At 31.9% G+C, this 123258-nt stretch overlaps 15 protein-coding genes across 43 annotated transcripts; 10 read left to right on the top strand and 5 right to left on the bottom strand.

The window, feature by feature from the left end:
- The first annotated feature begins 2041 nt into the window (after positions 1-2041).
- On the top strand, positions 2042-7224 carry LOC114169272. Of its 2 annotated transcripts, none has more exons than XM_028054343.1 (5): positions 2042-2254; positions 2968-4135; positions 4340-4639; positions 5071-5162; positions 6098-7224. In XM_028054343.1, the coding sequence occupies exons 2-5, from the start codon at positions 3158-3160 to the stop codon at positions 6966-6968; spliced, it is 2241 nt and encodes a 746-aa protein (XP_027910144.1). In that variant the 5' UTR covers positions 2042-2254; positions 2968-3157; the 3' UTR covers positions 6969-7224. The 2 variants fall into 2 exon arrangements, with proteins under 2 accessions (XP_027910144.1, XP_027910143.1); XM_028054342.1 differs by having other exon boundaries at positions 2042-2462.
- A 1396-nt stretch (positions 7225-8620) lies between these two features.
- On the top strand, positions 8621-13845 carry LOC114168201 (calreticulin-3). The gene is made up of 14 exons (XM_028052938.1): positions 8621-8880; positions 8966-9073; positions 9312-9504; positions 10161-10419; positions 10668-10724; positions 11370-11417; positions 11527-11613; positions 11691-11748; positions 12116-12183; positions 12476-12571; positions 12666-12722; positions 12832-12915; positions 13327-13356; positions 13537-13845. Exons 1-14 carry the CDS (start codon positions 8781-8783, stop codon positions 13546-13548), a joined length of 1257 nt encoding a protein of 418 aa, XP_027908739.1. The 5' UTR covers positions 8621-8780; the 3' UTR covers positions 13549-13845.
- A 3777-nt stretch (positions 13846-17622) lies between these two features.
- On the top strand, positions 17623-20925 carry LOC114168166 (probable hydroxyacylglutathione hydrolase 2, chloroplastic). 2 transcript variants are annotated; one of them, XM_028052904.1, is made up of 9 exons: positions 17623-18046; positions 18280-18391; positions 18633-18815; positions 18949-19152; positions 19261-19384; positions 19867-19967; positions 20190-20264; positions 20353-20451; positions 20651-20925. In XM_028052904.1, exons 3-9 carry the CDS (start codon positions 18705-18707, stop codon positions 20795-20797), a joined length of 861 nt encoding a protein of 286 aa, XP_027908705.1. In that variant the 5' UTR covers positions 17623-18046; positions 18280-18391; positions 18633-18704; the 3' UTR covers positions 20798-20925. The 2 variants fall into 2 exon arrangements, with proteins under 2 accessions (XP_027908705.1, XP_027908704.1); XM_028052903.1 differs by lacking the exon at positions 18280-18391 and having other exon boundaries at positions 17624-18046.
- A 1089-nt stretch (positions 20926-22014) lies between these two features.
- LOC114170010 (3beta-hydroxysteroid-dehydrogenase/decarboxylase) lies at positions 22015-27809 on the top strand. Of its 3 annotated transcripts, none has more exons than XM_028055474.1 (13): positions 22018-22174; positions 22368-22559; positions 22679-22768; positions 22845-22978; positions 23099-23269; positions 24020-24136; positions 24219-24298; positions 24667-24862; positions 25195-25312; positions 26127-26301; positions 26682-26838; positions 27162-27228; positions 27309-27809. In XM_028055474.1, exons 3-13 carry the CDS (start codon positions 22708-22710, stop codon positions 27494-27496), a joined length of 1464 nt encoding a protein of 487 aa, XP_027911275.1. In that variant the 5' UTR covers positions 22018-22174; positions 22368-22559; positions 22679-22707; the 3' UTR covers positions 27497-27809. The 3 variants fall into 3 exon arrangements, with proteins under 3 accessions (XP_027911274.1, XP_027911275.1, XP_027911273.1); XM_028055472.1 differs by having other exon boundaries at positions 22311-22559; XM_028055473.1 differs by lacking the exons at positions 27162-27228; positions 27309-27809 and adding an exon at positions 27060-27155 and having other exon boundaries at positions 22015-22174; positions 22311-22559.
- Positions 27810-31712: 3903 nt separating this feature from the next.
- On the top strand, positions 31713-43862 carry LOC114168501 (flowering time control protein FPA-like). The gene is made up of 6 exons (XM_028053342.1): positions 31713-32097; positions 34543-34788; positions 35159-35239; positions 35459-36474; positions 36947-38340; positions 43649-43862. The coding sequence occupies exons 1-5, from the start codon at positions 31825-31827 to the stop codon at positions 38328-38330; spliced, it is 3000 nt and encodes a 999-aa protein (XP_027909143.1). The 5' UTR covers positions 31713-31824; the 3' UTR covers positions 38331-38340; positions 43649-43862.
- A 1428-nt stretch (positions 43863-45290) lies between these two features.
- On the top strand, positions 45291-49612 carry LOC114169787 (F-box protein SKIP16). Its single transcript, XM_028055091.1, has 5 exons — positions 45291-45591; positions 46355-47077; positions 47479-47697; positions 48408-48514; positions 49199-49612. Exons 1-5 carry the CDS (start codon positions 45388-45390, stop codon positions 49275-49277), a joined length of 1332 nt encoding a protein of 443 aa, XP_027910892.1. The 5' UTR covers positions 45291-45387; the 3' UTR covers positions 49278-49612.
- Positions 49613-51030: 1418 nt separating this feature from the next.
- Positions 51031-56026, top strand: LOC114169967 (probable transcription factor PosF21). 6 transcript variants are annotated; one of them, XR_003601030.1, is made up of 6 exons: positions 51031-51310; positions 51471-51967; positions 54249-54381; positions 54555-54639; positions 54773-54867; positions 55071-55138. XR_003601030.1 is itself a non-coding variant. In XM_028055389.1 (6 exons), the coding sequence occupies exons 2-5, from the start codon at positions 51495-51497 to the stop codon at positions 55103-55105; spliced, it is 726 nt and encodes a 241-aa protein (XP_027911190.1). In that variant the 5' UTR covers positions 51031-51310; positions 51471-51494; the 3' UTR covers positions 55106-55138; positions 55331-55448. The 6 variants fall into 6 exon arrangements, 5 of the variants coding, with proteins under 5 accessions (XP_027911190.1, XP_027911186.1, XP_027911189.1 ...); XM_028055389.1 differs by lacking the exon at positions 54773-54867 and adding an exon at positions 55331-55448; XM_028055385.1 differs by lacking the exons at positions 54773-54867; positions 55071-55138 and adding an exon at positions 55331-56026.
- A 1597-nt stretch (positions 56027-57623) lies between these two features.
- LOC114170469 (protein ENHANCED DISEASE RESISTANCE 2-like) lies at positions 57624-61018 on the top strand. 2 transcript variants are annotated; one of them, XM_028055957.1, is made up of 3 exons: positions 57624-57741; positions 58613-59547; positions 60301-61018. In XM_028055957.1, exon 2 carries the CDS (start codon positions 58621-58623, stop codon positions 59533-59535), a length of 915 nt encoding a protein of 304 aa, XP_027911758.1. In that variant the 5' UTR covers positions 57624-57741; positions 58613-58620; the 3' UTR covers positions 59536-59547; positions 60301-61018. The 2 variants fall into 2 exon arrangements, with proteins under 2 accessions (XP_027911758.1, XP_027911757.1); XM_028055956.1 differs by having other exon boundaries at positions 58578-59547.
- Positions 61019-61510: 492 nt separating this feature from the next.
- LOC114168214 (RHOMBOID-like protein 13) lies at positions 61511-63142 on the bottom strand. Its single transcript, XM_028052956.1, has one exon. The coding sequence runs from the start codon at positions 62705-62707 to the stop codon at positions 61892-61894; it is 816 nt and encodes a 271-aa protein (XP_027908757.1). The 5' UTR covers positions 62708-63142; the 3' UTR covers positions 61511-61891.
- A 4970-nt stretch (positions 63143-68112) lies between these two features.
- On the top strand, positions 68113-71033 carry LOC114169780 (B-box zinc finger protein 24). The gene is made up of 3 exons (XM_028055084.1): positions 68113-68602; positions 69241-69540; positions 70420-71033. Exons 1-3 carry the CDS (start codon positions 68420-68422, stop codon positions 70660-70662), a joined length of 726 nt encoding a protein of 241 aa, XP_027910885.1. The 5' UTR covers positions 68113-68419; the 3' UTR covers positions 70663-71033.
- A 3017-nt stretch (positions 71034-74050) lies between these two features.
- On the bottom strand, positions 74051-77870 carry LOC114170440 (fructokinase-2-like). 2 transcript variants are annotated; one of them, XM_028055914.1, is made up of 5 exons: positions 77388-77870; positions 75291-75623; positions 75074-75190; positions 74841-74963; positions 74051-74283 (listed from the first exon to the last, which is right to left on the bottom strand). In XM_028055914.1, exons 1-5 carry the CDS (start codon positions 77799-77801, stop codon positions 74227-74229), a joined length of 1044 nt encoding a protein of 347 aa, XP_027911715.1. In that variant the 5' UTR covers positions 77802-77870; the 3' UTR covers positions 74051-74226. The 2 variants fall into 2 exon arrangements, with proteins under 2 accessions (XP_027911715.1, XP_027911716.1); XM_028055915.1 differs by lacking the exon at positions 77388-77870 and adding an exon at positions 75729-76016.
- A 2959-nt stretch (positions 77871-80829) lies between these two features.
- LOC114168415 (uncharacterized CRM domain-containing protein At3g25440, chloroplastic) lies at positions 80830-84303 on the bottom strand. The gene is made up of 5 exons (XM_028053211.1): positions 84141-84303; positions 83585-83921; positions 82687-83088; positions 81473-81847; positions 80830-81193 (listed from the first exon to the last, which is right to left on the bottom strand). Exons 1-5 carry the CDS (start codon positions 84224-84226, stop codon positions 81014-81016), a joined length of 1380 nt encoding a protein of 459 aa, XP_027909012.1. The 5' UTR covers positions 84227-84303; the 3' UTR covers positions 80830-81013.
- Positions 84304-84467: 164 nt separating this feature from the next.
- LOC114168416 (protein FAR1-RELATED SEQUENCE 1-like) lies at positions 84468-87068 on the top strand. Of its 2 annotated transcripts, none has more exons than XM_028053212.1 (3): positions 84468-84584; positions 86053-86582; positions 86687-87068. In XM_028053212.1, coding segments are annotated over exons 1-3 (729 nt in total). In that variant the 5' UTR covers positions 84468-84583; the 3' UTR covers positions 86885-87068. The 2 variants fall into 2 exon arrangements, with proteins under 2 accessions (XP_027909013.1, XP_027909014.1); XM_028053213.1 differs by having other exon boundaries at positions 84479-84584; positions 85985-86582.
- A 447-nt stretch (positions 87069-87515) lies between these two features.
- On the bottom strand, positions 87516-88566 carry LOC114168426 (calmodulin-like protein 3). The gene has a single exon (XM_028053225.1). The coding sequence runs from the start codon at positions 88227-88229 to the stop codon at positions 87774-87776; it is 456 nt and encodes a 151-aa protein (XP_027909026.1). The 5' UTR covers positions 88230-88566; the 3' UTR covers positions 87516-87773.
- A 16837-nt stretch (positions 88567-105403) lies between these two features.
- Positions 105404-122776, bottom strand: LOC114169854. Of its 17 annotated transcripts, none has more exons than XM_028055192.1 (11): positions 122667-122776; positions 122095-122218; positions 120039-120150; positions 119826-119940; positions 116293-116441; positions 115536-115636; positions 114705-114737; positions 114504-114585; positions 113781-113825; positions 111219-111281; positions 105404-107972 (listed from the first exon to the last, which is right to left on the bottom strand). In XM_028055192.1, the coding sequence occupies exons 2-7, from the start codon at positions 122202-122204 to the stop codon at positions 114719-114721; spliced, it is 606 nt and encodes a 201-aa protein (XP_027910993.1). In that variant the 5' UTR covers positions 122205-122218; positions 122667-122776; the 3' UTR covers positions 105404-107972; positions 111219-111281; positions 113781-113825; positions 114504-114585; positions 114705-114718. The 17 variants fall into 17 exon arrangements, with proteins under 17 accessions (XP_027910993.1, XP_027910982.1, XP_027910981.1 ...); XM_028055181.1 differs by having other exon boundaries at positions 114487-114585; positions 116346-116441; XM_028055180.1 differs by having other exon boundaries at positions 114491-114585; positions 116346-116441.
- Between the last annotated feature and the right edge of the window lie 482 nt (positions 122777-123258).

The raw sequence follows: 123258 nt of genomic DNA, 5'->3' as shown, positions 1-123258 counted from the left end.
TTAATCACTATATAGTGATCAATTTAACAACTAAAATAGTTCCAAAAAGTTGTAATTGGTCTCTAAATTGATAATTAAAATAGTTTCAATTATGAATTGGTTTTTAAATTTGTCACTAACATTAGCTATTAGGTTTTGTCTATCATAATAATTGGTCTCTAATTAGAAAATTTGGATTCACACATTAACAATCATATATTTATTATGTTTGTAAAAATTATTGTAAAACTTTTAATATTCGGATATCACGTAACGTATCCTATTATTTTTTGAAAATAAACATATCGATATCAGATACGTGTTGTATCTGATACACGCATCGTATCGTAGGTAGTAATAGATAGACCACATTATGAAAAAAAAAATTAAGAAAACCGGATTATTGTTTAATAATTTTTTTTTTGTATTTTCCCATTTTTAAACTTCACTTCAAAATTAATACAAAGTAAACTAGTTTATATCATCTCCTTTTTTAGTGTTTTTTTTTCCTGTCAAGATTTTTGCTAGATTTATTATACTACTCGCAAAATACAATTGATGAAACAAGTTTTATATAGTTTCAAAATCAAATAAAAAATTTGTATATAAATTGTTTTCGCAATATATTTACTTAAGTGTGTAACAATTAGGTTAACCATGACATGAGATACACTTGCTAGTGTTTGCAATAAAAGTAATATTTTTAAACTGTATTATTAGAAATTGGCTTCTCTCTATTAATTATTTTTATATACTTTTATATTCTATTTATGTAGATATTGATTAGGTTGTTGGGTCGACTCATAATGTTATCACATGTTTTGTTTCATAGTTTTTTTTTGAATAAATAAATACCCCTATTAAAAAATATTATGCTTTTGTTTTAATGTATTACCAGAAAAAATATATTTCTATTAAATAATACACAATATATATGTTTTTTCTCTTCGTTAATACAAGACACGTGTGACTTAAAGGTGTAAAACAAAATGAATTCAATTATTTTTTTCTAAATTTCTAAAATAACATTACTGATATACTAAATTTACTTTTGAAGGCGTGAACGTATACCATATTGATACTCTTATTCTAAAATAGTTAAACTCATATTAAAAGGACGTTATTCAAAATTGAATATTATTTAAAAAGAAACACAAATTAGTATCAATATCAACTAATATTAATGATTATAAAAAGGTGGAAAGCTACATTTTGATAACAATTATGTGATTATAATAAGAGTTTGTGAAGTTAAATTTTGTTCGATCTTATGTTGTTTAGTTTTTTAAAATATTCCTTTATATTTTAACTTTTCTAAATAACCTACACTTTCATACTTTTATTCTTTTTCTGTCTGTCTCTGTTTATCTCTGACAAAAAGATAAAAGTATTTAGAAATTGTCACATTATTTATTTACTATAATACAAACTTATACCACTCTGAACAAAAAGTGTTTGGGAAAATTAATCACTCCTTAGCATTGTTTAAAATGATTTACCTTTGGAAAATATTTTGCTTATAAGAAAGTGTTGGATTGAAGATTGTTATTTCTGAATTTAAGTGTGTGTTTGATTTTCAGTTTTGTAAATTTAAATTTAAATTTATTTTACATTAAAAGTTATAGATACTCTTTAATAAATTTTTTCTATTTAATTAAATTTTAAAATCCATTCTTTCGAAGGCAAAACATAAAACTGTTTTATTAAATAAGATTTTCAATTTTATTTAACTAAATATAATTTTTCTGACTAGAATCAAAACACATTCCAAATAACTAAAAATAGTAACAATTACATTAGGATTGTATTGAAAAAGTGTTAGTAACATTTTAAACATTTTTCATTTGCAATTATTTGACCAATGCTTTAAAACACTCACAAAAATTTCTCAAAACAGGTTTTTGATGATGTTTTTCTTACAAAATTAGTTTTATGATGCGATGGGAAAAAAATAATGAAGAACGTGAGTCTTGTTTGTTTTTTTAGGTAGCCGACACCATTACCTTGTTCTTAACACCCGCGTTACCCCGCACATGCACCTTCGTGCATTCACCCATTATAAAATTCGAATCTTTCTTTGAAAAGTTCTCACCTTGCTCATAATTCAAGAGAAAAAACAACACCAACACATAAAAAAAGTAGAGTAATTGTAGCTCTGCAGAGATTCTCCCTTTGCCCCTCTCAGAATTTGTTAATGCCCTTTTCGATTCATTTAGCAAAGTACCCTTCTTTCTTCTTCTTCTCTGTGTGAATCAGTAACTCCGCAAAAACTAAAGTGGGTCAAGTTCAGGTTTCTTATTCTTGTATGAATTGATGTGCATGTGTGTTTAGATGTATTTGTCAGACACTGACAGCTCTTTTCATATCAATCATGCAATAAACATGGTGCCAATTATACCCCCCTTACCTATTTTCCTTAAAACCTTTTGAGGCTTTTATCTAAATCTCATCTCATTCTCCAACATGACACAGTGCCAATAAAGGTAGCTTCCACAAAAGAATTGAGTTTTTATGGCTTCTAAATTTTACTTCTTGGTGTAGTGTGTGGTGTGGACAACCAAAACTGTTATTATTATTGTGAAATGTACAAGCCACTAATTCCAAACCATTTTCCAAAGGGGAAATAATTCTCCCATTTCTGAACTTCACATAATTGTCAGTGCCTCTATGATTGTCACAGTCTAGCTTGTGTTTCTAGGAAGGTGGGTGGGTTCTCCTTCTCATGTCCAAGCTGTACCACCCAATGAACTAACCACAATATAAAATCTCTTCATCCTCTGGTTGGGGAATTCTTTTTGATAGCTTATTGGTGTCTTATTTGTTGTTTAGTGTTCTTTTCCAGCATTAAAAATTGCTGCCAAAGCCTATGGTTTTTTCTCTCTTCCCTCTTCAAAATCTGAAATATTTCTCAATGCATTCAATTCTCTCTTTACTTGGATAGTCTATGATTGCGACTTTATTGCAAGATTTCCCTCTCTGCAATTGTAGAATCCCCGGAAGGCATCGCAGCATTTATTGTTTCAGTTCAGATTTGGCATTCCATCAGTTGCAAGTTTGCTCAGAAAACGTCTACAATTCTACATTTACATTGCAAAACGCTTCCTTGTTTTTCTCCCCTGTGTTTAAAGGGTATTAAGAGTGTGAGTGATGCATATTGAAGCTGCCATAACAACAAAAGATGGCAAGTCTTGTTCCTGGGGTGCTTCTCAAACTTATGCAGCACATGAACACAGATGTGAAAGTTGCCGGTGAGCACAGGTCCTCTCTGTTGCAAGTTGTGAGCATTGTTCCAGCTCTTGCCGGGGGTGAGTTGTTCCCAAATCAAGGCTTTTATCTCAAGGTTTCCGATTCCTTGCATGCCACCTATGTCTCTCTCCCTGATGAACATGATGATCTCATCCTCAGTGACAAGATTCAACTGGGGCAGTTTGTTTTTGTGGATCGTTTGGAGGCTGCTTCACCGGTGCCTATTCTTCACGGGGTTAGGCCTATTCCTGGGAGGCACGCCTGTGTTGGAACCCCTGAAGACATTGTTGCAACAACTCACTCTCTTGGGTTCCTTGGTAAAGCTAAGGCTAACAAAAACAGTGCTTGTTCTGGCCCCTTGGACTTAGAGAGATCCAAGTCTCCTAGGAAAGTGTTGGGGAATCACCATGTTGGGGAGAAGGAGAAGAAGGAGAAAGTAAGATTGCACAATGAAGAGCAGTTAGACAAAAAACCAGCTCTTTTGGCTAAGAGTAAATCTCAGACAACAAAAGCAGTGACAGCCAATACTGTTGATGTGAAGAAGGAACCATTGGCAAGATTGAAGTCATTTAATTCAAGGGCCATTCCTTCTTCTCCCACTAGTTGTTATTCTTTGCCTACTTCCTTTGAGAAATTTGCCAACGGGGTGAAGCATCAGGCAAACATCAAGGGAGTGGACAAGCTAACTGCGAAGGTGGGAGTGTTGGAAATAGGAAAGGGTGTCCGTGGAGCTAGTCCAACCGGGAAGAGAATTTCCATGGGAAACCCGATCAGAAATTTGGTTCAGGGAATTGAGCTTGGAGCTAAGGTGCTGCGTAAGAGCTGGGAAGGGAACATGGAAGTCAAGAATAAAGAGACATCAAAATCAAGGGGTGCCAAGTCTGATCCTAAGCCCGAGGTTCGTGGCTCGGTAAGTGATTCGTAATTTCTCTTCTAGAACAGCTCCTAACTTCAAAGTTCAAACCACAAGTGTTGTTTATATCTAATTTCCTTAAAAAAATGTTTCATAGGAGTGGTGTTGTTTTGTTGTAAGATATCTGCATTCAGTTTCAATTTCCTTTCTTTTGAGGCAATCGAACAGTTATGTTATTACTGTCACTTTGTGGTGTTCCAGACTCCTAGGAGAAGTACTTCAAGTGAAAAGTTTTCCTCTAAAGAAGAGAGCAAGCTGACAAAGTCCTCCAAGGAAGAGCACAGGACTCAAGCAACTATAAAGAAAGTTGTTGCCAATGGAACTACGGAAGAACAAGAAAAGAATGGCAAACAAAGAGTATCTGTTGGAAAGAAATCGTCAGAATTTTCAAACACTGGATTCCCTGGAAACTTGGTGAAAGTTTCTCCAAGTAGTAGAAAAGTGACAGATGCAAGTGTTCAATGGGCTTCACTGCCATCATCTATTGCAAAGCTTGGCAAGGTATATCCTCTTAAAAGACAATTTTTTTCACCAGTTGTAGCTTTTTACTCTTTGCTGCCAAGGTTTGCATATGCAATCTTCACCAGTGACTTTCACTGACATTTTTTAAAATTTAGCCTCAGTACGGCTATTAGGTTTACTCCTAGTGACCTGAAGTAATTGGTTTTATAAAGCTATTGTTATGGCATCATAAATGCGTATATAATAAGTATGCAAAATGTATTATGTCAACTGTCAGATCATACTATTAGTTTATTCTTTTGTTTGAGTCTTCCATAGCAAAATGTTTTCTGCCCATGCTCTCATACCATGTCCTTTCCCACTGGATGCATTATTTGTTAGATTATTTTTCTTCTTGGTCCTTCTGTTTGGACAAGAAGTTTTGTGACTGTATGGTTTCATAGTCATTTCATATTGTCATGTCTGCACAGGAAGTGATGAAGCACAGAGATGCAGCACAGATGGCAGCAACTGAGGCTATTCAAGAGGCTGCTGCTGCTGAGAGTTTGCTGCAATGTCTAAGGTATGAATATATTCACATATCAATTCTTCCGAACTTTAGTGATTCTCAATACAGTTGAGATTTTGGGCTTTCATGTATGGAAATTGAAATTTAGACTTCAAACCAAGATATACTATTACTGGTATATGGTTTATGTTTGTTTTGATAAAATTACTGCTCATTAAATCATAGCAATACGCAAAAAGCTAAGTGATTTATACTGATATACCCATGAACTCATGTTGATACTTTCTGACCACAACTATGTGCATTGTCGAATGCCTATACAGAAATGTCATTTATCAAAATGACTATGGAATCTGAAGAATTTGGGATGGCAAATTGAATCCTAAACATTAGTAATAGCGAGGCTACAAATGGATTTGCTTTGTATTTTGTTATATGGAGTTACATTATATTGAGTCATATAAATAAGTACTTGTCTTTTTATGCTAATTATTTCTTGTGGGCTTCTTGATACAGATTTAAATGTTTATTTCTAAATCCGTACAATAGACTAATAATCTAACTATGGGCTGGGCTAGGGTTAATGTTGAGTCATGTGAGGCCAATTGTGTGTTCTGATACTTATGACGCTTGGCATTTGCAATCATGGTGTGTAGTTTTTCTATATTTGAATGAAAGCGAAGAACAATGCGTATAAATGCATTGAATGTTCAACTGTAAATTAAAGCTGATCTATATTTTGTCAACTTAAAGGATGACTTCAATTTTCTTTGATGTTCATTTGATGTAAACATTTCACATGCCTGCTATAATTGTTGTAATATAATCCTTTCAGGTAAAATCTAGTTAATGAGTTTTACACTCAAAGTGGGGTTTAATTTAACCATAGATGTTTACCATCCATCTTCAAACACAGCCATTCTTCTATCTCACCCTTCTGCAATGCAGCATACCAGATTTTTCTGACATTAATGCTATGTTTCTGGCAGTGTATATGCAGAGCTAAGTAATTCTGCAAAGGAACAAAACCAGCAGCGTACAATAGAGCAGTTCTTAACTCTTCACGCTAGCCTAAATAGTGCAAGAATGATTGCTAACTCTCTATCCAAATCCACCCCAGATGATTCTTCTGCAGAAAATGAAAGAATCATATCAGAAGAAGAACAAAAACTCAAATCAGACAGACAAAAGCTTGCGAATTATTGGGTCCAGGCTGCTTTATCCACCAATCTATCACCATTTTCTGTTTACAACCGAGAACCTCTATCATCCAGGCTTCAAGCTTCAACCAATTCTCAAAACCAAAAGAATATCATGGGAAGCAAACCAATGCTGATCATAGAAACTTCAAGTGAAGATGCTTCATCAAAATCTCATGGAAAAAACCGCGCGCCTAGTTCCAAACACGCCCTGCAAGGAACTCCTCGCAAAGCAGGTGATGCATTGTCAAATGGACAGAAACAACTAGTCCAATCACCACGGGATTGGGTTAAAGGAGATGGCTTTGATGAAGTGGTTGATTTAATTGACATGCTGCAAGTGAAGTCAAGAGATTGGTTTCTGGTGTTCGTTGAGAGATTCTTGGACTCTGATGGAGACACTGCTAGCTTGTCAAATAATGGCCAAATAGCAGGAATGCTCACTCAGCTAAAGAGTGTGAATGATTGGCTTGATGAGATAGGATCAAGCAAGAACGAAGGAGAATCATGGCAGATACCAGCAGAGACAATTGACAGGTTGAGGAAGAAGATATATGAATATCTTCTTACACATGTTGAATCTGCAGCAGCTGCACTCACTGGTGGATCACAATCATCATCCCCTGGAATCCAAACATCAGAGATCAAAGCCAAAAAGTGATGAATAGGTACATAGCTTAGCTTAAGGATGCATTGTTTATGATATTTAGTCACCAGAACTTATTCAACAAAATTTCTCTCCTTTCACTCATTTTTTTGTACATAGATCCTGCATGTGATCTGGGATGTAATTGTTTATGTGGGGAAGTAGCCATTGTGTTTTGTGAGGATTTTCTTTTTCTTTTACTAAGTTAATGCTCATATGAAAGTACAGAAATTGAAACAGTGGATAAGCAGAAATTATCTTTGCATGGTTATGATGATTCCCTTCAAATAACTGCTATGTACCAAAATGAAAAGTAGAAGAAGAAAACATATAACTCCAATATTCTAAATTTAACTAAAGTATAATATCATTTGAGGATCACAATGGACGTTGTTTCTATATCAAACTCATCTGGATTTATAAAAAAAAAAATCTTCGTTGACTATATGAAAAATATGTATGAATATGAGTACTATTCAATTTTTTAAATTGAAAATGAAAAATTGAAAAATTTATGCTAACTTTTCTTTTTTTCTAAGACACGTATTTAATATTAATTTTCCTCTTTTATATAATTATTTAATATTTATTCAATGATTATTTTATATTTATATAATGATAGTTTCTTTCTATTTTGCTATTTAATATAAATAAATTTGTAAACTTTAAATTAAATTAAATACTTAATAATATCATATTTTATTGTTACGATTTTTTTATAACAAGTTATTTAATTAATATTTAAAATAATAAATAGAAAAAAGTTATAATGTTTGCATGGTATGCCTATTATCCAATTATCCAATGAAGATGGATAGTTTATTTATTTACCGTATTGCCAAATAAGATTGATCCAGTCAGAATTATTGTTTTCTTTAAGTAAAAAAGTATTAATTTATAAATGAATTACAAGAAATTAAGTTCTACAATAAAATAATACTTTTTTTTTACCTAAATAGGAAAATTTGTCAAAACTTTATTAACATATCATAGCTCAAGTAATCATCATTATAACTCGTTTCATCATTGAAGTAACATAATTAATTATAGAGATACCTCTGAATTAGTAAAAGCAACGTAACTGATCTTCATTTAACCAATATTTTTCTGCAGCCCTCTTTCCACTGAACCAAACTGAGTAGTAACTGTGGTTGCAACTTTTCTTTTCTCAAAGAAAAGCAATGTCTTTGTAGAACTTAATGTGAGAGATTCCTCAAGAAAAGTAAAATTTCTTTGTTAGTCAAGTTTAAGAATTCAACTCTATTCGAAAGTTTTCTATTTTTTAACCAATAACATTTTCAACTGTATCTCAAAATATTTGAACAAAAAAGATAATTAAAAAATATATATTTAAACAACTATCGCAGGTAGAGAGATGTTCTAGCAGACATTAACAGCAATACAAAAGATAACTGTCACAACCAATTAATTAACACAAGTTGTTTTAGTTCAATAAATAATCTTAATTATAAGTAATATATTAAAGTCAAATAAAAGTACTTCTGACGCCTAAATTATAATTTAAGCATTACTATTTTTTAGCTTTTCAAAATCTTATTATAATTTGTTTTTGTTTGATTCTCATAAACTTTAGAGAAAATGACATGTAGACAATACTTTGTGTGAAAATGATTAATATTCGGACTAAGAAGATATAGATAAATAGTTTGGTGTTGCAATAAATAACTTTGAAGGAAAGTGTTCTAGAAAGTACCATTCCTGCACCGTAGTAGTTTTAAATTCGTTTGTGGCAACTCATTCAACTCAAGAACACACTCTGAGCTGAAATCTGAAGCAACTTTTGTTGCCATTGCAGTGAGGAATGAGATGGCCAATGGCAACACTACCCAGTTCTTCAAGCTCTTCCTTTTCCTTCTGATTCTTCACTCTGCGCTCGCTGAGATCTTCTTCGAAGAGAGATTCGAAGGTAATCATAATAATCTTCATCTTCCACTTCACCACAGATTCCACTGTTTTCGGAGATTATTGATTTTGTTGATTGATTGCTTCAGATGGATGGAAGAGCCGTTGGGTTTTATCGGACTGGAAAAGGAGTGAGGGAAAAGCAGGTACCTTCAAGCACACAGCAGGGAAATGGTCTGGAGATCCTGATGACAAAGGTATTCAATCTTCAATTCATTAATCTTACATGTCCCACATTGGTTAGAATAATAAACTATTTTGCATACTACTCACCTATCAGGACGATCTTGACTTCTGATATGAAGAAAAAAATTGAAATTTATTTATCCATAATTAATTGTGTTGTTGATCACAATTATTATTATGATGGTGATGATGATGATGGAGGTGGTGGTGGTGGTGGTGGTGATGGTGAAACTTTTTTCTTTTTTGCAGGTCTTCAGACACATAACGATGCCAAGCATTTTGCCATATCTGCAAAGATACCCGAGTTTAGCAACAAGGACAGAACCCTTGTAGTGCAGTATTCAATTAGGTTTGAGCAGGACATTGAATGCGGTGGCGGTTACATCAAACTTCACTCTGGTTATGTCAATCAGAAGAAGTTTGGTGGTGATACCCCTTACAGGTCCGTCTGTCAACTTCTCATGTTATGTTTTAAAGTATGTGTGTGCTTGCTAACTTGGTTACGAATGGAAGATGAACTTCTATATACATGGAGTATACTGTATCAAGAAATGTTAACATCGCGCTTTCAATGTTTGGCTAATATCTATATTTAGACACGTGAAATTATGGTTGAGACTTCATTTGTTAGATAGAGGGTGGGACCCATATTGTTTTGTGAATTTTAATAAAATTTAAGAAAATGTGCTAGAAAGAGTATACGTGAATGTATTTTTTAAGTTTACTTATATAGATTAGGTTTTGAATAAAATTTTGGTAGAAGAAAAATAATAAGAAAAAATTTGACATAATTTTCTGTTATAAAGCTAAAAATAACTTGTCGAATAACTAAATGAGACAACTTCTAGAAATTATCAAGTGTGTAAGTTAATTTTAACTTTCCAGAGAAACTTATTTCATTTTACTTTCTTAGTTTCTTCTCTAGTAAGAGCTTGTTGAGGAATTTATCCAAACAGCTTACTCCCGAATTTGTTTGCTATTTCTTTTATACATTTAAAATTTGTTGTTTGATGTTGTAGAAACATACGCTTCAGTGTTCTAATTAGTCTGTCTCTTTGCTGATGAGTAGAGTGAACTGATTGGTCTTGCTTGATGCAGTTTGATGTTTGGACCCGATATATGTGGTACACAGACTAAGAAGCTCCATCTTATACTATCATACCAGGGGCAGAATTACCCTATTAGAAAGGAACTGCAATGTGAAACGGATAAATTGACTCATTTTTATACATTTATTCTAAGGCCTGATGCCTCTTATAGTATCCTTGTTGATAACCGGGAAAGAGATTCAGGAAGCATGTACGCAGATTGGGACATCCTTCCTCCGAGGAAAATCAAGGATGTCAAAGCAAAAAAGGTACAACTATGAGACTTTAATTTTTTGAATTAAGAATATTTGTAATTACCTATCTAAGTATATGAGCTGCATTGTTATTATTAATGCTTTCTGGGGGTTTCAATGGTCATCCATCAAAAAACCACTTAAACAATTATTCTATGGGGTTCTTTAATTGAGAGAGGACATATTTTGGTTCTTTTGGTATATTTTACATCTTTATATATCAATTTGCTTTCATCTGAAACTTTTTATTTTCACTATTGCAGCCAGCAGACTGGGATGATAGAGAGTACATTGAGGATCCTAATGATGTCAAACCAGAGGTACTATTTGCCCCCCTCTTCACCATAATCCTCTTCTGGTAACTTGAAATTCTTCATCAAGTTTGCCAAACACCTTCCCCTTTGCATGTATGTAGCATTTGCATTTACATGAAAAACCTTCACAATCACCTTTCGGAATTTCTCTAGTGCTAGGAATTTTCCATTTCACTCAGTTTAATGTCCACATGAACAATAGATAGTATCTGCTATCATTTTTTTGGGTTGCGCTTGGTCAATTACTTTGCAACCAGCTTTCATGGTCTGTGCGGTACCACTGTGCAGTTTAGAACACTGTCTACTACAACTGGTTGGGCTATTAGCAAAATTCTGTTTATTTTGAATTGAAGAGGCTTCCATTGTCGACAACAAAAAAAAAACAATTGCTTTATTTATTAATTACTCTTTTAAGTCTCATCAAGCATCATAAACGGTATCATACTTTTGCTGATACAAGTATTTGATTATTTATTTGAAGTGGTAGATTATAATAATGATGAAACATAAGCTTGATAATTATTTTCCAATGAAAATTTTATAGCCAACCTCTGCTAAAAGTTTTCGGCATTGCATACTGTCGGATGGATTTTTAGTTACATTTTCATGTGCTTCATTCCTTTTTTATATATATATATATATATATTGCAGGGATATGATTCAATTCCAGCTGAAATTCCTGATCCAAAAGCCAAGAAGGTTGATTTGTTTACTTCATATTTTTTAATTATTGACAGAAGACTTAATTTAGCATGGAGTTATGAATGTTCTTTTCCTTCTTCTCTTTTGTTATTCTTTGTTTGAGTAGCCTGCTGACTGGGATGATGATGATGATGGACTATGGAAGCCCAAAAAGATTCCTAATCCAGCATACAAAGGACCATGGAAACGCAAGGTTTTTAATGCCACACATTTAAAGTTGAAGTCATTGCTCTTTTAGGTTTTCTAATTATTGAAAATTTTGAACTGCAGAAAATCAAGAATCCCAACTACAAAGGAAAGTGGAAGATTCCATGGATTGATAACCCAGGTAGATTTATTTATATTCTGGTGATTTCTGTTTTTAGAATCAAGAAGGAAGAGTCAATGCATTAATTTGCTGGTAAAGACAAACAAAATAACTAGCTTATACTTTTTGCTCATTTCTTGTTGACTAAGGAAAAATTTGATTAGACAAGAAAATTTTGAAATGGTATTCTGATAGTTTCACTAGGTAGCAACTGACATATCAACGATTGTAGTAATATCTTCAGCCTTGCATTCATTTAAGCTTATAAGCCTCTGCATGAATGTTTAGCAAATTTGTTGTGAAATCTTCTATATAAACTTATGTGTGCCAATTGGTGTAGTTACTTGATCTTACTTCTGATTTTGCTTTACCTTATTGTTTCCTACAGAATTTGAGGATGATCCTGATCTTTATGTTCTCAAGCCAATTAAGTATGTGGGCATTGAAGTGTGGCAGGTGTGTGTGTATACCTTTTGTTCTTTCTCTATTGATTGAAGGAGCATTTAGAAATGCTTATTTTAATTTATGAAAGTGGCTCATGCCCTTTATTTAGATCTTTTAAGCTTATTACAGTAAGCTTCATAAACTTTTGAATAAGCTCCCATTCAATAAGAAATTATTGGACAAGTGCTTGGTTAAATTGTTTACCCAAACAACCTGAGTTGTAATTTCCAGAAGTTTACCAATACTTGAAATTATCTGTTATTGAATATTTGAAGTGTGGCAATATTAAGTTTTGAAATTTCAGGTGAAGGCAGGTTCAGTTTACGACAACATCTTAATTTGTGATGATCCGCAGTATGCAAAGCAGGTTGTGGATGAATTTATGGCTAACAATAGAGAGGTGAGCTTTTACTTCTAGACTTCGTATCTGTTATTTAGTTTGTAGCAGATAGAAAACTTAATATCTGCATTCTCATTCTTGTGTGAAATCTCAGGCTGAAAAAGAAGCTTTTGAAGAAGCAGAAAAAGAAAGAAGGGCTCGGGAAGAAGAGGTGACCATTCAAAACCTAAATGCTTGAGCAGTAATTTTAATGTGTGATTATCGTATTTGTCATGTTGCTTTGTACAGTATCAATACCATTTGATGTTATGATTGTGTAGGAGGCACAGAGAGCACGAGAAGAGGGTGAAAGAAGGAGGAAGGAGAGGGATCATAAATATGGAAACAAGAGGCGGCGTCGAAGGGTAATGTTTTTGTTCTCCTTTATGAGAATACTTATTTAATTTTCTTTTTCTCTTGTGGAAATGTCTATGGAATAAATTTAACCAAACATGCCTGTAGAGAGCTTCTTGTTGTCCTTCTTTCCTTATCTGTGTTGAAGAGGGAAAATTCAACATTATGCTTTGGAAACCCTTTCATTCAAAACATGTACACTTAGGCCGGTTGGGAAAAAGAGAATGGTGAATAAATAGTTAGAAGACATTTAAGAAAGAGGATCTATGAAAGCTTCATGCTTGAAAATAGAATGGAAAACATTGGAACAAGAGTTTTCTTGCTTTCTTCTCTTTAATTTCCTGGCCAATACATGTAACATTGTTTGGTCTCTAATTCAAATGGATTTCTACAAAGTCTGATGTGAAAACTTTGTTTTGCAGCCGGATCCCCACGATATGTATGATTACCATGTAAGCCTAAAATTCTCTGTTATTTAATGCTAATGTGTTGTGTGAACTTTGGCTCCTGAGATTGTAAGATGTTTCCATTGTGTCAAATTTGGTTTTCTTTCAATATTTTGTGGAAAGGGTGAGTTTTCATTTTCAGTAGCCTTAGTAAATAAGCATTTCCTTGAACTTTGACTGTTTCAGGATGAACTTTGAAAAGTGTAGTGTGGGTAGGTGGGAGGTGTGTGATTGCAGCAATAAAATGGAAGTTTGAAGTTTTTAGAGAGTGCTGTGAATTGTAGGACCAAAGCTGCAACTGCACCGACCATACCGAGCTGTACTGAACTGTAACATCTGAAAAAATGGGTGGCAGTCATTATGTTAACCTCATTTCTTTTGTATTATTATTAGGAAACAGCTGGTCAGCTGCTACTGTTCTGAACCATGGAATTTGAACTTTTTCTATCTGTAACCCAAAAGGAAAAAAAAAAAATTGATATTGTTTTTGATCTATTCTTGCACTCTTTATATCATATATTAGGCAGAAAGTTATTGGTTGTTTAGTGGTAAAGTGGAAATAAACCTGGGAGGACTGTGGGTTTAATTTCTTTCATTAATTATTTGAGTTATAAGAATTTTTTTTGTGTGGATTTAGAATGGAAATTCTGTGTTCAACTATTTTTTTAATAAAATATTAATAATTAACACTTGTGTAGGAAGTATATTATTTTAAGGATGTGGGAGGTTTGGGAATTTATTTTAAAATTCAAGACTTGGAAAATAATTTTTCTTATTATTATCGGTATAAATTTAATAGTTTTACATTGTTTAAAAAAAATTGAGATTTAAGATAGTTTAAATTTTCTTTTTCTTTCATTCAATTAGATGTCTTTTAAAAAGATGTTCTATACTTCAAAATGGACTTGTAAAGAGCAAGTCGATTTTCTTTTACTCGTGATCCTTTTGAGATTTAGATATATTAATTAATTTGATTTTTTTATAAATTTTTATTTATGTAATTTTATGCTGAGAAATTATTTTAAATTTAAAAGTGATTTTACGAAAACAACTCTATATCTTTTTCATGAATAAAAAATTTTCACAACAAATTTTATTACTAATATGCTTTTAAATTTAATCATTAAGATAACTAAATTAATTTTGATTCAAAAATAATCTTACAAACACCGGTAAGCATTTTTTTTTTCTATTTATTTGCCGATTTTATTGAAGAAAGGTTATATTAAAAAAATAGAATAATAGGAATGCTCTACTACTTTGTTTAGTGGAAATGGTTCTAGTGAAATATTTTGTGGGAAATTTTAAATAGGCCTTTTTTTTAGAACAAGATAAGTATATATACTAAAAATGAGTTTATTTGATTCTTTTATTTTAACATGTTTTTTTATTGATCTTTAATTACATTTTTTATAAACCTTCTTAGGATGGAATTCAAAGAGGAAAAGAAAAAAACAAAGGAAATATGAATTGTTTATTCCCATTTGATGAGACTTTTATTCAATCTCTGAAATTATGATTGTTGGTTGTTTTAATGCAAAATTATGATATCACTCACTTCTCTATTTCAAAACATTTACTATTTAAGCGTTATATATGCAAATTAATAAATATTTAAGATATAGAAAATTAAAGTAAATGATACTTAATTATTAATTTACAAATTTCAGTACTCTTTTCAATTTGTTGATTTATACATTTACAATTTCTTTTATATATTTCTATCTCGTATACTTAACCGGGGAACTGAAAATTTTACACAGAATGTATATTGAAATTCTAAAATCATAAAAGATTAAAAGAAACATTCAAAATTCTTGAATGATAGAAATAGACTTGAAATTTAGTAACTATCAACAATTTCAACCTTTAATGTTATGACCAATGAATTTGATTTTTTATTTCGATGGCTAACATTGTTTATATTCATAATTTGAATGTGATTTAGTCAATGAAGTCTTTAATACTACTAGGATTAATTGATAGTAAATATCTACTTTTTTGGGTTTTTAAATGTGGAATTTAGAAAGATTTTCTATTTTTATTTAACTGTTGTTTTAAAATTTCAAGAAAATATTAATTAATTTTTTGTTACTCATATTTTTACCATTCTCTTAATCTTTAATCCATTCGCATATCTTTAGAAAATTTAGTTTTTGGTTGGAAGTTTATTTAATAACATTTGTACAGATAAATAAATGCTTTAATTGAACTGAAAAATTTCACAACTGAAAATTAAACTTTAAATATGTCATCATATCGTGTTTTGACAGAATTAAATTAAATTATTAACAATTAGTTTGAAATACTTTTAAATGATTCCAATATGCGATTTAAATTATTTGATTTGGTTTCTTTTGCTAAATTTCAATTAGCAAGTCCATTAACACTCTAAACCACTCATATATTCCTCATTCAATACTACTAAGTTATTTATTATCCCACTAAAAATGTCAAACATGACGTGAAATGGTATAAAAAAATTTAACTACACATTTTAGATTTGTGATGTAATTAAAGTTTGAAGTAAACTTATGAAATTATTGTCTACAATATAAATAAGTTGTAGTAAATATAAGTTAGATATTCATAAAGACACCTCAACACTAAAGCACTAAAGTCTTCAAGGACTTTAATAAAATAATGACATGTAACAGACGAATACTTAATAGGGTTGATAGTTATTTGTTTTCATAAAGGAGTTAGTATGAACTAATACCATAAATGTTGATGAAATAAATACACAAAGTGAAAAGAAGGAAGAACAAAATTAAAATTCTCCATTTCTTAATTTTATGAGAGAAGAAGAGGATTTTTATAAATAATTGAACATTGTGGAGGAAGGTTAAGACAATGACACTTTAATTCATTTTTTTATCTATTTTTAATTTACTATTTTAATCACTATTAAATCATTAATAATAATTAAAATAGATGATTTAGTGGTAATTGAAGTAGTAAATTAAAAAAAATAAGTTAAAATATCATTATCCGGAAGGTTATCGTTTTAAAGAATTCAAAACAAGAATGGTGGTATAGTTTTTTGGTCCCAATAGTAACAATTACCTTGATTGTGTTTGGAAAGTTTTAGAGATGATAATAGTGTTGATTGGTGAAAAGAGTTATTATTATGATGGTTAATCCAATGTTTTGGGGTTTCACATGATATACCATTTTCGAAAACTTTGAATCTTTAACTTGTCCGTTGGAAATTAAACAACCATCAAGTCTGGGAAAAGGGAAAATGGGTCCCTTTGATCCAAAAGACGAGTGAAAAAGAAGGTGAGATGCTGTTTGTTTCAATTTAAATTAATTCATTTTGTGAATACACTCAAATTCTTATTTTCCGTTAAAACATCGGAAAGAAAATTACTTGTATTAATTCAATTTATATTTAAAATAGTTAAATATATTTTTAGTCTGTAAATTTTAAGATTGTTAAAAGGTGGACTTTAATCTTAATTTAACTTTACAAAATCGAATTATAAAATAAGATTTTTATCTCACCTTTCACTTATGTATTATGAGATTGTTTTATATTTAGAGTGTGTTTGGTTTGGTGTAAATCAATTCTCTAACGCAGAAGCAAGAATTAGTTGTTTCTTATTCAACGTAAATTTTGTACTCTTTAATTGATTGTGGAAACCAAACATGTACCGATTTCACGCGAGAAAATCAATTATAATCCTATATCACTTCAACTAAAACTAAACACGCACTTAATCGACGTGGGACTTTCAACAAAGATAAAATCAAAATTCGTCATTATTTTAAATTTTAATCCTCAAACTTTAAAATTGATAAATATAATCATTTTCATTAAATTTTGTGTTACATAATATTGTAAAATATCATTTAAATTATTTATCCTATTTAATATTTTTCGACTCAAATATTAAAGAGAGTAATGTTTCAAAACTGAAACAACAAAAAATTTTAATTTCGCATCTAAATAAGACTAATATATTTAATTTAACTCTTTGAAAAATCCCATGATAACCTTCTAGAATCCTTCATTAGCGTTTTTTATTTTATTTTTCTAAATTAAAAATAATTAAACTCATTAAAACCTGACAGTGTTTATTCTAAAGAGAAAACGCGTTACAAAACATATTTAAAATTTTATGATTTTTGAGGTCTAGAATTTAACCATATGCTATATTATTATATTATTGAAATTTACTAATTGGAGAACTTTATGGAGAACATAAATTAATAATTAAAGGTTGAAAAAAATAGTAGGAAGGTTGGTAGGAGATGGAGGTAGAGAAAGGAGTAAAAGGTGGTGGTAGGAGGGGGAAAAGGCAAAATCGTTTTCAAGAAAACAGTAGCGAAAGAAGAGTGTTTGTGTCAACGTAAAATAAATGCAACTGCCTTCTCTTTTCATTCCTTTCTTTCTCTTTTCATTCCATTCCGTTTCATTCATTCAGATACATTTCACCTCTTCTTCATCGATCAGATCAATGCTCTATCATCGATTCCCTTTTCTCACTCTCTTCCGTTTCTTCTAGGGTTTCTCTCTCTCTCTCACACACACACATAAACAATACAATTATTCAATCACAGATTCTTCTTCGTTCACAGTAATGGATTCCTGATGCAAACTCTTTCTTTCTATCTTTTCTAACAATTCACTTTCTTCTCTCTCCTCGTTTAACTCCACTTTTCCGCATCACATTCGATGAGTGAAACTAAGGTATTTATTATTATTATTATTATTATTATTATTATTATTATTATTATTATTTATGATTATTATTGTTTTAACTGATCTTTCTCTTCCTTGCAATTTTGTGTTATTTTCTCTTTTTCAATCCGAGATCTTACTGCCAGACATCGAATACGCGTTTCTCTTATTGTTTTTTGTTTGACTGTTTGTGCGAGTCTCCGTCTTCGTTATTTGATTTCATGAATTTTCTTGTATGCCAGATGTTTTGAGTGTAGATCTCTCACAAGGATTTCTGTATTGGTTGGAAGCAATTGATTGCAACTGATTTTGCTTTCTGATTTCGAAAATGTTTGACAGTAGTTTTATTTCGAGGTAATTCCTGTTTTCTGTTTGTGGTTGGGAGTTTTCTGGGGGAAATTCTTATAATCTAGTCTGGCACTAGTGTTGCTCGCACTGGCATTGTGAGTTTTTGTATACGTGTTTCGGTGGTGGTTTTATTTTTGCATTTGTGTGTAGCTTTATGTGTGTTGATGTGCTCGTGTTATTATTATTATTATTATGATGATGATGATCATTATTTGGTAATATGTGTTGATTTATCTCTGTCTTATAGGAAAGAAGTGGGTTTTGCGTGTGGCCGGATGCGAGACAACTTTGCTTGAGGAAAGGTCTTTTATATGGATTTATGCGATTGTTTTCTATACCATTAAAAACTTTGCGTGGAGCTAGTCGGTCGTTGAGAGTGGATCAATTTTGCAGTGTAGTGAATCTATCTTCCTCACTGCAGATTGAATTGGTGAGTAAATCTCTCCCTCCTTTTTAATGATGCGATCAGATTAATATTCAGTCACTCATGCTGAAAAGTTCTAGTGCGATGTGCTGAAATCTTAGTATGTTGTGCTAATCGTCTCATTTTTCAATAATTTTAGGTTCCATGCCTTAGGGACAGTTATGCATATCTTTTACATGATGTGGATACGGGGACAGTTGGTGTTGTTGATCCTTCTGAAGCTGCGCCTATTATAGATGCTTTGAGTAAGAAAAATCTAAATTTGACTTACATACTGAACACCCACCACCATCACGATATCACTAGTGGAAATACAGAGTTGAAAGAAAGATACGGGGCAAAGGTACGTCTTTTATCTTGAGTAAAAGTTTATTATACTTCTAATTAGTATTATAAATGTGTTATCAGCAAATGTGAGGAGATTTATTTCTAAAAATTCCTCATCTTACAGGTAATTGGCTCAGAAATAGACAAGGAAAGAATTCCTGGTATTGATATTTATTTGAGTGATGGAGATAACTGGATGTTTGCAGCTCATGAGGTGCATATATTAGCTACACCTGGTCACACTGAAGGTCATATTCATGGTCTATTTGCAGAATAAATCGTCTTAGTTTGTCTTCTACTAGATATGTTTTAAGTTGATTTTTGAAAAAAATGGCTTAGATCTACTTGTTACTCTTTTATTCTTCTCAACAATTCTCAATTACTTGGGAATCTAAACTCTATTAGATTCTTTGTTGTTATATTGATTAAACTCATGTTTTTTACTTGAAGGCATGCATGTTCTTCTTGGTTTAGCATGATATTATCTGGCCCTCACAGAATTCTAGTCTTTGACTTCCTTTCCCATAGCTAGACTTCAGGATTTATTTTGTTTATAGTGTAGGGCTTTTCTGTAAACCTTTTCATGGGTTATTGCTTTGGGTAGTACTCTAGTGTTTGGCTATGCAATTAATATGCTCCAGGTGCTGCTAATTTCTTTTATATGATTTTCTTTACTTCAACCTGCTAACCCTCACCTTTTCAATCTGTTATCTGTTTGTGCTGTAAGCAGGTCATGTAAGCTTCTACTTTCCAGGATCGGCAGCAATTTTTACTGGAGACACCTTGTTCAGCTTATCATGTGGAGAGATCTCTGAAGGAACCCCTGAACAGGTTGATTTGAGTTGCATCTGTATAGTGTCAGTTACCTGAGGATAAATCTTTTATTTCATCCTTCTTATGCTTATATTGAGTCATGATATTTTTGTGTAAGTTGAATGTTGGATTTTGATTTCTAGATGTTATTACAGATGTATAATTTGTATAAGTCCGATGCTTTGTTAGCTTGTAATGTTTTTTTATCTTTAATTATTAAATTTTTTTTCAATGTCACAGATGTTATCTTCTCTTAAAAGAATAATGTCGTTGCCGGATGAAACAAGTATTTACTGCGGTCATGAATATACATTGGTTAGTTGTTTCTACTTTCGTTATGTTCCCTGCTTCATTTCCAAGTCTAATTGCTGTGACCTTGACTTTGGCTTCCCAAATTTGACAGAGTAATTCAAAGTTTGCCCTGTCCATAGAACCAGAAAACAAGGAACTTCAATCCTATGCTGCCCATGTAGCTCACATTAGAAATAAGGGCTTGCCCACGGTAATTTCCATAACTGAGCTTCTAAGATGGATGGTTTCAACTTTGAAGTGCCCTCTCTGCGGTGGATCTTCCTTACTAACATGTCATAACTTTGATTGCCGTTGTTAGTTGTTAAAAGCTAACATACCCTTGTTAGTTCTTGGTCTATTTGATTTGAATCTTAAGTTTTTCTTTTACCTAATTATTACTTTTTTCTTAGATTCCAACTACGCTTAAGATGGAAAAGGCTTGCAATCCATTCCTTCGCACATGGAGCACGGAAATCCGGCAAAAACTAAATATTGCAGCCACGGCAGATGATGCAGAAGCCCTGGGTGTTATTCGGCAAGCAAAGGATAAATTTTAGATTTTCTTAATTAAAATTTAAAATTCTAAAGATACTTATTCTGTATAGATTAGGTTCATGAATCCATCAATGGAATAATATTTACTTGGTATATCGTAATATAATTTTTAAAATTTTCTTCGGCTTCATTTGAAATGTAAATTACATTTCAGTTTTGTTGGCATGATGGGAGTCAAAATCATGATGATGCATGAAAGAAGCTCATCACTAAGACACGCCCTTGTGTCAGCATGTGCATATGTTGAGAATGTTTGAGAAAGTGGTATTTCACCATTCTGAGCCATTCATTTCATGGTGACAAGACGATTTTCAATATTTCAAAGTCTAGTTTGTACGAATAAGAGCAGGTTTTAGCAGTAATTAGGCAGACGACAAATGGCATTGATTTGTATTTCTCTTACAGCAAAGGCACGAAATGCTAGCGTAAGCGGTTAATTTCTCTACTATGATAATTTATATTATAAACAGACTTCTCGGCTATTAATGCGTAATATTTGCAATTGATATCGTTTGACTTCAAACCGAAGGACAGAGGATGCACGCATCACAAACACAATAATGTTTTCAAGCATGGGTTTGATTTCAAGTATTCTGTTTATACGCGTGACCTGTTGTTGAAGATTGTATATCGGTCTTGTAGTGGTCATCGGCAGTAGTAGTCACTTTAGAAAGTCGTGCGTAACATTTTGACTGAGACCTGTGGAGTATGGTGGGTTGTTACTCTCACACTTATAAGTTGATGGATGGATTCACCCAAAACCCGAATCTGCAATCGCTTGTGCATTAATCGCCACTCTTCAAAGAAACAGACAACAACATCATCATCCTTCTCGAATATGACAGAATTACTTTATGCGCTATTCCTCTGTGCCCAGAAAAACAATACACCTACTCATACCAACAGAGGATCATTATTTGGTTAACCACTTCCAATTTGATACAGTTGGATGGGTGTCGTAACATTTACGTCTTTTGTTTCAGGACTCAGAAAAGTACATAAATTATGCAAGCACTAGCCCCCGCATGCTAACACTGACTGACGTTATGTAATGTGGTATGATAATTTTAGCAGCAACAATATAATAATAATAACAATAATAATAATAATAATAATAATAATATATAATAATAATAATAATAATAATAATAATAATAATAATAATAATAGAAACAAATGTAATGGTGGTTAGTAGGGTTGTTGTGTGGCATTAGCATCACATCAGAGTTAATAAGCGTCATGATCAGATTATTACCCCTCGCCCTTCCCTTGTCGAAAAGATTCTAAGAGGGTCCCCACCCACTCTCAGTGCGATTTGCTTTGCAATACACAGAAACAGTTTCCGCGCCAAAGGAAACGCAGAACAAGACTCACAACAGGTTAATTTAGCAACTAACTCTCTCTCTCTCTCCTTCTGCACTCACATCACATTAACAACCTTGCACATGAATAATTCAATTCAATTCCATACATACGTATAATACAACATTAGCGTTCATCGGTTCGCTGTGGCAGCAATGACGGTGGACGATCGGTTCGCACATTTGAACCCTAAGAAGTGCGTGGTTGTAGGTGGCAGAGGATTCCTCGGAAGATCATTGGTTCTCAGATTGTTGAAACTCGGTAACTGGATCGTCCGAATCGCCGATTCCGCTCAGTCTCTCCAGCTCCTTAACTCCGAGTCCGTCCTCGCGCAAGCTCTCTCTTCCGCACGCGCTTCTTACTTCCACATCGACCTTGCCGATAAATGCAACGTTGTCAAAGGTCCTCAATCCTTTCTGTTACGTCACGTGCTTGTGCATCACACTTGAATCCACCTCGTTTTCTTTCAATTCCTTTCAATTGAGGAAACTGATACCAGCCTTGAAATGCGCTTTCTGCAGTTCTAGAAGGTTCTTCTGTTGTGTTTTTTATGGATGTTGCTGGAGTTGATGTTAATGACTTCTATACTTGTTACAGGCTAATAGTTCAAGGTACTCCTCCATTTGCTTTCTTAATTGCAGAAGATTAGATGTTTTTTCTTATGCGATTTGATGTTCGATTATTCAGGAGCAAAGAATGTAATTAGTGCTTGTCGAGAATGTAGAGTGAAACGCCTAATATATAACAGTTCCGCGGATGTAGTATTTGATGGTTTGCATGATATTCGTAATGGAGATGAGTCGTTGGCCTATCCGTGGAAAGTATGGTTCTACTTTTGTCAAGTTTGGAAGAGCTTTTTTGTTTTTCCCCTTTAATAGCTGGATTACATGTTTTTCATTTGCGAATGATTAAGCATTTTAATGGGAGGGTGTGAATTGCAGACTGACGATATGTTGAGTGACCTTAAGGCTCAAGCGGAATCTTTGATCCTGAGTGTCAATGACATTGATGGCCTATTGACGTGCTCTCTTCGCCCTAGTAATGTTTTTGGACCTGGTGACACAGAATTTGTACCATATTTTCTCAAGTCAGCAAGATATGGTTTTACAAAGGTAGCTTTCTTTTTACCTTTTTTTTTTTTTTTACTTCGTAGTGTTCTTTTTTGTCAAAAAACGGGGGGCTGGGTTGTTTTCTAAATGCTAATGCAAGCTTTACAAAAAGTAAACGTTTACCATTCTCATAATCTGGTTGTAATTAATTTAGAGTTGTGTTATTTGTACAGTAATCAATACAACAATACTTTTTTTCTCTCTCTATCTCTCTCTATCATATGGATATGATGATGATGACGAAGCTAATTTCATACTGACTATCATACTTGATACAGTCACTTAAATCCACAATTTTGGGTCCTTTATGAGTTTTGATTGTTGGATATGCTATAAATTCTTTCGTGCTCCATGTGAAGCTAAGTTCAAAATTTCCTATTCGTAGAATTTGAACTTATGGTCAAAGTCAATTCTACAAAAAACACTTGTAAGATGATGACTGCCCAAACTTCAAAGCTTGTTTAAGTTATATCTCTAATTGGTGTGAGACTAAAATAACACCCTTGAGATTGCAATTAACGAAGCCCCCCAAAGAGGATGCTAATGTGACGGGCTAGGGGTAACCGCACATAAGGAAAATTTCCAACTCCTAATAGTTTGATCTTTAACCTTGTTGAATTGTGATTTATGTAGCTGATCTCACCTTGTGGGATAAAACTTTTGTTGACAGTTTCATATATCATGTGATTTATGTATTTTGATCTCATCTAGTGGGGTAAAGTCTTATTTTAGAGTAACAATTTCTCATTTCAGTTTATTATAGGGACTGGTGATAATCTTTCAGATTTCACCTTTTCTGAAAATGTTACCCATGCCCACATCTGTGCTGAAGAAGCCCTAAATTTCCAAACAGTTTCTGTGGCAGGAAAGGTTTGTATATATGGAAAATTAACTCACTAGTTGTGCTGTTTTTGATATTCATGCATACCAAAGTATATTTCTTTTCATGCAGGCCTTTTTCATCACGAATGATGAGCCAATACAATTCTGGGAATTTCTTTCGCTTTTGTTAGAAGGTCTTGGATATCAAAGGTAAAAATGTGCAGCCTGTTTTGATATATGAATGGCATACATAGTATTGTCTCTGATGTCACTGGTGTTTAGTTGTGTATGTTAGACTTGATGGTATGATATAGTATCCGGGAGTTTTAGAAGAGGAAAAAAGCTTATAATATTATTTTCTCTGCTAATATCTTCTACCACGAGCTATATTAAAATAACCTTTTCCTGCCAATTTAGGAGATATCATAACAAATTAGCTCCGTCTTTGATATTTTCTCTTTGGTTTGCTATTTCATTTATTGCTGGAGGCAACTAAAAAGGCTATTTGTGTTTTTTCTTTGTTGCTGATTTATGACCTCTTATGGACCAAGTCAGAAAAATCCTTGATTGAATTGCAGGCCATATGTCAAACTTCCGGCTAAGTTGGCTCAATATATTCTATCAGTTTTGAAGTGGTCACATGAAAAGTTGGGATCCAGATACTTCAGCTATCCGTTATTAGTTCACTTTTTTCAGATAGCTTCATACACCCGAACTTTCAACTGCACAGAGGCTCACAAACATCTTGGATACTCACCAATAGTCTCCCTCGAGGTTTAACTGTTCTTGTTTCTTTTAAATTTTTACTTGTGAAATCTCATGTATTCTTGTTACTTAGTGATAACTGAATTATATGAGGTGTAACTTTTCAACAACCTCCAAAAAGGAAAACTTAAGATTCTGAAATAAACAAGGCTGTTCCCTTTTCAATAATGTTCAGACCTCCAATCCCTCACACATACAGATATACAAGTTAGACTCTTACTGATATTCCTTTCTATGTTACCTTATGTTCTAAGCTGAGTGAAATATTCTACTTGGCAATGTTCTTGAAATTTCTTACTATTGAGATTTGCATTTATATTTATTGATATTGGACAATACAGGAAGGAGTCACATTAACAATAGAATCATTCTCTTATTTATCCAAAGACTCATGTTTATCAAGAAGCTTCAGTTCCACTGAACAGTCAAAAGCGGATAAATTGCTGGGTGGAGGAAAAGGTTAAAACTTAATATTTTATCTTGCATTACTGTTTTACATGCATCAAATCAATGAAGGTTTGTTATCTTTAGTTATTGTCAAAGCAACTTTTCGTGGAAATGAATGACTTGGAGCATATTTATAGGTATACCTTATTGCATGCACATACGAGGCTCTTCTTGTTAGAATAGTTAACTTTTAACCTGCAAATTATCTGATCAAGTTTATCCTGACATAAGTTTAAGGGCAACACCACCAACCATAAATACATTGCTCATAGGCTTGCCCAGATGTTTTCATATTTTGTTTACTTTAGGGTGTGCTTGGCTCCAATGAAATTTTCTTTGCACTTGTATGGTACAAGTTAAATATGGCAGTGTTCTCAGAGAAGCGCAGAAGTGGGTTGCACTCAGTACCAAATTTTAACCTCTCCCTATTGAACACAAAAGTTGGTTGAAGTTGATTTTTCGCCCATGTTTTTCTCTTGACTGTACGCTGAGGACAGGGGAAAAAATCTTTTCCATCCCTATCTATTTTTACTGCACTCCGTATTTTTGCCTTCCCTGCCAAGTGTATTTTTCTTATTTTAATATTCTATCCATACTAACCGGCACTGGGTTTGTAGAGTTTTTGGGTCAGAATCATGAACCCACTAAAATTGATGTGCATATGGATCTAAATTTAAATCATTTTAAATCAATTTGGTAGAAATTATAATACATTTGAGTGATACATCATTAAAGAAAATAGTTGGCAGTACATGTGTTAACTCTTGAATCATAGATATTTTGTGACATTGGCAAGCCAGATAATTTTTTTTCTTTAATTTTACAGTGGCTGACATTTTGTTGTGGAGAGACGAGAAGAAATCATTTACATATTTTGCTGTGCTGGTTTTGTTGTTTTACTGGTTTTTCCTTTCTGGAAGAACTTTTATATCATCTGCTGCAAAACTTTTGCTGCTTGCCACGTTGCTTTTTTACGGACATGGTTTTCTGCCATCAAAGTTGTAAGTCCATGATCATTAAAAAATTTACAAAGCTTTCTGCCATCAAATCATGTATAGCACAAATTGCTTTGTTGAAATGATGCTTCTACAGTTGGTCATCTCTCCTCCCCTCTGTTTTCATCCTTCTGATTTGGCATGCTAGATATGTTCTAGCCACAGCTTCTTTATTTAAATGAACTATTTTCAGAGTAATGTGGTGTATCGGCGTAAGAGCTACTCATCTCACCACAAGTCGATGCCAAATACAGGAATTACTTAGTGTACATTTAATGAATACTTAAAAGTTGTTTTGGGGATTTTTCCTCTTAACAACTTGTACCTTTATATCTCAGTGGAAAAATAAATCATTCTCTTAGTACGAACTGTGTGAACTTTAACAGGTTTGGTTTTAATATACAAAGGATACCCTTGTCTTATTTTGAGATCTCTGATGCGGTAGTGAAAGATTCAGTTATAACTACAGTATGTCTCTGGAATAAGGGTTTTCAAATAATAAGAAGATTGGCCCATGGGGAAGACTGGTCTGCATTCTTCAAGGTAAACAAAATTGAAAAGAAAACGGCGAAAATGCCTTTTTTCTTGTTCTAATTAAATTTATGCAGGTTTTTCCTTCAAACTTTTTTATCTAAGTATTATCTGTTTATTGAGGATGTGAGGGTCTGCTGTTTGGTTTTTGGAAAAATAGGTTCTAAGTTTCTATTACTAATTGGTCTCCAGGGTCACCCTTTTTACTTGTGCCTTACATACTTGTTTGCCAGGTTGGCTTCAAAGAAAGAATAGTTCACCCATGAATAAAGTTTTACTGTGTAGAGATTCTGGGCATCATTGTCTTCCATGTTTAATTTGTTTAACTGATGCAGATTGCAGTTTTTCTTTACCTTATGAAGATGTTCCTGTCAAAGTTGTTGACAATATTGATAGGCATAGGTATGGAATTGTTGATATGAGTTCTAAAACTTTGTTGGTTTGTGTACCTTCATTTTTACTCGATCTGCATTGTTGTGTAGGTTTGGTGTTCGCATTTATGGGATTTTTTGTGTACGAGCAATATGAATCAGAAATTGATGGAATGGTTGATGTTCTTTTCACCAGTTTGAAAGAGTTCATGATATATTTGATGAGTATTTCTCCTGTTTTTATATCGAGGCTTCTGCGTTATCATGACAACTTTCAGCAGTATGAAAAGAAAGGTTAAAAACATGAGATAGCCAAAAGAAGAAAGTTTCAGCTTTGTTATATGCTATTGAGCTCGATTACGCCATATATTTACATAGCTAACAATTGAAAAAGAGTCCTCTCCCTATGAAAAAGGATACGGAAAATATAATCACGTTTCGGAATACCCTCTCTTGCAGTATTCTGTAATCACAACCTAACTGTATTATGTTTAGATTAGCTTCAATTTGACCAAAATCAATTATAAACTCCATGTGGAAAGCAGAAACAAGCAAGAAATAGTTGTTTCTACATTTTCGTTCATTGCCACATAATGATTTTTGTAGGAAAAACTGATTCTCATTGTCACATAATGAATCAGGCTGAAGATTGCAATATGAAAGAAAAATGTAAATGCTGATATTCTTTGTAAGTGGTGAAATATTAAAAAACTTTTGGCACGGGTTGCAATGGTGCAGTGTACTACATTCTTCAAAAATAGTGCATTCTGTGCAGTTAATTTTGATTCAACAAAATGCATAAGTTGTGGATAGTCGAATGAAAAAATGTGTCATTAGAATTCAAAATGTGCTGGGAAGAAACAACGCTGCATGGATGTTGTACCCAAACAGTGAGATATACTGACATAGTTAGTAATTAATTACAGTGCACAGCTCATTGGTAACTGGTGAGCATTGGTGAGAACTGTTTATATTTTTAGGTTCTTTGCTCTCTGGCTTGGAGATTGATATAGTGATTCCAACAATCTTAAATTTAAGATTGTTAGAGTAAAAATATTATATATATTTTTTTATATAAAAACATTAGAGCAAATTTTTTTTACAAAAAAAAAAATATTAGAGCATACTCATAACTTTACAAAGTTCTTAAGTTAATAACGGCGGAGTCTTTGAATGACATCAAAAATAAAAACAAATTTTAATATCAATCCATTTTACACCGATATTAAATTAGTGTGTAAATATAATAGTTAAATTACTTTTTATGTTGTAGAAAATTTAAATGTAAATAACATTTTATAAAAAGTGGGTCTTTTTGAAGATTTTATAATTAGAACAAAATTTGTGAGAGTTGCTTTAAATTATATCGCATAATAAGATCTATATAAACTAAAATAAGATTTTTTATGAGAGTTTTTTTAACTATAAATACGCTAATAATTAGAAACGATTTCTTTGTGCATTCTCAATTGTGTTGTCTAATTGTAGTACTTTTTTCTTTAATTAAGATAAAAAAAGTAACACTTATTTTTTGTTTATCCATGTACGTGATTAATCAGTGTTTTAAACTAATTTGGTTTGATCGAAAAATAAATAAAAATTTACCGATAATTGTATATTATAAAGATTAAACTTAATACTGTGAGAACAATTGGATCGTAGGTTGAGCACATTACTCCCCTCTAATCCAATGCATTGATTACATAGATAGTAAAACATAAGTGACTTATTGTTTAGTTATATAATATCATATAATGTTACTATTAGTTAGCACAGATGTATTTTTATCTTTTTCAACTAGTAAGATGTATATAATATATTGTTATATGTACATATCAAGCTAGTTAAATAAAAACTAATTTAAAATGTTTCAACTATCTTTATTCATATATAAATCATTTTAATTATATTTGTTACTTTCAATTTTCTTTTCATATTATGTTGAATAATATCATAAAAACTTTTAGGTCGGTATAATGTTTTACAAAGTGTTTAGCATCATTTCAAAACTAACTTAACATTGATTGATGTAACATCCAATTTTATTAGTAAAAATATATTAAAATAAAATATTTCATAGTTAAAAATTCAAAACACATAATCTATACAGTTATCTAAAAGATAAAATGATAATAATATAACTTTATATATCTCAAAACACTATATCTTAGTTTTAAGATAAAATTTCTCACATGATCAGTTCTAATATATTTCTTAACTAGCTCATCATCTTTATACATGTACTATCATATGCTCATACTCAATAATTTGATCATTGCAAAAAAAAAAAATATAAACAACACATAACAACAAAACACACACAAGGGTAAGCTAAATTATAAGAGAAGGTCATATATCAGTTAAACTGATTATATCATAAAAAAATAACATATTTTAAACATTCATAAAAATACTAAACATACAATTGCAGACTCTATAATCTCAATTGTCTAAATCTAGACATTGATGTATGATTCTTAATGGTTTTTTTCCAATAATTCTATGTTCACGTGGTGTCGGACGGTGGTTTCTGCGTCTTTAAGCAAAATTGCTCTCTGACTTAGAAAACTAAGCACCCAACACTCATCGTACTATCACTCAAAGACGGCACTACGGTGATCAAACTCTACTTATGATCACAAAAAAATATGAAGTGAAAATGAGAAATCAAATGAAAATGATGAATGTGAACATAATATGTGTGAAACAAAATTATGTGTTTACACTTTGAGAAGTTGTTTTTGATATATATATATATATATATATATATATATATATATATATATATATATATATATATATATATATATATATATATATAAAATTAGGGTTAAATATGTTTTTAGTCCCTCAAGTTTTAGTGAAATTTGGAATTAGTCTCTCTTCAAAACTTTTGACCAATTTAGTCATTTATCTTTAGAAATGCATGAATTTAGTTCTTTTAACCAAATTTTGTTAAGTTTATCTGACGTTTCAAGCGCATTTCATGATAGTATTTGAATTATCTGTTTGACACATTTTCACTCAAATGTTAACTCAAATATTATCATAAAACGTGTTTGAAATGTCAAATAAATTTAACAAAATTGGGTTAGAAGGACTAAATCTACACATTTCTAAAAATGAAAGACTAAATTGGTCAAAATTTTTGAAGAGAAACTAATTTTAAATTTCACTAAAACTTGAGTGACCAAAAACATATTTAACCATTTTAAATTATTTTAATATTTTAAAGGACTTTACGATTACGTGTGTAATTAAAAAATAATGTGACATTCAAATTTTGATAATGTCCTTTAAAATAGAAAATCACATAATTATAGAATTAGTATCAAGAAAGGGGTCTTAATTTAAGACTCGCACAAAACATTTATTTCAATTTTGAAAATCATTTAAAATAAAAACAAAAAACAAAATTATGTCAACAATTTAGGATAACTTTAAAATAGAATTTCATACTATAGAAACTTGTCTTATCTTCGCAGAGTCATTGAACACTAAAGTAAGTTACAATATTCTTAGATATAATATGATAAATAAAGTAATTCAATCTTTAGAATTTTGTTATGAAACTTTCACATATCATATTAAATGAATTAAGATTTGAGTACAAAACAAATACACTTTCTTGAGGTTAATATATATATATATATATATATATATATATATATATATATATATATATATATATATATATATATATATATATATATATATATATATATTGTAATATATCAGCAAGTGCACCTCTCGATTTAAGTTCCATTATATTAAATATCCAATAAAATCATGAAATTTCGTTAGTATTTTCCAATACCTGTTAAAGGATTATTTTTATTCTTCTAAAATTGTGCATTGTTATTTGATGATTTAGTCAACTGATAATTGACATGGATATTTGACAGATTGTTTTTTAAATTGAATGCTAGACTTTATTTATATTGCTTTTAAATTAAAGTTGTTAATTTAAATTACATTTTGAAAAAGAACCAAGTTAAAAAAAATTAAATTAGTTTGAAAAAAAACCTTAACTATAATTATATATACTAACGAACATACTGACATTATTACTTTTTAACTTTTAAGAAATTTAAATTTAAATTAATAATAAATATATAATTAATTTTTAAAATAATATTTTAAGAATTTTTTTTTAAATAACGATTAAAAATAAATTATTTATAAAATAATTAATTTTTAAAATAATTAAAAATAAAATTAGTATTATAAAATGTAAATATAGAAAAAGAAATTATCTACTGTTATATTATTATATATAAATATAAAATATTTTAAAAGAAGGTGCAGAGATTATAATATATAGTGGAGAAATGGAAGGCGAATATTCTGGGTTTTCCTAGGCAACTAAAATATATATATATATATATATATATATATATATATATATATATATATAAAAATATATATATATATATATATATATATATATATAAAAATATATATATATATATATATATATATATAAATATATTTGAATGTTTGTAACCTTTATCTTTCCATAAGAGTGTTCGATTTCTCTTCTACTTATTTCTAGGGTTTCTCTCAAACACATTCTCATCTTTTTTCTCTAAGGTTTCTTGCATTTGAATTGAAGCTATTGGTTCCAATGCCACTTCCAGCGAAACCAATGAGGGACTCCGACGAGTTGGCGAGCCCTTCGAACAACCTGTGGGTGGGGAATCTGGCGCCGGACGTCACTGACGCCGATCTCATGGAACTTTTCGCCAAATACGGTGCGCTCGATAGCGTAACTACTTATTCCGCTCGCAGTTATGCCTTCATATACTTCAAGCGCGTCGAAGACGCCAAAGCCGCAAAAAACGCTCTCCAAGGAACCTCTCTCCGCGGCAGTTCCTTGAAGATTGAGTTTGCCAGACCGGTTTGTCTTCATCTTTTTGCTTTCATTTGCTCTCACAGTTCCTGTATTCGAATTATTGATTTTGTTTCAACTAATATATTCTTATTATTAGTATTTTTGTTATTTTTGCATTCTAGGTTTTTGTTATTTGTATTGTTCCCCCTCGTCGTTGCCATTTGTTTCACGGAATCGCTCGAAATGCATGAACAAAATCCAAATCCCTAATTCAATAATTTTCGTGTGTTTAGGTCACCTTACTCTGCAAAAGTGATTTTGGATAGGATTAATTTTGTGAAATTGTTTCTGAAGGCAAATTTGAATTAAAATTTAGTGTAATAACCATGTACGTTACGTAGAAATAGGTGAAACTGAACGTGATACTCGATATGAAAAATTATGAGATCAACAACGTAGAAATAGTATAAAATTGTGCAGTGCTTGGATTTTACATTGGACGAAATAAGTAGTCGTGGTGGTGATTAGTTTAAGACACAAATTTGTAATGTTTAACAGTAAAATAATTAAAGTTGTTTAAATTTAAGGGTTGAACATTTGATTCCGGAATCATGATCAGTGAAAATTTGGTTGGAGTCTGGTGACCTATAACTCTTGTTCTGTTGATTAATTCTTGACATAACAGAGGGGATCTGAAAGCTTGTTCTGTGTTTCGTTTGTCCTAGTCACTCAGATTTACATAATTCTTAAACCAAGATAAAAAATGTTATAATGTTATGTAAACATGACCCAATTTATACAACAAAGCATCACTCAAAGTGAAAGTGTTGTAGAATAGTGCTTTACATGAGCTGATATGTAACTAATTTTGTCATCTAATGAGATTAGTTTTGAACGTATATTATATTGACCTTTAGAAGTGTGCAGAAATTGATTTCAATGCGACTATATTTCTTTGTAAACAGCAACAATATAGTAAATGCACCCTCGCTAAAAGTCAGAATTGGCTACTGAGGTACATCTTGATAGTAAAACACAGCATAATGCGTATGAACTTTTTTTTTTTCTTGTCCTGAAACTCCTGAATCGCTTGAAAATTGAAGCTCCAAAGTAGCAGCGCGAATGGCTAAAACCAAGAGGTTGAGTTTAAATAAGTCTTTCAATCTACCAGTTAGGAAATACAATTTTTTTGATTAATAACCACTGTGTAGCCAACAGGATGGGGTGTTTCTTGAGTTCCCAAGAGATGTAACTAGATAAGTGGACTATTGGAAATAGTGCCTTTTGATGTATCTGAATTACAACATATCTGATGTTAGATTTAGAAAAAACTCAGTGGACGAAATAGAGGAATGATTTTATTTTTTTGAGGTATGTGAAAATGCGTTACTTTGATTTTCTCCAATTAATCACCCTGGTTTTAGTATTATTTTGGAGTACACTCGTGATCTCAGCGTTGAGGCATCACCTAGATATCCCGTACCAAGCATTATTCGAATAGAAACTTACGTAACTGCGAAATACAATCACTAAACAGGTTTATATTGTTCTGCCCTACTTCTAAAACAATGCTAGCCCTTCAAATAACGTAATTTACATAAAAAAGAAAGTAAGGCAAATAAAATCAAAGCAACACTGGTTCAATAGTAGTATGAACAGTAATTGTGTTTTAGTATTTGGTTCGTGTCTAGGGTGTTTGGTATATAATATACTAATAGATAGTCCAAACCGCAACCCGATATTTACTTGTGATGGACGCTCTCTGTAGTATTAAGACTTGTTTAAATAAGAATACAGTCCAGCGTTAAACTTCTAAACATGGCTTCCTGGAAGACATTTCTCTCTAGTTTAAAATTGGGCGAGGAGCCGATAACAAGATTTTTAAATTAATTTTTAAAACAAATCCAAGATAAGAACTCAGAATTCCACTACTCTATTTAAAGAGAGGGATTGATGAAATGAAACATACGATACAGACAAGGATGTCCAGTTCCTAAGTTTCTCCTATTTTAAGATTTTGAAAAATTAAAATCTGGAGAAGATCAGAATCATGTATGAAATAAAAAGTGCAAAAGGATAGGTGATGAGTGGATAAATATTCTGAATTGATAGTTTAATAGTCTTTTATCATGATTAGTTCAATTTATTTACCTATACATAAGATTCAACTAGCAATTTAGCAATATAATTAATGAAAGACAATTTTTTCATATAGATATACCCAAGTTGTGGTATCGCCTTACATGATAAAGAAAATAATGTAGTTGAGTTCACATTTTAATTCCTACCATTTCAAAGTGGCATAGACAAACATTATATTTTTATTTTTATTTTCTCGTCATTAGGAGCTTCTTCTTTGAATGTTTTGAAGCAAAAGGGCAGTATGCTTTCAATAATATCAATCAACTATTTAAATCTTAACATGCTTGTTTCTTTTGTTAATATCTGTATGTGGATGGTGTAATCTGTATTTTTATAGTGTTTGTTTAAATGGCCAAAAAATGTTCTCAGGCAAAGGCATGCAAACAGCTTTGGGTGGGTGGTATTAGCCCAGCTGTTACAAAGGAAGATTTGGAAGCTGAATTTCGTAAAATTGGTAAAATTGAGGATTTTAAATTCTACAGAGACCGAAATACGGCATGTGTTGAATTTTTCAATTTGGAAGATGCTTCTCAGGCCATGAAAATAATGAATGGGAAAAGAATAGGTGGGGAGCATATTCGTGTTGACTTCCTTCGATCCCAAACTATAAAAAGGGTAAGTGTATTTTTATATGTTGTTCTTCCTTTTCCTTTTATTATTCAATAACCTATTAGTACACTCTGATCCTGATGCCTCATGTTGGTACTTCTAGAGTAAATACAATTAAGTTAGTGGGGAGTGATTATTTTATTTGAAAATGACACTTCTTGGATTTTATTCTTGCATTGATAAATAATTCCTATGTACTAAACCTTTTGTAATGGTTTTTTCACTTGGAACTGTTATTTGTCTGATTGAGTCAAACGTTTGTGTATGAATGCTTTTATTCTAGAATTGGTGGATTGGGTTATTTCCATTTTGTGTAGCTTTTTCTGTTTACATGTTACTTTGATGTAGTTAATGTTTCCTTTGATGATTGCTGTAGGATCAGTTGCTTGATTATGGGCAGTTTCAAGGAAAAAGCTTGGGACCTAGTGATGCTTATTCTGGACAGAAAAGACCGCTGGTGAGGGTCCTTGCAATGTGAATCTAATTGCAAGTCTGTCATTTTTTTTGTATAGTTCTTGCTCATCTGTCTGTTATTGCTTTGTTGGATGTAACATTTTTGTTTTGGGAAGACTGGGCATTATTAACATAGGCAAGCTCAATGTTTTCTGCATACCTTCATACCTTGTGTCTTGAACTCAGTCAGTTCTTCTTATAAATACTTCTCTCCTGTCAACAGCATTCACAGGCTCCAATGGGGAGGAAAGGCGATGGTCAACCAAGTAATGTTTTATGGATTGGTTATCCTCCTGCTGTTCAGATTGATGAACAAATGCTCCACAATGCTATGATTTTATTTGGTGAAATTGAGAGAATCAAGAGTTTTCCCTTGAGGAATTATTCTACTGTAGAGTTTAGAAGTGTTGATGAAGCCCGACGTGCTAAAGAGGGCCTTCAAGGGCGCCTTTTTAATGATCCTCGAATAACAATTATGTATTCCAGCAATGACCTAGTACATGGCAGTGATTATCCTGGCTTTTTTGCTGGAAGTAATGGACCTAGGCCTGAGGTATTGCTGAATGAGAATCCATTCCGACAATTACAAATAGATGCTTTTGGCCATAATCGTCCAATGGTTCCAAATAATTTTACTGGTCAATTACCACCTACTGGTGTTATGGGTCCAAATGTACCATTGCGACCTTTTGGTCCCCACAGCGGTGTTGACTCTGTTATTTCTGGCCCTGAGTTTAATGAGATTAATGCCCTCCACAAATTTCAGGATGGTAGCTCCAAGAGTAACATGGCTCCAAACTGGAAAAGGCCATCTCCTCCTGCACCAGGTATGCTTTCTTCTCCTGCACCAGGTGCTAGGCATCCTACAAGGTCAACCACCGGTGCATGGGATGTACTTGACATAAACCATTTTCCTAGAGATTCTAAACGTTCAAGGATTGATGGACCCTTACCTGTTGACGAAGCCCCATTTCCATTGAGGAATATAGATGATCGTGGGTTAGCTCTGGAGCAATCTTATGGGACAGATCCATCAATTGATGGAGGTGGTTCTGGTCCATTTGCAAACATTCAAGGAAAAAATCACCTTGGTCCATTGAACTCAAGGATTATAACTGGAGTACATGGTATGGTCCAACCTGATAATGATCATATTTGGCGTGGAATCATTGCAAAAGGTGGAACTCCTGTTTGTCGGGCTAGATGTGTACCAATTGGGAAAGGGGTTGGGACTGAGCTGTGAGTATAGTCTTATCCGTCTCTAATCTTAATTAAAAGTTTGCATATTTGGAATAGTTCTTGAAATCTGTTCTTTTCTGTTGACTTATCTTGCATTTACGTTCTTCTCATAGCTAGCAAAGTCCACATATAAGAGATTCTCTTCCCTATGTGTGTTGTTTCTTTTCTGCAGGCAATGTAGGTTTTATGAATTTTACTGGTTTGTCATCAGGACAAATGGTGTGCTTATTTGTTTTATGGTTTTTTATGGAAAAAAATCTTAAACTTAATGTTTTTTAGTATATTGGAGGTAAAAGATGCTAACTGGCTTGGTCATTTTATTTTCTTAACACAAACCAGTGGGACTTAGTTTTTGGATGTATTTTTCTTGAAAATTCCAAATTTGTCTTAATGGTAGAAATGTATTGTATATATTCTTTTAAGGTTACTGTTTTAATGTTGTAATTCAAGTTTGCTTTTTCTTTTGTTGCAGTCCTGATGTTATTGATTGCTCAGCTAGGACGGGATTGGATATACTCACTAAACATTATGCTGATGCAATTGGTTTTGATATTGTTTTCTTTCTGCCTGATAGTGAAGATGATTTTGCATCATATACTGAATTCCTTCGCTATCTCAGTGCAAAAAATCGTGCTGGTGTTGCCAAATTTGTTGATAACACCACATTGTTCTTGGTGCCTCCTTCTGATTTTCTCACTAGAGTTTTGAAAGTCAGTGGACCTGAGCGACTCTATGGTGTAGTTCTGAAGTTTCCTCAAGTGGCAAGTAGTGCACCTATGCAACAAGCATCGAACTTGCCTGTACCGACAAGTCAGTTTATGCAGCAAATTCCTCCTTCACATACTGAATATGGTTTGATTCCTATCAAAGAGGAACAGGTTGCGTCAATGGATTATAACAGACAATTGCGTGAGGATTCTAAGCTTCCTAGTAAACCAGCCTACCCGCCTACAGGAGGGCCTCCTTCAGTTCATTCTGTGCCTCCAGATTATGCTCCTAATAATGCTATTGCTGGGTCCCAAGCAGGAGTTGCATTAACTCCTGAGCTGATTGCAACTTTAGCATCTTTTCTCCCTTCGACTACACCATCATCTGCAACTGATGGTGCCAAGCCTGGAGTAGGTTCCTCGACCATGAAGCCTCCTTTTCCTCCTGTGGCACCAAATGATGGAAATCAATCCTATATATGGAAACAGGACAGTCAAAGTGCTGATCAAACCACTCATCCTCCTCAACAGTTGAGAAGTATGTATAGCGTTCACAATGCTCACTACCAGCCATATCCACCAGCATCTGCTCCAGCTGGCAATCCTGCTCAAGTGGTCTCTAGCAGTTCTCACATCCAAGACACTGCAGCCAGCATGCATCAGCAAGGTGCCGTTTCATCCAGACACATGCCTAATTTCATGATGCCCACTCAAAGCGGACAAGTAGCTGCATCTCCTCATGGCAGTCAGCATTATCAAGTTGAAGTCTCCCCAAGTAATCAGAAAGGCTTTGGAATTGTGCAGGGAACAGATGCCTCTGTCTTATACAATTCTCAGGCATTCCAGCAACCTAATAACAATCCACCGTCTTTCCAGCAACCTAATAATTCTATTGCCTTAACTAATCAAGTTAGTGGTGCTAATTCTTCACAGCAGCAGACTGCCAAGCCATATACAGTAGACCAAGTAAACTCAGACACCCCAAATCAGCAACTTTCTGTTTTTGGAGTCGGTCAAGGCACCCCAGAGGAGGCTGATAAGAACCAGAGATACCAGTCAACATTACAGTTTGCTGCCAATCTTCTTCTCCAAATACAACAAAAGCAACAACAAGCCCCAGGAGGTCATGGACCAGGAATTCAACAATGAGATGCTTCCTGTAAGTAATTTCTTTCTTAATATATGATCTAGGTTGAGTGTTTTAATTCACCCATTCAGTTTCTGTCCATATATATGGTTTTTTATTTCCAAGTACTTTTATGTCATTGATGTGATGGTATATTCTACGTGACACTCTGGTTGCATACCTTGGTTGCCATTGCAAATGAGCTGTAGGTGGTACACCTGAAATCCTTGAAATCATCGAAGAGTAAATATGGAAGTCATGAGCGTATTAATTTACAAGGATATAATAAGCCCTTGGAACCAATTATATGTGGTTGAAATTATGTCCAAACTTTTATGGGGAGTATCCTGGAACTGGTTAGGTTTTCTGTTTTAGGCATTAGAAGAGCAAGTGCAATTGTGCAAGGCTGTAAGTCGTTTTTCTTAGATAATTTGGGATTTGAGGTAGGTGATCTTAATGATGTCATTTCCAAATAGGTCAAACTAATTTGCTTGTGTAAAAAATCCTTTGTATTTGTTTGGTCCTGTTTAGTCCTATTGTAAATTGAGATTTGGATTATTCATTCATTATCCCTTAAGCCTTTTCTTTGTTCTGAACTTTTTTACAAATTGTCATACTGTCAGAGTTCCATGATTTTTCTTGAAAAGTATTACAACATTCTAAAAAATCTATGTATTCTTTACTGTGTGCTTGAGTAAACACTCCATTACCTTATTTTTAGATTCTTTGGTTTCCACGCCATCTGCCTGTTTCACCATTTCTCTCCCTATTCTTCTCCTGGCTGTACTACCTGATTTGGCATTTACCTTCTGTATCTCTAGCTTTAAGTGTCCGCATGTTTTCACCTTATCTTATTGTGATATTAGTAATCTCCTGTACATTGCACAGCCATGGGCTGGCTTACCTCAATTCCTTTTCACTTGTCGCTCTGTTTTAGCCCTTTCTAGTTATTGTTTTATATGTGCCTCAACCATTCCTGCCAAATCGTGGTACAACATCTTGTAAATTCAGTAGTATCATATCTTTGGTGGTGACCATAATGGGATTACGATTTTATTGAGCTGCTAGTTTTTGTCATTAAACTACTTCAAGCTCTGTTGATTTCTCTTGTTTTCTGCTGCATGCCGGGATATTACAAGGTAAACTGTCAATGTTGCTTACTAAGTTCTTGTTCCTTTCCCTCATCGCAATGTTGCTTCCTAAGTTCTTGTTCCTTTCCCTCATCGACTAAGATATTTCCTTTGATTGCTTCATAGTCATCAGACTAACTGCTGGAAAGTTTTCTTCTAGGTATGTTAGGAAGACTCGTGATTTGAATTTTGGGCTGAATATAGGATTGATATTTTATCTGTAAAGTATAAGGCAGTAAACAGAATTGACAGGTAATACCAAGTGATTCTCTATCTGATAAAACTTCAAAAAATAATCCTTGGCACATGCAAATGAAATATTAAATGGCTAGAGAGTCCTTGTGGAAATGAAGAATAAAATGATACTCTCCCTATTGAGAGTGCGTCCGGCTGATATGGGAATTACTCCTTAATGCAAAATCTACACAATTTCCAGTTCACACCCATGCTCAGTCATTTCGTCACTTCTTATATCTATACATACATATATTATATATATATATATATATATATATATATATATATATATATATTAAAATCATAAAACATTAAACATAAAAAAATTATAGGAAGTTATAAGTCAATGAATGTTACTACCAGGTGGGAATAATAAGATTTCTCTTTTATCATTTCCTTAAGGATTTCATAAAAAAAGAATCAAGACAGATTCATTTGTATACTTATACTCTTCTTTCTTTCTATTTGAAATAATCCCTTAAATGTCTCCCAAATCGTTCTCTAAAATAATTAAAAAAACTTTTTTTTACTTGATTTTAGAATCAAAATTTTATTAGAATATAGGATATGAAAATCTAAAGATTACTTTTTTTAACATTATGAAAGGAGAATTAGCTAAATTAAAGCTATTAAATATAATTTATCTAAATAATATTGATAAAATGTGAAAGCACTCATAAACTTTAAGTTAGTCTGTATATAAGTTTTTCTTCTGCCTTTTCTCTACCTAAAAATGGACTTTCTTATGCGACTTATTCTTAATCCAATTTAATATATATATATATATATATATATATATATATATATATATATATATATGTATATATATATGTATATATATATATACACACACACATCTAATGATTATGGGAAGTCCCTCAACTTCCCTTTGCCAGTTGTCATTTCTTCCTTGCCTGATAATCCTTCCTCCTGGTCATTGACGCCCATCTATTTTTTCCAAATATACCACTATCCTTGTTCCTCAGGCCCAACATTCACATGTCCTCCAACGTTTCCTTTTCCCCTCTCTTTAAATGTTCACAATTGGTCTATTATTAGGATTTTGAAGAATTCCCTGGTTGGTACAATAACTTTTCACTTTGTCTTCAGTGGTGGTTAAATGATATTTAGGGTACCCATAGCTGGTTTTCTATAGTAGTTTAGTCATCATTGATAACAGGGAGGATCATCTGTTATACTGGAGTTAATATTGTGGTTATTTGGTCATTGTGTATAAATAAGTTGTTTATTTCTCCCTTCAGTCTCAAATACAAGTAAAAAAACTTATTCGAACTAATTAGGAAAGTTAGTAACATTTAATTGCGCTAATTTTATTTCATTTAAAAAATAAATATTCTTCTTTGGTTACTTTTCATTGGAAATAGATATCAAGAATAATAGAGTCATTGGAAATTAGACCCTAACTAAATTTCAGTGATAATTTCATTAAATAGGGTCAACTTAGTTGAGATTTGTTTGTATTTGAAAGAACATCCAAGATTTTTATTTTGGGCTTATATTAGATTGGGGGGAGTATCATTTTAGTATAACTCTCCACATAGATTTTTCTTCATTACTTGGTATCACCGTGTCATCAACTGACCCATTTCAGATATCTGTAGATTAATTCTGTAGTGATACCTGTTGTATATTACTGTTTTTGTTTTCTGTCTAATACATGTCTTATTCTTCTGTTTTCGTTATCTCAGTAGTGGACTTGACAGTTTGGTTGACTATTATATACTAATAATATGACTTAAAAACTTAGTGATAATAGCTTATTTTCTTCTGAGTTTTGTATCCATTATTTTTAGCTGTAGGCTTTGATCTTTCTTCTCTTCTTTTTTCACCTTGAAAAAGGTAGTTTTTTTAGGGTTAGAAATTCAGTCACTTGAACTTATTTTATCGTGACTTGTGAGGTGTAATTTCCACTCTGTAAAGAATCTTGAATGTGCTTCTAAAGATAATGAGAAGATATTTTCTGATTACATTTGTAAATTTTGAGTTAACTTGTTTACCAGAATCAACAATTTTCGTACCACATGCCAATTGTGGTTTTCCATTTTTTTCCCCATGTTTCATTCAAAATTCAATCACCCTATAACTTAATGAGACTTCTGAGGTGTTAACTCCCACCGTGTAAGAATCTTGAAGGTGTTTCTGCACATGTGAAAATACTTCAAATTAAATGTGTACATTTAGAGTTAAATTTGTCTAATACTTTCCTAGCTAACCTTAAATAAGATTAGTATATCAAATCAACAAATTTGGTGCCACTGTCAATTGTGGTTTTGCACTAATTTTCCCTATTTCCTCCTGTCTATGGGATACAGAAATTACAAGTTCGGCTTAGGGACGAGAGATATAATAATGACCTCAAGAACTCGACACGGATTGAAATTTATAGGAACTTTGATTGTATCCTAATTGGTCACCAACTTGGTTATATGAAAATTTGGACCTAAAACTTCAAATCCTACCTGCACTATTTAAATTTAAGGGCAACTATTAATGTGGTCAGTCTCTTGCAATTAGCATACGTGGCAAGTGCTAAACTCAACCATTTACTTCCTAATATGAAGGTCAACTTCTCGAAGTAAGAGTAGCATCTATACTTAGGAAAAGGTGTAATGAATACCATGGTGAGGCGTCAGAACCTTTATTATCGTTAGAGGGTTAATAAACACTTAATTGTATGCATTCTTATGAATGTTCTATCAATCGTGGTGGTTTCATTTTAGTATACGTGGAAATAAAAGAACAAAGCCAGAGCACATGGACTTTCTGTTTGTTGGAAGTCCATTAAAAATATATGAAGGTGAAAACGCAACAAGATGGAACTAATGGTAAACTATCAACAACTACCTTGAAACAAATTTGAGTGATAAATACACATTTAGTTTATTAAAACTGCTTCATATACTGGGCATTGATTATGCATTTCTTGTGAAAACATCAGACCTTTTCTAATTTACTCTGGTTAAATCTGATAAATAAAGAGTTTGGCAATATAGATGATATATAAAATGACAATACCTCCTTACATTTCTTTATTCAGTTCCAATGGCTTCTTGCTGAGTATTAGCCAGCGTTGTGATAAGAAAATGTGTTATTTTGAATGTGTTTTTGAGGAAGGTACTTGCTAATAGAATACCAAGAACATTAGAATTATTTTTTAACACTGGAATATTCTCTCTGTTAAAAAGTTTTTTCTGTCTATAGTGCTGATTAATGATTGGTTTATTGCTCAAATGATGGTGATGCTAATAGTTAATAGCCGGCGAGTGTTGAGTGCTACATCTCAGGGTATTCACCCATTAATGCGTAAAATTATTTGAGGAGAATTCTGAATCCCAAGAATTCCTTGGTATATATCATATCCGTAGAGATTCTGCTTTTTTCTTATGCTATCGTATTGTTGGTATGTCATTAATAAATAGTTCGAAGCGATCCATTTAGGTACTGAAGAAGAGCATTCGATTCCTTTCGTGGTTTAGTCTTCAAATTTTGATATATACTTTCGTTTAGTTTTTCTCGTCATTTCGTACTCCGTAGCACTGCGATTTTCTCCTTGGTTAGGTTATCAGTTCACTAGGTTCTTCTCTGCAGTTGAATCAACTGCATGATTCGCATCCATTAAAATTAAATTTTACATATTACCTTATAAAGTTATAAAATGTAATGCAAGTTGGAAAATCTGAACCTTGATTTAAAATTGCACATAAGCTTGTAGTTCTTTTAAAACTGTAGGTGATCCTTAATAAAAAGGTTACATTCGATTAGCAATGATTTTTATCTTCTTTTCATCGTACTTGTATACCCCATATAAATAATTATGTAGCTTCTCTGTTGTAAAAAATGTTGACTCAATGTTTTTATGCGTAACGATGAGATTATTACCAATTGTTAATGGGCTTTGGCCAGTGAGTGTATCCTAATCGTATCGTTTTTTCCCTATCTTTATTGACGCGTAGGTAATGGTCCTGCTTGTGAAGGTGACCCAGACTTGACGATTGTTCAACAGCAATTTCTATTTAATCATTTATTGTTTAGCCAACTTACTCTTTCATTCTAACTTTTTTTACTCTACAAACTACCAAGGTGTAAGGTTGGTTTTTATTGATAATACTGTTCAATGTACATAACAATTTTCATCTCACATATCGTTCCAACTGTTCTTTAAGCTAACTTCTCCTCGTGTGAGATCATTTGCATTCCACTCTGCTCCTTTTACAACATTGTTTCGTTTTTTATCACACTTATATTGTGCGTATATTACATTGTTTCGTTTTTTATGACACCAATGCTATGTCTCAATTGATGCAATATTATTTAATTGACTAATGTAATAAAATAAAATTTTTATTCTTATCCTGTTGTTTTCTTCATCCATAACTTGGAGAGAAAGAATTGAAGATGAACAATGGAATACAAAAAAATAGGTTCCACCAGCACTACATCAGATTCTTCAATTTAGGTATTTAAGTTATGTATCGTACCCAACTTGATATAATTTGATAGTGATATTTGCCTCAGGAAATGTTTGTAGGCTCCTTGTTTTTTCTTGTTACGAAAAACAAAGAAAAGCAATTTATGTCGAATCTATTTTTCTCTATCCAAATTATCCCATAAAATCTCTGCAACGAATTTCTCTAAAAGGCGAATTTAACCCTGCACTTTTATCATTTCAAAGAGCTTTTATTCTTTAACACATAATTCTTTTAATTAAATTAGTTATTAATTAAAAATATTTTTAAAATATTTTTAAAATAAAAAATGTAATAAGAAAACATTGATAAAATTTAAAATTATTTTTAATAATTTAAATAAATCATTAAGTATGGTTAATATTGAGATTTTATTAAAAAATGTTAAGCTAATTGATAACAGAAATTAAGAACTTAAATTAACGACTTGGTTATATTTATAAGTAAATCTATTTATCAATTTAACTATATAAAATATAAAATAATATACACATATATATGAAATTATTTTTTTCAAATAATAAATAGGTATTTAACATAAAAATAAAAGATATTGTTAAATGAGAAATTAATAATTTAACAAAAATTATGAAAATTTTCCAAGCTTATTACATATACCAATGATTTTAATAAATTTATTTAGTTAATGATGTAATGTATAAATGATATAGTCACAAAAGAGACATGATATAATTTTTTATGTTTTAATAATCTCGTATTTGTTTAGAATGTGATTTTGTTTTTTGCAATTAAATCTTGTGATTTAAAATTAATAACAGTTTAAGTTATTTAACGATGAAAACATTATTTGGTGATAAAAATAAAAAAAATTAAATTAATATAGTAAATATGTATTTCTTTAAATGAATTGGTAAATATATTTCTGAATTGAAATAATTTATATTATTAAAAGATATATAAAAACTCACAAATTCAAATTAAAAAAAACGAGATAATAATGTTCGAAAGGTAATATACAAATTCATAAATTTATTAATAATAAAAATATGTCAATTATTTAATTATTGTTTAATCGTTTATGTAAAATTTATAAAAAATAATATAAATAAATAAATTTCTCACCATTCCAATACTTCGAAGATAATGAACTAAAATAAAGCTATAATGTGAATAGCATGCATCTGTGAAATAAATTTTTTTAAAATCTTCTAGTTTTGAACAAATTTATTCTGTTGTTGAGAGAGTAAGATCGACAAAGCAGAACCATGGGGTTGGAATCGGTCGGAGATTTAGCCATTAACGCACTACTAAGAAAGTTAGAAGCCGAAGACATTGCCAGAGTTGCCTGTGCCAGCAAAAGGTTTAGGTCTTTTGCATCCGATGACACTCTTTGGATCAATCTCTGCTTCAATGAACTCGCTTTGACCCAACCCATCGATCATCTTGGGAACCCTTTCCCTTCCTTCAAGGTCGCACCTTTTTCTAATTTTCTTTCATTTTTCATAAGCTTTATGTTTTTGAGGTGATAATTTTTATGTGGAAAAAAATGCATTGAAAACATCCCTTTGTTTGTCATTGGTTGGATTCTCTTTAGGGTCAACTGATGAAGTTGTCTCTTTGTCGAGTTTGTGTGTCTTTCAATTTCAGGCACACCATTGGGTGTTTCTTTTGATGTCTTTGTTGTTGTTCCTCCTTGTGTGTTGGAAAATGACTTTGTTGTGTTGACTTGGTCCAATTGCTAAAATGGGTGAACTGAACTTGCTTCCGAGGTTAAAAACATGTTTATCTTGTGGTGGTTTGGTTTATATCTAATGCCGTGTGGTGTGGAATTGACAAGGATGTGATGATGGGGTAGAATGATAGAGTCTTGTATTAGCTGTTCTTTTGGTGGAATAGACTGACTCATGCTCCATTCTGTGCTTTCCTCATTTTAAAGAATGAAAACAATGATAACCATATTTTTTAAACCAGTAAAATTGTGGATTTAGTGTACTTACTAGTTCCAAGCTTTGTGGACACTACTTATGAAACTAACTTCTGACTTTCCTGTTTGCCGGTTCTTGGATCTGCTAAATTTATGTTTGTAAAGTGGGCATCGTTCTCTTTTTTTCATGATGGGGATGATGGATGTTCTGTTGCTCAAGATTCTTGATGATATATGGCTTGTGTGTGGTAAAGTTCAAATAATCTTTTTGGTACATCTAGAAATCAGACTATCTATGTGTTACGCAGGAATGTTATCAAGCATGGAGAAAAGCTTTTGGAATGTATCCTTGGTTTCTTGTTAAGCGTGTCAAAAGGTGCTGGGATAGGATAAAAACCTGGTTGACCAATAATTTTCCTGAAGCTGAGGCCACGCTTTGTAAAGGGGCAACTGAAGCTGACATTCAGATGTTGGAGAATTTGTTAAAGGTGGAATTGCCACTTCCTACGAGGATCCTTTATCGCTTCAATAATGGGCAAGAAATCGTAAAAGCAAATCTAGAAGCTAGTACATTTGGAAGTTGTTTGGGTCTAATCGGGGGCTACTCCTTCTATAATCATTTGGTGAATGTTTACCTATTGCCTGTGCATCAGATAATCCGAGAAACTCAGCAAATTTGGCGTCACTTGAACTTTTTAAGGACATCCAAGTTTGTTCTTGTGGCTTCTTCGTCCACACTCCGTAGAAAATTGTTTTTCCTCAATTGTTCCAATGGCCAACTATATGTTGGAACCAATAAGCTTCGTTCTGAAAAAGACATAATCCCTTGTGTACCTCAAGATCTGATAAGTTTACATCAGGAATCAAATGGTGAAGAGCAACAAGATGCCATGCTACTGTGGTTAGAAGAACATGGTCGCCGTTTAGAACATGGCTTCATCAAACTTTGTGAAAATGAATATGGCCGAAGCATTAATCTTTTCCCAGAGGAACCCCCTTTTTGTTCAACGGCTGTTACTAATGGTGTGAAGGTAAAAGCCCGTATTATGCTTGCTCTATTAACATTGTATCTTATGCCATAGAAAACATTATTGCCACTGTATTCGTTGATGTATTTGGCAAAGTCATATTGTAGTTACAGGGAATAAATATCGTAACCAGATTGTCTTATGCCTTCCTGAGTTTTGGATATTTATAATTACAACATATATCAGGATAGATTTTCTTGGTTTGCATCTGGAGCTTCTTTTTTCTTTTTGTTGTCTTTATGCATCAAGTAAGAGAATGATTACATCTGCTCATTGATGTTGCATGGGATGGGATATTCCAGTTCACGTGCCATTTTCATCACTACTGAAATTTTTGCAAGTAGTTCTTAGTTCCAGCATATCATTTTCTCTTGGAGATTTACCAGTGTTGTTTTTTTCTTAAGGTTCGCTCGTCTGCATTGGTTATCCCTGAGTTTATTGATCCTCAAGATGACAGCGAAAAGTACTTATTTGCTTATTCAATCCGCTTGTCCCTTGAACCTCAAGGATGTTTGATTAATGGAATGTCCTTCGACTCTTGTCAACTCCATTGGAGGCGCTGGATCATCCGTGCTAATGATGATGTTGTATCGGATCTCAATGGAGAAGCTGTTATAGGACAGGTATAAGTTCCCAACATTTTCCCTCAATTTCCTTTTTTTCTGTGCAATTATTTTTATTCTATTGAAGTAATGATATTTAGTAAATATGCATTTTAAACTATTTCACGTCTTGGCTGCTGGAGAAATATCTTTTAAAATTGAATTCATATAGTTTTGAAATTCCGGATGAGATAGTAGGTGTGAGAGGTGAGTAGCTCTTCAGTGCTTAGGCCTTGGGTGCATTCACTTCATTTGGATTTACACATATCAGAGTCAAAATTTGGATTGAACAGCTGATCAATGTCTCACTCATCTAAATTAATTGATTCTCATCCAATTGTTCCACCTGTATTTTGGTTTGTTGAATTTTTACAACAAGAAAATTCAGTTCAGTTGTGGATCAATTATGGAATTTCCCAAAAACTGCATAATTGCACCACTGCCATTGCCTTTCTATGATTTAATATATGTGGCGGAAGTCTAGTTGTTTTTATTTTTGTTGCATATATTGATTGAGTGCATATAAGCAACGAGCCTGGCTGAGTTAAGCTTGTAATTTACTTTATAGTGGTTCCCATTTCCAAAAGTAACAAAGGTTTATAATTCATAGTCTTTAAACTATATTTTTCTTATAAAACAAAGACAATTGTCTTCATTTTCTCAAGTCCAAATAAATCTGGTAAATAATGTGGTCAAAGTGTCAAGTTACTGAGTTGTGAATCTCCCTGCAGTATCCACTTTTGCATCCTGGTGGACAAGAATTTGTTTATCAGAGTTGCACACCTCTACCAACGCCATCAGGTTCCATTGAAGGTTCTTTTACATTTATACCTGGCAGGTATGCATTTATGTTATTGTAATTACTGTTTGTGACAAGATATTTGATAATCCATGATTAGTTGGACAATTTAGGAATATCTGAATTGTTTGAGCAAATTTCAAGTAACAAGTTTAGTTGAAACTTTTTTTTTTCATGTATATGAAATACAAATGAACTTTATACTTATCTCTATGTATAAAGTCTAAGTGAGGTGGTTTAGGGAGTACAGAAAGTCTAAGTGAGTGTGAGGGAATGGATCTTCTGCAGTTATGTTTATCAGTATAATATATTTCTCTCTTAAAGTTGTGGTTTTAAAGAATAAAGGGTGAGATCATTACAATTATAAAACTTGAGAGAATATGTTCCAATTGATTGGTATGCTGTGCATGATGAGCGAGGTAGAGAACCATGAAATGCTCCACAAAACTGAGGTCTGTTATGTGTCTTCCTGTATAGAGACTGGTCAGTATTCAATGTTGTTTCAGCATCCACTATGACATCTACTTCTCTGCTTAGTACTATTTGCATACATTCATCTTTGCCAACTTCAACCACATTCATCATCCAAATGTTAAGTTTTCCATGTTATGCTTTGATTCACATCAAACAACAAAACCATGCATTTGAAATTGACACCAAAGGAATTAAATTCAATTGTTTTAGTCTGTGAGCTAGCCATTTTTGTTTTTATTCTGGTTTCAGCTTGGCATACCCAAAAGGAGACCCTTTTCTAGCTACAGTGGCACAATTCCCTCTCCAGCTGCCAGACTATATTTTCTGATTTTGATTCTGAATGGGAATGAAGCATCTCTGATGGCAAATGCAGCTCCTAAATACCATTTGAGCACAATATTTTACTTAGTGAGAGTAGCTTGGTTGTTGAGTTTTTATTCTTCTGAGTTGGACCTGCACAATTTCCCTATATATATAATCTTTCTGTATTTAAATGTTAGTGTAGTTATATTGGATTTCTTGCATTATTGACTTTATCTGTTAACTTTTTACCCTCCATTCACTGTGTATATGTAGGTATGCAATTCAATGATATACATATTTAGTAATGTAATTACAATCTATTGTGATGTGAATGAGTGTGAAATGTGGGGTGTTTTGAAATGTAATATTATTTACTGTTTGTTGTTAAAGTAAAGGAATGTCAGAGAATCAGATTCATCAATCTGCTTTTTGATTTCAAAAGTGAAAGTTTTATTATTCTAGTTCTACCAAAAAGAAAAACAAAACAAAGTGGATGTATAATGTATTATTATATTTATTCTCCATGAGTGCTTATCAAACCGTTGGTTTAAGATTCACTGGTTAAGCTGTTTGCTCAACGTGTAATATTAAAAACTAGAGGTTACATATTTTACAAGTTTTTAGCATCAAAGTTTAACAATGTACAATAATATTATTTGAAAATAGTAAATATATATATATATATTTTTAAATTACAGATACTTTACTTTTTTTTTATAAGAAAATACCTTTTTCAACGGTTGTGAATTCACAGGAATTTTTGACAGTAGGCCCATTTTATGATTTAAATAGATTGGACACAAGTTCGGTTTTTAATTGAACCAGGTTTTATTTTTTATAGTTATGTGTTATTTTATTATTATTGTTATTGAATTTGAAAATGTAATGTTGATGATATTCTTTACAATAATTCATTTTTCAATCGATGTTAAACTTATTGATAATATTGAAATATATAATGATACATATTTCAATTTTCTCTTTTCTATAATACTGTTATATCAATTATATTTAATAGGTAACTTATTTAATGGGTAAAGAAAGTAAACTATAACAATATTATCGTACACATTTAATAGGTAAAAGAAAAAGTAAACTATTACAATATTATCGTACACAATGGGTCTTCCTTGAATAATTTTTTCGGTCAATATTCAAACTATGATGGTAATTAAAATAAATGTTTAAAGTGCTTGTTTACTATAGAGTTAGATAAGAATTATGCCCTTAGCATGATGAAGTATTTAATAATTTATATTTAAAGATTAAAACTAGTCAGTGTATAAATATGCTAAAGTAACAGTATTTAATGTGTAGAATTTATTGTTATATTTGATATTTAATGTGTAGAATATTTGTTGTTGATATAATACTACTTCACATGAACTATTCCATCAAATTATTCCATCAGACACTTGTATGATTAGAAAGAAATTGTATGAATATAACTTTTGAAAAAGCACCAAGTATTTATTAATTTTTATTTCAAAACATGTAATGAATATTTAATTATTCCAACAAAAAAAGAAAACAGTAAATGCATTAGAAATTACACCTTATTTTAATTTAATTTAATCCCATTACTGTTATCTCAAGAAGCGAAATAAATAATACTAAAAAAATTCTCAGGTTTGACCACCCCACAGGAATTGAATTTTAGAGGACCAAATATCAATATTATATAATAGTTTATTAGTTTATTTTCAATGATGTAATTATTTAAAAAGTAATAATTTTATTGATATCTGAATAGACAATAACATTGAATAGAAAAATGGATATAAAAAGAGAAGGAGAGAAAGAAAGAGAAGAAGGTCTGGTGTGTAGTTTGTGCTAACCCAGAACCTGCAATCTCTGAATAGGATTTGGGTTGAGTTCTCTCACTCTTCTCGCTTTTTCTGTTATGCGCGTTGTGATGTGTGCGTGAATATGATCCAATTTGATTGAATAGTGTTATAGTTTTCGAATGTGTTGTGATGTGATGTGTGAAATGACAAAGGTGTTAGCAATTGTGGTTGCATCTCTGATCTAACGTAACATTCTCCATCAAATCCAAAGGTACTACCATACATACAATGCAATCATCATTTGCTTTCAATTTCATCTTCACCAATTTCACCAATGTTAATTATTTATGATTCAGCAATCGATTAATCCATGAATCAAATGTTCAATGTTTCTATTGTTGTTATTGAATTTGATTTTGTTGGAATTGTAGTGTAGTGTGGTGTAGTGTAGGGTAATGGAGAGAGACAAAGACAACAAATCCCCTCCTCTGCCACCTTCATCTTCCTCGTCCCAACCTTTCAGCCATGACATCGTCGGAATGCCCGATAATCCACCCAAAAACAGGGGCCATAGACGCGCCCATTCCGAGATTATCACCCTTCCCGATGACCTCACCTTCGACACTGATCTCCCCCTCGATGACGACTTCCTCGCCCTCGTAGATCATATCCATTCCCCTCCGTTGCCTGAAGATGACAACAAAATCATCGTCAACAACAACGATTACATCGGCAACAATAACGATAACAACGTTCGTAACGAAAGGCCGAGGGTTAGACACCAGCATAGCCATTCCATGGATTTGTCCATCCAGCCGGAGATGCTGGTCTCCGGTGCCGATGACGTGTCCGGCGTGGATACCAAAAGGGCTATGTCGGCTGACAAGCTTGCTGAGCTTGCCTTAATTGATCCCAAGCGGGCTAAAAGGTACTCCTTTACTCTTCTTCTCCTTTCTCTCTATCTATCTATCTTTATTTGATGTCAGTCAAATAGCAAAAAAAATTTAGGTGAATAGTTTACAATATACAACTTCTCTGAAATAGTTCTATCAGACTTTAACTGGTTTTTCTTCTGTTAGGGTACATTTGTAGTCTCATGCAAAAAAATAATTTTGAATGGACAGAAAAAGAAAAAACTGATTCTTAAAAGGGACTAGAACTAGGTGGCATTGTTTATATCTATGGAGCACGGATACATACATTCAATGGCGCGAATTTAAAAACTGTTTTTTCGGCTTCGACACGGTATTAATGAGAGTCTGTTTTTGACTTGTCGTCTTTAATGTTGTCTAATTGGTCTCATTGTCCATCTTTAATTCTTCAAGTTTTACATTTGTTACTTTTGACAAACTCTAACTCCCTTTTCTGAAATCTTCAACAAGTGTCCCTTCGGTATGGGTCCAGAAAAAGTTTCATGAAGTTTGCATTTAATTTCATATTTTCCACCGCAAGAACAACATCCACTTCTTATCTTTGTAAGATATTTCCGTAGAGGTTTAGTATCATCATCTTGTTCTTTGGCTTGACTAGAACTAGGATTTGGAATACTCATCTCTACCACAATGTCAAAAAAAAAAAACGAACACAATACATTAAATTAATGAAAAATAAAGAAAAGAGCGTAGCATGAACATTTAATCCACTCAAGCATAGCATAAAGAGTTATTACATTAGCTAGGGAGAGAAAATATAAATTTATACATAATATAAAAGTATTACATAACACCAAGAACATCAACAAAATGGAAAATGTGTTTCACTACAACAAAAGTAGAAAATTTTATATTATTTTTTGAGTGAAAATGATTAAGGAAGCATCAAAATTCACTGTATTCATAATAGTACTTCCTACACAAACTTTAGTGGTAGGTTTCATCGTGTTGTCAAGAATTGAGAAGCATGGAATGGTGGGGAAATGCAAAGGAGATTAACAAGGCATAGATGGCGGTGGTCGGAGATGCCGTCAGTTTGAGAGTGCCCAGAACGGTTATTTTTTCATTAAGAGTGGAGAAAACTAAAGAATTGCAGGAAAAGGAAAAATTAAGTGCAAAGTAAATAGTTTGTTTGTTGAAAGGTGAAATGGAGAAACTCTTGAAGTAAAAGAAACAGAGACATTGAGTTGAAACCATATGTTTTTGAGACAAAAAAAATGTATTTATATTGAGAAAAGGAAATTGATACCATAAATAGAAGAGATTTAATATCTATGATACAAAAATTAAATAAAAACATTCGTAATAATATATATTCTTGATTATATAATATCTACTCAGCTACTGAAAAAAATTACCTCTTCCCTCATTATCATGTGTCACAGCCATGTCCAACTAAAAGAAAAACAGTTTTGGAGTTGTACGTTGAAAGTTGAATCTGACACATAGGGACACACCATTGTCCGTGTTCCATAGGCTCATATTGGTCATGGACAAGACAATTTTCCTTGGTTTTTTCCATTAGCTTTAGTCCAAAACATGCCGTCTTCCATACGCTTGGTTGTTTCTGAATTGATTTTATGCAGAAATATAAATAGTAATCCTCTCTAGTGGTGACCTTTAGGTTTTCTGCATGATATTTGCCCCTCGTGATTGCTAGACTTGTTTATGTTACTTTGATTGATTACTTTAGAGTCTATAAAGCTATGGGCTGTTTGGCACTGCAGGTGTTATTACGAGGTTTGTCTGCAGGTTATTAGTTAAAATCAACTAATAGCCATGTTTTTTCTTCATGTTGCGCAGCAATTACTTTGTTCGATTGAAAATTGTGATTTAAATTGTTGAATTTAGTGGAATCTGCCACTGTGCTTAGGTTGCGAACTAATATTGGTTTTGGAAGTTCTGTTAGGGTTACGTTGTGAAAAAAAATTATGGGCATGGCTTTGTTATTTTTCATTGTCATTTCACTTTTCTTTCTACCTGCATGGAGTCGCTGATGTTATATTGTGGAATAAGTTGAGTACATTTTTGCTCTTCTGAGCAGGAACCATGTCCACCTTTTCTATTTTATTAAATCAGCATTCCAAATTGTTTATATGTGACACTTCTGCATTCCTTTCCCATTTGGCAAAATTGTCCCCCTTTGTTCTCAAAATTTCACTTACATTTTAAAATCGGAGGGAATACTGTCATCCTTTCTTTACTTAAAACACTTTCCATGAATCTTTTTATTAAAGATAAAAAATATGACTTATACTCTTTATATGAGTGTGATAGGATATGGGCAAACCGACAGTCTGCTGCAAGATCAAAAGAAAGGAAGATGCGTTACATTTCTGAGCTTGAAAGGAAAGTGCAGACATTGCAAACAGAAGCAACATCCTTGTCTGCACAATTAACTCTCTTGCAGGTATTACCTATTTCGTCTTCATCTTATGTTGTATACTTTTCTATTCCACTTATGCCAACGTCTGACAGCTGTTTAGAAATATTTCACCTTCTGACGGCTACCATGTCTCCTTTTTGATTGAAAAGAAATAGTAGGAATTATAATCAATGTATTTTTGCCTCTTATACGAGCAGAGAGATACAAACGGACTAAATGCTGAAAACGGTGAGTTGAAGTTGCGTTTGCAAACAATGGAGCAACAGGTTCACTTGCAAGATGGTAAGCCCGAAGTGTTATAAGCTTTTTAGATTATTGCTCTATCTTTTTCTTCTACTGTTTTTCTAATTTTAGATTAAAATATTGGCAAACATTGTAAGCTACTATACGACCTGTGACCTTTGTTTATATGTAGTAATTTTACCATGAGTTTTTATGCTGCGCCAAATGTTTGATCAACTTTCCTGTTTTTGGGTGGGGTTGCTCCGTAGCATGTGCAGAAGTTTGAAGGTAATCAACAGTGTGAAAACAGTGGTTAAATTAAATTGAACCTCTAATTTATTTCAAAACGATTAAAGGAAAATCTAAAACTGATTATGGTGTACGTTTGCATATTGCTACTAGCACTTTTGAATTTATTATTTAAGTTGATGAGGTATTTTGTTTTTTCACCCTAAATTTAAGGTTTGTGCTTTTTATTTTTGTGACATCAGTTAGACTGCCCGTGGAATTAGTGCATAAGTCTTAAGATAAAGCCACCTCCCTTGTGTAAAGCAGGCTGGTAAGATAAATTTTGTTGGTTTCTTGGGTGCATTTGAAACTTGCTCTTCTGGTTGGAAATGTGATTTCATAATTTCTGTTAATATCTATTTTAGGATTGAAGCAATAAAATTCAAATTTACTATCCATGTAGAGTTTAGCCTGATTTCCTCTGTTACAAGAATTAATTCCTGGCTTTTTCTACGCCCTACAGCATTAAATGATGCATTAAAAGAAGAAATTCAGCATTTGAAATTAATGACTGGACAAGCCATGCCAAATGGAGGACATACAAACTTTGCTTCATTTGGTGGTGGGCAACAATTCTATCCCAATAATCACGCCATGTACACTCTTTTGGCTGCACAAAAGTTTCAACAACTTCAAATTCAATCCCAGAAGCAGCAGCAGCATCAACTTCAGCAGCAACAACAACAGTTTCAGCAGCAACAACTTCAGCATCAACTGCAACAGCAACACCAACAACACCAACAACACCAACAACACCAACAACAACAGCAACAACAAACAACAGCAACAGGTACTGTAACATCAACAAATGGGGTTCTTGAATAGGGAGGGGACACAGATAACCCTTCATGAAGTGTCAAACCCTTCAGCAACAGAGGATTATACAGACTACAAAAGTTACCTTCTCTTCATCTCCTTTTCATTTAACATGTCTTGTGTTTTTAGAGTTTGTGTAGGTCACAGTCATATTATATTTCTTACTCCTGAGATGGTCCCAATTAGAGATTCAGAATTATGCACTGTAAAATTCTTTGGTACCCTTGGTTGGATCTGTGGGGCGGATTTATGTTTATTGAACCTTCTTTCTATTGCTTTAGTCTACGTATGCCTGCACAAGTGTCCTGTTTAGTGTTCAGATTAATAAATAGGGTAAATTTTATATACGGTTTAATAGTTACTTTTATGATATTTATCAAGATTGAAATTTTATTTTGATAATCTATACTCTATATAACATTTAATATATTAATTTTGTTGAATGTAAAAATCAACAATTGTTCCAATAGTCCATTCCTTTGATATTTCATTGTGTTTAGTGTATCATTTAACACCGTTATTGGTGACTAAAAAAACCATCATATTTATACTAGTGTTAAAAAAATGAAAAACAAATTTACATAATGATAAAATTTGTATACACATAGGAAAAATATAACAATTTAAATTTTACATAAAACAAAACAACAAATAATATGAGCATTATTTAGTTATTAACTACATTATTTAAATTGGATATGATATTCTCTTATATAATACGAAGATGCTAAAAACGAAGTTTTTTTGTTCATTTTTTTTTTCTATCTGTTTAATTTTGTGATTTTGCAGTAGACAATTTCCTATTCATCATTCTTGAACTTTTATATATATATATATATATATATATATATATATATATATATATATATATATATATATATATATATATATATATATATATATATATATATATGAAAATTATGGTGGAAAATTATTATTATTTTTCAAGACCAAATGAGAAAAAACAAATAATAAATAGTATTTATTCTTAAGTTATTAATAAACATACAAATACAAATGAACACCTTAAGAGATTTCTAATAGGTGAATGTAACATATATTTGCATCGTAATTATAAATACATAAGTTTTTAAAGAACAAATTAAATATTGAGTGGTAATTATCATAATTACTATAATTATTTAAATTTTTTAACTTTAAAATTCAAAATTGAACTTTTAAATTTTGAAATAATTGATTTATAAAATGATTTTATGATAGTTTATTATTATAATTATAATGTAGAATCCAAATAAACTTATTGACGGTCCGGATATCAAATGCGAAGCAAATCTTGGATAATAAAAATATTCTTCAAATTTAAAATATGTGGGGTGAAGTTTAAATTATTGTAAAATATTTTCATATTAAGATACTTTTGTAGTATATTTTTAACATAATTAATTGACGCATGTAAAATGTAAAGTTGTGAATTAAGACACAAAATCTAATAAAAGTAAAAATAAAAAATATAACATATAGAATTTTAATGTTTAACTTAATTTATTATTAGACAGACATTATTATAAATAAAAATAACAAAGCAAAAACATATTTAATACATAACTATAAAAGTTTAGTTTAAATATATATGTATTCTTTATCTCTTTTATTTAAAATTGGATAGTGAATAAGAATATTATTATTAGAAGAGTATTTTGAGAATGAGGAATCATAATAGTCTTGGAATTTATCTGATGCATGAGTCATATCAGTCTCCTATGAAACCTTCTATGGACCAGTGATCAATTTATGTAAATTACAGCTATTTCAAAATTACATTGCTCATTTCCTTAATAATAATAATAATAATTAAAGTTAACAACATAAATTTATTAAGAGATTTTCTTTAATTAATAGGATGAAAGAAAGCAAAAGAATATAAGTAACTTTGGCATTAGAAAACTTTTCTTTCTGAGGTATTCCTGATCCTGATACCTGAAGCAGATATATACTAAATTTGCATCACAAAACCCTAATTTCAGATCTCAATTGAGATGTAATTAGCTCTACAGAGGCTCCTCATTGTTCCCAAATCTTCTGCGTTTTAATGTACAGGTTTGCATTTCTAAATGTCCGAATTTGGAATATACGTACGTGTACATGATTCATAAACGTATTCATTCCTTACATGCTCGAAAAAGTCTCGGCATTGGTTTCACTTTCTTCATAAACCACCCAATTACTTTTTGGTGTGCATATGATACAGACTAATGTCATAATCTATAGCTGGATTGCCATATTTCGTTAAATAAATCATATCTATCTGGTTGTTGCTGAAGCTTACGAAGTTATAAAAGGTGGGTTCTTCTGAGATTGCACTTATAGAAAGACTTTGCATCAAACTTCACATGTTTACTCTACATTCAACCACAGGAGTCTACATGATTTCTAGAATAATTTTATTCACAAATTCTACTCAACTCTAAGATATATTTGTGTTGTCATGATCATAAAATTATCTCAATTCAATCATTGCTATCATGTGGATGATGGTGATGGAAATATAGAAACAGTGTGATAATCAATGCCTGAAGTTAGTCTCTTAAATGCTTCTCAATTATTTAAAAGATTAATCTTTACCTTTCGTCCAATCCTGGGTTCATCCCCCAAAAGTTTAAGAAGTTCCAACAGTTCAATTTATTCTACTTATACCACGTACAAGTTTGAAGGAATGACATGATTTTCAACGGTATCTAATTAGGTATGTATAATATTCAGGGAGTTCCATCATGACTGTCGCTGCTAAACTTTCTAGGTGATCCACTTCTTTGTTTCTAGGTCATCAACCAATATGGAACGAATATTTATTTACTCTATGCATGTATATATTGCAGTTTTTTATGACTGCAGACATACCCATACATCATATTACCTTGTATTTTATGTTTCAGAGTGTAAGTTTGTATTGTATATTACTTGGAAGCAGTAAACACTATGGCCGGGCCTGGTGATCCAATGAAATCTGAATGGATAGATAGAATAAAATCTGAAGGATCCATTCCACTTCTTGATGCAAATAACTGCTCAAATGGTTGGGCTTCACCTCCTGGAGCTGCATTCAAGGTTAGAGGTCCTGAGTATTTTAAGACAAAGGTTAAGATTCCTGCTGGTGATTACCTGCTCAAGCCTATAGGACTTGATTGGATTAAAAGTTCGGTGAAAATGGGCGAGATATTGAAGCATTCAAATAGTAGAGTTAGGAAGGTCATTGATAATGAGTTTCCAGCTGGTGATAAACCTTTTGTGTGGGCCTTCAATATGCAACTCCCAACCAAGGATAATTACTGTGTGGTGGCATATTTTACCAACATAGAGCCTATTACTGGGGACTCTTTGATCGAAAAGTTCTTGAAAGGAGATGATGATTTCAGAAACTCAAGGCTTAAGATGATTGCCAACATTGTCAATGGTCCTTGGATTGTGAAAAGAGCGGTTGGGGAGCAAGCAATATGCGTAATTGGTCGTGCCCTTACCTGTAAATTTTGTGTGGCAGAGAATTACATAGAAGTAGATATTGATATTGGGTCTTCCATGGTAGCAACTGCTATAGTTCATTTGGCATTTGGTTATATCACAACTTTGACTGTTGATCTGGCTTTCCTTATTGAGAGCCAAGTTGAATCAGAGCTTCCAGAAAAACTCTTGGGTGCATTCAGGTTGTCTAACCTCAATCCTGCTTCAGCCAGACAAGTTGAGCCATCATCTGTTTCGAGCACTGCTACTTTACAAAGATCTTTATCTAAAAGATTGTGGAAGTCAATAGGACAGATTCTTCTTCCAGGTTCACAAGAAAATGACTCTACCTCTGCCTCACAAAATACTAAAACTGTTGATCAAAAAAACGTCTGACTTCAAAGAATGGTGAGTTTTTGGAGTTGAGATCATCTTTTAATATTATTATTGATGCTTTGTACATTGAGTTAACCCACAAAATATTCTCTTTAGCTTACGGACTTGTGCTTCTCAACTTCCCACAAAACCTTTTTTTATTATTATTTTTCCCTTATTAAGGAGAAAGGTTGAGAGAAAGTAAGCACTCTAATCAGTATCCTTGAGAGCACAGTTTTACTTGTCTGAGTATATTTTAAGTAGTAAATTCAACTGTTTGTTATTTGTGCCTCCAACCACTAGCCCCTTACCTTTCTAGAACTGGAAACTAATTCTGTTTCGGAGTAGAGATAAAATCCAATACAAAATAGTTGGTTGATTACATTCAATCCCAACAATTTTCGTTCTAGAATTCTCTTTTTATGGCCCAGTTTCTGCTTCACTTATTATTTTGCTTGTATTTTACTAAATATTATGATGTTTCTTGGTCAGCTTGTTGTATAAAAACAGTAATGCGTTCTGTGTTAGTGTTAGTAATCTTGATTGTAGTATGCTGTCTTTCTTGGTGTTAATAATCTTGATTCTTGGAGTTCTCTTCATATTTTTTTTTTCTTGACGTAAATTGGTGCTTGTGACTGCTAAAAGTTAGAATAGCCTTACGTACATTTTTTATATAATTTCGTATATGTAATGTTGACAAATTAGAACCTTCACGCAAACTGGAATGACAATGTATGTTTAGCTATATATTTTATTTAATTTGTGGTTTTACACTTTGCAATTCAGTTGTATTTGACGCTTAAAACAAGGTGGAAGGTGGAACTCTGCAACCTTGGATCTAGCACCTTCTGTCTGGTACATGTATAACCTAAAGCCATTTGATCTCATATTACAGAGGCCAGTTGATATAAATTGTTGGCAATTCTACAATTTTTTACCAGTTGAAAGGTGGGGATATGCCGAGAGGAAAGACAGAGTAACAGAAAACAGTGCAATGAGCAATCCTATTTTCTTATCCTTGGATCTGCTTATCAGTCAATTACATATTACATTCTCTGCTCATATATTCCTCACTTTGAGCATCTTCTATTCCAAGAAACACCAAAATCGCATTCTTCATGTATTTGTGCCTAAATTAAGAATATAGCTTTATTGAATTAGACAATATCAGCAATTGATTTGTGCAGCTCCAATATCAGCAAATCAGTTACTGCTGTTTTAGCACCTATTTGTTTTGATATTGTAAAATTAATTCTCACATTTTTTTTTCCTTTGAAAAAATGCACATTTCAATGTAACTCTGTGACTGAAGATTGATTTGATCACATCACAATCATGCTCAATAGTCCAATTAATCCTGTCAAAATCAATTATATCTAATTTTAAAACAAACAAGATATTAATCTCCATGCTAGCTTAAACATCTATTTCTTGCTTTAATATTTAATAGTAAATTGCACGGCCACTGTTGAAATTTTGTGAAGTTACACAAACGTCTGCTTTTCTAACATTTCCAATAACCTGCTTTGTAAGATCTACTCTAATATTTTTCAAACACTTAAGGCTAGTGTTATCTAAAAAAGAATGCCTAATGTAATATGCTTTAAACAATAAAAGGAGGTAAGTGTAGAGATAAGAACAGGGAATGTTTGTATAATTTTAAGAATCCTAAAATATGGTTAATGTAGTTTCTCAATATTTACAAATAACATCAATTTAATTTATTGATATATCTAGGGGTACCAGTTTGGTTCCTAAGTTGAGGATTGTTTACACCACAGAGAACCATATTAAACGTTCAAAATCTTTAGATGACTTGGAGTACCAATGTGACAATTTACTCAATGGACATATAAAGATGAATATTAAATTCTCTAGCATATATAAACTATTATTCTACCGTTAAGGCTGTGTGGTTAAACAGCAGAAATCACGAAAAACCAAACCAGATCATTCAGTGATCAATCACTGATCACATAAGCAGTGTAGAACTAACTTCAACTTCAATTCCATAAAATTAGTCACTAATTTCTACTTATCATGTAAAATGGTAATAATATATACTAAAATGATTGTATCGTTCATGAGCACAATAGAATCAGATTCAACTGGTATCGTCCACGAGCAAACAAAATAAACAGAGGGCAAACAGTAGCAGCAGAGTTGCAACGAGCAGTGTCACTTCAACAGACGAGTATACAGCATCAGAGAACAATCATTATCACAAAAACTAAAGATGAAAACTCTGAAAAGGGATTTTGGTGCATCTTTAAACAAATTCTATATTGGAAGAATTAGAATTGCATTGCTATCAATGTAGACTGTGTCAAGGCAACATCTGATATCACAAGATATATATATATATATGACTTCAACATTAGACAATATCAACATTTCCATTTGGCAAAGCACTCATCTGAAGTGTTCTGCCAGTGCTTGATGCCAAAAACCTCACAGAAGGTAAGGAAGGATCGGTAACAGATTCAATCTCAAGAAAGCTTAGGTCAAGAGCACCAGATCTCTTCAAACTAAAAACAAAGACAAGCATAATCCATCCCAACAAGGAGAGTGCCCAGTAATTGCTCATGCCATGAATCAAACCCCATGCTATAGCATATCCAACAACAATCCCTGACAAATGCCCAAGAAAACTTGCCTGAGGAACGATGATCGAAGTGAAAATAAGCGATTCAAACGGCGCAAAACTGATAGGAAGTGAAAGAAACCCAAAGAGATCCAACTTTGAAGATGGTTGCTTTACAGAGAGAATTGTCATCCACCCAAAAACAACACAGGAATACCCAACAGCTGTCACTCGACGAAAATACTCAAGCTTGAATCTCTGAATCAACAAATGATACATTGCCAAAACCAGCACTCCTGATACAATAACCAACACAAGTGTGTACTGCAAGTAGTACTCAACACCAAGGCCTAAGTGCCCAAGCTGTTCTACCACTCCAAGACTCCATAATGCACTCATGTTAAAAACAAGATGAATAACACTAATATGAGAAAAAGCAGAAGTAATTATCCTCCAATAATGCCCTTCCACTGCGGTCTCATAACTCAAACCCACCTGTGAATACCCAATATTTTTCTTCTGTATATAGAACCAAATCATGCTGCATAATCCTATGATACAACTTGTGGCAGGTTTTTCCAAGATCTCGTAAAACAAAGGCTTCCCCATTTCTCAGAATCCCTTTTAGGGCCACAATCAAACAACACAACACAGCCTATTCAATCTAAAGCTCCCAAATCCAAGGGTTTTTTTTTTTTCAATTTCCAGGAAATCTCAGAAATTGATGAAACCCACAAAATGAAAAATCGCGCAGCTATTCCCCATCACGGAACAGAAGCCTTTATGAAGGAATTGCACGAGAACAGAACCAGAAAGGTAGAGTCTTTAAGTTGAGGGAGTTCATAAACAACGCTGAAGAAGTTGAATTATGCGTAACAGTTGTGGGATTCTTGCATTCGGATTGAATGAAGAAAAAGGGGTCTGGTGATGAGAGAAACGCAGAAGGAGGGTTCAGAATAATGCTCACCTTGATTGAGGTACTAGACGATTCTGGTTGAATCCTTCCATGGCCTGCGTTTTCTGATTCATATAATGTTTTTTTTTTTTTTTCTATAAGTTACATCATATGACGGTAGCTGTCTTTTATTCTTTATAAAAAAAATATTTCTTAATATGTAAAATAGTTTAATACCATTCTTCAAAAGAAAAAATAATTTTATGCAATAAACTAGTTGATTTTTATTATATTGGACATTTGAATGCATGAAAAATCACACTAACTAAAAATATCTTTCGAAATTATCATTTTACCATCTCGTATCAAATATATTAAAATAAATTCTTAATTAAACGAAATAATTTTTTAAAATTACATTATTAAATGAAATGAAATAAGTTGAAATCTACTGATACGAATATATCTTATATTTGAGATTGAAAGAAGCATAAGATAAGTCTATTTTAATTAACTAGCTGACAATGTAAATATTTTAAATGTGCACCATTACTAAATTCTATTTATATTTTTCAATCAGGTGTTTTTTTGTTTACCATGTTATAAATAATAGTCAAATTTTGTATGATTTTGCTTTTAAAATTAATATAGATTACATAAATTAATATAGATGATATAATTGAGAATACGAATTACATTTCAAATTACATAAATTATAATGTAAATTTATATTTTAAATTATTTAATGTAATGCAAAAAATGATTTAGAATGTAAATTATATTTCAGGTTGTAAATATATAATTTATATTTATATTTTAGATGATACAATCCAAAATATAAATTTTGAAGATAATAAAAAATATATAAATTACATTCTAAATTAAACAATTTGTAATATAAATTTATATTTTAAATTATATAATTTATAATTAAAATTTAGAATCCAATCAAAAATACAAAATACATTTTAAATTGGATAATTCGTGGTGTAAATTTATATTTTGGATTACCTAATCTATGTAAATTTATAAGACAATTTACCTGAATTATATAATTTATAATATAAATTTATATTTCAAATGGTAAAATTCATACAAACTTAGAAGAAAAGTGGGATACAAAATTTTAATAAAAGATAACTAACTTATTTTACTAAGATTATGGGGTGCAGAAAGAAATATGGGTGCGGGATGAAATCCCCTTGTGATGGATCTGAAGATCAAAAATAGAACACAAAAACTAAATGGGCCATACATTCTTCGTTTAAGACGATTTTTGTCAAACATAAGTGGCATTACTAAAAAGTTGTAAGTGAAAGATTTAAAGTTTAGAAACTACCTTATATAGTTATAGGTTTGTTAGGCTTTTCGATCTGAATATTTATTGAAATTATTTAATATGATTTTTAACTTTTTTTAATGTAATATTTATTTCTGTTAAAGCAAGTTAATGTAGTCTCTTTTATTAAAATCATTTTATTTAATTTTAAATATGTCATAAAGCACTTGTTAAAGGATTTAATAAAGATAGTATAATATAAAAACTTTATATACATTCTCTATTCACGGATTGTATATTATTCCGTCATATTTTTCAGTTTTTGTTAATTTTAACTTTTTTTTTTTTAATGTTGTGTTTGGATTGATATGAATTTGAGAGGAAAATATGTGAATGTGAAGTTGTTTAGATTAAAAAGATAACGTGATATGAGAATATTTGAGATAAAAGTTTGAGTGATGTGATTGATTTCTTAAATTTAAAAAATGTTATAATGGATAAAATGAAATGATTATCATTTTATGTTGATAATAAATGTAATTTAAATTTAAATATAACCGACGTGAATTAAATTAGAATGGAATGCGAGTTATTATTATTATCATTAAAATAATAATAATAATCATTATTATTACTATTCATATAATATTTTTTTTGTTAAGAAAAGAGACATGAAGTAATATATTTATATAGTGTGTGCAATAGTAATGAGGTGTTCTTCATTCGCTTGACGAGTGGCGGCATGGTTGTTGGTATCTGCCTTTCGTCGACATCACCTTCAAGAGTCCCTCCATCACGTGATCCCCTCCTTGAGAACCAGCTCCACTCGAAGGTCCTCTCACGACCACCGTAGAACCAACCACCACTAGTAGTTGTCCGCACCACCAACATTAGAGGTGGTAAAACAAATCAACCCAACCTCTTTTGGTTCGTCTAGTCCTTGGTCCACCAAAAATGAGTCGGTAGACCGGCTTGTCACACAAAAACGGGTTAGGAATTGCAACTTGTGTTGCCACAAGGTGAATTAGTCTGCCACTTTTTTTTATATATTTTATAATTTTTTATTTTAAAAGTTTAAAAATCATTTATATATATATACATGAAAGTAAATATTAAAAGTATATTTAATCATATAGATATTTCTAAGCTTTTAAGTGAATGATTAGTATTTTTAATTGGATAAATTAAAATAAAAATTACATTTAAATGTTAAATTACTTTATTATAAGTAATAATTGGAATTTAATTTGTAAATGATAATGATTTAAAGTATAATATTATTGTATATTTACATCTTTAAAAAAATAAAATACACAAAAGTTAACTTTTAAATTACTTTTTATTTTAATGTTAAAATAAAAGAAGTGAGTTATTGAGTTGGTCCAAAATGACTTGACGAGTTGAAAACTTCAATTCGGCCCACCTTTTTTTTAGCGAGCTAGCGGACTCATTTTTCAGACTTAGTTCATTTTGACACTCCTAACCAATGTCTATAGTCGAATAATGGATAAGCAAGAGAATATATTCTCCATGAGTTAATGAAAGATAATAATTGATTATTTGAAAATCAGAAAGAAGAGAATTGATTCTCTAGGTACTCATAATCGATTTTCTTCAAGTGCGAAGTTTTTTATTAGATCTAAAAAACGAAGGCAATTAGGACATTGCATCAATGATTACAATTTCCTTGCGTTTCTCTTCAAAATTGAGAAGCACTAAGTTTTCACTTTCTCTGCATCGCGCTCACATTTTCGCTTATATAAGCTGATCCAAAAAAAAAAAAAAAACTCACAAATCTATCGTAACTCAACTTGAAACCAACAAAATGTTAAAAATTGAGCATCCAAATACATGATGTAATTAAAAAATTAATAGTGTGTTTTAAAAATAAAACTGTGATAAAACTTCAAATTATAAAATAAATAATATTTTATATATGATAATTGACTTTAACAATATTATCTTAATTAAAAAAAATCACTTTTGTCAAATATAAAAATATTCGATATAATAGATCTAATAAATTGATTGGATAATATATGATATAGTAAGTCAATTTTTCATGTCTCGCATATCAATGCAATACCACCTAATATAATAGGCCATATTTACCATGGTAGGTTTTCGGAGTGTCATACAAAAAGACACATTTTTTTATGTCGTGTGCAATTATGATGTCAAAATAATCATCATGAAAAGCCTTCTTTACTTGTCATGAAATGTCCCGTGTGTACAGTAATATGAGGAAAGAACATTAACATCAATCAATTGCGAAAATGAAAAAAAATTTTGGAAAACGATTTCTTAATCTTTCAATTTTTTTCAAGGGAAATGAAAAGGTTGTTTTAAAAATGAACCTTTATTTTCCTTATACCTTGACTCTGGAAAAAAAATTTCCGGCCCAATCGTTTCACATCCTTTTGAGTTTTGAACAATTTAAATATGTTTTCCTTTCTTAATTTTTCATTTGTTTTTCAAAAAGACAAAATTTAAGCGGACTATAATCTTTAAAACCTAAATAACATTTAAAGCTATTATTATTTTTCATAATGCGATGATAGAACCTGGAAGAGACGAAATTTGACGTAAAAAAAATTATTCAAACTCTAAAGATGACAATAATGCATAATAAAACTCGAAAGAGACAAAATAAAAGATGATATTATATAAAACCGATTAAAAAAACAATTTAATTAAAATTACAGATGCAAGAAGGGTTTTATAGTGATCAAATTAGATTTTCCCATTAGAAAAACCTCATATATGTTGTGTCACGAACTCACAACTACAAGGAAATGATAAGTACTACCCTCTAAATCAAATCAAAAAATAATTTATTTATTAACTATTAATGTAAGATGGTCTTTTACTTTTCCTGATTTGATCAAGACTTAAATTCATTAAATCAACATTAAAGATAATACAAAATTTGTAAATTAATTTAACCCTTTTAGTTCCTAATTTAGAAAAAATAAATAAAAAATGGTGCTTGTCATATTGTGAGATTGATTTCTTTAATTTCAAACTTTCGTTTTGGTGGGAGGTGAAGCATAACAAAAGATAGTTGAATTGAAAGTGAAAAGAAAAAAGAAAAAGGTAATGATAGTTTCACAAACAAAATTTTAACAAAGATTGAGAAATTAATATTTTGAGTAAAAAATATACTACTTTATTATTTTATTTTGATTAAAAAAATAAAAAAATTAATCTATTTTATTTTATTTATAGAAAGTTTGTCAACAAATAATTTTTCAAAAAAAATTATGATCTGTTAGGTTTTGCAGAAGTTAATATCTGTGGTAAAAAAATATATATATATATTGTTGATGAAAAAACAACACTATGGATAAGCTTAAAAACTTTAAGTCCATCACTATCTATATTATTCTTGTTTATCTCTTACATTGTTTTATTACTACCATTTTTCTTTTGTGTGGTCTCTGTCATTTTTTCTTTTTGTGTTAAACATTTTATAAAATAAAAGTAGTTTTGGTTTCATCATTTCTGTGTTCAGAGATTTAAGTGAAAACAACATCAATATGAGGTTGGAATCTATTACTAAGTATACACCCCTGGTTGATTTATACACCTTCAAATCGAGGTGTAACCACGTAATTTTTTTGTCATGTAATTATGTATTGATTAGAATTAGATGCATTCCCTTTTGTTCATTTTGCAGAACATGAAAGTCACAGTCAGCAATTGTAGGACAATGACCACACATAAGAATATCTTAAACTCCAACTTGACGCGTTCGATGTGGAACTTCCACAGCCACACGCATGGCAAGCTGACCCCACTCTTCATTATTCTCATACGTAAGATCTCACGAAATCTCCATTTTTTCATCACCATTTCACCAACTGTACCCTCCTCCAGTCACTTCCTTTTCCATGGCCAAACATTTTCTCTCTGCATTAATTACTTAGCACTGTCACTGTGAATGCTATCTTTTGTTTTCGATCCCCTTTTTGTGTTCATCTTCAACTTGATTTAACCTTTTTTACTCATATTCTTGGCTCAGAACAGATAAAGCTGTTCACATTACTAGGTTCTCCTGTTTTGTGCGGATATTGATATTGGCATGGTGTTTTTCTGAACCCCATTTCGTGAAGAAAGTGAGAGAAGAGACACTGCTACGAAGAACATGAAAATTCAGTGTGATGTGTGTGAGAAAGCCCCGGCAACAGTGATTTGTTGCGCAGATGAGGCAGTTTTGTGTGCCAAATGTGATGTTGAAGTTCATGCTGCAAACAAGCTTGCAAGCAAGCATCAGAGGCTTCTTCTTCAATGTTTATCAAACAAGCTTCCCAGATGTGACATATGTCAGGTACTTATAATTCTTCACTTTTTTTCTACTTTTATGATATCATCAAATACTCTCACAAATCGTTATACTTGGAGGGATGGATTTGTTTGATTTTGCCAAGAATTTTGGTGTGTGTTTGTTTCATATGAGAAGCAACAGGGATATATAGGATATCAAACACAGATATGTATGTCACAAAGAAGACCAGATCTAAGCTCTGTTAAATTGAATCTGTTTGGCATGCATGGTTATGCTTTTGATTTTGTCAATTACTGTCATGGCACATGAGAATTTCTTCCGGCAGAGGGTGTTTATGAAAACATCAAAGCATTTATGAGCAGCGATTGTAAAATCTGATTCCATAAACCTTATATTTAAATCTGTATTGTCTTAATGCTATGGTATTTCTTTATGAATGTTTAAGCCAAAAGTTTCTGGTGATTTAAAGCACTAAGTTTGTCTGCATAATTGTCTGATATCTGTGATGTAATAAGCTTATGCAAGGAAGAGGCTAGAGATGCTATGGTCATGTATTGTTCTACCAAAACCTCATTCATCTTTGACTATTTAAGTTAAAGAATCATCCTTATGTAATGTTATAAGAGTTGAAACCTGTGTTGAACATGGATAATTTTATTAACTTTGTGATGTGTGTGTAGGATAAGGCAGCTTTCATATTCTGTGTTGAGGACAGAGCACTCTTGTGTAAAGACTGTGACGAGCCAATTCATGTTGCTGGAAGCCTTTCTGCGAACCACCAGCGGTTTCTTGCTACTGGTATTAGGGTGGCTTTGGGTTCTAATTGCACCAAAGGCAATGAAAAGGGTCACATGGAACCATCTAATCCAAATGCACAAGAAGTTCCTGTGAAAGTTCCTTCTCAGCAAGTGCCTAGCTTCACATCATCTTGGGCAGTTGATGACTTGTTGGAATTAACAGACTTTGAGTCACCAGACAAAGTAAGCCAGCTTTGTTTCACTACTGTAGTTACATGTATTAGCTAAGAAATTAGAGTGATTTTGATAAAAGAATCTAGTATGATTAAGAGGTACCATTTTATGTCAAAGTTCATACTGATGCCTAACATGACTTTATTTGGAGAGGTATCTTTTTGTTCTGCTATCTCTAAATATCCATTTTGAAATAGCATACAGCCTTGCCTCACCTTGAATTTCACTTCAAGTTGTCCGTCCCTCTTATGGGTTACACAACTTCTCCAAGAAATATGCACACAAATTTTTGTTTGTTGGTGTGAGGGATGAAGACTTACTACGTTAGTTATTTTTCAATTTTTATGAATTTAGAGATTAAGGTTTATGAGGGAAGAATTTAACTCTCACATTGCACTAAATGAATGGATATAGTCCTTTTTATTCAACTGCATCGAATTTGTCTTACGTGTCAAATACATTTTAGGATCGTTTGAGTTGTTTGTACTGTTTTGACTCCACTTAAATGTATGCTTGAAACACCGTGTAACAAGTCCAAAAATATTAACTCGATTAGGTTAAAATGATTATATCCATTTATTTTTATAGTTTGGAGACCAAAAGGTATCAAAGTTTGAGAGAGGGACGAATTCCAATTTCATATTTTGGGGACTAAAAACATATTTAACCCTTTAATTTATTAATTAGAAGGGAGGTTGGTTGGCTTCTATGTAGTACATTCCGGCTCTTGATTCTGGTTTTCTTAACTCTCTTTAAAGAACATGTGTATCATATTTGCACCATAAACTGTGTTGAGGGTTATGGTAAGGAGTTGTTGAGGTCACTTAATTATGCTGTTGTTGCCCTTGTGTATTGTTATAATGTTTGGAACTGATTGATTTTTTTCAGGCTCAGAAGCAGTCTCTGGAGTTTGGAGAGCTTGAATGGCTAGCAGATGCAGGTCTTTTTGGTGAACAGTTTCCTCAGGAACCCTTAGCCGCTGCTGAAGTTCCCCAGCTTCCAGTGACACATACCAGCAATGTTACCTCACAGAAAGCTTCTTCTAAGTCCTTCATGTCTTACAAAAAGCCTAGGATTGAAGTCCTAGATGAAGATGATGAGGAACACTTCACTGTTCCTGATTTAGGGTAGAACACATGATCATATAAATAATTGCATGTATCTGTGTACATTGATGAGTTGTATATGCATTCTAGATGGAGATGTTAATGAACTGTTCAATATGCAGCTGAAGCTAAGGGCTAAGAGGACTATTGCATGTGTCTGTAGATTGATGAGTTGTGTATGCATACTTCTCATAGAACTGTGAGTAATGAAGTATGTTGTTAACTAGTTCTGTGGAGTTGATAAATATTTCATTTTAGGAGCTTGGAATGGTTTTAATTTTAGAAAAATAGTATAGATTAAATCTTAGGAGATTAAATTTTCCTTGATCTTTGGGCTGATTAATTTCATACGTATATTTGTGTCGAACACCAATTTTGGCAGCGACATTACTTGTATATATGGCAGGGAAAATCCAACTTGATGTCTTTAGTTAGATGACAAGTTTTGGTTTCATATGTTGAACAATTTAATAGGTAATCTTTTGACTATTTTCCATTAGAATACAAAAAAGGAGGAAAAAAGAATCATTATCAAGGTTTCTTACATGAAACTTTTTTTGCAGAAAAAGGGGTGAAAAACTAATAGGGTTGAATGAAAAATAACAGGAACCTCAGTTGGAGACTGTAAAAATAGATGCTTCAATATTTGGATCAACATGTCCTAGGATCATGTATCATCAAATTTTAAATACTGAAAGGAAAAAAGAGCACTCTGGTTACTTCCTATCAAAATCCTTGGTTTTTTTTTTTTTTTTGTGTGTTTTTAAATAAAAAAAATCAAAATCCTTCGTTATCAGTTCACGATTTGCAGGTACGCACTTGGACCTTTTGTCTTTCCATAAATTTATCAAACACTTAGACCTTGTCTCTTCAAAACTTTGAGAGGCTAAAGGCCTTTCTTCTTTGACGATTAGCTAAAGACATTTCTAATAATTTAATAAAGAAAAAAAGTTGTCTTTCCATTTTTTAATTATAGATAAGGGTCAAAAGATTATCTAGAGATTATTTATCAAGAACCGAAAATAACCCTATAACTACCTTTTAAAAAATAAAATTAAAAAAATCAAGTTCATAGTTTATTGGGGAGAGATTATAGAAATATGACTTAAGTTCAATCTATAAGAGATTTACACCACTTTTAACCGAAAACATTAAAAACATTAAAGTAATAGATGTATGAGTCTTCTAACTTATATGATACTCAACCTTTTCATTTTTATCTAATGTGTGACTTAGACCCTAGATTGGATTTTCAACAATCTTTCTTTCAAGGATGAATCCCTTTTACATTGATACATTTCCCTTTGAATGAAAGCATGTATGATCTTCACTTATACCGTCGTTGTTGTTGTAATGATATCGTGTTGTTATTTTTTATCACAACATTATAAGTCGGTCACCATGATGAACCAACGACTCTAATACCATTTATGAGAAATATTCTTCCATTTTACAAGTCCCATAGGAACAATGACTCATGATACCAAAATTAGAATTTTTAAGATTTTTGCAAATATGATAGAAGATCATACAATTGACAATACTTTACTTTATAGAGACAAAGTACTCTTGAAGTCAAAAACAACAAAAGAAACAAATACAACAATATGAGTTTTTTCATCTTATCCCTATTATAAGAAAATAATTATTGCAACATAAGTGTTGGTGGAGGCTAGATGCAAAATGTCACAAATGTAACCAATTGGAACATTGAAAAAGATTCACAAATCCCAACATCCTTAATAAGATGTCAAGATGGTAGAGGATGAATCAGAGAGGAGAAACTACTTCTCGCGTCATCATAAATTATAATCAACAAATTTACAAAAGGTTGACTTATAAATAATGGTTGGACAAACCACATGACTCATGATCGAGCACTTTAACAAATGAAATATTACAAAGTAATAATTGAAAATGAAGAACAATTTGTCATGAAATTAAAGGAACAATTGTAGTTAAAACTTTCAAATTAATTTTTGATGTTTGAGAAAAAAGGTTATAAAATGTCCTTTGAAAACAAACTCTATATGGTTAAAGATTCAAATAGCGTTAGTATTCAGAGTTCATAGATAAATGCCGTGCTTTAAATTTGATGAAAGAAAAATTGGCTACAAATAAAGAGAATATAAAAAAAGGATTAAAATCAAAAGAACATAGATGTCTCTTGAAGACTTCTAATCTTTAAGTGAAAAAAGTAGATAAAGACCCACATTCTAATATTCATCAAAGGTCAAATATAATTATCATGGAATCCACAATAGAAAGAAGTGGAAAAAGTTGATAAAAACTCACATTCTAATGTATATTAAAGTTCCGATGTCAGTACCATAAAATCCACAATAGACAAATAAAATGATGCTAATAGAAAAAGAAATGAAATGGAAAATATCAAATTAAATGAAGATGTAATCCTATCGAAGAAAGAAGAAAAACAAGAATTCCAAACAAAAATATGGAAGATAAAATCAAACATCAGAAGAAAAAGAATCAAATTTAAAAATTTAAAATTAAAATAAAGAGATTTTCAGTAGGGAAGAATGTTAAAAATATTTACTTAATATATTTTTCATTTAAATTAATTTGTAGAAAATCATTTAGTTTTAGAAATATATTTCATATAACAATAAAAATAGATTTAGTTATTATTTAAATTTAAGAAAAAATATTGAACTATTATAAATATTTGATATAAAAAATACATAAATAAAATAAAATAATAACATCATTTATACCACATATTTCATATATCTTTATATTTCAAAAATCCTAAATTTTCCAATACTTGTTTACACACATTTGAGATTAATGACACTCAAAATATTTTTTTCAAAAGTCAACTTTAAAATATTGCTTGTCGAGAATTAAAATCAAATATAGTTTTTATTATTTTGGACCAACACTATTTTTCCAAAATATACCAAAATGACTTATAAACGTGAAGCTATATTTGTTAGTGGAGGAGAAAGGTTCTCTGATGATTCTGCAAGTTCACTTCCTTCCGCTTACAAAGGTTTTTTTTTTTTTTCCTTAAGCATTTAATCATTAGAAAGCAATGTTGAATAAATAGATAATTAAAAATAAAGAAGACCGAAATCATAAGTGATTAGGTGCACTTTATTTGTATATATAGTTGAATATATTTATTGAATTATCGATACTCATCTAAATTCTCAAATGTCAAACGAAATAGCTCTTTTGTTTCAAAATTGAGAAAATGTATAGTTTTACCATTGCTTCTGCGAACTTTAGCCTTTCAAAAGTATATTATAAATTGAATTATAGCTAGCACTTTTCAAATATTCTTTTAAGATGATATTAAAAATTGTGCAGTATAAAGTTATTTGAATGTATACTAACATTTACAACTGTCATCTTTTTAATTTTTTATATAATATATACTAATAAATACATTAAAAATGAATAAATGCATATTAGATATTATAATAATTTAAAAAATTGTAAACTGTCGTTTTGGGTATATGGCCCTTGTTTGTTACATTATGACACAATCTCTCCACTTTTTATTTTAATTTTACAGTGGGTTGGGTGGATTGCTTTACTTTACACCACAAACCAATTAAAATTATCACAGAATAAGACACCTGGTTTTCGAGGCTTCAGGCACACCCTCCTTTACGTTTTTCTGTCAATAAAAAAAATATATCCATTTTTGTTAATATTCATATGCTTATTAATAAAAGATATTTTGTATAAAATATTTGGAAAGTAATGTAAAAAAACAAATCTTTAATCAGATTAATCTACCCATTGTAGTAAACCAGACAGATTGTTTAAACTACACTACTTCACTGAATGAACCAATTGATGACCCGAAACTTTGATTCTATACTCATGTTTGATTTATAAAAACCAAGATTACATAATATGCAATCTTCTTTACAATAAAAAGACGACACAATTCAAGTCCCGAAGAAGATGCAGTTGTGGGCCAAGATGATAAGCACTCAAATTTTAATTCGACCAAATATATCAAATTTGAAAGAAATCATTTGCAAAAACCCCAAATCATATGTGATATTACTGTTAATGCAGAATGAGGGGGGGAATAAAACAGAGAAAAGCAAGAATCAAAATCCATCTTAAGTTGATAGCAAGCAACTTGAGGAGCAGAAAAGTGAAAAGATGAAGACAATATATATAAAGAAAACCAAAAGATAATAGCACTAAAAATTTCTATGCCTCTTTGATCAGGTTGAGAGCATCAGCCTCTGTGGGAAGAGCGGGAATTGCTCCTTTTTTAGTAGTTGTAATTGCCCCACACGCATTTGCAAACTTCAGCACTTCCCTTAACCTTGCTTCATCCTGCAGTTACAAATAAATATATAACTTAAGATGCTACTAAAGACAATACAAAACCAGTAATAACAATACAATAAATTAATTTTCTAAACTTTTCATGAAGCAGCACTCACTTCAAGTATGGATTGATCATCGACAATCTTGCATAATAGAGCACCGACAAAGGAATCGCCTGCGCCAGTTGTATCAACTGTGTTGACATGAAAAGCGTCCACTGATCCATGGAAATTCTGGTTTGTGCAAAAAAAGGAGAACGATTGTTACAAAAAGTAAATCGAAATGCAGAAAGGGAAGTTAAATTGAAAGAGAGTAGGGTGTTTTTGTTTTTACCTTGGTATAGTACCTAGAACCGTGTTCCCCAAGAGTGACAAGGAGCAACTTCAAATTGGGATGCCACAGTGAGAGAGCAGATTCATCGTCAATTTTGTCACTTCCGGTTAGGAATTCAAGTTCCACATCGCTCACTTTTATCACATCAGCCTTCTCCCATATGCTGAGTATCTGCTGACGCGCTTCCTCGGGCGATGGCCACAACGGTAGCCGGAGGTTTGGATCGTAAGACAGCAGACACCCTGCTTCCCTCGCAACTTCCATTGCCTTCAGGTGTGCTGATCTGCATGGCTCCACGATCAAACTTATCGATCCATAATGAAATACCTTTGCCTGATCACATCAATCATAACTTTTAATTGCTTCATAATCAAATTTTTTTATGTAAATCACCAAATACACTGCCAAACACTAACTGAAGACAACAAAAAATAGTACTTTGTTCATGAATTCATCGCCGTACACCTTCATGGCAAAAGGCCGGCAAGTTATTATTATTTTTTAATCATAAACATGTTTGCAAGGCTGTAAAATGTAAACCAGGCCCTTCATCTGCAACTCAGAACAAAACAACAAATAAACAAACAGTGAACTGTCTCCCATTATCTTAAGTTGCCTGCAATCCCTAGAGGGTCTCTATCATCCCCCTCCAGATTTTATTTTTTTATTTTATATATATATATATATATAAATAAATAAACCCTGATATTTTTGTCAGACGGGAACACCAAACCAATAATGCAATACAGTATGATAAATGAATGATAAGAACAATTACAAATAAAACAACAAAACTACTTGTTGGTTCCTTCTAAGCACCGTTTGAAAACAAAAGCTCTAAACACGTATCCCTATATTATTCATCAAAATCACTGTCCCAACCATGTCATATATAATTCACTCATTGAATAATTTATGAAGACAACATTAATTTATACTCTCGCATCTTCATTATTTGCATTAATTTCGAAATTTTATTCCATTTAACTTTTAATGGTTCTGGTAGAATCAACAGGCGCGTGAGATCACGTACAGGGACTACATGCAGCCCCATGAGTGTACTGTTGAGACAAAAACAATTAATCGCCTCTAGTCAAAGGACAGCAAATGAGCTTCGTTAACTCCACTCTCAACCTAGGGCGTGAGTAGAAATAGTTATAGATATCTATAAAAACAAATAAAATAAAATATTTGATTAGTATATAGTTAATAGTAGTTGGATGCTCCGAAGTTTAATCTGTGACCAATTTCTTGAAAATATTAAAATTTGAAACAAAAAGAAAGCGCAATTTGTGTTAAAATTATTTTCAGTTTTTTTTTTGCTGAATTATGATTCATTTTTCGAAGCACAAAGGTTCAAAATATCAACAAGTATGTGTATAAACATAAATGCTAACTTTAAACCAAAGTCACGGAAAAGAAAGATCACAGGTTTTTTTCTTAAGCTTTAAAATCGATACAAAAAGAAATAAAAAGTTTTGATTTTCAAAGTAACTGTTTGTAATAGAGTTGGAGTAAAAATGAAGTTTCAAAATTTAGTACTTTAATGTAAGAATAATTAGAAGGACAAACTTTACTGAAAAGCGCTGAATTGATTTTTTTTTTTTTTTACAGGGATTAACGTTCAGAAAAAAATTGTGAATACATATATAAAAACCGTTATTATGTAGAAAAAAATGATAAATTAAAGAAAAGAAAAAAAAATGTATTGAGTTTGTTTGAAGAAAAGAAACAGGAGATCCATTATGAGAAAGTGGTCCCAACGTGCATTATCCAACCCATAAAAGTTCCTTCCAAAATAGAAAAAACACGTGAGACACGTCACGTGACCAGCTTTTCCGATCTGATATGATTGCGAATTAGAAAAAAAAAAGGAAAAATGGTTTTATTTTCAGTTTTAATTTATCAAAAACATAATGCGTTATTCGGGTAAACTAGATCCACTCGCGGACCCCCATAAGCTGACTCGGCAAAACTCATTACCTTAAAGCCCACATTCCCACACGCGCGTGCACCACAAATACCACAGCTTGCAAGTTTTCCGAAGAAGAAGAAGAAATTAAAAAATGAAGAATTTCAGAGAGAGAATTTACGTACAGATCTGATGAGTTCAAGGTTGAGATCTTCAGGCGTGAGGAGCATGTCGGCGCTGGGGTTTCTGTAGAACATGAACTCACGCTCTCCGTCGGCGCGTAGAGTCACGAACGCGAGCGCAGTGCGCGCACCCTGGTCGAAGTTGATCCCGTCGGATCTCACGTCGTTCTCCTTGAGGATTCCGGCGAGCATGTGGCCGAACTCGTCGTCGCCGAGCTTGCCAACGAAAGCGGCCTTGCCGCCGAGTCTTGCGACGGCGATGGCGACGTTGGCTGGAGCGCCTCCGGGAGCCTTGAGGAAACCCGGGGCCTCGGCCAGGGAGACGCCGGAGACGGTGGGGACGAAGTCGATGAGCATCTCGCCGAAGCTGACGACGAGACCGCTACCGGTGGGAGGAAGAGCATTGGTGGAGGCCATGGTTTTTGAGTATGGAACTTTGATGATGAAGTACAGAGGTTGAAGATGAAAGAGTGACTTTGGATACTAATTTTGTAGAGTTTATATAGCGTGGAAAAGGATAATTATTAAGATAAGAAAATTAGTTAATCCTTTCATTAATCTTCAAATTTTGGTCATGTTTTCAAAATCGGAAAAGTTATGAAACCAAAGAAGGTAGCAAGTCAACATTTCACTATTAAATTGAAAATCAATTATCTGAATTAATAAATTTGTTTTAATAATTAAAATTGGAATAAAATATAAATTTATCGATTCTGAATATTTGAAATATGTATAAGTTTAAATAACATACAGTTTCTTAAATTAAAATTTCACATGCAAATTGTTTTTGATTAAAATTATGCAATTCTAAATTTTATTTTGAAATCTAAATTAATTTGTTTGGTAAAAATATTAATACTTGATTTTTTAGGTGTTTTCTTAAAGCTTTTATAAATTTATTTTAAGAAATTTAAGCATGCTGTATTTTTTTCGTTCTCTTTCAATTTACATGAAAAGCACATTATATTGAGTAAATGAAAAGAATTGTGTACCAAATAAATATGATGGGATATTAGGTATGCTACTTCACTTTATTCCATTGATATGTAATCCATCATACCTGCGATTTCTTAACCAAACCTTTTTTCATTTTAATTAACTAGTACATTATTCCTATTAAAGTCAATAATCATTAATCTAGTAATATAATTTTATTCCTTTCTCACACTAAAAAAAAGCTTTATTCGTTTCTTTCCCCCAAAATAAAACATAAAAAAAAAACTTTGTTCGTTCCTTTTTAAATATATATATATATATATATATATATATATATATATATATATATATATATATATATATAAAACATTTAATAAATAAATAAATTATAATTATACTTGGAAACTAAGTAAGGAATGATAATATTTCACCATTTATTTAATAATAATAATGTTAAGTAAAACATAAATAAATTAAAACATTCAATTGTAATTCTAACATCAATTATATATATATATATATATATATATATATATATATATATATATATATATATATATATATATATATATATATATGACATATCTTATGATTATTTAAAATAATTTTTTTTCTTTGAAAATAAATACATTCGTACGATAGATTATATACTACATGTATTGGTTTTACTTGGTCTCTAACACATTCACAATAAATTATGACACATTTTGATTCTATTCAAACCTCTTTTGATTATAGTTCATTTTATTTTACTTGGTTCATCACATTCATTCACATATTTTTAGTTTAAGAAAAATCTCAAATTAAATGAAAAAAATCTTCCTTTGTTCAGCAATATTAAAAACTAAGACTCACCCAATTACCAACTTCATTTGATCGATGAGACATTATTAATATAGACTCAATCAATGAATACTTTACTCATTCAGCAACCAATCTCTTTAGAACTCTCTTAATTTTAATATCTGAATTTTCACTTAGTGATGATATTGACTTGTTTAGCGAACAAATACCAAAAGTCTTCGACATAAAATTTTGTCCAACAACACAACGATCATAAACTCTTTGAATTTTTATAAATTGAAAATGATTCATACAATAGTCTACTCATATGATGATCTAAACCTTTAAAGCCTTATTAAAAATATTTGCCGACCGAATTTTATCTCGTCCAACGACAAATAATATGACTTAACCTCTTTAAATTTGAACTCTTCAAATTTTGAAACTTAAGATTCATAAATAATGAATATGCATAATTAAGAAAACTCACTAAAAGTACATAAATTATAGAATGTATAATATAATTTTATTCGTGCATTGAAAAAAATAAACACTTCATTGTTTTCTCTCCTAAAAAAAATAAAATAAAAACGCTATTCGTCCTTTTAGAATATTTAATAACATTTTTTTAAAATAAATGTTCCTTTATTATTATATATACACACCATCCGGACATTTTAAGTTTCGAAAGGATATCTCTCAATAAAGTTTTTCATTTCCATCAAAACAAAATTAAATAAAAACTTTAGTCGTTCCTTTTAGAATATTTAATAACAAAAAGTTTTAAATAAATGTTCCTTTACACACCATATACACATTTTAAGTTTCAAAAGGATATCCCTCAATAAAGGTTTCCATTGCAATAATTTTGTTACATATATTAAACTTTATTAACATAAATGCTGAATATTTTTATATTGATTCAATAATCGTGTACTATAAAATTTAAATGAACTAGATACTTGTAATTTATTTAATTATATTCTTAAATATATATATATTGTACATTGATTTGGCTTATTTAATGAAAAAAAAAATGATCTTGGAACATAAAGTGTTGGGAGATCTGAATCTGACGAGGTTACAGTTAAGTCCAACCCTACTGGAATTTGACAGTGTAACAAATTAACAAACGTGCCTTTCAAGAAAAGCTGCACTCTCATCATTCATCCATCTCAACTAAATTATAAGCTCAACCCTAATGCAAACCTTCTGCCATTTTCATTATTTGAGTTACAACTTGTTATTTTAAGATTATTTTATAATATACTTTTAGTGTAAAGTTTTATACAAACAAATTGGGAAAAATAACTTAGTAAGAAATTATAAAACAATGCAGTTGTATGCAAAACTATTAAAACACCCTTATTTGTGTATACATCTTATTTTATCAATAATAATAAGCATGTTATTTTTATGTATTGTTAACTTTCCATTAAACTCCTCATTTCTCCATTTCCTCATCAACATTTCTTTTACAAAGACTCCCACTAGTATTAATTTTTTTTTTTCTTTTCTCTTTAACATTTGCATTTCTTAAACCAAACATACTGCCAGTGTTAGAAAAACAATTCCTATATTTTGTAATATTTAAATAAATGTTCTATTTTGGTACTGTTATAATTAATTTAAACACAATCAATAATTTAATATTAATTTTATTGTAAAAAGACATACATGATGATAAGGAAGCAGCATTGGGAGGTGAGTCAGATGGCATCACAAATAATCAATCATTAAATGGACAAATATTTTTGCTGAATATAATTAGCATTCAATAGCAAAATAAATCAGGGATGCTATTGCAATTTTGAATCAATGTGTCAAAAAAACATTAGCAGTAGCCTCAGCATCCATAAATGGCCTTTAATATGATGCAGCACTTGAAATTGGAACCAGAGGTGCTACTTTCAAGTTCCTATAGCTGTACTATTAAGATTAGTTCTTGATTTGAAACTTATGGATTTCACAATGTTCAAATGTTTTACCCTCTTGGTAAGTGGAAACTGCATTATGCAATCATAAAGATTAGTTTTTGATTGTCCACTTTGAAGTACTGTGTGGCCTGTGTCCACAAAAAAATGTTTTCCCTGTTATCAACACCAGCATGCACACGTGTAACCATGCAAGTATGAACACTTAAAAAAATCCTATTTTTCAGATTCCTGCAAGGTATATTCTATGTGCTTGTTGATTTACTCAAGGTAACTGTTAACAATGTATCTCTAATCTCTAGTGAATGGAACTTGTTATAAACACCGATTATTATTAGTATTATTAGTATTATTGTAATAGTGGCTACGTTTAGCCATTGATGAAGAACCTGTGGTTGAGCTTACATTTTCATATTGCAATTTAGTAAAATATACCTTCTTTTCTTGATTACCATTGGAATCCGACATGCTGTCCTCTTCAGAATCTGATTCATTCATTGACAAGCTTTCATCTTCAAAACTATCTTCTGTTTCTGACAGCTCCATTTCCGTGGAATCAGCTTCAGTCTCAGAAAGACTGGCTGAAAAATAGTCATTATTCAAGTCAGGGATTTTTTTATCTTGAATTCCATGATTCCCTTTTTCCTTTGAGTTTTCACTTGGACTGTCCAGAACTGATAAGGGATTTCGGTTGTTTGGATCACCATAAAGTGCAACGTGTCTGTAATATAGCTCTAGTTCTTTCTCAGCAATAGCAATGAAGCGCCGCACTGACTCAAGTGATTGCTCATACTTGGATTTTTCAAGAGCCTGCAGAAAAAAAGAGAGAAGAAAGTGATTTGATTAAGGTAGGAGTTAAACAAATAACAAACTTATATGTAAACACAAAAACACTTAATTGAAAAGTAGTTCCTTCTGAAATAATGAAATGTCACTCAACCAAGAGGGAGCTACAATAAGAAATAGTGTATATTTACAGAAACTGTAAAGAAAGACACACCAAACTGCAAAATATTTTTCTCCAAGCTACTGAAGAATGTGTAGTGCAAAAAATCAACCAACTACAGATTTCCACATTGTTTATAAATTCAAATTTGTCATTGAGAATTGGTTAGACAGCTGCTAAATGCCCCAATTCGATTACTTTTTTGGTATCTTCAAAGAATTTTAGGAAGGGAAAGATAAAAGTACAACGCTTTCAACTGCATAACCAATCAACCAGCATAAAATTCATTAGTCAAAGCACGAGTTTTCAACCGTGCATGAACATTCAACTTCAAAATGCAGATTAGAGATCACTATACTATGATAAACAAAAAAGCATGGAATAAGAAACTCTATCCTATAGGCCAAATGTTACGTATTTAAACACTGTACTAGCTTAGTTCAGCTCCTTATTTGCTTAACCTTTCCACCCATAATATTTTCACACTGCATTGTCTCACCAATAGCTTGACACTCGTTGAAACACTGTCCTATTCTTGCCTCTAACTTATTTATTGTCCATTTCTTGATTTCCAAGCTTTGCAATCATGTATTACATGCAGAATGAATGACCTATAATGGGATATATTACTGAATGTAACCAAGAAGATAAAACAATTAGATAACAAACTCTTTAGTCGTGTTGAATGTAAACAAAAACACACCTTTTTCTTGGACAGTGTATCAATTGGTGACATAATATCAGGCTGTTCATAGTTTTTTCCACGATAAAATATTATAGTGTCATCTCCAATTATTTGAAGTGGAATACCCCCGCTCAATCTGGCAAGTTCTTGTGCATACTCGTGTACCTGACCCGGCTTACAAGGCTTGCATAGGACCTTAACAGTCTCATGTTTCTTCCAATGCATATGCATATTGAGAACAACCCCTCCAAATAATCCTCTTCTGCCAATTTGTAGATAATTAGATCTCTTCTGAGCCATTTTCTTCAAATAAAACCTTTCTTCCCCCGTCAAGCTATCAGGCTTCACAACAGGACCCTGAAGTTTAGGAACTTCATATCTTTTCAGCCTTTCAATGAGCAATGCTTCCTTAATTCTGGCCTGAGGTTAAAACCAGAATCATGCAGAAGTTTAGTAGAAATGTATAAGAAAATAAGCATTTCAAGTTTTTTGTTATTGTTGATGACAAGTTTCCTAGTCTCATCATTAAAACACTACATATACACACATATCTGTTACAACAATGCAGCAAATAACTACCCCAATAGAGAAATTTATTATTTAAAAATTAATTCTGTATACATCATCTTGAATCAAGAAGTACAACAAAAGTAAGATCTTGTAACAAACTATGTTGATTCTTGCTTCCCCCATCAAAAAGAAGAATATATAACTGGACAGAATTAACCTCTGGCTCTAGTTCAATCCAACTGGTCTATAAGTGGGAAATTTGATCATTTAAGATCCATACATACCAGCACAAAGCAAACAAACACCATTAGAACCATACAAATGAAGCAGTATGCTGCACAATGGATGCCATCGATGAGAAAGAAATAAAAAAAGAGGAAAAGGAGGAAATTCAATCATAGCTTACATTCTCAATCTTGTACTTAATTCTCTCATCTGCACTGGCAAATCTCTGCTTTTTCTTCTTCCCTTTGACACCAAGTCGACGAGGGTCTTTCCTGTTAGCCGCTTTCCTCTTCTCCTTCTCTCTCTTCCTCTGCATCTTCAATCTCTTCTTGGTCTTCCACTTGTCTTTCTTAGGAGGCTCAACCTCATGAGTCTCAAACTTGGTCTTCCCTCCTGTTATCACAAGGTTCACCCTGCCATGGCTCAAATTTCTTAAACCCCACCAATAACCTTGCTCTCCTAGCGATACACGATGCCACAAAGGAGAACATACACACATCTTGCTCCTCCCAACTGACCTAGAACACGATGAAATAAGAATACAATAGTACCTTCACACAACAAATGCTAATTCAAAGCTCTCAACTTTCAGCTACCCAGAACCACAACCAAGCAAATCGAAACGACCCATGTTAGGTGTTTCTAATATATTGTCCATATAGCAGTGTAATTGGTTTCGGGTAGTGACTTAGTAGATAACTGAATAAAATGTGACAGAGAGAAGGATGAGAGAGAACCTGGGAGAGACCGAAAACGAGGCGGCGTACGAGAATTTGAGAGCAGAGGATGCTCTCCTTATGGTGCGGAATAACGAAGTTGCCATTGTCGAAGAGGAAGAAGAATCATCTATTGTGCAGTGTTATGTTGCAGTTGTTGTTGTTCTTCTGGTGCACTACCCGTATTGGATCGTAGGGGTTAGAGTCCGGGTACTAATCTTACGGGCCCGTATCCATTTCATGTGATACGTGGCAAGCAACCGTTGGGTCAATTTAAAAGTTGACTTTTTTCACCACACAGTATCCAATGAGATTTTGACACGTAAGGAGGTCGTTCGAGTCCATATATGCTTTGCCTTACCTAAACCATTTCCTCTGTGTTCTGCTGTTCTCCCTGTAGCACGGAACAGAGGATTCAAATAACTAGCGGCATCAGACACAGATTCTGCCACAATTCAATTTTCAGTGAGTTTTTCTCTTTTTTTCTTTTATCAGTTCTTTTATTTATTTCAGATGTGTAAGTTCTACTGAGGATCTCAATTCAGCTGGAATCTTAGGGTTTGTTTGCTTGTGGTTTGGGGAATAACTGCATGATTGGTAGAATTGGAAGACAGTTAAACTTTTTTTTTTTCGTGTTTCTGCAAAGAATTACAAAGGGTGTGGATTAAACAAAATAAGATTGAATCTTGACGTTGTTGTTATCGTTGATTTTTTCCGCACTCTTGATACGTGACTCTGTTTTTGTACTCTTGTACGTTGAGAAGGTTTTGAACATCATTTGGGCATTTGTTCTTAGAAATTCTGGCTAGAGACAAGGAACTCTCTTTAAAGCTCGCTTTTTGGTCTGATACAAGTGGTTTGTTAGAAAGAGAAAGCCAATGAGAACTATAAAACATCATTGTTCCATTGTGATTTTAATCGAGACAAACCTATATAAAGATGGTTAGAGTTTAAATGTTTATGATGCTGTTCTCTAATAAAAACATGACGCGTGTGTTATTTTTATTAGTAAAATAAATTGTGGACACTCCAAAACCTATTTGATGACTAGAAAGAGATAAAAGAGAAACTGTGAAGGTTAACCAGAAAAGAACATTACAAACACTATGTCCAAGTTTTCATCCAAAGTAAAAAGGAAAATATATTGATTGAACAATGCACACATTTGGATGCATGTGAACACCTTTTCAACTTACTGTACTCGGGTGCAAGTCTCCACTCCCATGTGGAGGAGATGAACTTTTTTCAATTTTCTTAGTGATTTAACGGCCAAAGCCAAAGACATAATCTGCTTTATTACATTTTTGAGATTCGATCGCAGTACGTGACAGAATGTAGAAACTTTGAAAAATTTGGAATGCTTGTTGTAGTATATAAAGATACTACGAGTCATATACACTGAGTTTAACACATTTTTTCCTTCATTATTTACGTGGGAGAAAATATAAAGATCTTATTTTGTTGACCATATAGTTCAGTAACTCATGCACTAAGGCCAAACAATGTATGCAACGGATTATGAGATATGTACAAGTTTTCAGAAGAAAAGAAACTTTTCCTGAATTTAGGATAAGTGTTTTCTTATTCAGCGCGGTGATCTATTTTGGTTGTTGTGGAGGAGTGTATTTGACAAATACTCGGAGATTCAAAGGCTGTTATCTATTAGTGAATACTACTGTCTTTGTTTCAATTTGAGAATTTCATGTATTAAGCCCACATTGCGTTCAATCTTGTCTATTTGTGAGTCATTCCCAAACATCAACTGTTAGTTACAGGTTAGAAACAGTATAGTATCAACTGTGTTTATTGACTTGTTCTTAGTTTATTTTCATCTTCAATGGATGAGTTATTCATCAATTTCATAGACTGTTGTGCAGAACAGGAATATCCCTGTGCAATGAAAATAATAATATACCAGATTCTTTTGCTGCAGTGGAGTTTGAGATTGATGGTACTGGCGAGGCAATAGCAAATGCTGCTATTGATGACAACAGAGAAGGTGAATCTATGGAACCAGATTACAGACAAGACGAAGGTGATAATGTTCCTCAAGATTCCTCTGGGATCACAATCCCATTTGCAATTCCCACAGTATCGGTTGCTGCAGTCGAAGAGCCTTATGTGGGTCAGGAATTTGAGTCAGAATCAGCAGCACACGCATTTTACAATGCATATGCCACAGAGGTTGGATTCATCGTGCGTGTGAGTAAACTCTCACGATCAAGGCGCGATGGAACTGCCATTGGACGTGCTCTTGTCTGCAACAAAGAAGGTTTCAGAATGCCTGACAAGCGTGAGAAGATTGTGAGGCAAAGGGCTGAGACCAGGGTTGGTTGCCGAGCAATGATCATGGTGAGAAAAGTTAGTTCTGGCAAATGGGTCGTTACAAAGCTTGTAAAAGAACACACACATCCTTTGACTCCTGGTAAAGGCAGAAGAGATTTCGTCTATGAACAATATCCGGTCAGTTTCTGTTCTTTCACTGCTCTGCAACTCTATACACAGCACCCTTTTTCAGATCCTTTTTATGCTACTACTTACCTCTTTATTTTCGTGCCATTTTTCAGAATGAACACGACAAAATTCGGGAACTATCTCAGCAGTTGGCAACTGAGAAAAAACGATCTGCAACCTATAAAAGGCATCTTGAACTGATATTTGAGCACATTGAAGAGCATAACGAGAGTCTTTCAAAGAAAATACAGCACATAGTAGACAGTGTGAGGGAGATGGAAGCCAAAGAACAACAGAGTCAACTCCAATGATAGGTTGAACTTGTGATGTAATAGTTTTGGTGGGTAGAAGAAACTAGTTCAGTGAATATGTATAGGTTCTTTGAGTCCATTCTTGTGGAGCATCATCATCAATGTAATAACTCCTCAGAGAATCTCATTCTTCCATTTTGCTGATATTTCTTTGTATATATGTTAAATAATATAATTTTTAATCTACTTTGTATGTATGTATGTATATGTGAAACTGTTTGAGAATGCTGTGGTAATAATTCCTTCTCCTTCCAAATTCCACCAAAGGATTTGCTGTATCCGTTGATTTTAGTTACTTTACTCTCTACAAAACTGGTTTCGATGAAAATGTCTTTGCATAATCAATTGAGAAACACGTAGTTCATAGAAACAAATTTAATCAATAAATATTATAATTTATAGACTCAATTATATTTTTTGTCTTTAACATTTAGGATAAATCTAGTTTTAATTTCTCAATTTGCCTTGTGACAACTTTTGAACGAATTAAATTAACTGTTTCAAGCAGCAACAAATGTCCCTCCTTTTAGTTCCAACATGTAATTGTATTGTATGATCTAAACCCAAGAGTTTTGCAGCTTTTAATATTAGAAATATATCAATAAACAATCATTCTTATCACACAAATGGATTAAAAGAATTGAACCAGTGTTTGAAACTGCTTAGAGCAAAATATATGAGGTGGAAGTGAATTGGAACAAGTTCATTGAAAATCTAACACGATGAAAAAACCTTCAACGTAATGAATCAATGAAATCATTATCCTAGAAGACGAAACTTATTTACAAGTTAAGAACGGATTCGAATTGAAAACTTGAAAGGATGCATATATATAATATATATATTTGTAATCGATTCTGCATTGGAAAAACAGGGAAATGAAGGAAGATTAACCAATAGCAGTGAATCCTCCGCCACCCTTCATCATCTGCCTGAATTCCTTGTAATTGACCATGCCATCTCCGTCAACATCCACTTTCACGATCATCTTCCGGCACTCCTCCATGCTCTTCCCTTGCTGGAGGCCCAGGGAGGCCAGCACGGCGCGGAGCTCGTCGACGGTGATGAAGCCATCGCGGTTCTGGTCGAAGACGTTGAAGGCCTCCCGCATGTCCTCCTCCTCGTCGCGCTCCTCCATTATCGTCTCGTACAGCTCCCCGAACTCCGACATGTCCACGCAGCCGTCGCCGTTGACGTCGATCCTCGCTATCATCTCCGCCAGCTCCTTCTCCGGAATCTCTATCCCCAAATTCACCAACGAATCTCTCAGCTCCTTCGCCGATATTCTCCCGTCCCCGTTCCGATCGAACATCTCGAACACGCGCCTCAGGTCCATCGCCTCCATTTTTTTTATTATTATTATCAACTCTTAGAAATTAATCAATCAATTAGTTAATAACTAACTAATTGATCGATTAATTACTAATTACTAATAATAATAACGGAGGATCGTGATGGAGGATGAAGCTGATCGTTCCAATGGAGAGAAATGCCTCTGATTTGGTATGAATTTATTAGGTTTCGCCAAGAAGCCACCACGACAGCGAAATTGCAGTGCTTTTTTTGGTACGATTTTGAGAGAGATTTTTGGCCACTAAATAAGGAAGCTGTTATCGTTACAAGACACACACAACACAAGACAAGACAACAACCTACGCGTTTGCGTGAATATTGTTGTCATCATGAGTAACATACATATTTATATACAATACAGATTGGTATAACGTTTCAGTGACAGGTGGCATGCAAATAATTACTATGTAGGCTTTTGACTTTAGGGTTTGTGTCTTTGGATATTTTAATGTACCGTTACTCAACGGTAGGAGAAATGTGTTGAAGTGATTATTATTCAAAGACGCGTTGGTAAAAATCATTCCTTTAATCGCGCTTCTTCATTTTCCTCCCCATAACATAACTAAATTATTACAAACAAACCAGATCACGCTGCGAATTTTTATTTTTATTTTTTTTTTCAATGATTAACTCTTGTTGAAAAAATTACTAATTTTTTATTTTTTTTAATAATTTTTCTACTTCAATTTCTTATTTTTTAACTTAAATAAAACAGATAAATAGAATCTAAAAATTTAGAGATGTCCGCTTGAGACCGTTGATAACGGATCTAACAGGATGGCCCCGCCAAAAAAATGGAGCCAGCGATGTTACATTTAATAATAATTATATTTAATTTAATGCAACATGAAGTCATAAGCTACGTTTTTTTATTTTTATTTTGCCGCGCTTACACTACACTACAGAGTGGAAAGCACAATTCATGCGTTTAAAATTGAAAATAATAGGGTGCTTTTTTTTCTCACTAACTACTTCTTCAACACAGACCAAGAATCAAGACCTTGTCTTTTTTTTTTTTTTTTCTTTTTTAGAGTTTTTTGTGCTTCTTCTTCTACACGTTTTCTTTCTTCTATGAAATTATGGTTTGTGAATTTTATAGTGATTTTAATTACGACGTGCTGCATTCATATTTCTAGAGAGCTTCAGTAACTTGAATTGGTCTTTTGTTGGTAGTAAATTAGTACGAAGTGATGCTTAGAGTGGTTACACAATTTGAATCAGCCAACAAACTGGTACAATAATGGTACCTAAATGGTTGAAAACCGTTTGAATCAGACATCACTCCGTTGTAAAAAACAAAATTAAATTTTTGTGTCGTCCCAGGACGGCAAGACCTATTCTTCATTTGTGAAAAAAAAACAGCTATATGTCTTGAATATGTTACGTAGTCTCGACTAGAAATAAGATAATTTTATAATATATAAATGAGGTGCTTACAAGCTGATTTTTTTAAGTTGGTTTTGTGAGGTTGAATTATGTTTAAAGTCTATTTCGAGGTTGAATTAGGTTTAAAGTCTATTTCTAACCAGTGAGATGCAAACTTCACCTTACAAACCGATTTTGTAGGGTTAAATTAGACTTAAACCTCACTTCTAATATATTCTGTTGACTTCTAAAAATGGTTCCATTAACAACAGAAAAATTAAGTTATTGTTTGTGATTTTAAGATCATATTTGAGTAACTCATATGTAATGTTTGTATCAGGATGAATGCTACTAACTTTTAGTAAAATTTGAGGATTTAAAAAAAATTATTTCACAACTCTAATAATTTCACCCTTCAAATTTAATAGAAAATTAATCAAAACTTTCATTTATTTGTATGAACAACTTAAGAATAAGATGTAAAAATCCATAATTAAACCAGAGTGTACAACACTTCTAAATAATCTGTCTAAAAGAACCTCAAATACAGATAAGTTTTTTTATTGTTTATGATTGAGATTTTAAGATCTTATTTGGATAACTCATATATTGTTGCATTGTTCTTTATTAGTCAATCAACTAATTACATGATACAGAATTATAATATAAGTAGGGGTTCGTTTCGTTATTTTTTATTCGTAAAGTACAAATTTATCCTATCCCAATATACTGTGGCAATTTTTGTTTGTTTGTTCGACTCCAACCCCTAAAGTAATGCATATATACTCTACCCACACATAATACTTTCTTATTGTTCAAAATATCAATTAATATATATTTTAAATACTTTGAAAGGGAGTTTCTTAGTGTGAAGGTTGTGAGGTTGGTACTAAATAGGGATGACAAAGATATCTCTATCTACGGTATTTGCAAATAATTATACAAAAAATGTTGGGAAATAGAGAATATTTCAAAAGGGATGAAGAGTCTAGAAACAGGATCTTTGCATTTATGAGAACACTTTTGAACCAATCGATGATGCGTTTCAGGTCTATTTTAGAGACAATGTTTTAATTCCTAATACCATCTAGGTTCATCCGTAATTGTGCTGCAAGCCTTGGTGTTTCAGTTTTGATTTGACCATTATTTCACAATCAGTTTTGATTTGGTCTTTAATTTTTTACCGTTGCTCACCCTTACAAGCTCCTTTCCCATCTATAAATAGATGTCATTTGCCTCCTCCAAGACACACCACTTAGCTTTCATTCTCCTCTCCTATATCTTTTGTTCTCTTAGTTCTTCCTTCCTCTTATTATTCTGGATTGGGTCTAATTACCTACTCGTTTTAGAGTACCTTGCTATTTCTTAGATCCTCGGAAGATCCAAGAAGTTCCTGTTGTATCCTGAGGAACTTGCGCAACACACCGCGGATAAGTCCTTAAGGGCAGTGATTTTACACGCCTCAGGAAATATCCTTTTGTTCGTGATTTGTCAGTTATTTACAACAATCTTAAGGACTTATGGCTGACAACAACAATAACTCTACTACATTGGAGAATCAAAATATTTTTGGAACTTAGCATGTCTTTGCGAAACCATTTCCGAATATATAAAAAATTAAGGTATTCTTTAGGCAGAATTTTCGATGCTGGCAAGAACGTGTGTCTACTCTTTTAGACATGTATGGAGTAGCTATGACTCTCTCAACTTAAAAACCTGACGAATTCAGTGCCAAACAAGTTCAAGATTGGACTCATGCAAATAAGGTATGCCGACACACCTTACTTAGTGTCTTGTCTAATGATTTGTTCGATGTGATGCAAAAAGAAATTTAGAATTCATTGATTCTCAAATATACTGCCGAAGACATCGTCTGATAAAGATTCATCATAAGGAATTACTACCTTTGGGAGATGATTGAAGATAAAGACATCAAGATTCAAATCAACGAATACCACTATCTACTTGAAGATATCAAAGCAGAAAACATACTTATGCATGATGAGTTTGTTTCAGAACTTCTGATTGAGAAATTGTCGTCGTCTTGGACTGACTATAAACAACAACTGAAACACAAGCACAAGCAAGGGCCAAAGCACTATCTGCAAAGGAAAACATGGTAGAAGATAAACTTGCTTCAAAAAGGTACGAGAACAAACCTGATCACAAAAGGAAAAATAACTGTCGAAATACCCGTCCTAATGGATCTAACCCCGTCTTTAAGAAAAAAGGTAATTGCTTTGTATGTGAGAAGTCAGGCCATCTTGCACCTCAGTGCAGGTGTAGAGCAAGAAACAACAATCCTCCTAGGGCAAATATAGCCAAGGGGAAGATATTATAGTTGCGAACGTTTCTCAACTAAATCTTATGACCAATGTGGGTGGTAGACTCTGGTGCTACCCAACACATATGTGCAAACAGGAGTGCTTTTACCTCCTACACTAGTGTAGGGGATGGAGAAAAACATGTTTATCTTGGTGATTCCAGGACAACTCCAGTCCTTGGAAAAGGAAAGCTTCTTCTAAAACACACATATGGGAAGACTCTGGCCTTGATTGATGTGCTACATGTGCCCTCTATCAGAGTTAATCTAATTTCTGTAGCACTGCTGGAAAAGTGAGGGTTAAAGTGTCATTCGAATCTGACAAGATTGTAATGACAAAAAATAATGTTTTTGTGCGGAAGAGATATTGTGATCAAAGTCTCTTTGTACTCAATATTTCAGAAATTATAAATGAATAATGTTCTTCTGCTTATATCGTTGACTCATATGGTATGTGGCATGCTAGATTAGGCCATGTTAATTTCTCGTATGTTATGAAATAGCAATGACTATGATTAATTAATATGCATGATAAGCAAAGTGGTAAATGTGATGTATGTGTAGAATCCAAAATAACTAAGAAAACATGTTATAACCTTTATAGATGATTATTCTAGATACACCAAAGTGTACTTAATCAAACGTAAGGGTGAAGCTTTTGATGTGTTTTTAACTTATAATGCAAAAGTAGAAAATCAATTGAATAAGAAAAATAAAGGATTAGATAAAGGTGGTGAATATGTGTTTTTTAATGACTTTTGTGTGAAAGAAGGTATTATCCATTAAGTAACCCTACCATATTCACCTAAGTCTAATGGAGTAGCTGAGAGGAAAAATAGAACTCTTAAGGAAATGATGAATGCCATGCTTATTAGTTCTAGTGCACCTGATAACCTTTGGGGAGAAGCCCTTCTTACTGCATGCTTTTTACAAAATAGGATACCTCATAAGAAAACGGGTAAAACTCCCTATGAGTTATGGAGAGGGTATCAACCTAATCTTAAATATCTGAGAGTGTGGGGGTGCCTAGCTAAAGTAATGTTAGACGATCCTAAGAAAAGGAAAATAGGCTCCAAAACCTATGATTGTATGTTCTTGGGTTATGCTGAACATAGTGCTGCCTATAAGTTTCTTGTTCTTAAAAGTGATGTGATTGAACATTATACTATTGTGGAGACAAAAAATGTTGAAGGTTTTCTAACATATTTCCTTTAAAGGTTAATGATACAGTCGAACAACCTATAAATAATAATAGTGATGCCATATGTGAGGGTTTAAGAAGAAGTAAAAGACAGAGGAAGAAAAATTCTTTTGGAGATGACTTTTATACATATCTAGTTGAAAATGATCCAACAAGTTTTTTAGAGCCTACTAGTATTCTTGATGCAAAACAGTGGGATAAGGCTATTAAGACTAAAATTGAATCAATTGAGAAAAATAATAGTTGGACATTAGTAGATTTGCCTAAAGGAGCAAAACTCGTTGGTTGTAAGTGGATCTTTAAGAAAAAGTATCACCCTAATGGATCCATAGATAAATATAAGGCAAGATTAGTAGCTAAAGGTTTTACTCAGAAACCTAACATAGATTACTTTGATACCTTTGCCCCTGTGACTAGGATTTTCTCTATTCGTGTTTTGTTAGCACTAGCAGCTACTCATAAGCTAGTGATACACCAAATGGATGTTAAGACTGCTTTTCTGAATGGTGAATTAGAGGAGAAAATTTATATGACTCAACCTGAAGGGTGTGTTGTCCCTGGTCAAGAAAATAAGGTGTGCAAAATTTTAAAATCTTTGTATGGGTTAAAACAAGCACGAAAATAATGGCATGAAAAGTTAGATAATGTCTTACTTTGTGATGGTTTTTCACCTAATGATGCTGATAAATGTGTGTACTCTAAATCTGAAAATGGTGAATGTGTCATTATATGTTTGTATGTGGATGACATGTTAATTTTTGGTACATGCATTGACATAATCTCTATAACTAAATTGTTTGTAGGATACAAGTTTGAAATGAAAGATATGGGTGAAGTCAATGTGATTTTAGGTGTAAGAATCATAAGGAAGGGAGATAGTATATTACTATCCCAGTAACAATACATTGAGAAACTTCTTAGGAAGTTTGGATACTATGACTTTAAACCAGTGAGTACCCCTTATGATACTAACTCTAAATTAATGAAAAATAGAGGATAATTTATTTCTTAACCTCAGTATGCCCAGATAACTGGGAGCTTACTGCACTTAATGAGCTTTTCAAGACCTGATATTGCTTATGCAGTAGGTAGATTGAGTAGGTACACTCAATGTCCTAATCAAGAACATTGGGATGCACTCGCAAGGCTTATGAGATACTTAAGAGGTTCAATGGATTATGCCATTGAATATAGTGGATTTCCTGCTGTACTAGAAGGGTACAGTGATGCTAACTGAATCTCTTATTCAGATGAGACAAAATCCACTAGTGGTTATGTATTCACACTTGGGGTGGTGTTATTACATGGAGATCAACCATGCAAACAATTATTGCAAGAACAACAATGAAATCTGAGTTTGTTGCTCTCGAAATGGCTAATAGTGAGGTTGAGTGGTTGAAAAACTTCTTAGCAAACATTTCTTTAGGAATGAAACCAACCCCATCTATATCTATACATTGTGATTGCCAATCGGCAATAGCTATAGCTAAAAACAAAAACTATAATGGAAAGAATAGACATATACAATTGAGACATAATCTGGTTAAGTAGCTGCTAAAGAGTGGAACTATTTCCATTGATTATGTGAAGTCAGAACAAAATTTAACAGACTCTCTGACAAAACCCTTGGGAAGGAATATGATTTTATAAACATTGAGGGGAATGAGACTTAAACGAGTTGCAAACAAACAAGTGATGGTAACCAAACATTTGTGATTAGAGATCCCATGAATAAGGTTTATATGGGTAAAAACAAGTCACTTATTAGTTCTGATAGGATTAAACTGATTTTAAATCAATTATGTCCATTCCTATGGTGTGCATGAAAGTGCTAAAGGCTGAATTATTGAAAGGATAAACTTTGTAAATTGAATTTCTATGTGGTGTAAGAATTTTAGTTTAAACAAAGTTTTAATGATTTATACACTTGATGAAATCACCTATATAAGTGTCAAGTGGGGCCGTTTGTATGAGATCTTGGCATGATCTTTAAAACACTCATGAATACCGAGCACGCACATGGCCTAGTAAGCGCAACACAACATTAACAACAAAGATTGTGGGGGTGTATTGTTATTAATAAACCACTAACACACATCAAGTGTCTTTGGTTCATATAGTTTGTTGTACCAACTACATTGTGTGTTAAGTTATCTGTCTAAGACTGGTTCATATAGCTTGCTATACCAACTCTGATGCATTACATCTTAGTTTAGACCCAAGATTTTGTTTTTCTTATATATCTCCCTTTTGTAATATGTGTGGGATTGTTGGGAAATAGAGAATATTTCAAAAGGGAAGAAGAGTCTAGAAACAAGATCTTTGCATATGACAGCAGTTTTGAACCAATCAATGATGCGTTGCAAGTCTATTTTAGAGACCATGTTTTGATTCTTAATATCATCTAGGTTCATTCGTAATTGTGCTGCAAGCCTTGGTGTTTCAGTGTTGATTTGGCCATTATTTCAAAATCAATTTTGATTTGGTCTTTAATTTTTTACCGTTGTTCACCATTCACAAGCTCCTTTCCCATCTATAAATATATGTCATTTGCCTCCTCCAAGACACACCACTTGAGCTTTCATTCGCCTCTCCTATATCTTTTGTTCTCTTAGTTCCTCCTTCATCTTATTATTCTGGGTTGGGTCTAATTACTTACTCGTTTTAGAGTACCTTGCTAGTTCTGAGATCCTCGAAAAATTCGAGAAGTTCTTGTTGTATCTTGGGGGACTTGCGCAACACACCGCAGATAAGTCCTTAAGGACAATGATATTACATATCTCAGGAAATACCCTTATGTTCGTGATTTGCAAGTTATTTATAACAATATTATTGAAAGAATGTTCTACGTGATATATATATATATATATATATATATATATATTTATATTTATATATATATATATATATTAAAACAAACAAAAATAATATTTGCACTATAAACGATTTGATATGCCACTGAAAAATAATCTCACTAAAACAATATATAATTAAAGGTGTTATAAGAGAGAGTACTTTGGATATCTAAACAAACTTGTGGGTAATAATAATTGCTTTAATAAAAGGAAGATTTTCCAAATGAAATAAAAACTAAGAATCAAATAAAATAAATCCAAAATATACCCTTTTGGAACTTGCACTATGTACAAAAAAAAAAAAAATCAAAGTGTTATTCGTTAGTTCCATTTAGGGAGTATACCTAACTCAAGTTATATAAAGCATTCAAAATTAGTGTCACACTCACAACTTGGATTTTGGAATGAATAAAACAATATATTATATAATGTCAAATTCATACGAAGTACAAAGTAATTTTTGATACTAATAAACTCAATCTAAAGCCCAATTTTAACATGTTAATTGCTCTCACAAACAATCGTCTATCCTTACTATGACGAATAAGTAATTCAAATTGTGCTCCATTAGTCTCAATGTGGATGCATACCCAAGTTACACAGCCAATATTTGAATTGTAATATCCGACATCACTAGGACTCAAGAAATAACCATAAACAGAATGAAGCTTTCATCTCGCAGCAGAATTATAAGCAACAAGTCATATATAACCATTTGAAATTTGCATTAAGAATAAATGTAACTTTATATGGCTTTCAAAATTGGAGGCACAATATCAATCGAATTTAAAGGACTTTTAAAATTGGAGGCACTATATCAACTCAATTTATGGGATTTTCAAAATTGGAAGTTCAATTGTTACTCGCTATCAATACAAAGAGTTTCATAAAACATTTTAAAGGGACAATTTTGACATGTGCATGAAAAATTTAAAAAGAATAAAAATCATGACCCATACTTATCTCACATTTTCAAAACAAATAAATATGAACTCAACTTATAATTTGAAATCCTTCTACTTTGGCCCATCAAAAGACAAACAAGTAATTCATCAACATATCGAATAAGAATGGACAAATTAAAATTTTCTATTGCAAAAGTCAATGTTCACATTGACAATTCTATTTATGGTGGCACAGTTAAAAATATACCTAAACGAAATTTGCACAGTGAACCAAGAAAATCAAAGTGCAATTCGAGAATTCCACGTGGGACAACCTAAAATATACCCTTTTGGAACTTGCACTATGTACTAAAAAAAATCAAAGTGCTATTCGTCAGTTCCATTTAGGGAGTATACGCAACTCAAGTTATATAAGGATTTCAAAATTAGCGTCACACCTACAACTTCGATTTTTAGATTGAATAAAACAGTATATTGTATGCTGTCAAATTCATACAAAGTACAAATTAATTTTTGATACTAATAAACTCAATATAAAGCCCAATTTTAACATGTCAATTGCTCTCACAAACAATCCCCTATCCTTACCTATCCTTACTATGACGAATAAGTAATTCAAATTATGCTCCATTAGTCTCAATGTGGATGCACACACAAGTTACAAACCAATATTTGAATTGTAATATCCGAGGGACTCAAGAAATAGAAAAAAATAGAATGAAGCTTTCATTTTGCAACTGAATTATAAGCAACAACTTATATATAACCATTTGAAATTTGCATTAGGAATAAATGTAACTTTATGGGGCTTTCAAAATTGGAGGCACTATATCAACTCAATTTATAGGATTTTCAAAATTGGAGGCGCAATTGTTACTCGCTATCAATACAAAGAGTTTTACAAAATATTTTAAAAGGACAATTTTGACACATGAAAAATTTAAAAAGAATAAAAATGATGACCCATACTTATCTCACATTTTCAAAACAAATAAATATGAACTCAACTTATAATTTGAAATCCTTCTACTTTAAAGGAACAATTTTGACATGTGCATGAAAAATTTAAAAAGAATAAAAATCATGATCCATACTTATCTCACATTTTCAAAACAAATAAATATGAACTCAACTTATAATTTGAAATCCTTCTTCTTTGGCCCATCAAAAGACAAACAAGTAATTCACCAACATATCGAATAAGAAGGGGCAAATTAAAATTTTCTATTGCGAAAGTCAATGTTCACAAAGTCAATGTTCACATTGACAATTCTATTTATGGTGGCACAGTTAAAAATATACCCAAACGAAATTTGCACAGTGAACCAAGAAAATCAAAGTGCAATTCGAGAATTTCTCATGGGACAACCTAAAATATACCCTTTTAGAACTTGCACTATGTACTAAAAAAAATCAAAGTGCTATTCATCAGTTCCATTTAGGGAGTTAAATATGAACTCAACTTATAATTTGAAATCCTTCTTCTTTGGCCCATCAAAAGACAAACAAGTAATTCACCAACATATCGAATAAGAAGGGACAAATTAAAATTTTCTATTGCGAAAATCAATGTTCACATTGACAATTCTATTTATGGTGGCACAGCTAAAAATATACCCAAACGAAATTTGCACAGTGAACCAAGAAAATCAAAGTGCAATTCGAGAATTTCACATGGGACAACCTAAAATATACCCTTTTAGAACTTGCACTATGTACTAAAAAAAATCAAAGTGCTATTCATCAGTTCCATTTAGGGAGTTAAATATGAACTCAACTTATAATTTGAAATCCTTCTTCTTTGGCCCATCAAAAGACAAACAAGTAATTCACCAACATATCGAATAAGAAGGGGCAAATTAAAATTTTCTATTGTGAAAGTCAATGTTCACATTGACAATTCTATTTATGGTGGCACAGTTAAAAATATACCCAAACGAAATTTGCACAGTGAACCAAGAAAATCAAAGTGCAATTCGAGAATTTCTCATGGGACAACCTAAAACATACCCTTTTAGAACTTGCACTATGTACTAAAAAAAATCAAAGTGCTATTCATCAGTTCCATTTAGGGAGTTAAATATGAACTCAACTTATAATTTGAAATCCTTCTTCTTTGGCCCATCAAAAGACAAACAAGTAATTCACCAACATATCGAATAAGAAGGGGCAAATTAAAATTTTCTATTGCGAAAGTCAATGTTCACATTGACAATTCTATTTATGGTGGCACAGTTAAAAATATACCCAAACGAAATTTGCACAGTGAACCAAGAAAATCAAAGTGCAGTTCGAGAATTTCTCATGGGACAACCTAAAATATACCCTTTTAGAACTTGCACTATGTACTAAAAAAAATCAAAGTGCTATTCATCAGTTCCATTTAGGGAGTTAAATATGAACTCAACTTATAATTTGAAATCCTTCTTCTTTGGCCCATCAAAAGACAAACAAGTAATTCACCAACATATCGAATAAGAATGGGCAAATTAAAATTTTCTATTGCGAAAGTCAATGTTCACATTGACAATTGTATTTATGGTGGCACAGTTAAAAATATACCGAAACGAAATTTGCACAATGAACCAAGAAAATCAAAGTGCAGTTCGAGAATTTCTCATGGGACAACCTAAAATATACCCTTTTAGAACTTGCACTATGTACTAAAAAAAATCAAAGTGCTATTCATCAGTTCCATTTAGGGAGTTAAATATGAACTCAACTTATAATTTGAAATCCTTCTTCTTTGGTCCATCAAAAGACAAACAAGTAATTCACCAACATATCGAATACGAAAGGACAAATTAAAATTTTCTATTGCGAAAATCAATGTTCACATTGACAATTCTATTTATGGTGGCACAGTTAAAAATATACCCAAACGAAATTTGCACAGTGAACCAAGAAAATCAAAGTGCAATTCGAGAATTTCTCATGGGACAATCTAAAATATACCCTTTTAGAACTTGCATTATGTACTAAAAAAAATCAAAGTGCTATTCATCAGTTCCATTTAGGGAGTTAAATATGAACTCAACTTATAATTTGAAATCCTTCTTCTTTGGCCCATCAAAAGACAAACAAGTAATTCACCAACATATCGAATAAGAATGGGCAAATTAAAATTTTCTATTGCGAAAGTCAATGTTCACAAAGTCAATGTTCACATTGACAATTCTATTTATGGTGGCATAGTTAAAAATATACCCAAACGAAATTTGCACAGTGAACCAAGAAAATCAAAGTGCAGTTCGAGAATTTCTCATGGGACAACCTAAAATATACCCTTTTAGAACTTGCACTATGTACTAAAAAAAATCAAAGTGCTATTCATCAGTTCCATTTAGGGAGTTAAATATGAACTCAACTTATAGTTTGAAATCCTTCTTCTTTGGCCCATCAAAAGACAAACAAGTAATTCACCAACATATCGAATAAGAATGGGCAAATTAAAATTTTCTATTGCGAAAGTCAATGTTCACATTGACAATTCTATTTATGGTGGCACAGTTAAAAATATACCCAAACGAAATTTGCACAGTGAACCAAGAAAATCAAAGTGCAGTTCGAGAATTTCTCATTGGACAACCTAAAATATACCCTTTTAGAACTTGCACTATGTACTAAAAAAAATCAAAGTGCTATTCATCAGTTCCATTTAGGGAGTTAAATATGAACTCAACTTATAATTTGAAATCCTTCTTCTTTGGCCCATCAAAAGACAAACAAGTAATTCACCAACATATCGAATAAGAAGGGGCAAATTAAAATTTTCTATTGCGAAAGTCAATGTTCACATTGACAATTCTATTTATGGTGGCACAGTTAAAAATATACCCAAACGAAATTTGCACAGTGAACCAAGAAAATCAAAGTGCAGTTCGAGAACTTCTCATGGGACAACCTAAAATATACCCTTTTGGAACTTGCACTATGTACTAAAAAAATCAAAGTGCTATTCATCAGTTCCATTTAGGGAGTTAAATATGAACTCAACTTATAATTTGAAATCCTTCTTCTTTGGCCCATCAAAAGACAAACAAGTAATTCACCAACATATCGAATAAGAATGGGCAAATTAAAATTTTCTATTGCGAAAGTCAATGTTCACATTGACAATTCTATTTATGGTGGCACAGTTAAAAATATACCGAAACGAAATTTGCACAGTGAACCAAGAAAATCAAAGTGCAGTTCGAGAATTTCTCATGGGACAACCTAAAATATACGCTTTTAGAACTTGCACTATGTACTAAAAAAAATCAAAGTGCTATTCATCAGTTCCATTTAGGGAGTGAAATATGAACTCAACTTATAATTTGAAATCCTTCTTCTTTGGCCCATCAAAAGACAAACAAGTAATTCACCAACATATCGAATAAGAAGGGACAAATTAAAATTTTCTATTGCGAAAATCAATGTTCACATTGACAATTCTATTTATGGTGGCACAGTTAAAAATATACCCAAACGAAATTTGCACAGTGAACCAAGAAAATCAAAGTGCAATTCGAGAATTTCTCATGGGACAACCTAAAATATACCCTTTTAGAACTTGCACTATGTACTAAAAAAAATCAAAGTGCTATTCATCAGTTCCATTTAGGGAGTTAAATATGAACTCAACTTATAATTTGAAATCCTTCTTCTTTGGCCCATCAAAAGACAAACAAGTAATTCACCAACATATCGAATAAGAATGGGCAAATTAAAATTTTCTATTGCGAAAGTCAATGTTCACAAAGTCAATGTTCACATTGACAATTCTATTTATGGTGGCACAGTTAAAAATATACCGAAACGACATTTGCATAGTGAACCAAGAAAATCAAAGTGCAGTTCGAGAATTTCTCATGGGACAACCTAAAATATACCCTTTTAGAACTTGCACTATGTACTAAAAAAAATCAAAGTTCTATTCATCAGTTCCATTTAGGGAGTTAAATATGAACTCAACTTATAATTTGAAATCCTTCTTCTTTGGCCCATCAAAAGAAAAACAAGTAATTCACCAACATATCGAATCAGAAGGGACAAATTAAAATTTTCTATTGCGAAAGTCAATGTTCACATTGACAATTCTATTTATGGTGGCACAGTTAAAAATATACCCAAACGAAATTTGCACAGTGAACCAAGAAAATCAAAGTGCAGTTCGAGAATTTCTCATGGGACAACCTAAAATATACCCTTTTGGAACTTGCACTATGTATTAAAAAAAATCAAAATGCTATTCATCAGTTCCATTTAGGGAGTTAAATATGAACTCAACTTATAATTTGAAATCCTTCTTCTTTGGCCCATCAAAAGACAAACAAGTAATTCACCAGCATACCGAATAAGAATGGGCAAATTAAAATTTTCTTTTGCGAAAGTCAATGTTCACATTGACAATTCTATTTATGGTGGCACAGTTAAAAATATACCGAAACGAAATTTGCACAGTGAACCAAGAAAATCAAAATGCAGTTCTAGAATTTCTCATGGGACAACCTAAAATATACCCTTTTAGAACTTGCACTATGTACTAAAAAAAATGAAAGTGCTATTCATCAGTTCCATTTAGGGAGTTAAATATGAACTCAACTTATAATTTGAAATCCTTCTTCTTTGGCCCATCAAAAGACAAACAAGTAATTCACCAACATATCGAATAAGAAGGGACAAATTAAAATTTTCTATTGCGAAAATCAATGTTCACATTGACAATTCTATTTATGGTGGCACAGTTAAAAATATACCCAAACGAAATTTGCACAGTGAACCAAGAAAATCAAAGTGCAATTCGAGAATTTCTCATGGGACAACCTAAAATATACCCTTTTAGAACTTGCACTATGTACTAAAAAAAATCAAAGTGCTATTCATCAGTTCCATTTAGGGAGTTAAATATGAACTCAACTTATAATTTGAAATCCTTCTTCTTTGGCCCATCAAAAGACAAACAAGTAATTCACCAACATATCGAATAAGAAGGGGCAAATTAAAATTTTCTATTGCGAAAGCCAATGTTCACATTGATAATTCTATTTATGGTGGCACAGTTAAAAATATACCCAAACGAAATTTGCACAGTGAACCAAGAAAATCAAAGTGCAATTTGAGAATTTCTCATGGGACAACCTAAAATATACCCTTTTAGAACTTGCACTATGTACTAAAAAAAATCAAAGTGCTATTCTTCAGTTCCATTTAGAGAGTTAAATATGAACTCAACTTATAATTTGAAATCCTTCTTCTTTGGCCCATCAAAAGACAAACAAGTAATTCACCAACATATCGAATAAGAAGGGGCAAATTAAAATTTTCTATTGCGAAAGTCAATGTTCACATTGACAATTCTATTTATGGTGGCACAGTTAAAAATATACCCAAACGAAATTTGCACAACGAACCAAGAAAATCAAAGTGCAATTCGAGAATTTCTCATGGGACAACCTAAAATATACCCTTTTAGAACGTGCACTATGTACTAAAAAAAATCAAAGTGCTATTCATCAGTTCCATTTAGGGAGTTAAATATGAACTCAACTTATAATTTGAAATCCTTCTTCTTTGGCCCATCAAAAGACAAACAAGTAATTCACCAACATATCGAATTAGAAGGGACAAATTAAAATTTTCTATTGCGAAAGTCAATGTTCACATTGACAATTCTATTTATGGTGGCACAGTTAAAAATATACCCAAACGAAATTTGCACAGTGAACCAAGAAAATCAAAGTGCAATTCGAGAATTTCTCATGGGACAACCTAAAGTATACCCTTTTAGAACTTGCACTATGTAATAAAAAAAAATCATAGTGCTATTCATCAGTTCCATTTAGGGAGTTAAATATGAACTCAACTTATAATTTGAAATCCTTCTTCTTTGGCCCATCAAAAGACAAACAAGTAATTCACCAACATATCGAATAAGAAGGGACAAATTAAAATTTTCTATTGCGAAAATCAATGTTCACATTGACAATTCTATTTATGGTGGCACAGTTAAAAATATACCCAAACGAAATTTGCACAGTGAACCAAGAAAATCAAAGTGCAATTCGAGAATTTCTCATGGGACAACCTAAAATATACCCTTTTAGAACTTGCACTATGTACTAAAAAAAATCAAAGTGCTATTCATCAGTTCCATTTAGGGAGTTAAATATGAACTCAACTTATAATTTGAAATCCTTCTTCTTTGGCCCATCAAAAGACAAACAAGTAATTCACCAACATATCGAATAAGAAGGGGCAAATTAAAATTTTCTATTGTGAAAGTCAATGTTCACATTGACAATTCTATTTATGGTGGCACAGTTAAAAATATACCCAAACGAAATTTGCACAATGAACCAAGAAAATCAAAGTGCAATTCGAGAATTTCTCATGGGACAAGCTAAAATATACCCTTTTAGAACTTGCACTATGTACTAAAAAAAAACAAAGTGCTATTCATCAGTTCCATTTAGGGAGTTAAATATGAACTCAACTTATAATTTGAAATCCTTCTTCTTTGGCCCATCAAAAGACAAACAAGTAATTCACCAACATATCGAATAAGAAGGGACAAATTAAAATTTTCTATTGCGAAAGTCAATGTTCACATTGACAATTCTATTTATGGTGGCACAGTTAAAAATATACCCAAACGAAATTTGCACAGTGAACAAAGAAAATCAAAGTGCAATTCGAGAATTTCTCATGGGACAACCTAAAGTATACCCTTTTAGAACTTGCACTATGTAATAAAAAAAAATCATAGTGCTATTCATCAGTTCCATTTAGGGAGTTAAATATGAACTCAACTTATAATTTGAAATCCTTCTTCTTTGGCCCATCAAAAGAAAACAAGTAATTCACCAACATATCGAATAAGAAGGGACAAATTAAAATTTTTTATTGCGAAAGTCAATGTTCACATTGACAATTCTATTTATGGTGGCACAGTTAAAAATATACCGAAACGAAATTTGCACAGTGAACCAAGAAAATCAAACTGCAATTCGAGAATTTCTCATGGGACAACCTAAAATATACCCTTTTAGAACTTGCACTATGTACTAAAAAAAATCAAAGTGCTATTCATCAGTTCCATTTAGGGAGTTAAATATGAACTCAACTTATAATTTGAAATCCTTCTTCTTTGGCCCATCAAAAGACAAACAAGTAATTCACCAACATATCGAATAAGAAGGGACAAATTAAAATTTTCTATTGCGAAAATCAATGTTCACATTGACAATTCTATTTATGGTGGCACAGTTAAAAATATACCCAAACGAAATTTGCACAGTGAACCGAGAAAATCAAAGTGCAATTCGAGAATTTCTCATGGGACAACCTAAAATATACCCTTTTAGAACTTGCACTATGTACTAAAAAAAATCAAAGTGCTATTCATCAGTTCCATTTAGGGAGTTAAATATGAACTCAACTTATAATTTGAAATCCTTCTTCTTTGGCCCATCAAAAGACGAACAAGTAATTCACCAACATATCGAATAAGAAAGGGCAAATTAAAATTTTCTATTGCGAAAGTCAATGTTCACATTGACAATTCTATTTATGGTGGCACAGTTAAAAATATACCCAAACGAAATTTGCACAGTGAACCAAGAAAATCAAAGTGCAGTTCGAGAATTTCTCATGGGACAACCTAAAATATACCCTTTTGGAACTTGCACTATGTACTAAAAAAAATCAAAGTGCTATTCATCAGTTCCATTTAGGAAGTTAAATATGAACTCAACTTATAATTTGAAATCCTTCTTCTTTGGCCCATCAAAAGACAAACAAGTAATTCACCAACATATCGAATAAGAATGGGCAGATTAAAATTTTCTATTGCGAAAGTCAATGTTCACATTGACAATTCTATTTATGGTGGCACAGTTAAAAATATACCGAAACGAAATTTGCACAGTGAACCAAGAAAATTAAAGTGCAATTCGAGAATTTCTCATGGGACAACCTAAAATATACCCTTTTAGAACTTGCACTATGTACTAAAAAAAATCAAAGTGCTATTCTTCAGTTCCATTTAGAGAGTTAAATATGAACTCAACTTATAATTTGAAATCCTTCTTCTTTGGCCCATCAAAAGACAAACAAGTAATTCACCAACATATCGAATAAGAAGGGGGCAAATTAAAATTTTCTATTGCGAAAGTCAATGTTCACATTGACAATTCTATTTATGATGACACAGTCAAAAATATACCCAAACGAAATTTGGACAGTGAACCGAGAAAATCAAAATACAATTCGAGAATTTCTCATGGGACAACCTAAAATATACCCTTTTAGAAATTGCACTATGTACTAAAAAAAATCAAAGTGCTATTCATCAGTTCTATTTAGGGAGTTAAATATGAACTCAACTTATAATTTGAAATCCTTCTTCTTTGGCCCAACAAAAGACAAAAGTAATTCACCAACATATCGAATATTAAGGGGCAAATTAAAATTTTCTATTGCGAAAGTCAATGTTCACATTGACAATTCTATTTATGGTAGCACAGTTAAAAATATACCCAAACAAATTTTGCACAGTGAACCAAGAAAATCAAAGTGCAATTCGAGAATTTCTCATGGTACAACCTAAAATATACCCTTTTAGAACTTGCACTATGTACTAAAAAAAATCAAAGTGCTATTCATCAGTTCCATTTAGGGAGTATGCCCAACTCAAGTTATATAGGGATTTCAAAATTAGCGTCACAACTACAACTTCGATTTTTAGATTGAATAAAACAGTATATTTTATGCTGTCAAATTCATACAAAGTACAAAGTAATTTTTGATTCACATTGAGGCTCATAAACTAGCATTGTTTCGTTTGATAGTGACATGATACACTTTTTCAATCCATAGAACGCATACAAGGTTGATGTCAATCTATAGTGAAATGATACACATTGAGGCACCTAAATGGTTGTTAGTTGGAATAAGTTTGATGATATTGAAAATATGTTTGTCATATGGTTGTTTTGATGTGATGCCAAACTGTATGACTAAAGTAAGTAGATACTATGATGATGTTGGGGTGCCCTGGAGAGAGGTTGGACAAACTCTTAAGTAATGGTAACTTAAGGAAACCTAAGAGAGGTGTTATGTCCTTAGTAACCTAAAATGAGTAATGACATATAATTCACCACATAACAATACTCAAATTCAATAGTGATTTACATGGAAGACACCCTATTTGTAGCCTTGGAAGCCCTACAAGTGTCTCACAAAAAGGAAAAACAAAACCCTAATTCTATAAGAATAGAAAAAGATTTGTCCTCAAATATTCATGTTTCTCGATTACAAGACCCTTTTCTTATCATTGATCAACCTGAATATCATTCCCCAAGTATCAAAGATCTATCTACACTAGTCATCAAACAAACATTCAAAAGATTTATGTAATGCAAACAAAATATATCTAAATGAAAGAACCGATGAAGACCTTATTTTATTTAAGCCGCTTCACAAAAGTGCCTTTTCTACTTTGAGCTAATTGTAACCTAGAAGGTAACAGCAACTCGAAGTGTGATTTTGAAAAGTCTAGTCAAGAGTTTAAAACAATTGGAGGAAGTGAATTTGAAAAAAATTGATTAGTAAAAATTGAAATTGAGAAAGTGGAATCAATTTTAAATTGAGAAAAATTCAAAGATTAAAAACTCCCCTTTATCATCTTGCACCAAACTTGTCAAAAGAAAATTACGTTTGAAAGCCCTAAACTTTAAGCAAAAAGCAAAAAGGAAAACAAATAAGCTAAACTATGCGGCCTAATGGAAAGGCTAGAAGGCACTTAGAACCTTCAAAGCACTTACCAACTAAGATGCGCTTCACTATAAAAAATTAAGGTTCAGGTTCTAATTAGGAGATGGGATTGAACACCAAAGGCTCCCCCAAGACACCTAATTAGGCCAAGATTACAAGAAGCAAAACAAGTAAAAATTACAACTCAAATAAATAAAAATTGCGCATCTTTTCCCTTCCAAGTGTTTCTCTCATCCTTTTCTTGTCTCCTTCACTAAGGCTTCAAGTCTCCTTTAGGTTTTCACTCCGAAGATACTACCTCAAAAGTTATTTCACCTCAAAAGAAAGTCTACACATAAAATAAGCAAAAGTGGAGAGGATGTCAAAGAAGAGAAATCAAGAAAAAGTTTAAAAATAAAGAAGGTTAACTTCAAAGGGATAGTTTATACGACAAAACTAAGAGTAACAAGAAGGAAACAAAGAGAACCAAGGTTAAGCAAACAAAGATAATCACCTAAATAAATGTACTAAAATGAATGAACAACACAAAAAACAATTAGAATAGAGAAGATGCTTATTTATCTCTTTGACTAATCGTTAATGGTGCATATAGTCACTCTTTTAGCTCAAAACTAAGACCAATAGTTCTAGAAAGTCCAGTTTACAGCCTCAAAGTAGTTTCAAATTTCAAATGCAAGCAAAATAAACATCCAAAAGAAAGTAGTAGTGGTTTTAGTGCACTTGTTTTGATTACTTTTTTCTTTTGCTCTTTTGTTCATGAACTTCTTTTCTACTTTTCTCAATAATTTTCCAGCACCAGAACAAAACCACTAGAACATATTTTCAACACATATTTTGCACTTGAACAAGAAGCAAATCAAAATGGAAAGAAACCTATTAGAATCAAAAGATAGAATATGAAACTCAAGCATGAAAACATAACTCTATGAACTTGCTAATGAACTAATAACAGGTACGAACTCAAAGATGCAAAATAAAAGCACTCATATGAAATAAATTCTACTTCCAACAACAACTAACACAATTATCATCCTCTATTAGACTAAATATAAAATATGTCAAACAGTACATAGGTGAAATTTGTCTTGTAATAATTTTCCACAAACATCACTAAGAAAAACACTATCATTAAATCTGCAAAAAATATTTATGAGAACCTCTATTTTTGAATTACTCTTACCTTGTCAAACTTTTAGAGAAATAAACTCACCAAGACTATTTTCTCAAGCACAATCATAGATACTACATTAACAGAATTGACATACTCTAATAACGACTAACATATATTAAAAGATAAGTTAAAGCTATGTTATCCCTAAATTCACATTCAACACGAACACTTTTTCACTCAAGTGATATAAATTTGTTTCGAAATTCACTAACTAATCCATTAATTGTATCATCACAATCTTACACAATTCTAATCATACAATCACACTTACACACTTAGCCTACATAATACTACATCACAATTAAGTAAAAGACATAATAATTTTTTTATTAATACAATATTAAGTTCAAGACTCATGGCTAAATCAACAAAAAATATTTCACTAGAATTTCAACACTCAATTACTCTAAATAAATTCTAACCTACAGCGACAATTAACAAGGCTATCATCCTTTATTACACTAAATATAAACAAATTCCAAACAATACATGAATCATGTTTGGTTCATAATAATTTTCCCCAAGCGTCACTAAGAAATAAAGCACCATCAAATCTACTAAAAAGGTTTACAAGAACCTTTGTTTTCTAATTACACCTAATATGTAAAAGCTTTAGTGAAAAATATTGATCTACTCTAATTACTAACACACAATTATAGATATTGCTTTGAGAGAATTTACATACTACTAACAATTGTCTATACAACAAAAAAAAAAACATTCAAAGTTATTTCATCCATAAATTCATGTTCAACATGGCCAACTTTTTTGCTCAAATCATGTGTTTTTTTTTCACTAGAACATTCATTAACTAATAATTATATCATCATATTACAAAACAATTTTAATCGTACAATAACACTAACATTCCTAACCAACATAGAAACCCATCACAATTACAAGCAATATATAGCAGATATATTAATAAAAGGGTTAAATATGTTTTTAGTTCCTTAACTTTAAGTGAATTTTGTAATTAGTTCATTTCAAAACTTTGGACCAATTTAGTCTTTCATATTTCGAAATACGTGAATTTAGTTCTTTTAATCAAATTTTGTTAAGTTTATTTAACATTTCAAACGCATTTCAAACAATATAAACGCAAATACAATCCTGAGATGCGCATGAAACATCAAATAAACCTAATAAAATTTGATTAAAAGGACTAAATCCATGTATTTTGAAGGATAAATGACTCAATTGGTCCAAAGTTTCGAAATGAATTAATTCCAAAATTCGGTGAAAGTTGAGGGATCAAAAAATATTTAACCCTTAATAAAACAATCCTAAGTTCAAGAATTCATATTTAATTCCCAATACATCCTACAAAGTTGGCTAAAATTAATCTACATAATTCTAATCCCACTGAAAATTATCCGGACCATCATCCTCTATTAGACTAAATAAAAACATTTTAAACGTTACATAAGTCAAATTTATCTCAACAATTTTTTCGTAAGCATGACTATGAAAAGAATCAACATTATATTGATACAAAAACCTCTATTTCTTAATTACCCTAACATGTCAAACCTTTTGAAAAAAATATTAACCAAGTCTAATTACTCACACGTAATTGCAAATACAGCATATTGGCATCTTATTGAGGTGTAGCCCATTTTTAAAACAACACTCAAAGCTATGTGGTCATCAAACCATGTTCAACATAACCACATTTTCACTTAATTGATATGTTTCATTCAAAGATTAACTAAATTGCTAACTACATCATCGTACTACTCCATAATTCTAATCATACAATCACACTTGAATTCCTAACTAGCATAATAATCCATCACAATTAGGCTACAAGACATAACATATCTTTCTAAAACACAATTCTAAGTTGAAAAACTCATACCTAATTTTTCAAAAGCCATTCACTAGAAATCAAGCACTCAATTACTCTACATAAATTCTAGTTATAACAAAAATTAAGATAGCTATCATCTTTTAATAGACTAAATACAAACATAATACATAAATGAAATTCATTTCATAATAATTTTCTGCAGGCATCACTATGAAAAAAAAATCATCATTAAATCTGCAAAAAATATTACGAGAACCTCTATTTTCTAATTACTCCTACCATGTCAAACTTTTAAGGGAAATAAACTCACCAAGTCTAATTTCTCTAGCACAACCAAAGATATTGCATTAGCTGAATAGACATGCTCTTATAATAATTAACATATATTAAAAAATCAATTAATGTTATGTTATCCCTAAATTCACACTCAACACAACCAATTTTTTGCTTAAGCGATATGATTTCATTCCAAGATTCACTAACTAATTCATTGTCACACTCTTACACAATTCTAACCATACAATTACACTTACACAGTTAGCCAACATAATATCTCAGAACAATTTTATCCATACAGAAGTACGAATTACCTTATCTGAAGAACATAATTATTTGTTCCACTTTTGTTTCCTTTTTATTGCTTCTCACCGCACCTACAGCCAAATCCAATAGAATTTCTAAATTGCAAGATGTTTAGACGCATAATGGAATGAATTAGAAGTGCAGGAAAATGAATTAGAAGCCTAAATTGCAAGAACCTAAAGTAATAAATTCAAGATTTGCAAGAAAATGCATAACTTCAAATAAATAAATTAGGAAAGGGAGCGAGAAAATACACTAACCAAAGTTAACACCCTTTATTTAGAAAAAATAAACCTCCCAATGTTGACACCCATTCTTTAGAGAAAAAATTGTTTTACCCTAAGGTTAGTGGGGCAGCTACTTACAGTGAAGAAAAAACACATATCCAAGAGCACTCACTATCCTATCTTATCCTATAATGTTATCGAATTTGCCTGAAGACTGAAGATGAATGTCGTTATGCTTCAGTCTTTAAAATGACCTTACCCATAAATGAATACTATGATTTACACAGTCCATTCAATGGCAAGGGTTCAGTCATAACCTTAAAACATATACCTAAATTTCATCTTTTTAGGAGAAATTATACTGTCTCATTTTAATTATGAGAATTTTAATTATTATGGTAGTCGTATAGAGGGTAATATATTTGATTTACGAAGTAGATTTTTACATCCATGTACTACAAAAGAAAAATGACTATTTGTGAAGCTTAAAATTACAATTTTTAACGATTAAAAACCATCACAAATGAATTTTTTTACCATTAAAATAACCGTCACAATTACACATGTCAAAAACAATTTGACAAAAATATTTTAACCGTTGGTATTGTTGTCAGAAAAGAAAAAAAAAATTATAGTGGTTAAAAACCATTACAAAATGTAGTCTAATTTGATTATATTTTATCATATTTTGGCAGTTAAAAACTACTACAAAATGTAATCTAATTTGATTATATTTTGTCATATTTTTACAGTTAAAAACCGACACAAAATATATTATATTTTAACCGTTAAAAGCCGTCACAAAATATAACATTTTTACGTTTAAAAATCGTCACAAAATATATAATATTTTGACGGTTAAAAACCATTACAAAATATATCATATTTTCACAATTAAAAACTATCAAAAATTATTTAAAATATTTTTTAAATTTTTAAAAATTCCAAAACATATTTATTAATTATTAGACTAACTCTATAATTAACTTTTTTCTCTATATTGCATTATTAGACAAAATCTAGTTGTAATTATCCAAGGTTTCCATAAATTTCGAGGAGATACTCTACATAGCTTAAAAAACATAAATGAAAAAAAAAATCTAATTCTTATAATATAAGAAAACAAGTGAATGGATATAATTTCACTATTGATTCAAATCCCTGATCTATAAAAATCTTAAACAAAGGAAACTAGTTTGTTTTGATACCAGATGAAGCACAAGACTTGGATGCTTTAGGTTTGTAACTGATAAAGGGTATCTATGTAAGATTAACTTTAACTAATTCACTGTTATCATTAACTTTAACTAATTCACTGTTATCATTAACTTTAAGTTCAACTGCAACACCTGGCAATTTCAAGAGCCACATTCTAACCACTTGCCATAAAATCAAGTTCTATTAGTTTTCTGTTGTGCCCCTAATAATAATAATAGTCTATAGAAGATGCTAAAATACTGAAAAAGGACAAAAATAACACCAGTTTCCTATTTGCTAAAACCAAACAAGCATAAAAGTCATGTAGTAGTATACACTCAAATCTAAAAAGACAATCTCTCCAAGGTTATCAATCCTAGTTAAACTACTTAGGTCAAAGAAGAACAATGGATTAACAAATCAGCAATCTATAAAGGGGTTATCAACGTTGATATTCAGATAAAAAAGACTTAAACACCAATATCACAACCAGAACAATGAAAGAATACACAAATTCCCATGATTACTCGGCATTTTACTATTTTCAACCAGAGCATTTAGTTTTCAATGAACACCTGAATTTTTAGATCTTAACCGGACACATTTTACTACTTAGCTTTTAATAAAGGTGAAGTTGTGATTATTTTAGTTGTTTTCCCTATCTTAACAAGTGTGTATATTTCGTAAAATGATGAACAGAATGCCCTCAACTAGGTCCTACATTTATTTGAAGCTGTCAAGTTCACTTAATTGTATTTGGGTCTGTATCACACATCAACAGCTCCTTAATTATCTTCCTTCTTCTTTCTCTTTTTTCTCTCATAAACTCCTCATAATGCACCAGTCTTGCTTAAGGCCTACTAAGGAATCTCCATCTGATCCAGCAGTATAGCCGCTGCCGCTATGTAGCCTATCATCGAATTAAGATAGTAAAGCAGTAGAGCCGTGAAAAATGTAAGTCTACAGCTAACTGTAGACCATCTTAACTTTCAATCACATGAATATTTCTCATCTAGCTTTCTAGTTTCAATTGCAGGACACATTAAGGACTAAGAATAAGAGATATTCCTAGACGTGAACATACTCAGAAAAAAGTTATTACAAATGAACCAAGTATAGGCAGCCATTTAGACATGTAGCCGTTACCTTTGAAAATGGCTTAAATTTGACTCCCAATTGACCCTTGGAAAACTGTATAAAAAAATAAAAAAGCAAGCAATACATTAGAGACGATATTACAAAAAGAACTAAACAAATAACATTGTGAATCTCAAGATGACTACATCATGAATTTGTGTGGTCACAACACATGGTTTCTTCCTTTGACTAATTAGAACAAATTACTCTTAAACTAATAGCTTGATTTGACTCTTCTAAGTATATACTGGTAAATTTCTTCATTAACACACTCATGCTTTCCTTTAGAATCCCTCTTCCCCTGTCCTTTGTATCCAAAAACTGCACTAGGGAAGACTATAAATTATGCACATGTATTTTTTTTTATATTATCCTACAATTTTTAATAAATTTTGGAACAGGTTAAAACATAAAGGGAAGCTCAGAACTCCTATCAGTGTCAGGTCTAGAGAGGTCAAACGTATACAACCTTACCCTCGAAGTGGATATTTCCAGAACTTCCATCACCACTAGTCAAAAGTCATAAAGCAAATATCCACACTAAATAATATTTTGAAGAGTGTTTTTGAACAATACAAAATGCATGCATTGACATGTGCAGTAAAGATGAAGTATCTACAAGATTTAAATTGATTAGTTTCTTCGCTTCAACTAATTCATCTTACAAAGCCTCATTAATATTAAAATGCAGCAACTAATAATGAAGTATGTCTACCGGCCATTTCAAAATACCAAATAAATGACTTGCTAGACCCTCAAGGCATTTCTTTAAGTCTGTTGCTGCAAATAATTGAATCCCTACGATAAACATCTCCTGTAACAAGGAAATGAGTGTGACCACTTCTCAATTAATTCTGCCTGATGAGCACTTGTGTGGCATCTTAAAACAGTCTGAGGGTCTACATAGTAAGTGTCATTATAGCTCCTACTTACATGGTCTTCAGGAATCAAGACATCATCAAAATTCTACAACAACAAAAAGACCGTAAGTAGCCTAGACCTCATCAAAATTCTGCAACAAGATTGTAACAAAGAAATCCAACCACATAGTTCAAAACACCGTGTCAACCATAACAAGCAATAAGATAATCAATAAAAACAATGGTTATAAGTACCATTTTAGCAGTGTTGAGGAGCCACATTTACTTGTGCTGAAAATGAGATTAAATATTGTTCTATAAATAATCTAACTCCTGTATTTATAAACTTGTGTCCATGAAAATACAATTCCAAGCTCTAGGCGAACTACAATTAGTGCTCATGTACTAGCCAAGAAAATTTTCCTAGATTCGAATCACACTAGTTGTGCAATTGATTTGATTCTAGTGCAGCCCCCTTTAAAATTAATCAATCAATCATTGCAAGAAATCTTTCAGTATTAAAAATAGTTTTATATTATTTCCCTTCCTTTTATGTTCCATTTGTCACAGTAAACTCACATTGACACAACAATTTCCTTGTTTATTTCCATTAAAACAAACAATCTAGTAATCTGGAGTAATTTAAATACAAAAATAAAATGAAATAAAATATAGAAAACGACATTATATAATTGTGAATTGACCAAATTCACCTAATGCATCACTAGTCTCTGCAGCAACAACCACCTGGAGAAAATTGAACACAACAAAAAATGTGCCTATATATTTGAAGTAAACTTGTATGCAGAATACTTTTCACTATTAATGAAAATATATTACGCACAACTCTGTGATGCAGCCACTGAAGAAAAATGAGAATAAAATAATATAGATTGAATCAAACCGCTGCATGCTGATATCTTGATGATGGTGAGACACCTGGAGCAATTGCCAATTCCCAACGATCATCTCTATGTTTAGCAAGTCCAATGCACTTGCCAATGGCTGCAAACACGAGTAAAAAAAAAATTCTCAGAAAAGTATAGGAAGAAATAATTCAGCCGCAACAAATAATTGTCATTGAATAGGAATGCAGTTAGAGTGGTCTGAATAACTCAAAGAAGTCCAATAGTTTATGAATGTTTCTCATCATTTAGATTCAAACATCAATATGAAAAACATTCAATTAACTATTAACAGATTTTGTTCTATTATGGACCAGTTTCACAAGACAAAGAAATTATATAAAAGAAAAAGTGTTATAGTATTAATATAATTAATATAATAAAACTAAAATCAATGAATTTGAATGCTATTAATTCTCTGGCTGCTAGGTCCACAGCTTTTTCCACAAAATCAGAGCTCTAAATTGACAAATGGAGAAGAGCTCAAAATTCATACTATTAAAAATACTTTGTCGAAATTTTCTAACCCTGTTATTCAAGTTTTATTAATAAAGAATTATTGCTCCCACATTATCATTTCACTATTTGTTATTGTCGTCTACACACCAAACAAATGCACGTATGAAGAGTTATAAGCATAAGTCGCATTGTTATAATTGGAGGCAGAGAAGATAAACCACAGTGATTATAGATCAGAACAATCAGGATATGAAAAATAACCTTTGTCTTCACATTTACACATGCTATCTACTTCACCTGTGATTCAGTGTGATCAAGTGTTTCAAATAAATCCTTAACAAGCTTCATACCAAGTAATCCCCCTTCTCTAATAGACTTGGTTCCTTTGCAGGTGGAGCAAGCCAATCGCCTCATGTTGCCACATCTCTTGCACATCCTCCAATGAACTGCAAATAAAAGATTGCAGTTTGTGTCAATAAAGGGAGGATATCGTAAAAGAGAAAGCACCAATGCCTCACTGCAGAGTTTGTTTACAACATTTTTCTCCTCATAGTTCTGCAGAATCTACTATTTTACTCTTGTGGTTCTAACAAACAATTCACGAAATTCATCACAATGTATAATAGTATCTAAACCTCCTGCAGAACATCCAGATACAAGAGCCTGAAAAAGATAAAAACAGAGATAATATAAAAATGAAAAGGGTGGGAAAGGAGAACAAAGTCACGAAATCAATGGGATCTTTTTTTTTCGTTTTTGTTTTGATTTCATTTGGTTTATGTTTTCACTTTTGCTTTGATTTTATTTGATTTTAGGTCATTTGTGTTTTTGGTTTAATTTTTGAAGAAAAATATGCTGGAGTGTGGCAACTAATTTTCAAAAATTGACTAAAGCAATTTGTGTTAAAGCTTGATTATGTGAAATGCTAGTGTCAATGAGCTTACACTCAAGGATTTTGTTTTACACATTGACTAACATGATACTGGTTACTTTTAATTGAGATTCTTTGCAGGCATAGTAGTTGTTAGGTTAGGAATGTGTTGAGTAGAAATGTAAGGTTATGAAAAGATTGGTACCTAAAGTATTAGGTTGGTGTGGGGTGCTCTATTAGTAGTAGATGTTTCTCGGGTAAGATTGGTACACAACAAACCAATGAATCATAGTAAAATTGAAACTAAAATGATTGAACAAAATTGAATTATAGTCATCTAGTTAAAACTAAATTTTCTTTGAATTGTTTTTGAATTACTATATGAATTGTTTGAACTATTACCAATGGACATAAGATTATGAAATTGAAGTAGTTTTACTTCAAGAAATAAAGAGTTTTTCTTTTATGTACCTTGTTACCAACCACAAAAGGCCGGATCTCATTGGCTTTGTTTTAGATAAATATTCTCCTCCATATTTTTTTTCTAGCTCCTATTTTTCTTACATTTATGCAGATTTGATTCTAGGATGTCTAACTACTTGTGTTCTCGGTAAAATAAATCAAATCATGCATTTGTATTCAATGTAAAAGATAGAACTTTGGCACAATGCACACTTTAAACATAAAACGGAATAGATAAATTCTGATGTGATTTTATATGAAAAAAGAACTAATCTTAAGTAGTTATTTATGGCATAAAAGTTCACGATAAGTAAAGCAACACAGGTTCTTATTCAGTAGTATCTAAGCTAAACACCAAAGGAGACCTTACAGCTATAGTTATCGCTAGATCAGATAAAACACTTTGTGGTCTTTAGCTAATAACTATAGTTGTTTTATCTGATCACAGGTTCTTATTAGACAACAAAGTGTTTTTTATCTAATCTAGCGATAACTATAGCTGTAAGGTCTCCCTTGGTGTTTAGCTTACATACTACTGAATAAGAACCTGTGTTGCTTTACTTATCGTGAACTTTTGTGCCATCAATAACTACTTAAGATTAGTTCTTTTTTCATATAAAATCACATCAGAATTTATCTATTCCGTTTTATGTTTAAAGTGTGCATTGTGCCAAAATTCTATCTTTTACATTGAATACAAATGCATGATTTGATTTATTTTACAGAGAACACAAGTAGTTAAACATCCTAGAATCAAATCTACATAAATGTAAGAAAAATAGGAGTCAGAAAAAAAATATGGAGGAGAATATTTATCTAAAACAAAGCCAATGAGATCCGGCCTTTTGTGGTTGGTAACAAGGTACATAAAAGAAAAACTCTTTATTTCTTGAAGTAAAACTACTTCAATTTCATAATCTTATGTCCATTGGTAATAGTTCAAACAATTCATATAATAATTCAAAAACAATTAAGAGAAAATTTAGTTTTAACTAGATGACTATAATTCAATTTGGTTCAATCATTTCAATTTCAATTTTACTATGATTCATTGGTTTGTTGTGTTTTCAGTGTCTTGGCTGGTTGAATGGGGCGATCTATGGAACAATCTATGGTATGGAATTATGAACAAAAGTAAAAATCAGTGCGACAATATTATTTTGCATAAGTTGTTGGCGTGCCTGGGATTGATTGGGCATAGGAATAGAATGTTGCTGCCCAGGATTGTGAAGTTGAGATGGAATTACAAGCCCTATTAAATAAACAGTGATTGGCTAAGACAGACAAACCCACAAAAAGCTTAAGATATAACATCAAGATCCAAAATGTTAACAACACACAATTGGAATTTTGCAACCTAACAAGAAGTTGAAGTTACCAAAAAGCTATTAAGCAAGCAAGAAAGGTCCAAATAAAAGAAAGCAACTGTATGAACAAGCCAAACTACCTTAATAATGGATACAAGTTGGCCTTCAGAGGGAATAAAAAGTTAACAATGTGGTTCAAGCTTTTTGAACTTTCAAAAATTAAGCATTTCATCACATTTTTCCTTTTTGTGTAATTTGTATTGTCCATTCACAATTAGATTGATTTTTGTTAGGGATCCAACAATAAAAATGGATGAAATAAAGCAAATATTATTATTCAAAAATGGATCAGAAATACATTAGGGTTAACAATCCTATTGACACAGAGCAAGCTCTTTCAAGGAAACAACATTCTCACTCCTAACCAGATTTTTTCTCTCCCCACTACCTCTTATTTTACTCCCTTATATTCTCCCTATCCCTCTCATTCCTTAATTGATTTGGTTACATCTTTTGCCACCACAACACTACTCTTCACATCTTTTTTTCTCCTTTCATGCACTCTCTAAACCTTGTGCTTACTGTGAGTGTCTAGGCTCACCTTCCTTGCCCTATCAATTTTGGTCAAACGGTTACCCAACCAACACCTAGGTTTGTAATTTCAATGCGCCCTTTTTGGTCGAAGGCTTAAACTCAAGATTAACAAAAGATTCCTGATGTAGGATACAACAATCGCATCCTTTACCTTTTGGCAATCAATCACTTAGTTCAAATCTACATACAATCTAATCCAATAAAAAGAAGACACATGTATTTGGTGTTCAAATTCAAACCAAACATTTAAAAATAAATTTCACTTTAGATACGAAAATCGGCATGGCAAAAAGCAGGAATGGCAAAGGAAACCAAAATTGCAAGTCAACAACGGATTTAGACAGAGACATTGCAATGTTCTTAATAGATAAATTTAAAAGGTTGATATCAATGGAAAAGTTTAAAAGGAACAGTGTTTCAAAAACAACTACCAGAATCATATGTAACACCAACAGACAAAAATCAAATGTTAACGATACTTCGCACCAATAGGACACAAGACAGTCCCAACAACTTAAGTTGAACTTGAGACAACTCCAAGTCAAATCACGTTAGAATGTGAATATAGCACTATGCCAAAGTCATAAAAAGCTAACCTGGATTGGGAGGTTTATTACTTGGACCACCTTGATTTGGAGCGTTGGCCATGTTGCCCTGGGATTTAGTCTCCATTGTAAGCATCTTCAATGATATTTTTCGTAGATAATCAGACTGAAATAAGGGAATATCCCATTAAACCATCAATCTTTCATATTGAATGTAATTGTAAACATAATCCCAAATTGATAAATCTATAATCAAATACGTACCTGGCTTGTTGCAGCACTAAAAATCTTCTCTTCAAACCTTTGAGCAATCTTCTGAAGTTCATGCAATCCCTCTTGACCAGAAATAGGAAGATGTCTTTTTAACGTGTCCATTCTATAGACGATGAAGAAAAGAGATTCAATAACTAAATAATACAAATTATAGAAAACTTATGGTCAATAAACAATCCCATAATGTTATAAGCTCATTAATGTAAAAAATACCTTACTGAAATCATACACATATTCAAAACAAAAAACAAATATAGTAGAATGGATATCAGAAATGGAGTGCAAGCAATAGATTTAAATTTAAATTTTCGAATTTCCCTCTCTTTTTCCTGTAATATTCTCAGCCAAGACTAGCATGAGTGGTTAAGTATAGCAATGCCTTTCTTTCGAAAATAACTTCTGAAATATATGAAAAATTGAGAGTTTGAAGCAGTTGTGAGAGTAGTTCTCAACCATGAGTTTTATCTTGTTTTTTAGTAGTCCAAGTGATTACTCTTCCTTGTTGCTTACCATGAAGATGAAGATGGAACTTCAAATTCAAGTAGCACACCAGTTTCTTCCACCATTTAAGTATTCTCCTCCTCCACCTTTTCTCCATTAATTTGTGTTCATGTCCGTATGCTCTATAATTTTTAGTTCAACTCTATCCTAATCCATTTCTATCAATAGTTATGTTCTTGTTAATGATTTTATTTGGCTAGCTTGAATTCTACATTGTTCTAGTATAGAATTCTAGATCCTACACTTGTTCCTGTTCTATATTGATCTTGTGATTAGAGTCATTGATTCAAGCCTCTCAAGAAATGATTTCAAGTTTTAACGCAACCATAAGATTCAACTCCAATTGTTGTCTTGTTTCGTATGCATTTAAGTTTCCTTTGCATATATGAACTCTATCAAAAACATAAGAGAACAAAATTCTACTAATAGTACTATAGTTTTCCACTAAATATCCATCAGCCATATATTCTCTTTGAAGAGAAAATATGTATAAGCTATTTAAGAGCAAAATACACAATCCTAAATCTAGTATGCAAAGAAAAACATGTTCCTCTGTGAAAATAATGGCAGTAACCTCCAACCAAACACACCAAATGAGAGTAATGATAGTGCATGAAAAATAATAACAGCAAATAGAAAAAATAAACTCAGCTCCCCTCCTTTGAGATATCTAAATATGCACCCACAATAGCAAAAGTTCATTCCAACACATTGTGCAATAACACCAAAAATTGAAAAAACTTTGTATTTTTCGGTGATATCATGGTCAACACCAAAGTATGACTACTCCAAAGTTGTTAAACTCTAGTTACTACCTAGAATCAAGAGGGAGTGGAAAGCTAGAAACTCGAATCATAAGATCTTAAATTTCAACCTAATAATAATTATAAATAACACATATGCATAAAAAGAACATAGATAAAGAAAAAAAACTCACATCATTAAAAAAACTTAAATTGAAAATTCATAATCATAAATGTATAGACAACTAGAGAGAGAAATAAAATTTGTAACATGATAGAAATAATTCAAAATAATTCATAAAAGTTAATAATTTCAACCTCGTAAATCACATCACCAGAGTGATCCTACCCTCAATAAGTTCAGCAATAAGTTCAGCTTGCGCAGGACCTTTGACATGTAAAATGATACGATCTTACAAGGCACAAATGATTTTAACAAAATTGTCCCACTAACACATCAATGAGCATGTGCAACGGTGACATGCTAAACCTCATCCCTACACTTTAATTATGACATTAAAACCAATAATAAAAGAAATATTTTATTAAATATTCGTTTGAAGGAAAAATGAACCCATTTAATTATTTTGTTAACCTAATCGCCAGACATTTGAGCACATATTTCATATCTTTTTGCATCAGAGGATTACAATTACACAATATGACGCTGTTATTGATGCTCTTTCATATACATCCATTTATCACTTGAAAGGAAGACCAGAGTCCACACGAAAATGTTGGCGATCTATGGAATTATGAACAAAAGTAAAAATCAGTGCGACAATATTACGACTAAATCTTACATTCTGTTGACAATTCTTTGGCGTGACTCTTGCTGCATGCCACCTCTCCAATCACTGATATCCATATTGGCTTCAGTACCTTGATTAGGTCTCCAATTATTGTTATCCATCTAATTTTGATAAACTGAAAAACGAAAAACGGACTATTCTTGTCAAATTGAATTCCTAAAGGAAATAAAGTGCAAAAATGAATATAAATGTATGAAATATTATGAAGATAATCCAAGATAACCCATATAAATAAATGGTTTTCAACCGTCCATCAATAAATTGTATAGTCAAGAAAACCGTTAAACAACAAAACAAAACGTTATAAAAACCTAGGTTTATAAGATGTACACAGACACATTAAATTACATAAAGTATTTCCTCAATTTTGTCCATATCTAGATTCATGCCACATCTTAATTAGTTGTCATGTTCTCATATCTCAAAGATCGATTCAAAGAAACGCCCCTCTTTTCTACTTGATCTTTGGATTAAAGAGCTATCCATGACCGTGGAGCCAATAATCATCTTTCAACGATGAAAGAGAAAGAAAGAAAAAAGAAATCCAGTATTAGAAAACGGACCTGATGGTGGTGGCCATTTTCATGGGATTTGGCAATGTGTGAGCAGTGTTACAGATTGCGTAGCTTCGACTGTATTGTAGGTAACTTAGAGGTAATGAAACAATTTTGAATTATTATTACTATTATTATAAAGCCTTCTAACTTCTCAATATTTTATTACATATAAAATATAATACGGACAATAAAATCGTATTTAAACAGTTAAGATTAAGAAAAAAATAAAAGTATACATTACTTCTTTAACTGGTTGATTAATTATTATTAATGTATGACTATATTATATTAACGATTGAGTATGTGTATTTATAATGTATGAGTTTTTAGTTTTCCATATTTATTTTAACTTTGTGAATACAAAATGTGGCTGGAATTGAGAAATTACATTGTTTTATTATATTATTTTGAAATGAGATATTATATTTCTACTCATGTCAAATTTAACTATTCTTGCATTTGTATTATCATGTTATTGTATTTTATTTCACCAAAATATATAAATTCGTTAAAATTTGTAAATATTTACGATTGGAAGTCAAGGAAATTTATTTTTTCTCAATAATATTTGAAAGTGATACATGAGTTTTGATAATAA

Source organism: Vigna unguiculata, chromosome 11, assembly GCF_004118075.2.
Source record: "Vigna unguiculata cultivar IT97K-499-35 chromosome 11, ASM411807v1, whole genome shotgun sequence".
Classification (NCBI taxonomy): domain Eukaryota; kingdom Viridiplantae; phylum Streptophyta; class Magnoliopsida; order Fabales; family Fabaceae; genus Vigna; species Vigna unguiculata.
This window is presented reverse-complemented; position numbering and strand designations above follow the sequence as displayed.

Coding starts and splice junctions, on each gene's coding strand:
- LOC114168426 (XM_028053225.1), bottom strand. CDS start 88,229: ATGGAGGCGATGGACCTGAGGCGCGTGTTCGAGATGTTCGATCGGAAC.
- LOC114168214 (XM_028052956.1), bottom strand. CDS start 62,707: ATGGGGAAGCCTTTGTTTTACGAGATCTTGGAAAAACCTGCCACAAGT.
- LOC114168166 (XM_028052903.1), top strand. Junction 18,816..18,948: donor CCTCACTGCAGATTGAATTG/GTGAGTAAATCT, acceptor CAATAATTTTAG/GTTCCATGCCTTAGGGACAG. Junction 19,153..19,260: donor AAGAAAGATACGGGGCAAAG/GTACGTCTTTTA, acceptor CTCATCTTACAG/GTAATTGGCTCAGAAATAGA.
- LOC114169854 (XM_028055180.1), bottom strand. CDS start 122,204: ATGGATAACAATAATTGGAGACCTAATCAAGGTACTGAAGCCAATATG. Junction 115,637..116,345: donor TAGAGAAGGGGGATTACTTG/GTATGAAGCTTG, acceptor TCGTGTTTGCAG/CCATTGGCAAGTGCATTGGA. Junction 114,738..115,535: donor CAAGATATCAGCATGCAGCG/GTTTGATTCAAT, acceptor TTGTTGTTGTAG/AATTTTGATGATGTCTTGAT.
- LOC114168415 (XM_028053211.1), bottom strand. CDS start 84,226: ATGGCAACTTCGTTATTCCGCACCATAAGGAGAGCATCCTCTGCTCTC. Junction 83,922..84,140: donor TCGTTTTCGGTCTCTCCCAG/GTTCTCTCTCAT, acceptor ATCGTGTTCTAG/GTCAGTTGGGAGGAGCAAGA. Junction 83,089..83,584: donor TTAAGTACAAGATTGAGAAT/GTAAGCTATGAT, acceptor TTTTAACCTCAG/GCCAGAATTAAGGAAGCATT.
- LOC114169780 (XM_028055084.1), top strand. CDS start 68,420: ATGAAAATTCAGTGTGATGTGTGTGAGAAAGCCCCGGCAACAGTGATT. Junction 68,603..69,240: donor CCAGATGTGACATATGTCAG/GTACTTATAATT, acceptor ATGTGTGTGTAG/GATAAGGCAGCTTTCATATT. Junction 69,541..70,419: donor ACTTTGAGTCACCAGACAAA/GTAAGCCAGCTT, acceptor GATTTTTTTCAG/GCTCAGAAGCAGTCTCTGGA.
- LOC114168416 (XM_028053212.1), top strand. Junction 86,583..86,686: donor TCGTCTATGAACAATATCCG/GTCAGTTTCTGT, acceptor GCCATTTTTCAG/AATGAACACGACAAAATTCG.
- LOC114170469 (XM_028055957.1), top strand. CDS start 58,621: ATGGCCGGGCCTGGTGATCCAATGAAATCTGAATGGATAGATAGAATA.
- LOC114169967 (XM_028055385.1), top strand. CDS start 51,495: ATGGAGAGAGACAAAGACAACAAATCCCCTCCTCTGCCACCTTCATCT. Junction 51,968..54,248: donor GATCCCAAGCGGGCTAAAAG/GTACTCCTTTAC, acceptor TGAGTGTGATAG/GATATGGGCAAACCGACAGT. Junction 54,382..54,554: donor CACAATTAACTCTCTTGCAG/GTATTACCTATT, acceptor TTATACGAGCAG/AGAGATACAAACGGACTAAA.
- LOC114168501 (XM_028053342.1), top strand. CDS start 31,825: ATGCCACTTCCAGCGAAACCAATGAGGGACTCCGACGAGTTGGCGAGC. Junction 32,098..34,542: donor AGATTGAGTTTGCCAGACCG/GTTTGTCTTCAT, acceptor AAATGTTCTCAG/GCAAAGGCATGCAAACAGCT. Junction 34,789..35,158: donor GATCCCAAACTATAAAAAGG/GTAAGTGTATTT, acceptor TGATTGCTGTAG/GATCAGTTGCTTGATTATGG.
- LOC114169787 (XM_028055091.1), top strand. CDS start 45,388: ATGGGGTTGGAATCGGTCGGAGATTTAGCCATTAACGCACTACTAAGA. Junction 45,592..46,354: donor ACCCTTTCCCTTCCTTCAAG/GTCGCACCTTTT, acceptor TGTGTTACGCAG/GAATGTTATCAAGCATGGAG. Junction 47,078..47,478: donor CTGTTACTAATGGTGTGAAG/GTAAAAGCCCGT, acceptor TTTTTTCTTAAG/GTTCGCTCGTCTGCATTGGT.
- LOC114169272 (XM_028054343.1), top strand. CDS start 3,158: ATGGCAAGTCTTGTTCCTGGGGTGCTTCTCAAACTTATGCAGCACATG. Junction 4,640..5,070: donor CTATTGCAAAGCTTGGCAAG/GTATATCCTCTT, acceptor ATGTCTGCACAG/GAAGTGATGAAGCACAGAGA. Junction 5,163..6,097: donor AGTTTGCTGCAATGTCTAAG/GTATGAATATAT, acceptor TGTTTCTGGCAG/TGTATATGCAGAGCTAAGTA.
- LOC114168201 (XM_028052938.1), top strand. CDS start 8,781: ATGGCCAATGGCAACACTACCCAGTTCTTCAAGCTCTTCCTTTTCCTT. Junction 9,074..9,311: donor TGGAGATCCTGATGACAAAG/GTATTCAATCTT, acceptor TCTTTTTTGCAG/GTCTTCAGACACATAACGAT. Junction 10,725..11,369: donor CTAATGATGTCAAACCAGAG/GTACTATTTGCC, acceptor TATATATTGCAG/GGATATGATTCAATTCCAGC.
- LOC114170010 (XM_028055472.1), top strand. CDS start 22,313: ATGACGGTGGACGATCGGTTCGCACATTTGAACCCTAAGAAGTGCGTG. Junction 22,769..22,844: donor TTACAGGCTAATAGTTCAAG/GTACTCCTCCAT, acceptor TCGATTATTCAG/GAGCAAAGAATGTAATTAGT. Junction 27,229..27,308: donor GACAATATTGATAGGCATAG/GTATGGAATTGT, acceptor ATTGTTGTGTAG/GTTTGGTGTTCGCATTTATG.
- LOC114170440 (XM_028055914.1), bottom strand. CDS start 77,801: ATGGCCTCCACCAATGCTCTTCCTCCCACCGGTAGCGGTCTCGTCGTC. Junction 75,191..75,290: donor GTTCTAGGTACTATACCAAG/GTAAAAACAAAA, acceptor TGCACAAACCAG/AATTTCCATGGATCAGTGGA. Junction 74,284..74,840: donor CTCTCAACCTGATCAAAGAG/GCATAGAAATTT, acceptor TTTTATTGACAG/AAAAACGTAAAGGAGGGTGT.